Source organism: Mercenaria mercenaria, chromosome 2 (assembly GCF_021730395.1).
Source record: "Mercenaria mercenaria strain notata chromosome 2, MADL_Memer_1, whole genome shotgun sequence".
Taxonomy (NCBI): Eukaryota; Metazoa; Mollusca; class Bivalvia; order Venerida; family Veneridae; genus Mercenaria; species Mercenaria mercenaria.
This window is the reverse complement of record NC_069362.1, coordinates 99,240,405-99,362,300: the sequence shown is the minus strand read 5'-3', so window position 1 is coordinate 99,362,300 and position 121,896 is coordinate 99,240,405. Positions and strand designations below refer to the sequence as shown.

The 121,896-nt window shown below is 34.4% G+C and overlaps 3 protein-coding genes across 3 annotated transcripts; 2 read left to right on the top strand and 1 right to left on the bottom strand.

The window, feature by feature from the left end:
• Positions 1-11,334: 11,334 nt before the first annotated feature.
• On the top strand, positions 11,335-14,782 carry LOC123562409 (crotonobetaine/carnitine--CoA ligase-like). The gene is made up of 2 exons (XM_053527464.1): positions 11,335-12,153; positions 12,566-14,782. The coding sequence occupies exons 1-2, from the start codon at positions 11,348-11,350 to the stop codon at positions 13,299-13,301; spliced, it is 1,542 nt and encodes a 513-aa protein (XP_053383439.1). The 5' UTR covers positions 11,335-11,347; the 3' UTR covers positions 13,302-14,782.
• A 4,144-nt stretch (positions 14,783-18,926) lies between these two features.
• Positions 18,927-70,618, bottom strand: LOC123562408 (protein qui-1-like). Its single transcript, XM_053537351.1, has 24 exons — positions 70,321-70,618; positions 66,226-66,454; positions 65,568-65,767; positions 64,335-64,437; positions 54,710-54,797; positions 53,967-54,088; positions 52,947-53,021; positions 41,410-42,795; positions 40,935-41,240; positions 40,248-40,481; positions 39,055-39,309; positions 37,470-37,593; positions 36,603-36,787; positions 35,892-36,020; positions 35,371-35,450; positions 32,491-32,670; positions 31,964-32,081; positions 31,412-31,602; positions 30,189-30,382; positions 28,426-28,588; positions 23,619-23,814; positions 21,977-22,264; positions 20,456-20,592; positions 18,927-20,068 (listed from the first exon to the last, which is right to left on the bottom strand). The coding sequence occupies exons 2-24, from the start codon at positions 66,368-66,370 to the stop codon at positions 19,922-19,924; spliced, it is 5,046 nt and encodes a 1,681-aa protein (XP_053393326.1). The 5' UTR covers positions 66,371-66,454; positions 70,321-70,618; the 3' UTR covers positions 18,927-19,921.
• Positions 70,619-81,677: 11,059 nt separating this feature from the next.
• Positions 81,678-95,581, top strand: LOC123564694 (N-acetylglucosamine-1-phosphotransferase subunits alpha/beta-like). The gene is made up of 9 exons (XM_045358440.2): positions 81,678-81,936; positions 86,798-86,868; positions 87,813-87,917; positions 88,813-88,984; positions 89,437-89,607; positions 91,007-91,311; positions 91,681-91,806; positions 93,079-93,183; positions 94,136-95,581. The coding sequence occupies exons 1-9, from the start codon at positions 81,829-81,831 to the stop codon at positions 94,266-94,268; spliced, it is 1,296 nt and encodes a 431-aa protein (XP_045214375.2). The 5' UTR covers positions 81,678-81,828; the 3' UTR covers positions 94,269-95,581.
• Positions 95,582-121,896: the final 26,315 nt, after the last annotated feature.

The window sequence follows — 121,896 nt, the reverse complement described above, 5'->3', positions numbered from 1 at the left end:
GGTTATTAAATTTCTCCCTTTTTAGCAGCAACCGAAGCTTAAAAGCCTTCATAGATATCCATGTACACAAGTAGTGTTAGCAACCTTTTACAGATTCTGTGACCAGCTTTTTAATCAACACAGAAAACGTACGCATTATAAGTTAGAAAAATCTTACCGTTCATATATTGACAGAGCATCGCTCACAGGCTAATTCAAGGCATTTATTCCCTCTACTTTGGAGAAGGCCTCTTGTGCACACTCCCAGAATACTTCGGACACTGGATTTCCCTCAGAGGAACAATTAACGTTATACATATAATCATGCTGCAATACTACAAGACAAAACAAGTGTAAAAATATCAACATGCAATACAAAGTCTCCTACTGGAAGGTGACTTATTATCTCAACTGCAGTATAACATAATGATCTGATATCTGTCAGTGATGTATGTACAATAATGTATTATATGTACAATATCTTATATCATAAAAAATAGTACAAAGGTTTGTACAAAGAAAGAAGGAGCGGGCACGAAATTCTTCTTATTTGATATTTGATCCCATCGTATGACTTTTTCTCTTGACCTTACAGGGACAAAAATATCGTTCTTACAGAGGTTGAAAAGGTATTAATTGGGTACAAAGTACTAAAAATCTGACCTTTCGTCTCGCCATTTGTCATTGACCTTCAACTGACAAAGTTATATGTTGATGGTTTATATTTTTTGCCATGTTTTCTTTTAAAATCTTTAGCCGGTTAAAATGATACTAATGTGGCACAATTTTGCGGCAAACAGACATACAGAGAGACGGACAACCGGACCAACAATAAGATGTCACCAATATTTTAATTAATAAATTAATGTATCTATCAAATTGTGGTTATAACAATATGCAAATTAAGTAACATTTCAAAAACGTTTTGATTAAAATAATAATTGTTTTGAATAGGTCAGAAAATGATTCAGTTTTCGTACTTTCAAACAATATAACTCTTTGAAAAGTAACAAAGGTATATGATCATCATCACGTCAACAACATATCCAACAATCTTTCCAAACGCGATTGCATTGATCATCAGTATCTTGTAGGATTCGTCGTAAATTTACATTATATCTCATAAATTAAACGGGGGCCATAAAACATGTTTTCAGTAACCCAAATTTGTGGCATGCACTTGTGTTATCATTAGATTGACTTATATAACCCAAGTTAATGTTGGCGTAAAATGACTAAATATCAATATTTCTTCTTCTTAATGCTTCTTTAAAACATGTTTTCTCGTTTTCTTTCTTGTTAAAAACTGAACTTGGATATTTCTTCTTTTTTCTTTGATTGTTAAAACATAAACTGTTTGAGTAAAAACTATGGTTAAACACGCTCTACTTTTTGCTCAAAAATATGTTTTGTTTAATATTTTAACATTGTTAGTGTAAAGCATGAGAAATAACATAATTGCAGAAAGATTCTGCTAGTAATGAATAACTTCAGTTTATCATACATGTAAGTGACGTTTTATTTTTTTATTTATTCTTTTAATGTATTTGAACTGGAATAAAGAAGTTTTAATAAAATATGACAATGATAAAGATTTTAAGCTACATGCCACTTTATTTTATATCCCAATGGATATCCTTTATTTAGTCTAAGGTTCATTACACGTTTCAGTTAATTTAAAACTCATTTATGTACTTGTTTCTGCGGAGCAGAAAACAAATTTTAAAAATTAAATCATTTGTTTTAAGAATGGTTTAAAGGACGCTATCTTTATATGTTTAATAAAAAAAAGTTACATATAATAAGCTTGATGAAAAAATATGTCAACGAATATACATACTGTATCTGTGCTGGGGGTAGGAGGTGTTAACTCCCAAATAGAATCCCAGGTGCACATTTTCACATGCTGAGTACAATTCCTATCTCTTTGAAACATATTGGACACATTCTTTTATGCCTTTAATGCATATTTTTTGACTAAGTCAAGGACCATAACTCTGGTCTTGTAGAGAGAAATTCAGAGAAAATCCCAGGTGCACAAACTCACGTACTGAATAATATGACTTCAGGTCAAATATTCTTAAGATACATGCAACACAAATTTTTAAACAATTTGTGTGTATTTTTTCATTTAGTCAAGGACCATAACTCAGGTCTGACTGAATGTTTTTCAATACAGAACACCAGATGTCAAACTTCACATGCTATATAATAGTCCTGTAATGTTTTACAACTTAGGTAAAACAATTTTTGAGTTACATGCGAAACAAACTTTAATACCCGATAAACGCATTTTGAATGAAATAGCGGCTCTATAACTCTGATCTAGTTGAGTGAAATCCCAAAATAATCGCCAGGTGCAGAATTTCATGTGCTCAAAAATATTCATAAACTGTTTCGGTCAAAGGCTATAACTCCGGGCTGTGAGAGTGAAATCCCAAACATAACATCACATGTTGAATAACATTCCTGTAATATTTTATGACCCTATCATTTATTCTGTTATGTTCTTTTATGGCTATTTTTGACTAAGCCAAGTCTTTCTGAGTGAAATCCAAAACAAAACTAAAGGTGCACATTTCCCAATGCTGATCAACAACCCTAGGAGATTTGATAACTCTAGGTCAAATACTTTTTGAGATATGTACCACACAAAGTCGGAAGGACGGACATTTTGTGACAAAGTCAAAGGCCAGTTAGTGAATTCCAAAACAAGACCCAAGTTGCACAATTCATATACTGATCAATAATTCTATGAGGCCTGATGACTCAATGTCAAAAAGGTTTTGAGATACGCGCGATTCCAATTTGGACGGACGTACAATCGGACAGGCAAACCTTTATTGGGTATTTACTTCGTTATCAAGTACAAACAATGGAAAGAAAATAACCAGTAAGCGGTGGCGGAAGGAACAGAATTTACCGTTACCTATTGTCCTCGGTACCCAATAGATGTAGTTTCGTTCGCTTGGACAGACTTAAGGACAAGGGCAAATCAAAGTAAAACTACCCTTCCCCCCCCCCCCCCCCCCACCACCAAAAAGGTGGCTTTCTTTTAGTTTGTTGTATGATATAACGCGGCTCAACATGGTTAAATTCCAGCATATCTGACCTTTGAATCATGATACACGAAATAATAAAACACGCCAACGCCTTCAGTACGTTATGAGCGTGATGCATTTTGGGACCACATCTATCGTACCTTCACTGATTATGCTTGACGGATTATCGTTCTAAAAAAAGAGTGAAATCTTGTTTTCAACTGTTTTGTTTAATATCTCTTCCAGCGTCGGACAATCTGTGACGATCTTTTCAACACACGAGGTGATTTTTTCTTCAGTCTCTCGATTACTGAACTTAATAATTCGCGTCGTTTAAACCTAATCTCAAGGTACTACTAGTATGTCAATACGTTGAGATACAATATGTTTCTTTTTTGAAACAGAAACAAACACAAAGGGAGAAAAAAATATAATGTATGGTTATTAAATGTGTATCGTGAAATATACGAGTTCAGCGCGACTTTTGGAAAGCAGTATTATTCCGTGAAAGAACGAATGCATATTTCTCAATGCAAATCTAATAATCTATTTCTTATACACAGATACTACATATGTAATGATTATATATTTTCTTCAGCGTTAAAGAACTTTAAAACGCGACGACACGCATAAAAATGACGTCACAAAAATGCTACGGACTCGATAAGATATTTGAACGTCAAGATGTTGACATTTCAGTTTCCATTGTAACTTAATGGAGTTAACACTTGGGTATGTTAAAATGTATGATATTTGATCGGCTGGATTAAATGGTAGATATAAAAAATGCCATGCATTTTTAAAGAAGAAAGTAACTTTTGAAATCCTTAATTACTCGTGCAGTTTTACTTTCCTCATAGATATTATGTACTTTGTAATGTGTATTTATTGTAAACTCATTGGCGAGGTGTTCATATTAAGACATGTTCAGTACCATACATTTGTTTCCATGAAAATGGTACCTAGCCTGACTTTTTCTTAAGAGACCCGAAATGACAAAATATGTTAAAAAGGAGTCCTCCGTCACTAAACATTTACCATCTCTCATACCTTGAGAAACAAGATCAATTTTACGACAGCAAACTCATTTTACACAAATTCTGAAAAGAATATTATAGCTTGTTGGACGTGTTTGTGCCCGCTCGCTTAGCTCAATAGGGAGAGCGCAGATCTACGGATCACGGGGTATTGAGTTCGATCCCTGGGCGAGGCGTATGTTCTCCGTGACGATTTGATTAAAGACATTGTGTCTAAAATCATTCGTCCTCAACCTCTGATTCATGTTGGGAAGTTGGCAGTTACTGGCGGAGAACAGGTTTGTACTAGTACAAAATCCAGAATCCAGAAACACTGGTTAGGTTAACTGCCCACTCTTACATAACTGAAATACTATTGAAAAGCGGCGTTAAAACCAGAACAAACAAAGAAATTGACGTGTTTGTAAACAAAATGCGAAAATAGTTATACATTTAGTAATTCGGACTTTCATTATTCATGTGACATTAATTATTCGGTTGGTCATCAATCCAATATAAGGCATGCTGCAAATTGGGAGCCATTTTTCTATGAAATCCTATATATGTACTTAAAGTCCGTAAACAGAAATAACGACACATGATGCTTTAAACGCACATATCAATGTGATTCCAGTTTATATTTCTTATATTATTTGAAGTGTAATAAAGTTTCTTTTTTTGTGACATATGTTTTTCTGGCTTGAACCGTATGCCAAAGGAAACAAAGCGAAGCTTTTTATCAAGTTTTATGCAAGAATAAAAAAGAAACACTAAAATATATTCTAGACTAAATAATTAAAAAAAAGGCTCAGTCCTGTGTTAGGTCAGTAATGGGAAAAAGCATAGTATACTTCCTAAAACCATGAATTTTATTTTTCATACATTTGTATCATCTGTCTGTATGCACATCTCCAGCCAGGAGATGCGAGAGAAAACGTACGTATGCCTACCTGCAGACCTGCGTCAATTCTGTAAGTATTTCATCGCCCTTGATAATACCATCACTGCAGCATAGTATCAATTATACGTCTGAAATCCGAAACATAATCCTCTCGTAAACAATAGCTAAATCTTCGAAATATATACGAAAGTCTTTGACAACTGGACTCATTACCTGACGTTGCATTTGTCACAGCGAGTATTGCCCAACAATGAACAAGAACTGAAAATATACACAGAATAAAAATGATCAATAGACCTTCAAAATTATTAGTCTAGACACATTGGTACACAGTGGTATGAAATAAACAAGGTTTAAAAAAAAATCGTCAATATCTACACAAAATTGTGGAGTGAAATTCAGAAACCAGATAAATTTTCAAAAATAAAGCTGAAATAAATTCATTTGCAATATCTCCAGTATCGTCTGAAAATGGAGAATCACGAGCTCAAAATATACAGATTTTTGTCCATTTTGTTCTGTCGTGAAAAAAGACATCGAAAAAGTTCCAAATATCGTTTGGGGAGTTTATGACCGTGCCGGAATGTAAAGAAGGCGACACGTCATAGTTGAAGTGTTTTTGATCCTGTGCTTGTACAACATTACGACAGAACGAAAAGACGCAAACTAATAAAATTTGCGACAGAATGACAGACGAAAACAAAACCGAGTGACAACTGTCAATCTTTACGTGATTTTTGCACGGACAGAAGCATATTCTTTAATTTCTTTACACCGTGTGGTAAAAGTTAGGAACTTGAGATTTAAATATACACAGTTAAATTAAAATCATATTTGATATCATAAAATATTATATTATAATAAGACAACAACAACAATGTCTGTACGTCAGAATTATTACGTTTTAGCGTACAATGTCATAGCGGTCACACACAAAACAGGCAAATATCTGGTATAACGGATGTACATAAAACTCGTTGATACCATGTTAGAATCAAAATAATTTATCGCAAACATGCTCTTGAATGAAATCATTGACGTTTAAATACGTATTAGTACGAGTACGTATTATTACGAAGGCGCACACAAGACATTGATGGCTTCATTCCGTCGTACTGACGCCTGTAAAAAAAAAAAAAAAAAAAAAAAAAAAAAAAAAAAAAAAACAACCCCACAACGAATATGGCGTCTGCCCGCATCTGAACGGAAAGGAGACAATTTCTCCGAGAAAAGACGACATATTTTAATTGTCGTCTTTCTGATTGTACGTAGTATCGTTCTTTCGCTTACGGCAGTATATAACAAATAAAAGGAATAATACAAGTATTGTGTATAAACGTCTGTAAAAGCCCAAAGTAATGTTTGTTACAAAGACTGGAGATCGAGGTCACTAACATATCTGAAGGGCTTCTGCATAATTATTACACAAAAAATCGTTTAACATGCTAATTTTGCATAAAAATCATGACACGAAAACTTAATCCGGTACAATTTTTAGTTACTATTTTGTTGTTCTTGGAAACGGTCAACATGTTTTAATACAGGGCCCACCAATCAACATCACTACAAAAGCATGCACTTCATGTTTTAAAACGATCATTCTTATTTCTCTTTATTACAGACGTTCACAAACGTGTTGACCTGCTTCTAAGTATGAATTCTGTGAGAAATTAAATTAAAACACACCTATTGATATTTCCAAAAATCGTTGATATGATTTCAAAAAATAGATAATGGCACAAGTTGCATGCGATTCAATACATTCATGTCGACGAAAATTCCACAGTCAATTTAAAGGAGATAAAACAGGGATTGTTGAGGAGATGGCAGTGCGTTTGGGGTGGGTTATTTAATATGTCATGTTTTACACTATGGGTTGGATAAGAACATTTTTATGCTACCAAGAAGATTTTATGGAAGTAAGAAAATGTAGATACCCACTGTCTACATGCATAAAAGTAATTCGAATCTGGCAGAGCATTTTAAAAATAAAAATCATGCATTAGCAACATGTAAAATATCTTGTTTTTACATGATTTTTCGCCGTTAAAACATGCCCAGATCCAGCGAAAAAGGTAGTTCATATGCAAGAATAGACGCCAACTGATAAAAGGTCGTACTTCATTCTTTTGCGAGTCCAGAACGATAGACCGAAGTTGGCGAAAACAGCCACAATATAGGACAGGAATCAATTCATCTTTTTTTATTTCTACATTGTGTGATAAAATGGATTATGCACGAAGCTGAAATATATTTACATTTTCCTTTAGCCTTTTTAAGGTTCTTTCTTCAAATTAAATATGTAAATTAATGGATCTAACTCTAGGTCTTTCTGCTAAACCAACCCAAACGTACAGTTTATACTTTATGGCATTACATACACATATGTATATCTTTACTTACGACAGACTATATGTTATGCAGAAAAAAATATAATAGATCTATGTTAATATCGTAATAATTACACAAATAGACATACGTACGACAAAGCCTTAGTTCATGGTGTATGTTATATATTTACTTATAACTGTTAGATAATCCCTCGAAATTAATAGTCATATATGTAATTAGCAGATATTGTCCGAAAACTGCACTAAAAAGTATATACTTCGTTCGTAAGAAATCTTGACACATTTCTAAGAACTTTACTGTTAAACAGTGTGCAAAAAATAAATATAAGATATACTTACTGGTTAGGCTACAAGCATTTTGATATCACCTAAATGTCACTTTAGTTACTACAGTTTTATTCCAGTCAATGTTTAGTCTCTTGATGAAGGTTTCTTTTAATTATCTCGAAAAGTTATGTAAATGTCGCCTATCATATAAGTTTCCCATCAAAATGCCAACACGAAATCGGAATTATGATATTTTATATTGTTATATTTTGTGTATAAATGCTGATCGTTTACAGTCGGTTTCATCATCACATATAATTTGAAAGGGCTGGTTATTATATACCGAGATAAGCGCAGTAAGTGGTCATTTTGATAACATTTTGACGATATCATTTTAACCATCCGTAGGGCATGAACAAGACAAAATAATAGCTTTTCCAAGCCGTTATTAAAACAGCTTGCAGATGAGCGTGACATGATTTTTACCATAAATGCATACATTCCATATCCTGGGACTACCTCTGAGACCGATATAATTATCATAAAATGAGCCGTGCCATGGGAAAACCAACACAGTGGGTTTGCGACCAGCATGGATCCAGACCAGCCTGCGCATCCGCGCAGTCTGGTCAGGCTCCATGCTGTTCGCTTTTAAAGCCTATTGGAGTTGGAGAAACTGTTAGCGAACAACATGGATCCTGACCAGACTGCGCGGATGCGCAGGCTGGTCTGGATCCATGCTGGTCGCACACCCACTATGTTGGTTTTCCCATGGCACGGCTCAAATGTTGCGTTTGATCAAGGTATTTCGAGTTCCTTTTGTAGAGCAGGACACATTTTTAATCAAATTACTAATATTCATAGTGTGAAGGATGCCTGACCTGTTTAATAGTTAAAAGCTACCACAGTTTCACTAGAGTGGCATAATATTTGCCTTTCCTATCCATACAACATTGCCATTTTCAGCTGGAAGAAGAATGTGTGAATTGTAGTTATACTCATAGATTGTGATAAATATCTGAGTAGTGTTGTTTTGCGTTAAACATTGATATACAGTTGTTTTCTCCAAGTTAAATGATTGTATATATATACAGACATTGTAAATTCAAAACAGTCTTATCATCATGTAAAGTATCAAAATTGCCTGTTATTGATGTTTAATTGAGTATCATAGCTAATACCTGATGCTTTTCAGCATGCTCTTCCATCATACATTTAGTTAAGTTTTATAAACTATATTTTGGATTTGTTTCGACAACTGGGTTATCTTTATTATGAGTTTGTATTATTTGTCGTCAGCAATTTTTTTTTATCTAAATCACAGTTATTTTTTTCAATGGCAGCATATAATTTATAAAATGTAAGAAAAGTCAAGCTCTGATGTAAAACCTTGAGGAATCGCTGCTTGAACTAAAGTTTCATTTGCCATTTTATTGTTTCGTCTGGACCGTTGGCTTTTTTCACCGTGGCCCAGTGGTTAAGGCGTCCGCCTCGGGATCGGGAGGTCGAAGGTTCGAGCCCCATGGGGAGCGTTCGTCCGGGGATGTTTGTCATGGGACTCATTCCGAAATGGCCGGTTCGTGAGCCGCGAGCTAGTTAAATGAATGGTTACCGATTTCTATCCGCCTGGCGCCTGGCATAGTGGTAGAAGTTGGGAGGTAATTGGTACGCATAATAAAAGGTGTCTCATAAGTCAAATTGGCTGACCCTTTCAATAGGGGTGACACTATAATAAACAAGACCTTTACCTTTACCTTTTATATATATCATTGTTGAAAGAATCAATATGTATTGTTTGTTCCTCATTTCCTTCTTCGAGACCGTAACTTAAAGGCAATATTTCCGACAGGAAGGTATTTGGAAAAGTTATTGTTATATTCAATAGACAATTGATTTAATTAGATAAATAATCAGCATGACATCTTACTCTTGATATTTTTTTAAAACGATAATTCAAATGCAAGTTTATGATTTCCTTTTTTTTAATAGCCAAATTTACCTTAAAATACTGTCGGCAGAGCAAATTTAAAAATCGTACAAATGAGCAAAACTTGCACGAACATTTGGCTGGAAGAGTCAGCATTATCCGAGATGGCAAGTAAACGTTTTTGAATGTATTTAGTGTAATACTAATCTTGCTGTCCGTTAAGTCATTGAATTTTGTACCAGACTAGCCCAATTATTCAGATTGATTTGATGTGAAAATCTTTTCTAATGTTATTTTCTATTGTTTTTGATCCCTTGGTGCATATCTAAGACAAAACTGATATCACGATACTACGATGCCGAACGGCAAAACCACGATAGTGAAATGTCAAAAGTACGACTGTGAAAAGTTGATTATATACAACGATAAAAGATCAAGTATTCGCTACGGTTAGAAGTTCTATGAAGGTGCAATCCCGTGCTTAAATAATACAAGGGAAGGGCACATCGGGTCTTTCTTCATTAAAAGCTGAAAAATCGCCATGCCCTGAATTGTGTTATTATAACATACTAACATACAAGTACCGTATTGATAAAATCTGTAAAAAGTTTCCTTGGAAGCATAGAATGCAACCAAAAAAGAATAATAGCAGACTATATATATATATATATATATATATATATATATATATATATATATATATATATATATATATATATATATATATTAGCTTTTTCTGTAGAATGTAAATTATATCTAAACGTTTAGAGTATAAATAAATGACACATCTGCGTCTTTCTGTGGAATATACATACTCAAGTTTGTTTTACAGTACGTTTTCCTGTGGAAAATGGGCCTACGATTGATTCGTGGAACGGGCTCCGACATTGTCTGTCCTGGTTTATTTGTTAATATATTGCACAGAGGTAGCAATGAACCTTGTACAAACACAGGGATTGGAATATATTAATCGGCCGTTGTGGTAATAATGCGTGTTTGATAAATGAAGTTTTGGCTAAACGATGTTTTACTCAAGCGAATTGACGACTTAAGTTTGTACCTGGGAAACGGCTCAAGAAATAATGTCCTAGATAGTATAAACTTTTGCTGTTTTGAAAATATATGTTACTCACTATTCCTTCCAATACGAGTTGTAAATATAATAATAATAATGCTGTAACACCTAACCTTTATTCTTCTTGACCCAAATGTATGAATACTTCTAATTTAAATCAACCAAAATATGATTTAACAATATCTTAATGTACTATTTGAGTCTATATGAATTATTGAACGAAAGTATAGAAGTTGTTAGTTAGTTCAAAACGTAACTAAATCTTTGATGTTAAATTTTGATATTTCTTAAATATTGTCCAGTACTGATCAAACTTACCAGGAATTATGGAAGAACAGTTGGATAAGATGTTCCATAGGGTCAAAAGCCTTTCACCTGGCCTGCCTGAACTCAAAGTGTTTGTGCTAGATAATATAGTAAGCAGCCAGTTATTTGCCAAGTTTTATACCTTTGATGGCTACATTTATCTTATTTCTTCAATGGAAATGAGAAATAATTTCTCATTATGCGGAAATGCTATCAAAATTGATGTTCATCGACTGTCATTTAAAATAACTTAACATAGAGTCAAACCATTTAGATCAAAATGACACAGCACGTCCCTCTACCTTAACTGTAATGAGCGAAAGATGTCTTCAGTTTGCTTACATCAACTGACAAACATATTTGTAACTTGTAGTCACGAATTAAGATGTGTTGCCGCATGCAAATACTTCATTTGTTTAACTATATTAAATAAGTACATAATATTTCATTATCGCACATCGCTTTAAAACAGTTAACGCAACTGATGTATTCAGAAAGTAATGTTAAAGGTGAGAAACTGACAAATTTTGGAAAATTTGGACTTAAAACAATTCCAGATTATTTGAAATATTATGCTGAAAAACTAAAAGAAAATGAAGCATTTGTTTTTGCTTCTGGAGAAAGAAAATTTTGGGATGTCGTTAGCTGGAAAATGCTTTATGAAAACTCATTTTCCACTGCCATGTCACTTGTACAAATTGGAGTCAAGGAAAGAGAGTTAGTGGCTGTCAACTTGAGGACATGTCCGGAATGGCTATACATAACGTTTGGTGCGATGATGGCTGGAGCAATACCGGTGCCTATTGCGTTTGTTTACGAGGACGGCAGTGACATTATTGAAGTAATGAAACGGTTAGAGAAATGTTCAACATTAGTGATGGATCCAGGATGGGACGGAGAAAACTTGAAAATCATCAAAAGGCTTGTTAACTCTTGTAATGACAGTGGAGAAGTTGAATGTGAACAAATGCCATACCTGAGGAACCTAATAGTTCATGATCCAGCGAATATCGAACCACAGTTTAAATGCAGACGATTGGATGATCTAGTGAATGAAACGGATAACGAAATCAAGCTACCACCAATAGATGAAGACGAGATAGCGGTGTTGTTGCAGACATCAGGAAGCACAGGAATAGCGAAACTGGTTGCACATACTCATAAATCATTATTATTGACGTGTTTGTTTCAAGACTGTGGCTGGTTCACTCCGGAGAATGTGTACTTCAATGACCCCCATTCACGTGGATTGGAGGACTGCCCTTGTCTTGTCTCATTGGTCAGAAACGTGTAACAATTTCTGGATTCCGAAAGCCACCACAAGATGCGATATCTGAGATGATTGAGATCATTGGTAGAGAAAAATGTTCGTTGTTTTCGCCTTGCCACCATTACTTCATGCAATTATGAAGCAAAAGGTATAATTTTAGTATTCACTTAATATTTCCTCTATCACTAAGAAAACATTACTACTCATTATGCATTTAAACGTCAACTTTTAAATGTTCACTATCCTTTATAATATGAAGTAACCGGTGTTGTTCCAATTCCAATTAATTATCCATTTCCCTTAAATTCATTTGTGAAACATCAGGTATTGTTCAGATGTCAGCTAGTAATAAATAAATAACTGTTATTATTATAATTAGATAACACTATCATATACTGTTATTATTATTTACATAGGATAATTTACCACGTGACTGGCCGGTGAAGATGATCCTCACTGGAGGTCAGCCACTAACAAGAAGTATAGTGTCAAGTATTGGAAGTGTTTGCAAATATCTATGCTGCGGTTACGGGCAACCGAATTCATATTGATGTCCTCAATGGTTGTCGACGACCCCGAACAATTTACAGAATATGCGTGTGGAAGGGTGGTAGCAGGACCTGGCTTAGAGGTTAAAATTGTTGATGACAACGAACAGATAGTTCCAGTGAATACAGGGGGTGAAATTTACATCCGTAGCCCTTGTATGTTCAAAGGTTATTTCAATGATAAAGTCAGAACTGATCGTGTAAAATCAAAGGATGGTTGGTACAGAACGGGCGATCTTGGTAAAATGAATGAAGACGGGTTTTTCTATATTGATGGAAGGAAATCAAATATAATAATATCTGGCGGCATAAATGTCTTACCGGAAGTTATGGAACCTGTTATAAAAGCTTGCCCAGGCATTGAATCCGTTGTTGTGGTACCGGTTCCAGATGATGTCAGCTACCAGTTGCTTTGCGTAAGCATAGTCCCAAAACCTGGAAGTGGACTAACTGCGGCACAAGTTCAAACCTTTTGTGAAGGTTTACACAATGATAGAAAGGGTGTGTTTACAGTCCTTCCGAAGTTTTATCTATTATTTGCGAAGTTTCCAGAGACAAGAACCGGTAAGACGTCGAGAATCGAATTGGCAAGAATTGCTGCAGCTTCCGTAAAAGGATAACAGGAAAGAAAATGTTGATAAAGAGACTGGGTATCTGAACATAGCCTCCTATAACCAGTATATAGCAAAATGAAACACACACATATACGTATACCATTAGACTGCATAACAAGTTGTCAAGACACTCTTAATATAAACTGTTATACTGTAAAATGTTCTTTTTTATTCCATCGAAATCGAAGACCCCGAAAGCATATCTTGTAGTTCATCACTTATTTTTGCACTCATATCATTTCACAGTTTTCATTCAATCATAAACATCATCAACATGCAATGGGCATTGTCTCAAAACATTACTAGATTCTAAGCAGCCTTTTAATCTTCTGCGTCCATCTAGATATGTTTTGCAACTGAACCTCTCGCCTAAAGCTGTATCTGTTCTGTTGCCGCAACTATTGCTAGCTTAGCAATTATGCACATTATAAAATTTGGTTGATACGTCTTCGAAATAATGATGTAGTCTGACAGGAAACCAAACAATAAAAACTATGTTGGCTGAGTTCTGTTAGCTTCGGTTTATCGTTCAGTTGCCTCTTGTCTTTAACCCCTAGTCTGCTAAATTTTTAAAATAGACTTGTCCATCATTCAATTTGGGCACTACCACTTACTATTCAAAGGGGTGTTAAATAAAGATTTACTGACTGAATAGCAAACAGTGCAAACCATGTGCAGGCTGACCTTGGTCTGCACTGGTCTCAAAGGCAGAATCACTTGCCGGCAGCAGGCTAAAGGTAATCCGGAGCGCAGTCGGAACGGTTATATTCTATGTCGTCCGATACAACGTATTTTTTCTTCTTCCTTTTTTTTGTCTGCGAAACTACGTCTCTTCGTTCTTGCTCTTGAGCCAGTAAGATTAAACGAAAAGATACAAACTAACAAAATGTCGTCAATTTCTTCTTTTTGTGTGCCGCAGAACGGCCGAACTAAAGGACACAGGACCGATGTCGATTGAAAAGAACCAACATATAAGATCTTTGAGAAACAGAAAATTAAATACTGGTACCCTGATTTGAAACGAATTCATCTTTGACATAATTAATACATAATGCTGTTTACAGGAAATTGATGTACAAATATAGTAAACTCTGAAATAGATAGATAGATAGATAGATTTATTTCGGTAAGATAGATTTATTTCGGTAAGGAGTGCACATACATGGACAATTAAAAACAACATGTATAGTAATTACAACATAATAACATAATACATACATGAAATTAAAAATAGCCATGACAGGCACACCGTCACCAAGGATTACACAAAAAAGAGAAAACTCTTATTTCCACTGTGGTCCTTTGTGTTGGTGGCATGACATAGAGAGGCATAACAGAGTTTACAGAATTATGTGACTAGATGGAAATTGAAGTATGTGACTAGATGGAAATTACACAGCTATATCAAATAGAGAATTATGTGACTAGATGGAAATTGCACAACTATTTCAAAAAGTAAAATGCGAGCTTAAATTAAAATGTTCATACATCGAAGGCCATAAGAATAGTTATTAAAACACATTAAATAGTTATTAAAAACATTAAAGTAATTATGCTAAACTGTCTAGTAAATAATTCTTTACTAACGTTTTAAAAACAGGTAATTTCTCAGTCTGTTCTATACTAGCAGGCAATTTATTCCATAGGGAAATACCAGAAAAGAAAAAGGACTTTACCCCAAAACCTTTGACCTTTGGAACAGCAAAAGCACCTTTGTGGCTTAACCTTGTCCTATATGAATGAACAGTATCCTGTGATAAAATTGTCTCCCATGTAGTCCGGGGCTAACCCATTTTTTATCTTAAAAACATGACACAGGATAATCTGGTCTACACGTTTGTTGACTGGTAACCAGTTGATAGATTTAAATTGCTCTGGGCCAATGTGCGACCTAGCATCAAGGTCCAGAACAAACCTCATTAACTTATTCTGTGTGGTTTGGAGCTTGGATTTAAGTAACTGAGTCAGACTATGGTATCATATAGAACAGGCGTAGAAATATTTTTCGGGTTTAGGGCCATGGCAAGAAGTTTCTTGGTGTGTTGAGTAAGATAACGTTTCTTCCAATATAGATATTTTAACCTTGCGTTAGCCTTTTTTAATATGGAGCGAGCCACTGAATCGAAAGATAGGGTCTGATCAAGGGATGCACCAAGATATTTGACAGTAGAAGTTGGTTCAATAGTTGTACCATTACATGTAATATCAAGAGTTGGATTTGACCTTATTCTATGTTTAGACACAAATAAGATTGACTCAGTTTTACCTAAATAAAGTGACAATTTATTATCTACCAACCATTGACTGACAAGATGCAGGTCATCTTTCAAAGATTTTTCTACAGATGACTTACATTGACCTGAAACAAGTATACCAGAATCATCTGCATATAACAATAGCTTGTTTTTAACCACAGTTGACATATCGTTGACGTAAATTAAAAATAAAAGAGGGCCTAGTATGGACCCCTGTGGAACTCCACAGGTAATGGGAGCAGAAGCAGAATGAGTACCAGAGACATCCACCAGCTGTTGTCTTCCTGAAAGATATGACTGAAACCATCTTAAAATGTCATCACCAAGTCCCGCTGAACGAAGCTTCATAATCAGAATGGAATGGTCTACTGTGTCGAAAGCCTTTTGGAGATCTAACAGAATTATACCTACTACATGACCTTTATCCATCTCCATCCTTATATAATCTGTTAAATGAATTAGGTATGTGTCTGTTGAGAAACCACTTCTGAACCCAGACTGAAATTTGTACAGTAATTTGTTTACCTTGAAGTATGATTCAACTTGGTCGTATACAACCCTTTCATAAATCTTGGATACAATACTCAGAATTGAAACTGGGCGATAGTTACCTACAGAAGTTTTGTCATTCTTCTTAAAAATGGGAACAACCCTGGCTAATTTGAGATCATCTGGTACCACACCTTGAATGAGGGACAAATTTATGACATGAGCAAGAGGTTCAGCAATAATGCAAGCTCCATCTTTTACAAAACGGGAAGGTATACCATCTAAACCTGTAGCTTTATTAGCACCTAGCTAAGGTAAGTATTTCAATACCTGATTTTCAGAAACTAGTGAAAAAGAGTAGTTATTCAAAAGCACACCTAAACTGCCATAAAACTTATTAACCCTAGCCGGCAATTTTTCAAGAAGTTTTGAGGCAACTGAAGTGTAGAATGTATTGAAAGAGTCAGCAATAGTTTCCTTATCAAAACAATTATTACCATCAATATTCAGACATATGTTGGAGCTTGAAGAAGATAACCCTTTCTTAGAAGGTAAGCCAAGATTTTTAAGGATAGCCCACAGTGATTTGGAATCATTTTTATTTTCTTCAAGATTCTCGGTAAAAAAGCTTTTCTTTGCCGAATCAATCAAATATTGTTTTTTGTTACGTAAAGATTTAAAAGTACAATAGTTCTCATCACTTCTGACTTTTCTATATTGCTTAAAAGCTAAATCTCTCTGGTTTATTGCATCTAATATATCAGCATCCATCCTTTGTTTGATACGCAGTTGCTTAACTGGTGCAATATTGTTAACAACGGACATATAAATGTTCTTAAACTGTTAGCTTAGTATCATTGTTCAGAAAGTAAATAATACTTATTCCCAATCCACACTAACAATTGCATAAAACTCTTAACTAGCGCATTTTAAGATTTTATGGAACTGAGTGTTGTAATTATTTCGCGTTAACGCGATTGGAAATACTTATATGAAACATTTGCGCAATCAAAATCGTTTGATGTTTTTGTGACCTAGTAACTGGTTACAATATCTCCGAGTTTGAGAAGTATTTTTGGGTTCTGACAAAATATTTTAAATCTAATCAAGTAGATTTAACATTATTATTTTCATTAGTTATCGCTGTGTAAAAAATTCTTAATCAATCAAAAGTTTTTGTACTAAAGATTGAAGTACAGATACCACGAATTTTCATAGCTTACAGATCCGTATTGCATTATAATAATCCTCCTGCTTTACTTGTTTGATAGCAGGTAATAAATGAATAACTTCAACACACACATGTCTAAAATTTAACTAATATTTTCATAAGGTTGAAAGTTATTACATCGTTTGAACACTTTTGACCTTTCGCGTAAAAATATCAGTTGTGATCACTAAGATGGTTTCTATGTGAAAAAATTTTATGACACATATCAATACAAGAGTTTAAATACATCACATTAGTATCAGCTGTGATTCAATATTTTCAATTTTGACTCGGCGTTGTTATATTTTCTCGTCCTATGGGATCATGGAGAACATTCAATTTAAATTTACTATAATTGGAGTCCTCTCAGACCGATGCAAGGGGGCGTGAGGGGTGTTGCACATTTCACTACTTCTCATGAACAGACGCAATCAGAGTCTGCTATTATATTACTTGGTTGTGTTCCATGCTTCCGACAGATCTTTTCAAAGATTTCATCAGCCGTCTTAAAGTGCCGCGTGGTGCCTGTAAAAATTTCCCCCGTATATGGACTCAGTGTTCTTAAATCTCACCGGGACTGAGCTATTTTGATTTCTGTCTTCTGGCCTGTTTCGTCAGGCCCTTAATGGTGTTTCTCTTGTTGCTCCGTCTTCAGCAAAGGCACTGAGTGCACGCGTTTTAAGTTCATAAGGATTGTTTTTATATAAATATACAAGAGTATTTTTGTGTTTTACATAACATGCCTTCTGTTGCCAATGCGTATGTTAGGGTTTCACCTGGCGGGAATAACTTTCACTGTCATGTGACTTTGGAACATAGTGGTTGTAAGAGTGAGGTTAAGTGCACCATAAACCGGCGATGGTTTTGCCACTGACCATTCCAAGGCGGTACCCCGATATGTTCCTTTATTTGTTCGTTTTGTCCTAGTGTGTTTGCTTTGTGTGAGTGTATGTTGGTGTGTTTGCTTTGTGTAATAGTGTTTGTATGTTGGTTATGTGAGTGTCAACGTTTTTGTTTGCTTTGTGTGAATGTGTGTTGGTGTGCTTGCTTTGTGTAAGTGTTTGTGTGTGTTGGTCATGTGCGCGTCAACGTTTGGGGAGGCTGTTTTTTATGGAACGATGCTTTCCCTGTTGGATATTTATCCTTGTTTTTTGTAATATTTTCTCGTCCTCTGCGATCATTGAGAACTTTCCATTTCACTAATATTTTCTGGTTTACATTCCGATTGTTAAATGAAAATTCTTAATGTATCTTTCAATTTTAACCATTCCGGCAAAATATCATTTTATTTTTATCAAACACTCTGCGAATGAAAATGGAATTTTCGCTAAAACACAAGAGCGGAATTGACGTTTTTCTTGTAATATATCAATCATGTTTTGCCATAATAGCATCAATTACGCATTTGCATTAAATGAAATGAACTCTTTCTTTCGATTTTTGTACAACATTAATCTGTTTCTACATTTTTTCACTATTGTCCTCTATAGAGAAACATGGGTACAATGGGATGTGAAGCTAGTTCAAATTGCTCTTTTTAGAAAGAACATAGAAATAGGTTTAAACAAGTACTGTAGTAAGTACAGTGCTTTCTGTCTACAACAACACCTGTTGGGAGACGGAAAATTTGTTTGTTTTTCCGAGAGGGTAGTTGTAGAGAGGTCAAATAAAGAACAATAAGCATATCTTGGAGCCAGTATCAAGTGTTGTTGCAAGGAGGGAATTGTTGTTCAGAGGGCCGATGTAGAGAGGGAACCCTGTAATTTATGAGATTCAAATTAACAATTGGTGGGATACGTATTGTGCTCATACTGATATCAAATTACGAAATATTAGAAAATAAAAAGGTTTTATTTTACAAAACAATATCTACAACCCAATAAATCTAACTTTAATGTTAAGAAACATGTTGAAATCTAAATGTAATGTTAAGAAATATGTTGAAATTTAAATGTAATGTTAACAAGCATGTTTAAATCTACATGTATTAAAACCATGTTACTGATTCGGTGAACCTAACAGCTGTTCGAAGAAAATGAAGAGTGTTATATGTATCTTGATTTTAACACTTTTCGTTTATTATTAAATCTATATTTACAGTCATTTTCTAAGTTTAAGCACAGTTACAACTAACTTCCAGCAGTGACGGTAACAACATTTGATGTCATAACAAAGTACTGGCAAAAATGACCAGTTACCAGTTACCAGTTTGGATCTGATAACTTTTCTGGTGAATTTAATAATAAAACAGTTATTGTCAATTAGGTTTTGGTCGAAAAACGAACATAAAAAACCCCGAAACGCATTTAACATTTAGCCTGCTGGCGGCAAGTGATTCTGCCTTTGTGACCAGTGCAGACCAAGATCAGCCTGCACGTCCGTGCAGTCTGATCATGGTCTGCAATGTTCACTATTCAATCAATAAATGTTCATGGAACATCTCTTCAAATAATAAATGGTACAGACCAGAAGGACAAGTCCATTTTAGAAATTTAGCTGGCTAAAGGTTAACATAAAGCCCTTTGGACTGCTTTATTTAATGACTTCGTTATTCGGCATTGGTTTACATATCCATGAAGACCAGAAAAAATATCAAATCTATGAACAAACTTATAATACATGTGTAGAAATGACATTTTATCATATTGTATCTATAAGTTTTACTTAAGATGTCACAATATTCTGCATATATGAGATTGTTTTGTGTCCGTGTTTTCGGCCGTTTTGGGTTTGTCAACCTTTCTCGGGAGCGGGAATTTCAGTCGGCGTTTCTCTTGGGCTTTTACTGTCGTCTGGATGGGTGCCCGTATTGGAGAATGCTGTTGAAAGAATAAATGGATATTAAAGCAAACTGAATGGCGGCACATGTTTATTATGATGTTATCTGAAGGCGAAAACACAAGTGGTCAAGAGTATATTTTTTCTGAACGGACTGTGAACATTAGACGGTCTTTTCTGTGTCTTGGCGAATATATATATTATACGGTTACTTTAGAAACATATTACATAAATATCAGGCGACTATGATGTATTTTGTATTCGCTTAAAGCATTTAATACTTTTTGAAAGGACATTTGCTCGTGATTTTATAACTGTAACAAGCTGATGATATAAAGATTATGGTATCGAGGGATTTGGTTTATGTTAACATTTGTCACTTTACTTTCTTTTACCAGACAGTGAACGAATACAAAATATTTTTAGACCTGGATTATCTGTGGTATACTGGATACTGATGACTCCCGGCGCCGTCGTGCCGGCACTGTATATGTCACTGGAACACGAGATCTTTGAGATGGTTTTGGCTTGATGGGTAGATGGTGTCCTTCTTCACTGCTAAAGTCTAAATATACAGCAGAGACTGCAATACGCCATAATGTAGCAACTTTATCACGCAATAAAATCGTCTAAACCAATTCTAAGTTATTGAAATTGTGTTCATTTTATTTTTAGTGAAATAGTCCTATTTCTACAAATTAAAATTAGTTTTTTTAAATTACCGTTTTGTTTCTAAAATGTTTCTCAAAATAATTCCAAACAATGAATCGTTAAAACCGAATGCTCCCCGATGCATGTGCTTGTCCCAATATAGGGAGTAACGTATTAGAAACAAACAAAAAATGGAGATAATAAAAATAAGAAAATTGAATAAAGGGAGAAAATTTAAGCAAGGGGCATTAAGTGAAATTTTTGCCTCTATCATTTTGTAAAGTTTCAATGAAATGCCATTAATATTTTTCAAGTAATGCTCCGGACAAACAATATTTGGTATAATAAAGTGAGATAATTAAAAAACTAGGTAAAGTAGTGTTATGGTTCTTTGACACTGCACTTTCCGTCAATGGCCTCTATCATTTTGTGAAGTTTCAATGAAATACCATTAATACTTTTCAAGTAATGCTCCAGACAATCCTTATTTTGTATAATAAAGAGAGATAATTAAAAAACTAGGTATGGTACAGTTATGGTTCTTTGACACTGCACTTTTCGTCAATGGCTTCTATCATTTGTGAAGTTTCAATGAAATGCATTTCTTTCAAGTAATGCTCCGGACAAGCCTTAGTTTGTATAACAAAGGGAAATAGTTAAAAAACTAGGTAAAGTAGAGTTAAGGTTCTTTAACACTGCACTTTCCGTCAATGTCCTCTATCATTTTGTGAAGTTTCCATGAAATGCCATTAATACTTTGCAAGTAATGCTCCGGACAATCCTTATTTTGTAAAATAAAGGGAGATAATTCAAAAACTAGGTAAGATAGCGTTATGTTTCTTTAACACTGCTCTTTGTCTCAATGGCCTCTATGATTGTGTGAAGTTTTAATCAAATGCCATGATTAATACTTTTCCAGTAATGCTCCGGACAAAAGTGTGACGGACAAAGCGCCAACTATATGCTCGCCATTCGTGGAGCATAAAAAATCCAGTACATTGCTAGCTTTTGAAATATATATTTAACTGATGAAAAGTCCTGAAATAATACCTGCAGGATCCCGAAGTATAGTAAGAGATTCTGTCAAAGCTTTTATATCATAAAACGTGCAAAATGCAAAAAGTTGTAAAACTTGTTTTGACTATGTGTTGCAGGGCCGTTATATTTTGGTAAAAGGATAAACACTAAGTCGAAGTTCAAAGGAAATCTCTAAAGGCAAAGAATCCAGCATCAGAATAAAAGTATAATCAGTCTTAGTCAAATATCGAACGAAAACCAGTTGAAAACATATTTTTCACCTGATAAGTCCTGTTGGCTATCGATCGTAGACGGATTTAGTCCGTACACAAGGCTTCCCTGTATCGATATGACTGACAATGCATTATCAACTGGTTTCGGTGGTTTTGGCCTGGCTGGGGAATTGTGCAGGCATATTATTGGGACATAATTGTTGTTTGCGAGCATGACACCTATGCGGTCCGCGGTGTCTGTCATCACAAGACCAAGTACCGGGTAGTGGGTGTCAAACATGGTGAGCTGTGTTCCACGCCTGTAGTTCCAGACACGAATTGTATTATCGAGGGAACCTGATGTAAGACGAATAAAATTATGATTTTATAGTCATACTTGTTAAAGAATAATACTTCTTTACTTCTTCAAACTAAAACAATTCAAATAATAACCATGTGCTTATTTTTCCATATTTCCAAACTTTTAGAAAGAGATTTTGATTCAGTAAATGATATATGAGCAAGTTTGATGGATATGATATTAAATAACGTAACTGTATTTCAAACAACATAATTACGAAAAGAATACATTCCCAAATCACATTTTTTCCGCATCTGTTTCTGCACATGTCCCCACTTTTTCTCAAAACTTCCTTATCATTAGTCATAAATTCCTAATGACCATTTGAAGTTATTTCCATTTATTTTCAATAAGGAAGTTCCCATTTTTTATCAATTTCTTTATCGCCCTTGTAATTTTAAGGTAGTTCTGCAAGTTTGAAAAACCGGAAGTGATGGCGCAACGTCTTTTATCCGGAAAACGTAGAATAAAACCTGGATTCGGCGTACGGAAATGAAAATCAGTTTATGACTTAATGGCAACCTGTGAATTGATTGATTAAAATGGCACTGTTACTATCTTTCTAAAGTTAAAATATCATATGAAAACATATGACACGTTAAATGATTCAAAATAATGTCTTAAATATAGTTTGAAATGGGCATTTCACTTTAGTCATGGCCAAATATCTCAAAAGTAAGCACAGGGACCTATACATTTTATTTCACCATATTATAGGCCATATGTTTATTTACCTTTGTGAGAAGTTTCACTAAAATCTACATTTTAAAAAAAATTCTATTCGCGAAAATGTTATGAAAGTTGCGATTTTCCCATAGACTCCCAATATGAAAAATTGCGTAAGATCCAAATTTTTCATATTAGTCTAGCAAAAAATCAAGCACACGACCCTATCTTTTTATTTGCTGAATTTTAATACATTTTGTATATTCTGAAGTTTTGAAAACTCAGAGTTTAATCAAATTCTACATTGTAGAAAAAATTTCGATCCGAAAGTGCAGAACTACCTTAACTCCATTATTTTTACATTGAGACTGCTGTGGCACTTTAAAAGACTCAGACTATTAAAGGTAAAATGGAAGTATAATAGGGGACTTTGAAGGTTCAAATTAAACTGGGGCCATTTCCATATGGTCAGATGGTGAGCCGCTAACTAATGAAAAACTGGTTACCAGTTGCATTCTTGCGCAATGCCTGGACTAAAAGAAATGACACGGAAAGTAAATGTGCATAAGACACACTTGTCCAATCAGTCATAATGGCTTCAGTCCTCTCAATAATGGTGACAAGAGAGCATAAACAAACATTAAAATAAACTTACAATTATATATAATTTAGAACTTAAAATACCTGAAATCAAAACAGAATCGTCTGCTGTCAAGTTAAGACACGTGACCTTGTGGAAATGTCCGACGAGTTTTTTCTCTATACTGCCTAATGTGAGACTACACACGTGGATAATCCCGTCATCTCCCGCCGCAAGTATCGTCTCGTTATCGCACGTGATTGCCAAGCAACGAACTGAAGAACTATGGTCAACGACAATCTAAATGTAGAGGGAAAAGAAAACAATGTTTGATAACAAAGTAAATGATATATGGTAGAAAGTCTAGATAGGTCAGTAGATTATTAAAATCACAAATAAATGGCTTTTTGATTAAACTAGTGCCTTTTTTCGAGAAAGGTGTGGTGGGGGTGGCTACAGCGTCTATCACTGTGGCAGACGTGTTCCAGTTTAAAAAGGAACACATTATTACTTTACTTAGAAATCGAGACTAACGGACGTTTGTTGAAGATAGGTTCCATCACATCCCACTTCTCATTAATGTTTGCATAAAGGCTCAAAAATCCGAATTTTAACATTCTGATCCGCACTCTTTGTTGTGAAAATAAGTCATCCACTGAGATAGAAGTAAACCCCTTCCGGTGAGGAGTAGTCCGATATACCTTTCACTTTGTTTTCTTAGTTGGATCTATTTATGATATATCTGTGAGACTTGGTGACCGTGTCCTTCATTCGTCAACAACAAATGACCGCGCATGTACGTATTCAATCTGGGAACAACTTTAAATGCTTCATTGTTATCCGTACATGTAAGCATATATTTTCACTAATATAAAATATTTCAATAAGATGTCACAACTTAACTCCGGACGTAAAAAGTGTTCATCTTGACCCAACCAAAGTTGTGTAGCATGTGACACGTGCGACATGTGATTTCATGTCAAATGTATGCTCATGCAAAATTGGAAGTCTTCAAAGGCCAGCAATGTTAGCTTGACATGATAGCTGTAAATCCTTAAACATTTCAACAACCCCGTTTGAAATCCAACTTGCAGACACTGTATACATTATGAACCAATACAGAGCTGTAGCGAGGATAGCTTGTCTAATAATATAGACAGACAGAGACACCAAATCACCAACAAACAGCTTGGAATCACACAATTGCAGCTCATTTGATAGCTCTATCGGCCTACCGCAGTACATATCAACTCCACGCCAACCGAGTACGGCTCTAACAGCCCCCGAACTGCTAAAGTTTACTAGTATGTGCAAAGCATATACCAGTCTGGATTCTACTCAGCGAAGTAATTTTATTCACAGTCAAAACTTGGCTTTCTTTAAAAAGAAGTCATTGAAATACAGCTGATCTTTTATGACTACAGTTTTTTTTTTGGCTGGACTGACCGGAGATCACCACGATGGACAGAGGTAACGTTCAGCACATCTACCGAGTTGTCTGTTGCCTAGTTCTCCGCAAATTGTTCTTGAAGGGAGTGTGTAATAGCTATATCGAAGACCTGCAGAGGGATTTCCCAAATTCTACAATCTGGATTGCAGGTGACAATAATCTATTTGGCACTGACTGGGACAGCAACGATTTTTCACTTTCAATCAATAGTTGCCTATTAGACGCAGGTCTTGTCCTGATATGCAAAGCTATGCCAGGAGCTAGTAATAATAACTTTGCATATATGAAGATAGCTCCAGAGGCCCCAAGGAACAGACATTCTAAAATGCTTTTCTCTGTTAAAACACGCTTACGCTAGAATGACGTCACGTTAAAGTGTGGTGACGTCAAAGTTTTTGTTGCGACAAAAAAGAGCGCTATTATATTTTATCTACTGTTTAAGATTAAGGGCATATTAGAATCGAAATAATATATAGCAAAAGAGTTTTTAACACTATTTATACACTCGGGCGGTAATACGTCGTACAAATAATTTCACTCGGACTGCGTCCTCGTGAAATTATTACGCCCGACGTATAACCGCCCATCGTGCATAAATAGTGTTGAAACACTCTTTTGCTATAACTTATTTCTTAAATCAACAAGAAAAGTACTGCTTTGGCTGAACGTATACCTTCAAACTCTCCGAGATAATGTTCAAAGTTTAATCTCATCGTTCATGACTAACAATAACACGAACTCTGACCCATCAAAATGAACAGCCTGCAGCGAGCGACACTTCACCATTATATTAGAAGAAACGGTATCCTCTAAGATGAGCGCTACAAGATTCAGTCAACCAAACTGAGGTTTCTTGAATGCCCTCTTCCTGCGGCGTGATTAGGAGTTGACCTTTCCTGCTAGTGATAAATGGTCGACAGAAAACAAACACGTTACATATAAGACATCGTGAACATTGAAGCAAACAAGAGGCTTTATATCGTCACTAAATAGAAGCGCTGCGACAGTAGTGGTAAAACCCCAGTCCGCGGAAAGGGTTTGACAAACCATCACCAAAATAAGGTCATCCTTAATCAGGCAGCTAATCAGCAATTGCACCTCTTATGACGAGAGACATCCCAGACTTCGCAGACATTCTATACCATTATGGATTACTTCTCCATCAGTTCTATATCCCTCCATATACGACTTCTCCATCAACAAGGCCGTCGTAGAAACAATACTGGTATATCTCAAGCCCTGCAAGGCCGCTGGACCAGAAAACCTTCCTACATGCATTAGTCTGCATTACGTGTTGTTTGAAGCTCACGGAAACACGAAAATACTCAATAGGGATATGTTCTTTACGGTAACAATAAGAAGGGAAACAAGAAAAATCTATGAAATTGTAACTCATACATATAATATATTATACAATATTTTCTTGAATATTTTCTAATACATCGTAAAAAGGGGAGTGGTGGACCAGCAGAGTCGCCCTCTCAACCCGGTGATCGTGGGTTCGAGTCCCACTGGGGTTACGAACATGCTTTCTCATATGACACCAGTACTGTCTTTTCCAGAAAGTGGACTCGAGAATGGTTCAAACGTGAAGGTTACATCAATATCGAGCTAAAATAAGATAGTATGAACTGATGCATTAATACATTACATTTAATGCATTACTTCTCAACTCATTGAATTACGATCTATTTCACACTGGGGACGAATTATTGGATTACAATATCTCTAGTTACCTAAACTGTATGCTGACGTAATTAAAAGTACTAGTTTTCTTCTCTTTGAATATTTTATACCGGATGTTAATTTTAGGATTTTAACAGTACATCGGCGTATTTACGTGCCACTAATTATATGGACCACTTAGCTGAAGGAGCTGATCAGTGTTTAATTACAATTACGCTGGTTTCATTATTACTGGGTTAATGACATTGTTTACTTAGTTTATATTCTGGTACCTCCGTTGTATAAAAATCTACGTCATGAGCGCTTATGCTCGCCCGTTTCAAAGAAGTGCGTAAGTTCTCTCCAAAGTACGAAGTTTAAAAACACATTTATTTCAAAGGCTATAAGTCGTATCGTTTTATAAAGGTGCCGTTAATTCAATTTTAAGTCAAGGCTATGTTATTTATGTTTAACTCCTCTTCTACGAATACCCGTATACTTATAGTGAATATACCTAAAATGATGTTTGTGAAACACCTCGTACCAAAGTTCTAACTTTGTCTTCAGTAGGCTTCATGAAATGGGCTCCAGTTAAACAAAATTGGGCTATCATTAAACCAATTGCATATAAGACATCTAAGAACATGCAAATATCATTTTCCCTCGTTTAATGCCTAAAATGAAGTTGTAAGGGAATTTTTAGCAGGGAAATGAATAGAAAGAAAAAGACATTTAGTTTGGCACTAAGTAAATATAATATAATGTAAAATTTTCACTTAAACAATATCTACGGAACTATGTGATATATGTATATTTACAAGTAATTTTCATATATGCAATGTACAATGAAAACTGTCAAAACAATTGCTTTATTCGAGTATTATTATTATTATTATACCAGATTTATATAGCGCCCTTTTCATGATCAATTTCACGTTCAAAGGCGCTTTACATAGTTCAAATGCAGCCACACAGGGCGCATAATTCATCCTCTACTAGTACAGACACAGAGCGATCTGACCAGAGGGACAGAGTGAGACAAAGCCCCCACGACAGAGAGATCAGAAATCAGATACAGGCTTGTCCGGCTAACTTAGCCTAGCTCGTTGCGAATAGACAGCCTGGTTCTTTAACGTGCCCAGTGTATAGCACTGATACACGCAAGGATTGCCTGGGTTCCTGACCAGTACACCTCTAGTTAGGTGGGAAACACTGAAAAGCGTTTCTGAAAATTCCCGAGTAGCTGCCGGGGATCGAACCCCCGACCTCAGGATTGGAAGGCCAGTGTGCAAACCACTGAGCTATCCGTCCACCTATATGTAGTATGCTACATTACTGCACATTTAATCGAACAATAAACTTGCTGACATTAAAAAATTGTTGAATATGCTTATTATTGAATTTTCTAATTCTTCAAAAGATAACACAATATTTTGATAAATGCAGCTTAAAACAGCCTGTATAGTTTTGTTTTCAGTAGCTAATTTATGAAAGAACTGACTCTATTTCAAGGGTGTTTTTCAATGAGTTCTCCACTCGATGTAACAATTGAAGGTATATATGCTGCCGTAAAGTTAAATGACATATTGTTAAATAGATTTTTTTCTGTTTCAAGGCGATCTCAAGTTCATGAAATTTAACGTACATCCGAAAGCATGTTGCATTAAGAAGAACAAGCATTTTGTGAATGAGATTTCTCCATTTCAAAGACGTATTTTACCGAGATCTTACGGCCAAGAAATTTATGTTGCACACCTGGCGGCATGTTGCCGGAACCTGAACTAAAATTTTGTTACCTGAACAATTTTTCCGGTGTCTAGTTCCCAGACTTTCACAGAACGATCCTGCGACCCTGTCACCAAATACTGACTATCCTTTGTACATTTCAGACATGTGACTTTATCAGTGTGACTTATTTCCTTTAATACTGAACCATCCGACAAGTTCCATATCTGTAACCTTTGATAATAGGGGATAATTAGTATTTTGACTTCTGTTTATATTAACTTAAACGGGAGATTAATAGCTTAATAAAAAGACATTATAAACGGAAGGAGATAATAAAAACAATCTGACTAAAGTACTTGATCTTCTAAAGAAGATCGCAGGATGACCCATTCACATTCATCTTTCTTCATATTTGGATTTTCGAAATTGCTGAACCATCAAAATAGAGTCGAATGTCAAAGGGTAAGAAAAATGTGTAGTCAGTCCGGGGCTCGGACCCGGGACCCCTCGCTTACAGGGCGAGTGCCCTACCGACTGAGCTAACCGCTGTCTGACACCTTACGTGACCAAGTCCGTACCGTGACATATGATTTCTCTTAAAACACGATGTGGTCGTCATAAGAATTGTAAATATTAAAAACCCAGGCTAAATGTAGATTTTTTAAACTTCTACTTTCACATTCAAAATGTTGTAAGCAAGGCTCTGATTGGCTAGCGGAAGGGTGGTCAGAACATGGCTATCAACAGCACGTCTTCAGATCCTAAGCGTAGCGTAACTGGAGATTACTTTAGTCAGACTGATAATAAATACTCACAGCAAGGTACATTCAGTACCATGATGACTTAAGAAGATCTACTTAAATTAGAACCAGTCATGAATATTCATCTATACAATATTTTTTTTTTGTCTAAGCTATAAAACTACACGCAATGATGTAAATAAGAATTGCCAAAAAATAAGTTTCTTCATTGTGGGAACAATGTTTGAAAAAAAAAAAGATCAAACGTTTATTCCTTCTTAAAGCCTGAAAAAATACATATGTTCCATACAAAATTCATCCTGTTCAATTTGACCAAGATAACCCCACTACTCAACCCTTTGATTTGGTTTGTTGAAAACGTAATAATTATCATACTTTTGATGAACAATCGCAGTTAATTAAGTCGGTAATAATCCTTTTTTAAAACTTAATTGTCTTAACTTTTAGCTTGCTGGTGGCTAGTGATTCTGCTTTTGCGACCAGTGCAGACCAAGAGTATCGTGCGCATTCCGTGCAGGCTGATCATTGTCTGCACTGTTAGCTATTCAGTCAGTAAATTTTGAGTAAACACCACTTTGAATAATATGTGCTACTGCCTAAACTAAATGATGGACCAGTACATTTTAGAAATTTAGCATGGTAAAGATTAAGATAGATCAGAGATTGTTTGGAAAAAGCAGAGCAGTGATTGTGTCCATATTCTACGGTGCCCCTAAAGTGACATGTTACACACTTTTTTTCCAATTAGGTAATGTGAGACTTTTTTTTATTTCGTTTAAACGAAATGATTTCGTTTAAACGAAATGATTTCGTTTAAACGTTTAAACGAAATGATTTCTTTTAAACGAAATAAGTTATTTCGTTTAAACGAAATCATTTCGTTTAAACGAAATAGTTATTTCGTTTAAACAAAATGAGTTATTGTTTAAACGAAATAACTTATTTCGTTTAAACGAAATGATTTCGTTTAAACGAAATAAAAAAAGTCTCACATTACCTAATTGGAAAAAATGTGTGTAACATGTCACTTTAGGGGCACCGTAATATTCCAATATATTGTAAACTAACACCTGTTATCTCCACCTCCAGATATACAACGCTGGCTGTTTGGAGCAACAAGATGTAGCAGGGTTGGACCTGCATACAGTCTCATTGTCTGACCGTCCTCTGCTCTCCACATGTGAATTTTTTGAGACACATCGAACGATAGGACGAGTCGATTATCCGATAAAACGTAAACGCCGCTCACTACCTTGTCATGTCCCTGAAAATAATTGAAAGAAAGACAGACATTATAAAAATATACTGTTTGCAAATAGATTGTGTTTAGAAAATGTTCAACGTTTAATATCAGACCAACATGCTTACAAATGAAGAAGGTGAAGCACCATCTTTAGTAGTGTACGGAAAAGTAACAGTGAAAGTTGAAAAAGGACTCGCAAATAAGAATGCTGAGAGTTTTTATACATAATTTATTTTAGGTCGATTGCAAAGGAAGTTCTACAACTTATAATAATCACTCTCGACACCTCATTCCTGATGGAATCCATCGCCACGAGGGTATGAGAGAAGAGGCCAGTTTCCCTTTTAATGCTGAGCGCCAAGCAAGGGAACTACTGGTGCCATTTTTCACGTCTTTGGTATGACGCGGCCGGGGATCGAACCCACGACCTCCCGCACTCGAAGCGGACGCTCTACCATGAAGCTATCGAGGCGGTTATATAGAAACGGTTCAATCCTTTATTTGGATGAAGATGTACCTAGATTGAACTTATATCTGAACAAGATACAAATATACTATATGTTCAGTGATCTATCCCGCTCTCACTTATGTTTGACATTCAGAAGTCATTCTGAAATACTTATCCATTTTTCAGTCATCCTAAATATCAATTTAAAGTATATTTGTGATTTTATAGCATGCTTCTACTCTCGTCTTTTCTTGGCTTCCTACAAAGCATAGTCCAACGGTTCTGTGTTTGAAGACTTAAAACATCCGAGTTACTCTCCCTGTAACAATCTAGGTACATCTTCATCCAATTAAAGGATTGAACCATTTCTATATAGCAGTTAGAGCTAATTTTGTTTCTTTGTTGATACACTTGTAATTTGGTGTCGCCAATATTCGTGACACCAGGCCAAGGCATAAATCTGGCAGAAAAAGCCTGATGCTTAAATTGCGTTGTACAATATTTCTTTTGTCATAAAACACACCCCTCCAACAAAATTTTATTCCATTGATAACATTAGCTACATAATGAAATGGGTCTAAAATCAGATTTCGTACACTCACTTTGTAATTTGTAATGACGGTTGCCATGGTAATGCTCCACACTTTCAATGTCTTGTCACTTGATCCGGATACAGCAAAAGAGTTATCACTGGCGAGATCAAGGCACGTCACTGCAGCGGTGTGACCGGCGAAATTTTCGGAAAAGTCACTTATGTCAAGGTTCCATGTTTTCAAAAGCCCATCCTGACTACCTATAAAAGGGGTAGAATTTACCATCTACGGAACTAAAAGCCATTTAGCCAAAGACAATACAAATGTCATTATAGGACGCACACATTAAGCACTGTTCTTTTCGACTACGAGACATGTGACTGACTGCAAAAAGGACAGCGGGGAAAGCTTACAGAATTACGTGTTGACTGATATTTTATAAAACTAAACGTGTACTGGCACATAGGCGAGCTTTAAGCGATTATTGCATTCCTAAAGGGTGTCACTGGTGTGTCCACTACCACTTAAGAACGTCGTTGACATTTAATAAGTATATTTCGTCATAGTGCATGCATAGTACTGTCTATGTATCAGGGACCCAGTCAGTTTTCTAAACTGTACCTGATATTAGTTTCTTGCTGTCTGGCGTCATGGCAATACAGGTAACAGGTCCACTGTGAATATCATGATAGGTCTCCACTGTATAACGCTTCAACAAACTCCATACGATAATTTCGTGCTAAAAATAAATGCTATCATTGGTAAAATACCGGCATAATTTAAAAATGCAGACACGATTCTTGCCCGCCTTTTATAATTTGGTATAGTATCAATCATATCAGAGCTCAAAACGACAAACAGATGTACACTGCCTCGCAACCGAGGCTAAATCGCAACCGAGGCTAAAAGATTAATCTAGAACAAGTGTGTGGTTGGCTTCATATCAACTAATACTGACTGTAATTCTCTTTAATATTCATTTAACGGCAAGGCACTCTCATTTTAACCTGCAATTTGATCATAAAAGGCTGTTAAAGGCTAGATTTGTTGTACAAAGTGTTACGTATATCTCTTTGATTTTCTTTTTTCTCATGTATATATGTGTATGTATTTTTAATTTTAGCATACACCGATTGACATGATTTTACCTTTGATGCCGTCACTACAAGTTGTCCGTTCTCTGACAGCATTGTAGAAGTCACACCATGTTTATGTCCCTTGAATACGTTGAGAACTTCATTGGCGCGGAAGTTGTAAAGGTACACATCCCCGCTAGATGTTGCTACCACGCAGTGATGACTGTCTGAACAAATCGACACACTGTTTATCTAGATGAAAAAATACAACTTATCAAGACACACATTTCATTTTCAACAGGCTGAAAATACTTCAGACCTGACCGGAAATCGAACCCGTCACCTCTCACACTTAAGGCGGACACTCTACTACGTTGCTATAAAAGCTAGCTCAATACCAAGGAAGTTTAAGTGCACCCTTATACTCTACCCTACTACATTAATAAGACAACAAATCAAATAAATATTAAATGAAAAATGATAACTTAGCTAAATGCTTCATGAATGGAGTGTTTTCTGGGGAAAGTTCTTTTCTGAAATTCAGTAAAACCTAACACACATTCAGCATCAGGTTATCAAGATCTATGTAATTTAGTCTAATGACCTGACTCTCGTGAGTCACTGTTACACAGTCAAGTTTGTTTCTATACGTGATTTAATTAAGATCCAAATCATTGTAAATATCTATGAGCTAAATGCACAAGTCTGCCACATACGCAACTAGAAACTATATTGAATATTCATTTCCTATATTTGAGTAATAGTCTAAATCCATAGAATTTTTAAAGAAGAATTTGAAAACATACTATTCAAGAGATTTTTATGCATTGTTTAGGACATAACAGATAAGTATAGCGTTTTGTTGAGCTATGTCAGTTATAACTATATGCTTTCCCTTAAATGTTAAACTGGAATTATGTACTGTTTTATTTAATATAGGCTTTGTAATGTACTTTGTAATTATCTTTATGTATCGCAAAGACTGTTTTATGTTTTATAAAAACTCATATTACAACGCCAATAAATATATACGTGTATAAAAATAGGTGTTTGATAAAATAAAACAGTTTCGTTTTCAGTTTTGTCCAAGATATATTAATATATCTGGTCCGTACGGTTTCCCATCTCATGAAGAAGAAGGTAAAATCCATTAAATCTCATATCAGGTAGTTTTCATTGCAAAATGCCCAAAAGGTACACACGTTGTTTCTACTAACTTTGTTACCAAGGCATGATGTGCTATGCTGCTGCTCGAGACTTGATACTTCTACAGATTTGGGTGTTCCTGGATTCTGTACCAGTACAAACCTGTTACTTGCGGAGAACAGGCTTGTACTGGTACAGAATCCAGGAACACTTGTTAGGTTAACTTACGAAAGACCCGTGGTGACATTTCAACTTCATTATTTCACGATTTTTGCTTCCTGATTTCACGATTTCTATTTCATGAATTCACGATTTTACGATTTCCACTTCATGAATTCACGATTTCACGAATTCACGATTTCACAAAAAAACTTCACGATTTCTTGATTTCACGATTTCTTGATTTCACGATTTCCACTTCATGAGTTCACGATTTCACGATTTTTGCTTCCTGAATTCACGAGTTCCACTTCTTGAATTCACGATTTCACGATTTCAACTTCATGAATTCACGATTTCCACTTCACGAATTCACGATTTCCACTTCATGAATTCACGATTTCCACTTCATGAATTCACGATTTCATGATTTCCACTTCATGAATTCACGATTTCCACTTCACGAATTCACGATTTCTACTTCATGAATTCACGATTTCACGATTTCAACTTCATGAATTCACGATTTCCACTTCACGAATTCACGATTTCCACTTCATGAATTCACGAATTCACGATTTCAACTTCATGAATTCACGATTTCAACTTCATACTTCATGAATTCACGATTTCCACTTCTCGAATTCACGATTCCCACTTCATGAATTCACGAATTCACGATTTCCACTTCACGAATTCACGATTTCACGATTTCAACTTCACGATTTCACGATTTCCACTTCACGATTTCATGATTTCAACTTCACGAATTCACGATTTCCACTTCATGAATTCACGATTTCTACTTCATGAATTCACCATTTCAACTTCACGATTTCACGATTTCCACTTCATGAATTCACGATTTCTACTTCACGATTTCACGATTTCACCATTTCAACTTCACGAATTCACGATTTCCACTTCCTGAATTCACGATTTCACGATTTCCACTGCATGAATTCACGATTTCACGATTTCAACTTCATGAATTCACGATTTCCACTTCACGAATTCACGATTTCCACTTCATGAATTCACGATTTCACGATGTCCACTTCACGAATTCACGATTTCCACTTCACGAATTCACGATTTCCACTTCACGAATTCACGATTTCAACTTCACGAATTCACGATTTCACCAGTGGAAATCGTGAAATCATGAAGCAGAAATCGTGAAATAATGAAGTTGAAATGTCACCACGGGTCTTTGGTCTTTCGTATTAACTTCCCGCCGTTACATGACTGAAATACTGTTGAAAAACGGCGTTAAACCCAAAACAAACAAACAAAAAACAGATTTGGGGCAGCTGAATGACATGCTTCGAAATTTTGACATGCACTTTAAGATTTGAACTTAAGTTCAACTAAATGAATCTTTAGAGATTTTATGAGATGGTCTATAGATATCACTCGCGGACCGAAAAAGCCGAATGATAACGGTTAACTTAATATCAGGTCATAAAATACTCTGCAAATAAGACATTTTACCGTCTGACATCAGAAAAACGCACACAGTTATTACGAAAGGAGAAATTAGAATCACTATATCTCATTAATGTTTATTTTGAGCTTTCTACAACGTACGTAATGCACATAATTCACGTGAAAATATATACTTGCTCATGAAAAATGAGAACTAACCATGCCACTGTGAACCTGGATTGTTTGAGCTACTGTTCCTGTTGCCATGGCAATCACGTGTATCGAGGAATTATCACAACCTGTCGTGTAAAGTTAAATCTTTTACAGATGTCATTTCAATAACTTATAATGGAAGATAAGCACGTTCTTTCAAAGGCAAATCATTATATTCTAGAGAAATTATGTCGGAAAACCTTGATTGAGGTTAAGATGTTAATCTGGTATCTTATATCTAGACTGCGTTAAGCAGTTCTCATTTCCCTCTAGTATTTCAGTACTGCGAACTTTGTAGCACTATGTTTATAAAGTGCAAAGATCGAGATTTTTTCTTCTCCCTACACATTATCATAACATTATATTACATAATCAACGTATAAGCCGTTACTATAGCAACAAATAAGATACATTCATCAACATGCAAAAAAGCACACACTTGCATGTGCACGATTATTTCAGTCTGAGTTTACTGGCGCCATGGGAGGTAACTAGAGTCCCCGGCTTTAACCTGTAGAATATCTTACCTGCAACAAGAAACGTTCCATCAATAGAAATGTCTATGCAGTGTATAGGGCTGAGTACGTCAACATCTATGATATTCATGTGGTTCCAGTCCTTCGTGTACCACACTATAATCTTACTGTCCAGTGAGCCTAAAACAGAAAACACAACAACCTCGCCATTAGTTATCTTCAACCCACAGTTTAGTTTTCAATAACAATCATACCTACCAAGTTTGATCTCTCATAAATATTGTAGGATGTGTAATTTGGAAAACGTAATTGTGGCAAACTGACGAACGGACAACACGAGGAAAACAAAAGTATAGAGAAACGCATTCTAAAAATAAACCTAAATTAAATTCTGATTTAAATGACACAGGAATAGAAATTATTGCGCACAATGAGAGGGTCGCAGTGAGGTTTGTTTTCAAACATTGACCATGCATTCGAAGGTAACAACGTATGTTAACCTTTGTGACAAATAAGATGTTTGGCATGTTTCAACAACGCCACTTTTCCTTCCTCTGGTTTAGTAATATGAAATACGCGGAGCGCGTTCAGCTAGAGAGTCGCCTCCAAAATTGAAAGAATAGTTTTGAACGTTAGAGGTTATTTATAAGGTCACGGAATTTGATTGGCCAGCTTGTTATGACAACAGTTTTCGAGGTCAGTTGCTCAGTCAAGTGTGTTTTACCAATTCTAAGTGTTCCTTCTCGACGTTTATTAACTTACTTGTTATTAATATTGTATTTGATTTACACAGACGGACGGCTGTTACACGTTTTCGATGCATTGATAAGGTTTTTACGACATCTCCATTAGAAAGTCTTTTTACGACAACAGATCCATCTTCAGTACCACAAATCAAGTCTTCCTCTTCCAGGCATAGTAAACACGTGACAGCGCTTTTGAAGTCCCTGAAAATAACTTGTATTTAATTACAAGGAATGTCTTTTCATTTCCGTTTAAAATATCACCGGGGTTGTTTACAGATTGATGCCATAGGTTTTTAAACATAACTTCCAGACATGTATAGTTTTGTTGTTCCTTTCATTTATAATGTTTTTTTCATGTTATATGACAACATTTGAAGTTGGTGCTTATATGGATCGATGATTTCGTCCGCTTTAATACCGCTGTTCGAGTAAACTATCACGGACGTTCTAGGCGCAGTCAAGCAACCAAAATAAAATCAATCCCTGGATTTAGAAACACAACTTACGTGTGCCTCTTCAGGCGAAGTGTATCTTTATAGAGAACATTTCAGAATATTTACGGTCAAAAGGCAGGTCAACACTATAGTAAACCGTAATAGCCAGTTAACGACACAAACCACTTCCAATGTATAACCTCAATTACATTTTATAGTACATTTACGTAAACAGTTATTATCATAAACGCCCAATCTGACTAAAGTACTTGATCGTCTAGCGTAGCGTAATAGCAGATGTACTTTAGTCAGATTGATAAAAACGCCTGAGCAATGATCCATATACATGTTCAAAATGTGTAAACGTGAAAAAGTAATTTACACACCCTACCCAATGATGAGTTTAGTGAAACAAGTCCTTACAAAATAATCAGTTACTTTATACATACCTGTATATATCAAGGCAGGATTCAGTATCGAGGTTCCAAGTTCGGACTGTTTTGTCCTTCGCACCAGAGGTTAGCATCCTGTTGTTTGCGTCGAGATACATACATGTGATCTCTCCAGTATGCCCTGTAAAGTAGGAAGGAGAGCGAAGTTTACTTAAGATGATGTACACTAATCGAAACTATTAAGTTGTTTTTCTATTATTTGATCTTTGCCCTACTTTTGTACCACATACAGCACAGTTTGGAATTTGCCAGACTGGTCTAAATTTTATAAACATTCTGGTTTCATACAGATATGGTACAGGCTGCAAACTACGGATTTCAGTATCAATGAGATTTCCCATTAATTGACCTAGTGACCTACTTTTTTTTATCTCAGATAACCAGCTTTGGAACCTGATATATCCTTCATTGTAGTGTAATGCTTAGGTGTTTTGTATTTTATTTCGGGTATTTCTTTCAGAAGTTTAAAATTTTAAAAATTATAGAAGATGAAAACTGTACATTTCATTAATTAACAATCAGACAAAACTTGTCAACTCTGCAGTAGCTTCGGGGTGTAAAACATCCGTTAATATCCAAGTTAAATAACCAGGTGGACAGGAAGTGAAATAATGTGTCTGTTGTATTTTCCTGTATAATCCTTTATAAACTCAATATACTATGTGATCAACAAGGGGTGGGTGGAGGGGAAGCAGCCCAGGTGACGGGCAAGGGACATGGTCGTCCCGCTCCCGTTAAAACTCAATTATCATTGATAAAAGGTAGGCTGAAGTACATTTATAATTAAGAAATGTTGTTAATAGAATTGTTAGCAGAACTGTTTTAAAAGGCTCATTGAACATTGATTATATCTGTGAAATTAGACAAAACATTTATAAGTAACTGCTCTCCGTAAGAAATAAAAATTTTAAAACTGTCATACAAGTGTTGTGTTTTCAAGAAAGCTTCAGGTACACAAGTGTTACATAACATCATAAATAGAAAACAATTCTGCCCATATGTTATATTAGTCTAATAGATAGGGCCTAGATCTGGTGGAAAATATGGTTTTACATAATGACCTTCTTTTGATTCCAGATAATCCAATTTTGACTTAACCTTGATTTTATAAACATTTTGACAATGTTTCATAAAGATAATAAAGTAGAACATATGGCCAAGGGTTTCTGTAATTTGACCAAATTACCTACTTTTTTATTCTAGAGGACCCAGTCTGGCCTGGAACACTCTGACCAGGTTTCACATACACCATTCTAGAATGATCTTTTTATTTAATCCAAAATATTCCAGTCAGTTCCAAGGTCGTCTGGAATAATATTAAGATAAGCATTCAAACCACGTTACCTTTGAGATTTGGCCAAATATTTAACGAACCATTTGTGGACGCCGGATTATGGACACTGTACCATCCACTTATATTAATAACTCAAAATGAACCCACTCTATATAAAATAACTTCTTTATTTTATATATAGTGGGTAGTCTTATTGATCAATTTCAGACTCCTGTGGTTTGACAGGCAAAATAGTGTCATGTTAGAATTATTAACATATAACATTGTGCTGACATTGCTAGTACGTACCTTTGAATGACTTAACTTTTCGTCGTGTTGCTATGTGGAACATTGAAATTGAGTACTCAGCAGCAATGATAATGTGTTGTCCGTTTGGCATCAAGGAAGTGCAAGTAATTGGTTGGTCATGTGACATTGAAGTAACCAATGGCTTGTGCACTTTATCCAGCCATGTTGTCAAGGGCACCAGGAGGGGAAGAGTATAATTATCACACCATTCCATACACTGTGTAACCAATGGCTCAATGTAACGTGGAAAATAAACTGTAAGTAAACAATTATATATGAAAATAGTTATTACGAAATAAGATGAAATCTCTACGAGAAACCAAGTGCATTAATTTGTTGCCTGAAGATTAATTATTATATGCCTCCGCTGGGAATCGCCGATCAGTTTCGCAAAGAGGCTCCCACTAAGCCAATCAAAGCGTCTTAGTGATCCAGATTTGCATTACCTCATTAAATCGGAGGTGAAAATCTTTTACTACTGTTACATATCGCGGGTGCTGACCTCATACACAAATATTACCTCTACGGTGGACGCATTGGTCGAGTGGTCTTTAGAAGATGATTTCATATTGAGGTGAAGCCTCCGGGTTCGATTACTGGCTAGTCCCTTTGCGTTGTGTCCTTTGGCAAGGCACTTTATCACAATTGCCATAGTCGACCCAGCTGTAAATAGGTACTAGCAACTTGCTGTGGGTAATGTATAATTGGCTTTTACTGTTCTTAAAATAGGGTCAGTCAAAAGCTCTACAGAGCCTATGTTCATTGTTTCACAAAGCGATGGTAAATAAAATTTACCTTTACTCTTTACTCTAAAAAATCTTACTGATTAGAATCAGTAAGTCTGTTTGCTTCTATTACTTGTAATATTACGTTCAACATTTGATATACGTTGATACGTTACCTGCCTGGTACGGATAAACTGACGCAGACCAACATAATATTCATTCTGGCTCGGGCAACTGTCACAGCGTAAAAAAGTATAGGTTTATATCGGAGATGATATCTAGGGAACCCAGTATTTTTTTCTTATAATTTTGAAATAAGTAAAAAAATTCTTATATACATATACGGGTATACGTATACTATTAACAGGCCGGAAAAAGTAACATATAAACATCAAAATATGCCAACAACTGGTAAAATAACCTATAAGATAAATGACTTGAAACTGACCAAGGGAGCATATATTTTACCTTTAATTTGCCTCATCCTCCCAATCAGCTCATTAGCTAACTGCAGAGGTGATGTATGAAGTGCTACACCGCCTGTCATTAAGGTCAAATCTAGCAAATGCATATCTTCGTCAACAAAGAAAGACTTCACAAGGTCAAGGTTATACATAACCTTCTGAATATTGTCTGCATCAGCCATTGCCAATAGATACTCAAAGTTGCAAAATGTGTTCTCTTTGAATCGTTCTGTGTCTCCTATTAAGAAATAAAACATGTAGGTAAGGACTACATTTTAGGTGGGAAAATAATAATAATATGTTCGTGGCCTAACTTCTATTTTTACGTATCCATTTCATTTATACATACTCTTTCAACATGATAACTGGCATATTTTATATAACATGAATTGTATTAATTTATCACAAATACTATATGAATTTGCGCTGTACTATATGTATGTTATAATAACGTGGTTTCTGTGGTGACATCCGGGCCTTTTAACATCTTAATTTAGTATCAGAAGAAACTACTTTATCATATTTTGAAAAAAAACAAAAAAAATTTAACATTCCATTAACCAGCTGTAAAAGACGGTTTCAGTCCAAATTTTAATAGAACATGTGAACACATTTTTTATGTGTTGCGATCTGAATGTTTAAATGCTTAATCCCATGAGTTTTCAATAATATTTCAAGTTCAAGGACAAACCAGATTTTAAGAGATGGAACCAAAGCTCGTGCAGTTTTCTGAGGTTGTACATGACGTCATTGTAGACCAATGGTTGAGGACTTAGCAGTCGATCAACGTCTTCTGTAACTTTGGTGAGGTCATCGTAGTCAACGAATGGATTTCTCGTGTTCCACTGCTCCATGAATATATTTGCTAAGTGCCTGTGCACATGCACAGTGTGTTCCGGCGAGCTTAAGTATCTCTGGCGAACAGCAGCGACACATTGTTTGTTTATCCAGGTAAACAGCGTTCTGTTTCCAATACACCTCTTGCATAACAATGATCCTGGGAAATAAAATTATATGCTGGAAGTCATCTATCTGTAGCTGAGATAAAAAAAAAAGATTTAGAAATTTTAAAAGTGTAAAAAGGACTATAACAACATGTGGATGCTATTTATTACTTAAATGTTGAATGTTTGTTCCCCAAAATCATAATACAAGCAGATAGTTACCAATTTCGTGTCTAATTCTAGCCCATATATGATAAGGAAACCTTAGCACCATAGGTTGTCCCTGTGGGTGAGACTCTATAAGGACTTGGTCGTTGGCTGACATAACGTCCATCAGTTCAACTTCTGTCAAGCCGTACCTTGCCAGCGTTATATACATACATAAAGCGCTGACTATGACTTTTCCGTATGACTTTTCAAGCGAAATTAACTTATTTTCAATAATGCTTTCCATTGACACTGGTATCACATCTGGTAGACTTCCGATTATGTTAGGTTCACTCCAGGAATGCCACCTGGTGGCCATCTTGGAAACCTCCGTTATGACAAAAGGATTTCTGTCTTTTGAAAATGAGTTTATCACAGCCTTTCTTTGGTGTTCTGTTAATTTTCGCTTAGTTTTGAACAATATTTGGTTAAGCACCATTCCGCTTTCGTCTTCTGACATGTTGTTGATGTAAACAATGACATCATTATTGAGCAATTTGTTTTCAATTCGTTTAACAATGGCGGAATGCTCTGTAGACGAACACGATACCGTTATGTGGAATTTTGGCGGCAATCTTGTTGCAAGCCAATCAATTGCATCAAATGTTGTCGTCTGCTGCTCCTGAAGCAACTGCATTTTGTCGATTCCATCGATAAAAATCAACAAATGCCGTGTACTTTTGGACACTCTATTCATCAAGCCGTGAAAATAGTTCGTCAGCTTCCGTAACGAATACGTATCAATGTTAATTTCTTGTTTCAAAATTAAATTGATTTGCCAACACAGGTCCCTGAATATATCCTCTGCTGGAAGTGCCTTTGCCGTCAGACCCACAAAAACAGGAATTATAACAGCATCCTTACCAAATAGTTCCCGGGCCCTATAACACATTTTTGCTATAATTGTACTCTTGCCTGACCCCTCTGGGCCTTTGATAATACTAAGTTGATGATCTGAGCGGCCTCCATTTATCAAAAGGGCCTGAAGTTTTGAAATGTATTTTTCAAAGCCTGTAAAGGGACTATCATTGAAAAGATCAATACACCTGTGCAAATGAACCAACTTTTCGTTGTAATCATACGCGTGCTTTTGTCTACCTTTTTCAAGCAATCTTAGAGAATTATTCGCATTTTTGTTGTCAGTCAGTCCGACTAGTTTTCTGGTGACAGTTGTAATAAAGTTTTCGATGTAATCGTCATGTATTTTTTTACTTTCTTGAAAGTCTTCTAACTGACTTGAAATATTTAGCTGCAGGGCATGAGACTTTGGTACCTTGCAAAGCACATCTTGTTTAAGTTTCGAGATGGAGTGATGAGCAGCTGGGTGGTTTCGAGATTCCTTTCTCGAAGAACTTGACGAGTTTGCACTGGACCGATCAAAGCCATTTGGTTGATCTTCCTCTGCAAATAAGAGAAAATAATGCATGATATGTAGGTGTAAGTAAAATTAAATCCTACACCATCCGTAGCAACTGTTATACAAAGATACAGCCAGCAACCTATGATTGTGCGATAAAATATATGACTGGCTTTACATTTTACCCCCTACGATCGTATTATTGTAATAAGAATCTTTCAGTGGTTAAAAGTACTGATCAGGATCGAGAGTTAGTGTTTAAACAGTACGAGACTCAATCGAGTTACCACAACACAATTACTCTAGAGCAACATTGTTCCATTCATACCTTCAACTAGTAAGAGATTCTTTTTCTTGCAAACTGTATTCTTGAGGGTTTTTTTTAAATTTTGATTTGAGGGTGAGGGGCAAGTGACTTAAGGTAAGCGACCACGAGAGTAATCTTAACACTCCAGGATGTAATACGAGTTTTTACAGCACTGGCTAAACACGGGAAAATCTAGTGTATCAAGCAAGACAAGTGGTTCTATCTCATTTCAATTACGTATAGTACAAAACGGTTGTAAAACAACATTTCAAAGGTATAGTTATATAATTATGATCAACTTCTGTGCGGGTCGTAAAGACATTTTGATACGAGTGACACGAGTCATGGATGTGACATCACTCCCAAGTTATATTAAAACGGTTTGTGGCTTTATGATTACTAGCTTAATCCTCAATATTCCGTTAGCCCATGCTTTCAAGTCGAGGTTGAGTTTTAACAGCCTACTGATTGTTAAAATGTTGTTTCACATCGGATGCAGAATTTTGAATGGTTAGAATAGCGTCCGAATTCCTGCCTATATTTTATTCACTGATAAAACAAAGGGGTACATTTGCTATTTGTTAAATAGTTTAAATCTGGTTTCCTATACGCAACAAATGATTTTGATGCTGGCCCGTTATAATTGATTTTTATTGACCTTAATTATTTTGTTATTGTTTTCGATGTAACTTTCGTTAATTGCTCAGAAATGCTAATTGTTTTGTTTATCTGGTAAATTTAACAAAGTTTAACATACCAATGATTTGTCCATTAATTCTACCTAAAGTATTTTGTTTATTTCAGAACTAGTCATTTATTTTCGAAACTACCCAGTAGCGATTGCTTCTACATCTGTTGTTTACGATTATATGTGTACATAATGAACTTTATATTGATATATTTTTGAAATTGCTATGAATACTATGAACTAATTATAAACATGTTATTACGTTGCAATTTTTGAAAAAGGTATAAATACTCAGGAAAAATGCTTAGACCAATTACCTTACTAAGTTGCCTTGGTAAATTATTTACAGCTATCCTAAATGACAGAATTACAAAATTTACAGATGATAATAAAGTTATCACAAATTGCCAGGCAGGATTTAGGAAAGATCATTCAACTATAGACAATTTATTCATACTTCAAAGTTTAATTGATATCCTAAGAACCCAAAAAAAGAAAATATTTTGTGCTTTTATTGATTTTAAACAAGCTTTTGACACAGTTTGGCGCCAAGGTCTGTGGTCCAAACTGATAAAATACAACATTAATGGTAAATTTTTAAGAATTGTCAGAAGTATGTATGAAAATATCAAATCTTGTATCAAGACATCACAAGGAATATCTGAATTTTTTCCAAGTGTGATTGGAGTCAGACAAGGGGAAAATTTGTCTCCCATACTGTTTTCCCTATATCTAAATGACCTTGAAGATTTTCTTACAGAAAATAATGCACATGGAGTCACATGCCAGATTTCAGAACAAGACTTAATTACATATTTGAAATTATTTGTAATACTTTATGCAGACGACACAGTCCTGATAAGCGATACACAAAATAATTTACAAAATGAATTAAACCTATTCGAGCAATACTGTAATCAATGGAAATTAACAGTTAATATATCTAAAACCAAAGTGTTAATTTTTGGATCAAGAATTAAAAACAATATGCCAAAATTTACCTTTAAAAATGAAGATGTTTAAGTAGTAAATGAATATAAATACTTAGGACTATACCTTTCAAGAACATGCAGTTATAAAAAAACTAAAGATCATATAGCTCAACAAGCGACTAAAGCAATGTTTATGTTATTAAAAAAGATAAGACATTTAGACCTTACATTTGATCTTCAAATAGAACTTTTTAATAAGACAATTAAACCCATCTTGCTTTACGGTAGTGAATTATTTGGTTTCAGTAACATGAATAACCTAGAAAGAGTGCAGTTAAAATTTTTTAAACATATTCTAAATTTAAAAAAAGCAACACCATCTTATATGATATATAGTGAACTAGGAATTTTGCCACTAAAAGAAGAAGCAAAGATAAGAATGATTTCTTACTGGTGTAGACTGAATAATAATAATAATAATAATAACAATAATAATAAATTAGCCACAAAGGTATACAAACTCCTTATGGTCCTTAAAAGGCAAAGAAAAGTGAATTCAAAATGGCTAGACTGTATCCAAAGTTTACTGGAAACTAATGGATTTAACAATGTATGGTTAAATCCAAGCAATTTCAATCCCAAATGGTTTTCTTTAGCTTTCAAGAGAAACATTAAAGACCAATTTTTCCAAACATGGAACTCCACTGTCAATAACTCTACAAATTTTATGTATAAGACAATTAAACATGATGTACAAATGAACAAATACTTCACAAAAATTTCCAACTATTATTGTAAAATCCTAACAAGATTTCGAACAAGAAATCACAAGTGTCCAATTGAAGTTGGCCGTTACCATAATATACCTATTAATGAGAGAACCTGCCCTCTATGCAACGGCGGCATAGGTGACGAATATCACTATACATTAGAATGTAAACATTTCAGTGATACACGAAAAATATACTTAAAGCCATATTATTTTAAAAATCATAATACATTGAAGTTTGACCAATTATTTAATTCCGAAAACAGAAAGGAGCTTACTAAGTTGAGCAAATTTGTTGAAATCATTTTGAAAAGTGTTAAAGCCCAATATTAAGTTAGTTACTTAGCGTCCAATTTTAAGAACCTAATAGAATGTAATGTTCAGACAACCTTAATGCGGCTTGTACCAAACAGTATGAAAATTGCAATAAGAAAAATTCATACAGTAACAGTTACTATATTTTGTAACATACATTTTGTGTATATTTCATATCCCTGGGGTTTATACTAGGGTAACTCTTGTAAACTTAAAAAAAATAACCAACCGGATATATTTTTTTGTGTAGTTTTATCATCTATTGTACATTTTCTAGATGATTATCTTGCATTATACCATATGACTTACATGCAGAAAAATACTTTTTCCTGCTATAGAGAATGCAGATACTAATATTGTATCCTATCTTCCCGTTGTAAATATATGTAAATTTATTCTTACACAGACTTAATGTAAAATAATACAGCAAATTTGTAGCATTATATATGTAATTAGATTTCATTATACCGGCTATGTTTCAACTGTGTTTAATTTTCCGATAATGTCATTTTATTTTAAGCGTATTACATAGCTTTGCATTTTTTCTTTGACAAAATGCCACTATTGTACTTTTTCTAGATGAATATCATGTATACAATATGACTTGTATATAAAATATATGCAGGAAAATACTTTTTCATTATATAGAGAATGTAGCCACTAACATTGTACCTTTCTCTTAGTAAATATGTATAAATTTATTCATACATAGCCATAATGTAAAATAAGACAGCAACTTTGTGTCAGTTTGCAATTAGATCTTAATATGCCGGTTATGTTAGTGTTTAATTTTCCTAGAATGTCATTTATACATTTTAAGATATTACATAGCTTTGTACTTACTCTTTGACATAAAGTCAGATTCTAATAGTTATCTACTAGATGGTTATGACCAGTAACCATATAACAGATGTTCAGTATTTTTTTCTAATTAGATCTCATTATACCGGCTATGTTTCAACTGTGTTTAATTTTCCGATAATGTCATTTTATTTTAAGCGTATTACATAGCTTTGCATTTTTTCTTTGACAAAAAAGCCACTATTGTACTTTTTCTAGATGAATATCATGTATACAATATGACTTGTATATAAAATATATGCAGGAAAATACTTTTTCATTATATAGAGAATGTAGCCACTAACATTGTATCTTTCTCTTAGTAAATATGTATAAATTTATTCATACATAGCCATAATGTAAAATAAGACAGCAACTTTGTGTCAGTTTGCAATTAGATCTTAATATGCCGGTTATGTTAGTGTTTAATTTTCCTAGAATGTCATTTATACATTTTAAGCATATTACATAGCTTTGTACTTACTCTTTGACATAAAGTCAGATTCTAATAGTTATCTACTAGATGGTTATGACCAGTAACCATATAACAGATGTTCAGTATTTTTTTTCTCTCTATTCTAATAATCATGAATAATTTGATAATAGGCTACTTTACCGTATCTACTCCAAAAAATCTATTTCAAAAATTTACATTTATAACCGCAATGAAATAATTCTACTTGTTTAAACATGCTTGTTACAACATTGACATGTGGTATGTAGATTACTCATTCAAAATGCAATACTTGATTTGTTTAAAAACATTTGTTACAATATTAAAGGACATGTAGTACATACTCTACAGAATTTATTTCAAAAAGGTACTTAACCAAATTGAAATATTTATAAGTCTAAAATACTTGTTACAAAACTGACATGTTAATTTACATGTTAATCTTTATGGATTGTCAACACCAATAAAATTATTGTGTCTTCACCTGTTTCATGCATATATTTGATAGAATATACAGGACAACAGTTATTCAGAGATCTGAAGGAAGTAGATTCCATCTTTATATTTTACCTAGCTAATAGTAATCTTCCCAAAAAGACCTAATATTTTGTTTGTCTTTTTCTAACTTCTATATAGACTTTTGTTGACACTTGTAACAAAACTGCTGTTTCAAATATTAATATATATATATATTTTTTTTAGAACTTTACAGTTACTAGATCTATTTGAAAAGAATATTCACAAACAAATGATGATTATAGGTCTGAGAAAGAAAACAAAAAAATTCCAACCAATTCTGCCGACAATCAAGTCAGATGTGCCCTTGTGATTTCGTTTTCGGTCAAGGGTATGTCACCAGTACTTGACATCAAAATGCATAATATGGTATACTAGCATGCTAAAGCCAATTTTGTATAATATAAATTGGTATAGATCTACTAAACTAAAGAGAAAATATGTAACTTACCCCTTCTTGATAGTACGCATGCTGACATACTGTAAAGCTCTGGTAAAATCCCAATTGAGAATGCTTTTTTTTCCATAGATTTTAAATATAAATTCCACATATAAATGACACATCTGCTGCGAATTCTATTAATTAACATCCCTGTCCACATTAACACCATTTGGTGACACTCATTTGACCCCCATTTAATCACGGAACAAAGTTTTTACCGGCAGACCACGTGTGAGGGATTTTAAAAGTAAATAACGCATGCTTTTCTCAAAATTCTCACGGTCAATGATTAAGGTTCTTCCGCAAATTGAAATTAGAAATTCATGTGAAAAATCAGAATCCTCGAAACAGCTTTCGAAATGCAATGACACAAAAAATATATGATAAAAGTTGAAAAGATATATCTGTAGGTAAACTTGCGAGCATGAAAGCTACGTTGAACCCTATCTCCACAGTGCTTTGGAAGAAAATGAGTGAACATTTTTGGTGCAAAATTTCGGTATCGTATGCAACCTAAATTGCTATAAAATATTTACTTTCAAATCAAAGAAATGCCAAAATAGTGCACACGAGCGTTACTTTTCAAGAAAATGTCGTTAAACATTCTAATGCGCAAAACACGTGCACAGTTTTTCTAAAATATTTCGCCGCCATGTTTATTTCAAGGAATTAAATATATGATTGTTCTTTTACCTCAGATTTCCTTACTGAAATATATATGCCTCCTTATTCATTGTTAGAGATATCCATTTAGTATAGTTTAGCACTGCCCGATCTCCTTGATCTGTTACCGATCCTTTACATTTAAAGAATAAACGCAATGTGTAATGATAGTTTTTCGCTTTACACACCACCTTTGGACAAGAAAGGCGTTTCACTTAAAATGTGTAAGCATCCGCTGGCAAAATATTATTGAAAGATCGGAACTTTTTCTAAAATAAAGTTCAATTTCAATCATTTTCAAAAACTGGAAATATTGCACATTGTGTTGAATACATAAATAAAACAAAAATCCCCAAAATAAACCATTTTAGAACTTTTCCGGGAACTATAAATTTCAGCCGAACAACGCATTTCAGGATGACACAAAACTGGTTTCTCTTTTTAAAGTTTGTAAACAGTGTCAAAGTTCACCTGAGGAACATTGCTGACTTGTTTCAGTTTTACATCCTGTAGAAAACGATCAACTTTCAACTTTAAATGCATAGATGTTCTAAAATTATTCCAATATCAAAAACAGTCCGATCCTTTCCGTGATAAATAAAACGAAGCAAATTTAACTATTTGTTTACACTTTAACCATGTGAAATTAAAGGCATGTACTATCACGAGACTCCCGTGCATTTTGAACCTCGTGGTGAATAAACTGAATTTACTTTAAAGTATGGTGTCTCAGTTGAGCCAGTTATTTGTTAATTTCAGAGAACATACATTAAAAAAGTGTTTATGAGATTATGCATTTGTACGAATATTTACTAGTCTGCTTTATATTAACGACGATAGAAAACAAGTGTGCACTCGGCAAATAGCAAGTATAATACTAGTATACTGAAACTGATCCCAATGTTCGTAATTTTCAGAATGATAAAGAGCTCGTTATCCTTGGTTTCGTAGACAGTCTTAGTACTGGACCGCTGCTTCCGCTGTCAACACCGCAGTAATCACTAATGTAAAGTCAGTGTCCATTTCTATGCCTGAATTTCAATACACATTTATTATCAGTTTAAATCTATGAAAGTGTGAAAAAATATCATTGTTTAACGAAGAACCAAGAAACAGAAAGGTTACTTTTGAGATACTGCTGATTTTAATCATCAGGTTTTTGCGTGAGAAGTTCAACTGATTGCATTTTGTAAAATGTTTCGTAGTTATCTACAATTGTATACAAATTGTATTACCTCCTAACATATTTGGCTGTACATTTTTTCTGCGATTTATTCTCACTGTGTTTTTAAAAACATGCTGCATAAATTCTCATATTGTATAAAAAGTCGATAGATCAAAATTGGTTAGTTTACGACGCATGAAACATCTAATAAGGAATCAGTATACACATCGAACTTGTCCCGGACCAGTATGCGGAAATACTGTGGCCAAATGTTTCAAGATTGTCTAAAATATTTGCATATATCATGATAAAGCAAATATTTTGATTGTTTTTTATAATTTATAGATATACAAACACGTATGTGTGAGAAAGTTACGTTAAGTAATTTCGGTAGTTACAGAGGGGGTGCCGAAAATTCTATTTCCACCACATTTTCCGTGAGATAAGCAGCGCGTAAGTACATAAATTCCGCTATAATAAATTAAACCTTTATGATACTTGCACAATCCTTGAAAAGAATTTTGGATCGTTGCTAAATCTTGTTAACATTAAGTCTGAGACTTGTCTTACAATTTTAGGCAGTCTGGTACACCATACGTAAAAAAATCATTGCCCGCACATTGCACTACTTTTATGTATGCTGAAAATAGCAGTATGTACAGATTTATTTTCGTTTTTATACATGAGGTGGTCAGATTTGAAAACAGATTTTGTACTAAGTTTAGTTCTATTCAGTAAGACAATTCTCCTATGCACTAATTGAAACTTTGAACTAACTTTTGCCATTCATGAATTTTTAAAAAAGTATTTTGAAAGGATTTATAAATCTAACCAAAAATTTGGAAAAATGCAGGTAAAATATCTTCTTTGTTTATTTCCAAATTTTAGTTTTACTTTTTATACACCTTCTTTTAGTTCAAGTCTTGCAAACTGAGCTGTTTTTGTACTCTGGAACAGCTGCATTTGAAAGCTTTTGTTCACTATATTTTCACACCTCAAATGAAGGTCACTCTAAATTCAAGATGGCGGAAGTACCTTAAGACACAATAACTCAAATGTCTGACCTAGTAACATATTTATGGTCATTATGCTACACAGTTCTAAGCGCGTGCAATTAATCTGACCAATCAAAAACCTAGCCAATGATGGATGATGAGGTAATTAAAACTTCTAATTATAGAATAGGTAACGAGGCACTAAAATTAGAACCAAATGTTGGATCTTAATTACTAAATTTGATATGATGTGTAATAAATTAGATCTACTGTATTGATTTTGAACACAACCCCAATTATGATTCCTTCACTCTTTTGAATAAGAGTTGTCCTCTATTGATCATGTGTCTTTATTATTATTGTTATTTATTAGAATGTGAATCTCATGTTTATGCTTTGTACATACTGAGAATTTAATAATAAACTTAAACTTGAAACTTGAAGAAAACTGAACCAAAGAAACTGAATTTGAGGAAAGAAAAATGTTTAACAGATAGGGAGAGGAATGACTAAACAAAAACAGAGCGAGTTAGAGAGGGTGTTAATGGGTTAAGAAGAAAGAAAAATTTGGAAGGGGTTAGAGTTCACTGTGGTTAGGGTAACATAACATAGAACTTTCGACTTAGAAAAATAAAGTATCTAAAAGCTTGGGGGACAAAATTGTCTAAGAAGTTGATGCATTTATACCGGAATCTATTAAATGTATAGTTCAACTTGAAAATAAACCATAAAGCAGGTTAACAAAATCTGCCGACTTTCTTACTCTATACAACCTGCAAAGAGGTGGGTGCTGTTATACAAACTGACCAATGGCAAAGATGCATTCAGGGACTGGTTCCAAAATTCAGCTGATAGTTTTACAGCTTCATCGGTCCTTAACAAAAAACTTACACGGAGAAACCATCAGACTCTATGCACATAATACATTCATAAAAAATAATAGCTGTAAAGACGTTATTTAGTGAGGGCATTGCGGAACATGTACACTAGTTGTGTTTGCATGTTTTTCTCGCGCAGTCATACGTCTTATTACAGTAATTACGGGTTTTTTTTCTGTGACAATAATTTCAATAAAAGTGAGTCAGACAAAAATGGTCATTACGATAATGTTGTTGTCGATGGTGACGATGGTCACAGCTCGGGTGACGATACTGACCAAATGATGCTGCTGCTGATGATGATGAAGGTGATAAAATATGATTAACGTTGTTTAGATCTATAACAGTTATACAGTTTGTAGTGGCTTAGATAAATTTACAAACAAATCTACACGTAAAAAAACTGTTGGCAACTTCAAGCATTTAAATATGCATCTGAGTAAAAATATTTCGTATTGTGGCCCACACGTAACTAATATACGTTTTGGAGCTAGTTATTTTTAACATAATCTTTCATAATTGTACATGTGCATAATAACTATATATTTTATTTATAGTGAAGTATACTCTATTTTACTTAAATTTTAGTATAAGAAAATTAGTTCACATCTCTATAATAGAATCCGATGTAACTCATTGCAGACTTGGAGCGGTCTTCTGCGCATGCCCGAAAGTGATTATCAATTGTAGCGCACGGCAAAAATATGCATATTTTTGCATGTCCGCATGCATTTAGTGTACAATATGCATAAAATACTGACAAAAGGTTAGGGTTAGTATCACCATGGTTACAAAATATATACATTTAAGATATTTTCGTTCAAATTTAGTTAATCCGGTATGTACCGGAGTCTTTAATTTATACCGGCGCTCCAAGTCTGCATTGAGTCACAGTCAATAGAATCTAGCAAGTGTAAAGTTTTCGAAAATTTAGACGTCATTCAAGTGAGATTTCTCGTGCTTAGGCACTGATTAGGCTATCTTATTTTCTATCTTTTGAAATACAGCACGTTTGTCTTGCTTTTTCTTCGTTAACATAATTACCCGCGGCTTTTATCGCTAAATGCTATTAATGTATCACTGAAGTGAAAAAAGTGTCTTCATTAAAGGTACTGTTCCTTGCCAAATCAATACGCCATACTGCTTATTACTGAAGAAACTTGGATGATAATGTATCACGCAATGTTTTGGGCGTGAGTCAAAGAAAAAGTAAAAGAAGAAACGCAATTACTTTGAAATGTTCGGAAGAAAAACACCGTGTCCTCGGCGGAAAGCCACAACGCCTGCTTAATTTGTCTCTCCAATCCTGAAAGATATGAAAAATAAGATTAAATATCTTTTTATGTCTCTTAATGGATTTGACGCAGTACCGTAAAATCTGATTAAAGAAATGTTGACCACACTGTCAAGACCATTACGTTATTTGTAAGACTGCCAGCATTGTAATTAGATAAATTCTAACTGAGAAAGCGGGCAAATACATAGGCGATCTTTCGTCTGACCTTTTATTTTATCTTTACAAGAATCGGTATGGTCCACAGTTATATATTTTCGGTGAGTATATGGCCGAATATACACCTATAAGATTCTGGCTACAGTGTGTCACATTCGATCCGCCGTACCTTTATCATTAATCAATCTTATATTAAAATGATGCAAAGTCTTTTGCAGCTGGAGTAGCTTAATACAGATTTATTAAAACTTAAAGTAATTTAGCAAAATCCGAACAAGCAAACAATTGCTTTTCAAATCAACGGCAAAGTCTAAAACGTATGCTCTGAGCGCTGATGGTGTTTCGAATAACTGGAAATATCCCGCAAGGTCTTGCACCTGGGTAAAATAAGACCTAGATGAACTAAATTCTATCCCTATATAGTCTACATGGCATGTTGAATGTTCACAATATTAACACACATATTAACAATCCCATTTCCGTTTGAATATCCTTACTCCATTTTGAAGAGTAACATAAAATACTATAAAAAATGTTAAAAGAAAAGGTAGTGTAATTTCAAGAGTGATTTTTTCTGCGACGTTTGTTTACGAAAGGCTTATATCAAGACTTCTTTGATGTGGCCGTGTATTACTACTCAACGACAATGAGATTTATTTCGCCAAATATCATCTCTCTCAATACTTTCTCCCAACGTGATGTCATCAAAAAGAATGCGAGCAAAAAACACTCGTACAGATATCTGTCATTACGCGACTAAACCAAATGGCTTAAAAAGTTAAAGTGAAAATAGATTACCTGAAATAAAATACTTCTCTACCCATTGGTTTAAGCTAGCATGACTGTCACTTGCCACTGCTGAAGTCTGGATGGCCTCCAAGAGGTTCTTGTAGATTGTAAGCCATTCGTCGTGGTTGGCCCTACAAAAGTACACATCAAAACTGTTTATTAATACAATACTTGTCAGAGGCAAGCAGTGGATTTCATTTGCACAGTCATGTTCATTTTTGTAGGTGAAAATTACAATGCAAATGTTATATCACAAATGAAACTGGTCATGTTTAATATAAGATGACATCTGCAATTATATGGTAATTAGCTCACGTTTGACTGTAACCATCATGGAAATGAATTATCCCTTTCTTCTTATTTTATCTTTTATTTTTTTGGAATCCAATTAAAGTTTTGTTAATATCCATTAATACTGCCCCCCTGTGTGGGATGGTCTAGATTCATCAAGTCCTACGCCTAAAATAACACTCAAGAACAGTACAAATGTAATTCAAATAAGAGTAGACGCAACAGCTCACCCCGGGCACATTGCGCTCACTAAATTTTACTATATTACATAACAAATTTACTGCATGATTAACGAGTTTGACAAGATTGTCTTAACATTTTACAAATGACACATATATTTATATGACTAAATCTACCTAGACGACACTGAGTCACCTTGTTATTACTTTTTTGAAATGATTCATTACAAATAGGGCCACTTTTAGATTTTTAAGAAATGGGGTTTAAAACTCGTGCATTACTTATCATTGTGGAATTCCTCTTTAAGAACATATGTCGGAGGTATTGCGTTTTCATCCAGTCTATACCAACTCTGAAGCAACTCTTTTCCTAAAAAACAAAGCGAGGCATATTATATTACTATCGTTACTGTGTAAACATTACAACCCCAAATACATTCGTCAGCTATCGAACGATTTCACTTTCAAATTCATAAACACAACAGAATAAAGAATGTGTTAGTTTATTAATTACATACAAAATTTTGTAAGTCAAATATTGACATAAAGGCAGCAAATCGGTCGGACAATTTTTGTGCAAACATTATAGCTAGCCCTCTATATTTCTTCTTCGATTAAAAATGGTAAAAGTAAATAGACAAGAACAAATGATTTTGGCGAGTTTTTTTCCCGTGTGTCCTGATCCGAAATGTGACAGTTCCACCTTTTCTTGCAGATTCCCAATGCGTGAATTATTCGGCAAAAAACTGATGTTATTGTATGATCCTTATAAATAATGCATTCAATAGTTTGTGCTGTATGCCAAATCTATATTGAACATATGTTTACTTAGCTAATATAAATCATCTAAGTGTCAAAAGTAAAACTGTCGATATTAATTTCTGATATCATGTAATAAAACGTTTATTGCTTGCCAATCAACAGTCGAAACTATTACTATCAACCTAAAAGCGTGCAAAAATGTATAATATCTTTTGATGGAACATTTATCAAAGGTCACTGTTACAGGAAAATAGAAGAAGACGATGCTGCACACAGATGATTTATTTGCTGTAATGTTATACATGTAAAACATGCTTGTACCCATTATGTAAAGCGATTTTATGACCTTGCTCGTTACTTAAATATCTAATGCATTCAAACGTTTGCAAAGACTAATGCTTTATTCCTACAATTTGCGATCTAATATAACTTGTTAGATAAGAGATATAATTACAATTTTACGACTTTACAGGAGACGTGGACGAAAATAGTTGAAACTCGATATCTCGAATTCCAAAGGATAAAGCGTTTTACTACGAGATAGCCGTAATTCGACTTAAAATGAGCCGTGCCATGAGAAAACCAACATAGTGGCTTTGCGACCAGCATGGATCCAGACCAGCATACGCATCCGCGCAGTCTGGTCAGGATCCATGCTGTTCGCTTTCAAAGCTTATTGCAATTAGAGAAACCGTTAGCGAACAGCATGGATCCTGACCAGACTGCGCGGATGCGCAGACTGGTCTGGATCCATGCTGGTCGCAAAGCCACTATGTTGGTTTTCACATGGCATGGCTCAATTATTTTATGCACCTGACTTGAAAATGTCTTTCAGATAGCCGACATTTTGAGATAAGGGAGTTCGAGGTATCGAGTTTCAAAAGTGATTCGATTTATGTTTGTTAGGTTTAATGTTGCATTTCGACACGATATTTCAGCTCTGTACATTTTCATTCTGCTTTATGTTCAATCAACGATATTTCAAGTTTTTGACAGATATTATAGAATACCAATGATGCTGACAAAGAACTTTTTTTACGGCATACGTGCACACAAAAAATGAAAGCCACGCATTTGCTGCAAAACAAAGAAAAGTGAAAACACGTTATAAAATGTTGAGCTATCATAGTATCGTATGTTATTTTTGCGCTAGGAAACAAATATATATTGTCTAAACTGGAATTCATTTTGTTAAAAATGTACATAAAAACAAAGATACTGTATTAAAAATGAACCAAAATGCTCCTTTTTAACACGATGTCTTCCAAACGTTAGGAGAAGCTGTATCTATCAACAGTAAACAGAGAAAATTTTCATTTTTCTTGAAATCGAATTCTATTTTGTTTCATTGACACAAAGAATTATAAAATACACAGAATGGCAACTGACTGTAATCTCGCGTGATCTTACCAGCAAAAGAAGCGTGGTCATATGATGTTAATTAATTTACCGATGAATAATTGCTTTCGCATACAAAATGGCGCGTGGAGAACGCGTCACTTCCGGTAAACGAGATCTCATTCAGTTGTCACTTTTTTGTTTTGGCAAGATTTGCTCTATATGCCTTTTAAGTTGCCGATCTATTTTTTTTATAGCTCTTTGATTGACGGGGATCATTAAAACTGTTATATATGTTAACGACACTATCTGGTGTTTTTTACTTCCGGTAGTGACCAGTATGGCCGTTTGTTTACGTTCTGACCAGAAAACATAGTGAAAACTGTCAAAATATTGGACAATACTTTTTGAAATAGTGCATGATAGTGTCATAAACGTGTGCTTATGGATACTGAACAGAACTCAGGGGGTAATCTCCCTCACGGTAATAGTATTTCAGCCCCAAACCAGTTTGAAATTCTCCAGCATATTGACGATAATGGCGATCACGTATTTAGCGGTCAAAGCGGTCAAGGTGGACATGATGAAAGGTTTGCTTGGTCTTTACCACGCCCTAAACGAGGTCGTAAAAGCACTGGTGGTCAAAGTTTTGATACTAGCCTTAACGAGTATAAAACATTACCTGTAGATGAGAAAATTTCTGTTATGTATTCGGAGTTATATGTAAATAGAGACAAGCTTGAATCACTTGAATCAAAAATAGATCAGAGTTTAGTACTAAGTGCTAAAGTAAATTCTATAGAAGATGCTCTTTCGTCCTACGAACTCAGACTGAAATATCTAGAATATAAATCAATCGACCAGGATACTCGTAACAGGCGATGTAATCTGATTTTTGGCGGCCTAACTGAATTTAAAGGCGAAAAATGTACATTGGTCATTGACGATCTCCTGCGACATCACCTAGATATTGAATGGCCCGTGGCGATTGACCGTGCGTATAGGCTTGGTCCTTTTGAACGAGGCAGGAAAAGAGCCATCTTAGTTTCATTTGCAAATTACGCGGATGTTCAAGACATTCTCTCTAGAGCTAAAAATCTGAAAGGTACTACCTATAGTATAAACAAGGACTTTCCTTCTGAAATTGCTGGCGCTCGAAAAGCGCTCTGGCCGACTTTTAAAAGTATTAGATCCCGTCACCCTAACAGCAGAGTAGTGCTGGCATACCCTGCCAAAATTTTAAAGGACGGTGAAACAATTTTGGACAGATTCCCAGACTGGGATAAAATTATGTCAACCACTCGTAACGTAAACACAAAATCAGCTGATTGTGTTAATCCTCAACCTATAAATAGCCCGAGGTCGCGCAGTAATACCCCTATCCAGCACCGTGACGAGGTAAACATAAGTATTCACTCTGATGGATTAACTGGGTCGCCGGACAATACACGTAGTCGTCACAGGGATTCTTACTCTCCCAGTCATCAACCTTTACTAATACGAAGGGAATCCAAGTCACCGCAGGCCCGTCGTTCTTCAAATCGAGACGGACCAGATCAAAGACGTAGATCTGATGTTCAACGAAGGCATGCGCCAGATAGACATATAAGCTCCCAGAGCGACCCGAAAATAACACGACCATGGGACTCACCTCGACAAAACCAAAGTTTGAAAAATTCAGAAAATAACAATCTGAAATAGGATATTAGGGGGAATTCTGAAATAAAGCATTTATCATTTGGATGTCTGAATGTAAACGGGTTGCAAAAAAGACTGGAATATCCAGATTTTGTTGAATTTGTATTATTGCATGACATTTTTTGTGTTGTAGAGACGCATATTGACAGTTATGATATTGTAAACATTGAAAATTATACTTTTTTATCAAAACCTAGAGGTCAAAATTACAAACGCAAATCAGGTGGCATAGGGTTATATGTAAAAGAGCCAATTGCAAAATTTATACATGTTATACCAAATGATAATGAGTATATCCTTTGGATTAATGTCGACAAACAGCTTTTATTAATGAATGAAAATTTAATTTTAGGTGTGATATATCTCCCTCCTGAAAATTCACGCTTCATTAATGACTACGATTTGAATCTTTTTGAAAATGAAATTATTTCTAAATGTAGCCAGAATAAATATGTCATGTTGGCCGGTGATGTTAACGGCAGAATAGCTCAAATGAATGATTATATACCATCTGACACGTATCTGAATGATATCTTTGAAATTGACCAGGACTCTATCATGCACTTTGATAAATACGTTATTTTAGAAAATTTGTCTATACCCCTTACCCGCACCTCCAAGGATAAGAAAACAAATACGCATGGTTTATTAGTCATAGATTTATGTCGGAATAATAATCTTTTTATTGCAAACGGGAGGCTTGGAAAAGACAGCAACATAGGTGCTTTTACATTTAGAGATAAGTCAGTGATAGATTACCTAATTGCAAGCGCAGAATGTTACGAATTCCTATCCGAATTTGAAATAAACGAAACGGATGCGCTTTTTTCCGACGGTCACAGTGCGCTTTACTGGTCTCTTAAATGTGAACAAAGCTTACCAAGTTTTAACGGCTCCGGTCCTCAAGTAGCCAAAAAGCCGATTTGGCGAGATAACCTCAAGGACGAATTTGTTAAAAATATTAACTCAGGTCACTTAAATTCCATATTAAACACATTAAACTTACCGCAGACAGAGCTATCAATTGAACACGTTACTGATGAAATACAGCTTTTGTTCGAAAACTCTGCAAGTTGTTCTTTCCCTAAAGTTAACCGATCTCATGTAAGAAATAGTTACTCCATAAGAAATAACAAGCCGTGGTTTGGAACAAAATGTAATAAGGCTAGGAAAAATTATCATGATGCTAAATCAAACTATCGCAATAACCGTTCCGCTAATAGCAAGCTTAGGCTAAAGAACGCCAGCAAAGAATATAAAAGAACAATGAATTATTTCATTAACAAGTACAAGATTGAAAAAGCGAATAAGCTCAGAAATATGCATTCTAAAAGCCCTAAGCAATACTGGCAATTTCTGAAAAGCTTAAAACCCAAAACCAATAACACAGAACATCCGTCCATAAATGAGTTTTATGACCACTTTAAAAGTATTAACACGAAGCCAAGTGTAGACATTGATGAAGATGAACTACTAGATGATCCAAACTTTATAAATGATTCAAACTTGTTTCTTTACATGCCTATCACGGATCTTGAAATAATTAAATGCATAGATAATTTGAACAATGGAAAAGCGTCTTGCCCGACAGACAATATCTTAAATGAATATATCAAAGCCACAAAATCGTTACGTCTCCCTGTGTATAACCGTCTCTTTAATAGCATACTCGATACGGGTATCATTCCGAAATCTTGGTCACAAGGCATGATCATTCCTATATACAAAAATAAAGGTAACCCCACGGACTGCGGCTCTTATAGACCGATTACCATCCTATCATGTCTCGGGAAATTATTTACTTCCATTCTAAATCGCAGACTTACTAGCTATATCGAGGACTTTAACTTACTCGATGAAAATCAGGCAGGTTTTAGGAGCGGATACTCCTGCTCTGATCATATATTTACTTTACATGCACTGATTGAAATTTTTAAGAAAAAGAAGCAAAAACTGTTCTGTTCGTTCATAGATTTCTCACAATGCTTCGATAAGATCTGGCGGTTTGGTCTCTGGCACAAACTACTGCAAACCTCTATAAATGGCAAATTTTTTCAGGTAATTTTCAACATGTATCAAAATATAAAGTCCTGTGTGGTGCACAATAACACACAGTCTCCATTTTTTCTATCTGAAATCGGGGTTCGTCAGGGTGAAAACCTAAGCCCCATCCTGTTTTCCCTTTATTTGAATGATTTGCGAAGTTATTTAGAAACACATAATGTCCAAGGCATAAGTCTCAGTGACCCAATCAGTGGGGAAACCTGGCTTAAACTTTTACTTTTGCTTTATGCCGACGACACTGTAATATTATCTAATAACCAATATGACTTTCAAAATAGCTTAAATGCTTTTTATAATTATTGTAACCAATGGAAATTGGAGGTAAACAAAAGAAAAACTAAGATAATTGTTTTTGGCTCTCGAAATAATTCTAATTTTAACTTTAAACTAGGGGACGAAGAAATTGAAATAACGGACAATTACCACTATCTGGGGGTAACCTTTTCCAGTAATGGATCTTTCCTAAGAGCCAGAAAACACGTAGCTCAACAAGCCAGCAAAGCCATGTATCTTTTATTTACAAAATCCCAAAATGCTCACCTGCCAGTAGACTTAACTATCAAACTTTACCAACACACGGTTCTACCTATTCTTACCTACGGATCCGAAATTTATGGGTTCGAAAATATTAATTTGCTAGAAAAAATAAATAATGATTTTCTTAGAAAAATATCGAATGCTAGGAAAAGTACTCCAATGTACATGTTATATGGAGAAACTGGGACGTTCCCAGTTTCAATATCTATAAAATTCAAGATGATATCCTTCTGGACAAGATTGCTACTAGGAAAAGAAAATAAGATTTCATTTCTGATGTTTAAATATATGCTTAACCAAAATGACGTTAGTTTTAAATGGATCTCTAAAATCAAAGAAATTCTGGATTCGGTTGGAAGGTCAGACTTATGGCTTAATCAAGATGTAGCACTAAATAAAAGTACACCAAAAAGAATAAACCAAACTCTTGTCGACCAGTTCAAACAACACTGGCATAGCCAAATGCAGCTTTCAACAAAAGGTCTGTTTTACAATAGCTTTAAACATTGCCATGAATATGAAAATTATTTCAATGTACTATGTAGGAAAGATTATCTAACGCTTCTTAAATTTCGCACCAGCAACCACAGATTTCCAGTTGAAACAGGCCGTTATGAAGGAACCCCATTTCAGGAACGTATATGCCCACTGTGCAGTAATAACTCCGTCGGAAATGAAGGACATTATCTACTCAGTTGCGAATTCTTTAGGCAGGAAAGAAATAGATACCTGCGCGATTCGAATATTCAGGATAGCGATCTTTCATTTCGACAAATTATACAGTCAACAGACGCAAATTCGCTAGTGCATCTCTGCTCTTTTCTACGAATTATTATTTCTAAGTTTTGATATTGCCTCCCAGTTGCAGATACGCAAATAACCTTCCTTTTTTTCTCAAGTTAGTAATTAAAATACAAAACACTTAAGATAGTAAATATATCTGACCTACAAACCTCATAGAGTAAATCCGAGCACGTGTAACCTATCCGTAATTCGCTGTTATCGATCCATACTATGCCCCAACGATAACTTGATATTTACAAACATGACTATAAATAGATTAAAATGGAACATAGGGAATTCAGCATTTTTCTAGCATGTTACAATCTAAATATTTCTAGATTTTGTTCCAATTACAAATTAGCCCAGTGGTAAAGCATACTCTCCATGGTCAACAGATCTTTTGCCGTGTGGGTTCGAAACTCAGCATTGAGAATTAATTTTTATTTCACTTTTGCATAAAAATTTAGTTTCCTTCATGAGCTCTGTGACAATACGACAGAGAGGTATCTAAAGCCGATATGGCAGATCAGAATAGTTTATTATATATCAAAGATGATAGATTAAACGCATGCACTCAAGCCATGCGAATAATGAACATGCTATTGTGTTATATAAAGACATATATACAAATTCAAACCATCAAAGAAAGAAACAAAAGTAATGAAATAAAAATGAAAACGAATAGAAAAAAATCTGAAAAAAAAACCCTCATGAAGATTCGAACCCACAAAACGATTTGCTTATATCCAATTGTTGTCTGCAGTTTACCCAACTGAGCTATGTTGCCATATACATAGTGGCTATTTAAAATGAAAGAAATACTAATATTTAATTGTCAAGTAAATGGGTAACCATTATGAATTATTATTTCATCAGTTATCATGAAATAGACTCGTCCTTGCGTTTCGGCGGGAATCGCGTTATCATTGGGGATTAGTATAAGCAAACACTTATTTTTGTCTAAATATAGAATGACAGGTCATTAAAGCCTAATCACATACTCCCACGCTTTACTTTAAATCATTGCGACGTATTATGTAGTTCCTACTGAACTTATATATTTCGTAATCTCCCTTGTGTGTGTGTGTGTGTGTATTACTGTGTTTTTGTCAATGAACTAAACATCTTTTTAATAACAACTTCTTTAGAAGTTGTTATTAAACGTGAGTTTATCATGTATTTGTGTTAAAGGAGTAAATGAATTCCCCCTCAATACATATATACATGTATTTGTTAACAATTGATTGCACTCTTCTTTTTTTTTTTGCAGGTTACTACCGGAACTAGTTTTGGCTTTATTCAAATTTATTTGTATATCCTCATGTAGTATTATATAATACCTTGGGTGAATAAAGTTATCTGTCTGTCAAAAAAAAAATCTCGTGACATTTTCCGTGATAAGGATGCTCGTACACGACTGACTGCTCAATGCTTTACAGGTGTCAGTATTTATTTAATTAGCCATGCAAGATCACAGCTTTCATTATTCTCATATAATTTTACTCAGGGAAAAAGTAAATACGTGTAAGTTTTCGCGTTTAAGGATGAAGTATACCTTGTCACAAGATTTACTGAATCTTGGCAATTTACTTAGTGTAATTAAATGTTATAGCTGCTAAAATCTCATTTTGCTCGTCTTTGTCACTTGAAGAAAAATACAGTTTGAAATGCTCTCAGGGACTTTAAAAAGCCACATTTACGCATTTTGAAAATTGGATCCAAGAATATTTTCGTACTTGCATATATTTATGAATAAGGCTATAAAGGTTGTAGTAATTTGTCTGTATTAAACGAAGCGTGACTACCGCTTACGAAGCTCATATTTGTTGAAGTTTTATTCGGATGTATAGAGATTCGGTTTTCGTCGCCGTGTAAGAATACCAACTATCTGTTGAAGTCGTTGCATTATTTAAAGAGAAAAAGACTGACCAGTTTGTTCAATAAAAAAAAGATAAATTAATCTTTATGTTTCTACACGTCGACGCTGATCTGATGGAAAATTGATAAGTGAATATAAAAGTTCTTGAATACATATTGCAATCATGAAAATATTGCCATATATAATGAGGTGTTTTTAAAATCCTTTAGTGTACATGATTCTCTAACGGTATTTTATATTGAAAAAAGGGAAAAATGATTATTTATCACTTTTCAGCCTATATTATTTTGTTGTCTCCTTTTTGATAATTTTATTAGAATATACAACATATTTCAAACATATGCTTAAATTGTACATGTCGCGGGACTCATGTTTCCATGGTAACGAAATTTCCCTCATTTTAAGCAATTATGCATGATAAGGGGGTTTTCGATGGTTTCTCTGTCATTTTTTATGGTTAAATGTTTTTGCAAAATATACATCAAGTATTTCTTTTTTCCACGCTTTCCACGGTCCAAGGTTATTTATGAGACTAGGATCAGAATGCAGCAGTGTCACTGACCAATTTTAAGACTACAGCAATCAACTGGTTTAAACAGGTCTCAAAATCAGTTTGCGCTTGTGGGCCAGCTGAGTTTTCTATACTTGAACTTCATGCCAGCTGAGTTTTCTATACTCGAACTTCAAACCAGTTTGAACTGGTCTCCAACGTCAGTTTTATTTTGTAACCTTGCAAACTGACAGTGATTCAAACAAGCTTTGTCTGAAATCGAGCAGCACAAATCAGTAAAACATTATCATCTACTAAAAAGTAATAAAACTGTATCCAATTATAAGAGGACTTACTTTTCCCATGCGATTTTCCGCTACCATCGAGAATAAACAAAAACTCCTGTTCATTAAAGGCTGCCGGAAGTGGAACGTCACCATATTGATCTCCAAGTAAACCCTGTAAGAGTGAAAATCATGATAATGAAAGTTTGCTCTTGAACACGAATTTAGAACCTGATTGCGAAAATTATAAAATATTGTCATGACAGCTATGTATCAGTGAATTGTTTATGAGCTAAGTTACGTATACACTTCTGAAAAATGTTTTTCTAACTCTGTGTACTGTAATAAGACATGAAGCATCAAAAGCTGATATCGTGTGCCATTTTCGTAGCGGGACGCCATTTGCTGTCATTTTTTAAATGTGTATCATCGCGTTAGAACGTCAACTAATGTCTATTTTCTTTTCGATTTACTTATGCTAACAACAGACAGACAGACAGACAGATACCTTTATTTTCTATCAGGTTACACACATGAAAATTACATGGTATAACAACATGATAACAAATACATTGTATGATATATACAAACTGGGTGGTTTGAAAATTCAATATTAAATATAAATATTAACTTTTTTCTGAAGATGTATAGTAGATCTAGCATGAATAACAATTACATCAACATAAATAATATTTTTCTTATCTACAGTTTTATTACTCGTCACCTTGCGAAATATTATCGCGCTTCTAAATATAAATATCTTCGCTGCTAAACTCGTATATATTTTGCGATAAAAAGCTAATATATAATAACTAACATGTACATAATTTATAGCAACCATTCAACAAGAAGTCAAAGCCAGTACTGAAGTTTTTATACTTCGTATCTGGGAAGATCTAAACTTTAGTTTAATGCATTGTAATTGCTTGTACGACCACTAACGGACTCATTTCATTTAAATTCATATTTGAAATTTAAAGAAACATTATTGCTGCTTTAAACAGGCTCATATGATTGTCCTTATTTTTTTCCAAACGTTTACCTTGTTTTATATATTCTGATATTATAACGTTTATATCTATATATCTTTATATTAGCGTAAGGAATATTCCGCATCCAATAGCATGAACATTAGTATGACAGACAATTAATAATTATTGATTTATTCCTTGTATAATGTAAGGCAATCTTTTCTTTTGATGTTAAAATATTACCCCTCTAAGGAAATCGGTTTAATTACTCTCTGGTGAATAATCAAGTTTTTTCTCAAATGTGGATGTGTTGAGCAAAAAAGCATTCATTTACCAAGAAAAATGGCCCAACAGATTCCGCGTGACAGTCCTCAATTTCACTTATACGTTCTTGGAGATTTTCGCTGCTGCATGTGACGTCACAATTTCCGTGCAGCATGTCTATAAATAGCACATCGAGCCCATATTGCAAGCAGTGTTGCTGGAGATCAGGTAAAACTTCATGCCAGAGGTACTTCCGCTCAACATCAAATTCTGTAATTTTCAAAGCTATGAATTCACACTTCCTTATGCCAATTTTTAACCACAAAATACAATATTTTGCGCTTTATTTCTTGTTACAATCCTAATAAAGGAGAAGACAAAATACCCACTTTTACAATATTATTTCAAATTTTAAACTAACCCATACACTAAAACCTATAGCTTAGAACATTGCTTACCTTTAAGTTAATCGTGTCTGATGTAATGATTCAATATAAATCCTTAAGCATGTATATATTATGGCACCTTTGACGCAAGGGAACACATTGTGTAAATTACATTGATCAAAACTAGCCCACATTCACCTCTAAAAGTCTAACTCCTGTCAGTCGTTGACAGTTTAGGAAGGATTTTAATATCCTGTAAATTTGTTTAGCATTTTGTTCAGGCATTGAATAGATTGCCTTCTTTATATTTATAAAAGAAATTGTATGGTAAAATAACATTACCTGTGGGGTTTGCACAAATAAATATCTTTACGACGTTGGCTGGAAGTGACGGGATATTTCCAAGCTGACCTGTAAGAATGTTATGGAAGTCGTCTGTCTCGATCATAATGGCGGCAGGGTCAATGCATGTCTGTAAACGTTTCATCCACTTTTGCTACTTTCCCCCATCGTCTGCAGGAGTTTTGGTCGTGTTACACCATTTATCGCGAGAAATGCTTGTTGTTATTGACTGTAAGTATATGTTAAATAATTCATATCTAATGAGGTTGCATTTAATTTCCATGTACCTCAAATACTGAATTGAAAAACGAACAGTGCCTCGTTTTCAGCTCAAGGACACTGGGTAAATAACGGCCATGAACGAACCTCACGAGCTCGGCTGTCACATGTTTGTTTTCTTTATTTGTTATTTTGCCAACTTTTCATTATATAAGTCAGACAAATTTATAATAAGGAAAAATGCTACAGAAATTGATAAAACTTTTCTTATCCTTCTATATATCTTAACATGACGCTTCAGGAAAAGGCACTCTTCTGATGGGGTTAAATCTGGTGGCCTGACCCTTTTGTTTTTATATATAATAAGATTATCCATGAATCTGTATGTATATTTATTAACGCTCGCCACTCCCACATTTATTTGTCATGTGAAAGAAGTAATGAGATATGATCAAACTTAATTAATGACGCACCACATCACATAGTCAAATGTCAAGTAGCGACTTGTACACCAATTTTAGCTATAAATAAAACGAGATCTCGCTGCTACTGTAACCAGTAAACAAGAAAGAAAACACCAATAAAATCACTGCATTTTTTCTCTCTAATGAACACACCTTATTTTATTCTCATGTTCAGTATTTTGCTCAGTTTTATGTTTTAAAAATAAGCCGAATGACGTAATGCAATATCAAAAGGTCGGTACTCGGCTAGTAAATACTGCTTCCATTACGGAAATAATTGCACTTTGCAGACAAAATGTATTTAATTATTCTGCAATAATGTCGATTCATCACGTCATTGAAAATTTCGCAATACAGGAAAATTAATTTGAACTCCGCTGTCAAGATAATGCTGCATAGTTTATAATGCCAGCGCATTCATATTTCAAATAAACATTTTCATATTTCATATTGACTTATCATATACATGGATATATTTGGCTGAATTTGCTAGTGAAAATATTCCGTTTATACTCTCGGAATTGTTCTAATATCTTTATCATTAATGTTTCGTTTTGGTTTGTATATTTTACTAAACACGATTTGAGCCGCGCCATGGGAAAACCAACATAGTGGGTTTGCGACCAGCATGGATCCAGACCAGTCTGCGCATCCGCGCAGTCTGGTCAGGATCCATGCTGTTCGCTAACAGTTTCTCCAATTCCAATAGGCTTTAAAAGCGAACAGCATGGAGCCTGACCAGACTGCGCGGATGCGCAGGCTGGTCTGGATCCATGCTGGTCGCACAGCCACTATGTTGGTTTTCTCATGGCACGGCTCATTTAATTTTCAATGATTATTTTCATCGCGATTTAGCTTATATGAAGTACTCTTGAATCCGCTTAATGGAAAATCAAGGAAAATACAGAAATATGCTCTTCAGACAATGGGCTTTTTTTAAAGCCTTTTAAACTAGAACATTCAGTTTGAAGATGTCTACCAATTGGTGAGCTAGTCATTTCTCCGTATACATAACCTTTTGTTCATTTTTAGTGAAAGAATTGTTGCAAAGCAATTGATTATATGAACTGTATTGTTTGAAAATGTAAAATGAACATATTATTGATGGACGAATTTATTAGTAACATAATTTGCACATCTTACATTACCATTAGCTACAAAGTCTGCGGATCGACGGATAACGCTTTATCTTATTGGCCAATATTATTGGTTTGATTGACAGATCGGATCTATTCATTGTCTATTGTATTAATCTGTTTTCATAAAACATTAGAAGAAAGTACTATCGAATTATTTTGAATTATTATACCTCATGTAAAACACCTAATGCAAAGTCCCTATGTTTCAAAATGTACTGACTTTAATGTCTCTCACGCCGATCCGCTTTTTCGAATAATCCCCGGGTAATAATTTTAATAACATCTGCGCAAAGGTGTCCTTTGCGCATCGCACTCCATGGAAGGTATTTCAACAAGTTTCAGTGGATTGCATAGACCTTTTATCAACCGCGTTGTTAGACGCTTATAAAAATTCGTTGATATGCAAGCAGTTGTTGCTTTATAAGCCTGGTTCCCGTCGTGTTCTAATAGTAGCAATTAAAAAACAGGTAATCCAGGCTATGGTTGTTTCGGTATAATGAAATAAATAACACATGTCAGTGAGAGTATTATTGATATTCTCAACCTATCGGCTCGTACCGGGTATTAATACATCTTTTTGGGTTGACAATGTCAAAAATGCTCTCACTAGCTGCCATGTGTTATTTAATTGCCGCCAATTTTAATTTGCCACGGACAATATTTGGCAAAAACGCGTAGTACTTCTAGAAAGACTGAACTTAGAAATGGTACTGAATGATAGCCAATACCTACGATGTACCAATCAATAACTTTCACTATTCTAGTCTGATTATTTTTATAGATATTGCTATTCTAATATTATGTTTCCCATGGGAAATTGCCGAAATAACACACTCACTGCCATGTGTTATTATGTAATAGTACTGTTATAATAAAATGTATTTATCTGTTTGGCAAACTGTGTGTTTTTCAATAACAACATTTTTAATAATATTTTCATTATATTCTGAAAACTGTGCAGGAAGAAATAATGACCTGTTATCAATATACATATATATAAAAAAGCCTTTTTTTATATTTAAGAAATAGATGCAATATATGAATATATATATATGGAATTATAAATACAATTATTAAATTTTATCAGATGTCAAGAACAGAAAACCAAGATATATATGTTTATTTCATACATTATTAAAACATGTACTAAATACCATTTGAAATATTGAAAAAACATACAGTCACTGACTACATCCACTGAAATGTTCCTAGATTCTTAGGAACATTCTTATGAACACAGTGAAATAATTTTATTGCCGCACATGTTGTTACTCTTAAATAACTAAATATAATTATAGGGTAAATTAAAAACACTCAAAAGATTGTTAGAATTGATGCCAAATTTGACGGGATGATAATGCTGTTGAAGTTTAAATGTTTATCCCCTTAGCTTGAACACAAAGCACACAAATGAATGGTGTATCTGACTAATTTGCAAAATCAAATAAAGGATGAATAAAACTATAGTCTGAAAATGAAGCCATGTTAAATTGTTGCAAAAATGAATTTCATGACTCTGAAAAGCATACCAATTATCAATCTAATTCATACAAAGTCCTTTGCAAGTATGCTATGCATGCAGTGTAGCAAATTAATAGAAGAGTCTGGTTGACTGAGTCTGTCTATGAGATGTTATAAACAACAATTAGAATTTGATTTTTTAGCAAAAGATGCATGGATGCATTAAGTAAATACATTTCGCAGGTAAATGAAAGACGAAAAGCAACTGCACGTCATACACAAATGTTAAGAATGGTTTATGTGTTTGATTCTTTTCACATAAACATAACAGGGCTGTCATACACGAGAATGTAGCTCGAGGCAGAATAAGCTCAGTTTAAGTTCTACTTATTTCAAAACCACTTCAAGAGAAGTTGCAATGGTACTGGAATATAAAGAATAAATCTTTTGTACATTTGTCAGTTTACAAAATAAATCTACGCAAATAATAAAGACTGCAGCAGTCCCGAAAAACGAAAGAACAGCCCGTGCATGAATCTCATACGCCATTTATAGCCTTAAATTTAATGATAATTGTAAACTAAAACAAAAAGTGTAAACACTTTTTTTACAACTCCGCTGGAAGGTTGGATTAAAATAATTTGAAACATAACAAAACCATTTTTTTTTTCAATGACTGGTTAAGTTTTATTAAATATTAAAATTGGTACTAAAACGATATTTCAAATGTGAATCAATGAATTAATTCTTTTTTCAGAAATACAAATCTATTCACACAATAACATTAGAATAAAATGATGGAAGTTGCTCACCTATCTCGCATATTGTAATATCCAGCATGATTTGTTTTTCACATATTTACATCATTATCCCTACAAAGAACTTTCAGATATAAATTTTATTTCATGTCGTTTCACATTCACCTCTGATTTTCCTTATATAGCGGAAATACTCTCCAGTTACAGTTTATTCCTGTCATGATCGAAGTTACCATGGTAACATGAAAGTCAGGTAGGAAGCTCATTTGAGTGAATTAATAAGGATGGCCCAATATTATTAACGTTAATATTCCGGATTAAAGAATATGTCACATTCAGTTGTTGATGGGATTACAATATTGTTTTTCACGTTAGAAACGTGCTGCATTTCGCACTACATTGTTATATTAATGGTTAATTGACAGAAATCTGCAACTATAGTAACCATCGGCTCTATGGAATTTTATAATATCTATGTTAGATGAACGATTGCAAAATCCAATAATTAAAAAGAGAATAACTGTGTATCATTCGTTGACAATATGATTGAACGGCTGTTGATACAGTGCAACCTCTCTTCAATGAACACCTCTCGGACCACTTAAATGTGTTTATTGTACAGACATTGTAATTTAAGAGAAGTAACTTGGTAAAAACTTTTTGTCGAACGAAAATGTTTGCGATTGTACGGTTGAACCTGTCTTAACGGCCATCTGTATTAGCTCTGTTGAAGTGTTAACGGGGTGCTTTCATCTGTATATGCAGTGATTTTAACTGGAATTCGGTCGTTTAAACTGTCTATATGGTGCCTTCAGCAGAAAATGCAGAGCTTCCATCTGCATTTGCGGTCTTTTGAACTTTATTAGCAGTTATTTCAGCTGCATATGAGATGCATTCAATTATATATATATATATATATATATATATATATATATATATATATATATATATATAACTTTGTTCCTGATGTTTTTAACTGTATAATAAGTTGTTTTGAACCTGATATATGTAGAGCGTTTTTCCTTTATTACGATGCTTTTACCTGTATTTGTAGCGTTTTTAACTTTATAATATATATATGATTCTTCTTTCTGTATCATATGATACCTGTAACTGTATGTGAATATCGTTTAAATTTACAAGCGGTAATTGCAATTTTATATGCTGTGTTACGGTTCTTTTAACCGTTGTTTACAAACTAACCGGAATATTACGAACGTTAACGAATTTTGCCGAAAACGTCCGACACATATTATTCTACTTCGTACGAAAAGAACCCTTCCATCAAATGTTTACGGCGAAGTTCGTTCTCTTTAGTCTTACTACACTCTCTAAGGCATTGGATACTGTTGGACACTGGAACAAATATTTTATATGTCTGAATTTTGCGTATTATTTTCCCAAAGTGACTTGAATTTGATACAATGTCAAGTAAAACTAATTCTTGCTACAAATGTAGATTATATGAAGAATACAAACAATTATTGCGCTAACCCGTTCGTTGGCGTCCAATCCGAAGCGTTTTGTTTTTGTTTTTTATGTAACTTGAAGCTGATATCTCCATGATCACTTATTGGAATGGACTGAATTCACTGTAAGGATGGGAAATGCAATGTACGGGTTTCGTTACAAAGTTATTATATCCTTTTTCGACTTAGCCATTTATTTACGCAAAGTAGTACTGTTCGCTACAACATCGTTATGTGTGGAAATACCACAATGTTTGAGTGTACCTTCTGAAGAAACCTATAACAGTCTCCTACATGGATGAAATGTCCCACGGTTTGAAAAAGTTAACAGAATGTATCATGGTTGTCACCCGCTGCGAACGACAAAAGGAAGCAGATCAATTGTCACATCGGTGCTAATCACAAGTAGAGGGTGTCAGTTAAAATGTAATTGATAACACACGTTTTTCTCGAAAAGCAGCAACAAATCAGCAGGTGTTATCGTTTTTCAATATGCGACATATTTATTAATATCCTTACGATTTAAATAGTCAATAATTGACGTTATTCTAAGAAGCTTTATGGCCATACGATAACTTAACGCGTGTTAATTCTATAAATAGCATATTGAGATTTGTATTTTGAAACCAATAGTTGTCTATTATGTCTATACATCGTTACGGAATATGTTTGCTCATGTCGGTGTTAAAACACACAGAAACCCAAAATAACAATTTGGAAGAAGTATGCAGAAACACCCTCCGAATGTATGCAGATTCTCATGAAAAAGTATATCTATAAAAATAGATAATTCATACAATAATCAGAACAAGAACAACAACAACTTGTACTAGTTAGGTGTGAAGGATCCACAGGCCTTGTTCTATGGCTCCTCATGTTACTGGCTACATTTTTGGTTTAAACATATTTTATTAGCGAAATGGTTTACAAAATACATATACAATCAACAAAATTCGCAAAAACGCTTAGGATAGGATCGAAAGCCTAAGGCTTATATAGATCTTTTCCTGTATGAAACAGTTACACATTCAGGGTAGTATATGAGATTACTAATAGTCATTTTTTCATAAATGTCATGAAGTAATAATAATTATTATAACTGTAGAAAAGTGAAAATGATAAGTGTGAGACACAAAGACTTGACGAGAATGGCCAGATGGTTAATTTCAAGTATTATTCAAAACGTTTAGAAGACTCAATGAACCTATAGACTAATTTAAATATTGTAGTATTTGTATCATCTGTAAGGTAAGAATTGCCATAGAGTAATAAATCAGTAGTAATATCAATATCCGAAGCAACTGAATTTACACCATCCAGTAGAAGATTTCTTTCATCAATGTAAAACGGACAAGAGAGAAAGTAATGAAAATTCGATTCCTCACTTCCGCATTGGCATTGAGGTGAATCCACAATATTCCTGGCAAATAGATGCGCTACATTCGGTACGCAAGCGGGTATGGAGAATTTGAAGTTTTCTTGGACCGAGAAAGAAGTAAGAGGGGACTTGTGGTGGCTTATTTATATTACTTAGAAGGTTCTTGAATATATTCAAGGGCGGGGCATTTCTTAATTCATCAGGTAATGAGTTCCAGGCTCTAATTGTAGACGGAAAGAAGGAGTTGTAAAACAAAGACGTTTTACTTGCTATGGAGGGGATACACTCTGGATTACGTAAGTTATATCTGGGTTCACTAATTCTCGTAGGGATAAGAGAGTTTAGGTAGCCAGGGACAAGAGAATACTGAATTTTGTAAAACAATATGAGTTTATGAATATAACGTCTATTTTCAAGCGTTTGCCAGCCTGTTTCACGATAAAGTTTTTCAAGTGATACTAATCTGGTTGTCACGATTCTTGCCGCTTCCGTCTGAATTTTGTCGAATTCTTGTTTTTCATATAAATAACAGTTATCAAATACAACATCACTGTATTCCAAAAGAGGTCTTATAAAAGAAAAGTAAATTGTTTCTAATGACTTTCTATCAAGTTTGAATTTGAGTGACCTGATAACATTTACTCTACCCCCAAGCTTTGTCCAGGATATAATTAAAATGTGCACGCCATGTACAATCATTAGAAAGAAATAGTCCTAAATGTTTATGTTCAGTTACTTCAACAATATTCTGATCTTTCATGACTATTGGTGGATGAAATGGTTTGTTATTTTTTCTAGATATTATCATAGAATTTGTCTTTTGGGCATTAAAAGTAACTAGCCATGTTTTAGCCCAAAATTCTATTTTCTGTAAATCACTATTAAGGATATTTGCTGCATGAATAGGATCGTCCACTAATATCGACAGGCTGGTATCATCAGCAAAAAGTCTTATATTTGCTTGAATATCGCGCACAATGTCATTAATATAGATTAAAAATAGTAGGGGACCAAAAATAGAACCCTGGGGAACTCCTGCTTCAATTTTGACCGACCTTGACGATTTACCATTAAGTTGTACTTGCTGATATCTATTCGACAAATAATTTTCAAACCAAGAAAGAACTTTATTTGACAGTCCAATTGCCTTAAGTTTTAAAAGTAGTCCCTTGTGCCATTCTTTATCAAAAGCTTTGCTGATGTCACAAAATACAACGCGCAATTCTTTACCAGAGTCCACAGCTTCACAAAATTTATGATATAAATATGTCAACTGGTTAGTTGTAGAATCGTGAGGTAAGAATCCAGTATGGTACTCTGTAAGAATATTATTATCTACTAAATGGTTAAAAATATGTTTGTACATAGCACGCTCAAAAACTTTACACATGGTAGAAAGAAGAGAAATTGGTCTATAATTTGAAACCAGTGATGGGTCGTCCTTTTTATATACAGGACATACATTTGCTAATTTCCACTGAGTAGGAAATATTCCTTCCTCGAGAGACTAATTAAAAATACAGCTTAAAGGAACACTCAACTGATCGGCTCCTTCCCTTAGAATACGATTGTGTATAAGGTCGGGACCAGTGGCCTTTCCGAGTGGAAGCGACTGCAAAATTGGAACAAGTTCACCAGGTTCAAAATGTATAATAGATAATTATGTCTCCCTCAGGAGACATATTGTTTTTGCCCTGTCCGTCCGTCCTTCCGTCCGTCCGTCCGTCCTTCCGTCCGTCCGTCCGTCCGTACGTCACACTTCATTTCCGAGCAATAACTGGAGAACCGTTTGACCTAGAACCTTCAAACTTCATAGGGTTGTAGGGCTGATGGAGTAGACGACCTCTATTGTTTTTGGGGTCACCCCGTCAAAGGTCAAGGTCACAGGGGCCTGAACATTGAAAACCATTTCCGATCAATAACTAGAGAACCACTTGACCCAGAATATTGAAACTTCATAGGATGATTGGCCATGAAGAATAGATGACCCCTATTGATTTTGGGGTCACTCCGTCAAAGGTCAAGGTCACAGGGGCCTGAACATTGAAAACCATTTCCGATCAATAACTAGAGAACCACTTGACCCAGAATGTTGAAACTTCATAGGATGATTGGCCATGAAGAGTAGATGACCCCTATGATTTTGGGGTCACTAGGTAAAAGGTCAAGGTCACAGGGGCCTGAACATTGAAAACCATTTCCGATCAATAACTAGAGAACCACTTGACCCAGAATGTTGAAACTTCATAGGATGATTGATCATGAAGAGTAGATGACCCCTATTGATTTTGGGGTCACTCCATCAAAGGTCAAGGTCACAGGGGCCTGAACATGGAAAACCATTTCCGATCAATAACTAGAGAACCATTTGACCCAGAATGTTGAAACTTCATAGGATGATTGTACATGCAAAGTAGATGACCTCTATCGATTTTGGGGTCACTCCATTAAAGGTCAAGGTCACAGGGGCCTGAACATTGAAAACCATTTCCGGTCAGTAACTTGAGAACCACTTGACCCAGTATGTTGAAACTTAATAGGATGATTGGGTATGCAGAGTAGATGACTCCTAATGATTTTGGGTTCACTCTGTGAAAGGTCAAGGTCACAGGGGCCTGAACATTGAAAACCATTTCCGGTCAGTAACTTGAGAACCACTTGACCCAGAATGATGAAACTTCATAGGATGATTGGTCATGCAGAGTAGATGACCACTAACGATGTTAGGGTCACTCTGTTAAAGGTCAAGCCATTGGGGGCTTAAACATGGAAAACCATTTCCAATCAATAACTTGAGACCCTCCCGACCCAGAATGTTGAAACTTCATAGGATGATTGTTCATGCAGAGTAAATGACCCCTATTGTTTTTGGGGTCACTTCGTTAAAGGTCAAGGTCACAGAGGCCTGAACATTGATAACCAGTTCTGATCAATAACTTGAGAACCACTTGACCCAGAATATTGAAACTTCATAGGATGATTGAACATGCAGAGTACATGACCCCTATTGATTTTGGGGTCAGTCTATTAAAGGTCAAGGTCACAGTGGCCTGTTCATGTAAAATCATTTTTTGGAAATAACTTGAGAACCACTTGACCTACAATGTTGAAACTTAATAGGATGATTGGACATGCAGAGTAGATGACCCCTATTTATTTTGAGGTCACTTGATCAAAGGTCAAGGTCACAGGAGCCTGAACAGTGACTTGAGAACCACTAGGCCAAGAGTGTTGAAATTTAGCGGGATGTCTGGACATGCCAAGTAGATGATCCCTATTGCAGCTAACCATCAGTGTCTCTTTGACTTTCGCTCCTGACCCCTATTGACTTCTTGCCTAAAGGACTTTGCATTGGGGGAGACATGCGCTTTTTTACAAAAGCATTTTCTAGTTGGGTATTAATATTGTAGTGAGGTGGTTGGGGATCAACTTGAGAATCAGCGTTTAGTTTTGTTTGCGCAACAAAGAAGTTATTGAATGCATTGGCCTTTTCAACATCATCCTGCAATGTATCTGAATTAACTTGTAGGGGGAGGGGGGGGGGGGGTGTATGGAATTAGTACAGCTTTGTGACATAAATGCTTTAATGACTGACCACCACGACTTATTACTACGGTTATTTAATAGAGAGTCTATAGCTTTATCCGAGTGTTGTTTTGTTGCAAGTTTGATATCCGATATAATTTGGCTGCGTAATGTGCGAAATTTATTCCAGTCAGAAGTACGGTTTGTTAAACGAGCACGGCGGTATAAGCGTTTACGGATCGAACATTTAATCGATGATGTTAGCCACCTAGGTTCATGTGGATTTATACTCACGGTTCGATTAGGTATAACTCTTTCACAAAGGTCGCGTAAATACGAAGTAAAATTATTCACCCAAACATTAATATCCTGATTGTACAAAGCATTCCAATCTGTAATAGAGAGTTCGCGACGGAAGTCGTTATAGTTGCCTTTGTCATAAAGCCAAACATGTCGTTTAAATGAAGTAGATTTTGGTTTCACAAATTTGAAGAAAGCAAATATGGGACAATGAAAACGAATATTCTGCTCTAAAAAGGGATCTCCAACTCCACATAAAAGGAGGGAGCTCTTGTTACGAAGTAAGAAAAGATCAATAATGGATGATGAATGTTCGGTAAAGTGTGTCGGCTCATCAATACATTGTGTAAGCCCAAACTGGGTACATAAAGCAGTAAGTTTCCTAGCGGAAGTAGTATTGGCTGGATTTAAGTTAAAGTCCCCAGTTATAACTAAGTCTTCGATTCCAGTATTGTATGCTAAGTCAATAGATTCTTCAATACGCTGAGTAAGAGCATTTGAATTAGGTGGACGATAAAACAAGCCAAGAAGAAGTTTCTTGTTCTTATGAACTAAAATTTCAATCCATATACACTCAATTCCAATAATTTCGAGATCATACCGACGTTTATACGACAAGGAACTTTTCACATATAAAATGATTCCACCATAACCACCCAAGTCATGGTCTTTACGTTCGGGTAGTTGAAAAATTGGTAAAAGGAGCTGATCATTAGTAATATCAGGCGATAACGATGTTTCCGAAAAGGCCATTATGTCAAAATGAGAAAGTTCACCTTGAATTAATGTAAGTTTTGGTAAAAGACTTTGCACCTTGTAATGAACAACAGAAAAATTATGTGACAAATTAAAAGACACGTCGCTGTCAGTTGACGTTTCCTCAACATTGACTAAAGGACCTGGGTTAGGATGAACATCTCCGGAGATCAGTAATAAATAAAAAGTCAACGTTAAAAATATAAGTACGGGTAATAGGGCTATTAGGCTGTTTGCAAACCTGACGTTTTCTAGATACAACTCTGATACAACGAATTTCTTTTTAAAGAAATGCGCACGCGAAGAAGTACTTAGTAGCACCGACCTTGTATGACCGACACTATTACAGAATGAAAATGCGTATTGTGGTCTGTGTAAGACCCATATTAAAATACAAAAATGAACTAATAAATTAAATCTGAGTATTCCAACGTAATTTGGCGAGGCTGGCTTCCTATTGGTTTTGATATCAGGAGTCATGCTACATTTTTAATTTTTCTAATTATGGTAATGCAACCAACATCATTTTCATAACAATCTTTCTTCATTTCAGTTGGTTCACGCACCATCTGCCATATTATATAAGGCAAGAAAAATGAATAACGCAGTTAATTTAACATTACTTCTGATTTTCTTCAGGAGAAAAACAAAAATTCAGTTCGCGGATATTTAGCATTACAAATCTCATACAAAATCTGTAGTGTCTAAAAAAGAAGTAATTGATGCAGTCGGCATTACCTCTGACATTCTTAGGAGAAAAAACAAAATTTCAGTTCACGGATTTCGTATACAAAATCTGTATATAGTGTAGCCGAAATGTACAGATCGCCGTTTACATAAATGAATTTCCTTTTCTCGTGTGCAACGTCGAATGAAAATCCTGTGACACCTGTTTGAGATCCAAATGCAAAATATAGCTGTATTTTTTTTAATAATTATGAACATTCTACATTGGTTTTCACAATGTCAGACTTACATTGTATATGTAAGGCATCTTTTATTTACACAGGGCAGTTAAGAGAACCTGAAAGAATTCTGTTTTTATTTAGAACTTTACAGTCTGCTTGTACTTAGTTACGGTAAGCTTGTGAGACACAACGGCGCCTTAGCAACAAAGATAACGAATCGACGGATAATAGGGTTATTATAACAGTAGCTGGAGAGATCCGATATCGAGCCGAATACAAAATCCCAGATCTAGCTGTTATTATGACCCTTTTATTACATATTAAAAAATACCTCTACCTTTTTGTTTGTTGTTTTGTTATTGAACGAAATTTTCAATGGTTATCGATATACGTACGCTATTTATAGAACTGTGTCAGGTCGTGCATATTAATGAAAGTAGTCCGGCAGCAAACAATACAAAAAGTACAATATGGAATTTAAAAGGTATAATAAGGAATTGTTTTTGTCTGTTCATATTAAATTGTGAAATACATGCAGATGTTTTACAGAATTCATATAGGTATATAACAAAACGCATTATCTTATCGGTCAATATTATTGGTTTAATTGACAGATCGGATCTATGCATGGGATCTCACGGTAATACGATGGTATCCTCTTCTGATGCTAAAAATAACTCGCCAGTCAGAACCCCAGACTCAAAGTAAACATAAGACAAAATATGGTCGTCCAACAGGCATTTTTAGAATTTATTAAAGTCCAAAATGATGCCACAATGATTTTGCCACTTTAGTTCAATGCAGCAGTTGCAAATGCAGTGATTTAGACAAACTATGTACAAACCCTTGTTTTTTTATTAACTGAACAGCAATTTTTTAATATCGCTGACTTTAAGAGTAGATAAAGCATATGCTTTCCTCGGCATTGGAATGTAAACTCACTCCATATCCTAGTTATTGCGTTATATTTTAATTCAAACAATTACTCAATGAACAATCTATCATTATTGTATTCGTACGCGTATATTAGCGTTGCATCATTGCCGAATCAGATCTCTGATAACGGTGATAACTTGCTTATTTTACATCGAAATATTTAAGTGCGAGCACTTGCTTTTTAAAATCATTTCCTAAACGATGATCATGGAAAAACGATCTCAAAACTTTCGGTGCCGATATCAAAATCATTAAAAGTTTGTGCGGAAATATGTTTATTTGAAATTACGGAGAGTACATTAATTGTGTCTTGTGTCTGTACATGTGTTAACCTTACTCTTTAACAAACATGTTTAACATAAAGCCCGTCGGCGCTTATTCAATGTGCGTATTATTCGCTGGGTTTACACAAGCTTGAACTCCAGGAAAAATAATGATTTAATCTTCAAAATGTTCAGATCACATCGGGTTCCTATTGATGCAAACGCCATGTAGACAGCTAAAGGTAACTATTGGACATCAGACAATAACTGTTATTGGTCCCGTTACATTGTGAAGGATGTGTTTTCTATTTTTCCATATGATATATTTTTAACACATCGTGGATAAAAGTATATAACGTGTATGAAAGATTACCAAGAATAATAGTTATAAGCACATGGCGAAATGTATTTGAGCGTAGCAGCTTGGTTTCTGGGTCATATTTGACAGTAGATTTTTACCTGCAATCTTGGCGGTTTTTTTTTCTTTAAAAGATGCACCTGGGTTACACAGTCTACTCACTGCAATGCAGCATTCAATGAAATAACGCGAATATACCAATCAAATCTAATAAAAAATTGTGTCTGATTCAGTCACATGTATGTACGTAAATAAACGAGATGCTTGTTGTTTTATCACGTTTATTGAGAGATTTAAACACAATACGCGTGTTGAATGTCTAATAGAAAACATTATTTAAAGAATATCGGCCATATAATATATGAGCCGCGCCATGATAAAACCAACATAGTGGCTTTGCGACCAGCATGGATCTAGACCAGTCTGCGCATTCGCGCAGTCTGGTCAGGATCCATGCTGTTCGCTTGCTCATATATGGAATATTTGCCAAGTCTAAGTACGAGGAGTCGACAAGACTGCTGTTGTGACAGTAAAAGTCATAAAAATGTCCTTCGGAAATATTGAGCGGAACCCCCAAAAATATAAAAAATGTGATGGGGAGGTGTGTGTTTGTGTGCGTTGGGGAGGGGGGGGGGGGGGGAGGGGAGGGGAGGACTTGCATTTGCAGTCAAAAGTTGTTATGGCGGTTTGGATCCCACCTATGTGTGTTGCTGATAATGCAGACATATGCCCGTTGTATATTTTCTATATTATCGTCATATAAAATAAATGACATTTCCACTACATATGTCTTGTATTGATTATGACACACGTACTTATGAACCAGAAACCAGGTAAGTGTCTTGACTTATTGTCAATGGAGTGATGTCTGTGACAGGAGGGGATTAAAAACCTGATTGATTGAAATACATTACATATACTATCTCTATACATGTTCTTTATTACTTAAATCACAACGGTTTAAATCTGAATTGTTTAATTTCTTTATTTGCTGTTTCTACATTGCCAAAAGGAATAAATCATGAAAATTTTGAACTTATGGACATTTTGTACTTACATTTAAGTATTCATTTTAAAATTGGCATTTTAGTGAAAGCGGGCTTTCCATGACCAAGTGAAATGTGGAAAAATGGCTGTTGGGTAGATAGACATGTTTCTTGTTAATTTCGCCCAAGTTTTGATGAGGAACTTATATTATACTATCTTAATATATTATCTCTGACAGATTTTATTCTGGATTGATTGCGTTAAAAAATCTTTGTCATACCTTTCTTGCTTATTAAGTAACCATTTTCTCTTTTCACGTATCTGTAACACCTTGTTGTGTCAGCCGCTCTCATTACCAAAGTTTGATTAAATATACATTCAATCTTTCATTCCTTTTCGATTTCCCTTTCTCAAAACAGTTGTAACATCTGTTAAAAATATGTAGGCAATAGCGTGTTCAGCGATGCTTTATAGCTAATGCATTCATTTTATCGAAAATCAAAATATCATGTGAGTTCGTTCGTTTATCCGGAAAATCATATTGACGGTCTTTGGTCTATCCTTACTTCGTTCAATGAAAATCGAAAAATATAATTATGCTATACTAGTACATATTACATGTATCCTCGTCATTAAACGATCTTGGCAATACAATTAATGTGGTTATTTTTAAGACACAAGGATGTCTTTGCAAAAAATGATTATGAATTGGACTGCAGTATATGTGTTTATACTGATATCATGTTTGATTCTCTCTGTTTATATTCATTTTCTGGAAGAATGGAATGCAGTAAGTCTCTTTAAAATATTCTTACTTTGAACTTGTAACTTTTAAAATAAATATTCTAATATATTGTTATAAAAAGCTACAACAAACAAAACCATTTGAATGTACATGCAATATTGAAACAACAACAAGTACATATACATGTATATAGAGTATCGACGAACAGGTATTGCTTATTCTGCTATCTCTTAATTTCATACAACATAAAAGCAAACGTCGTGCTGAGATTAACAACACAAATAGTATTGGATGATGGGTGATATGAACGCAATAATTTTGAATCTTTGTATCTTAATATAACTAAATCTGCTTTTCTTATAAGTGAGGGGGTAGGGACAACCCCAGCGGGGGTCGTGGGTTAGAACTCCATTGGGATCACGACCACGTCTTCTCATATGCACCCGTACTAGTTTTTCAAGGAAGCGGATTCGAGGGTGGTTCAAATTAGCTTTTTTAAAGCTTCATCACAGTCGAAATGAAATAATTTTTACATGAGCAATGTTTGAACTAAAGCAGAATGTTCATTTTAAGTTTATTTGGAATCCGATCGGTTTTGCTTGGCTTGCAAATTTGATTAACGAGGGAAAGGGTGTCAGGATGTTATAGATAGATTGTGCAAGACATTTTCGTCTTCCTAAAAGTATGTATAAAATATGTCGGACCCATTTCGTAAAAAAAGGTAGAAACACGGCAAGATACAATGGACCATAAATCCTCAGGTATTTGAAAATAATTTCATTACTGCTGGCTACAAAATTTGCATCATGTAAAAACATTTTCTTGCTATTGACGTTCCAGGGCGGTGCCCCACTAATTTCCTTTGTTTCGTCGTTGGTTGTTTTTTTTGGTCCTTTGTTAGTTATTTTGTTCTTGCTGTCTAAGATGCTTACGTTGTCTATGTCCTTTATCTAAATTTCAATCAGACGCCTCCGTTACCCAGTAGGCATTTGACGTCGGTTAGACGTCGTATAGACGTCGGACCCCGACGTCTGATTAACGTTGGATTTTGGTTGGATTTGCAAACCGTTTAGACGTCGGATCCTGACGTTGGCTAGACGTCGCAATCCGACCATTTTCCAACCTAAATCTAACCACTTTTCAACCAAAATCTGACCAAATTTTCAACGTAATTTGCAATCAAACTAGTAATCAACACATGTATTTTATCATCTTTATTTCATATTATGGCGACGTAAGTCCAAAAAGTAATGCAGTAATTGAAACTTTCAAGTTTCGTCATTTTTGTATGATTCTTCAACTCCGCCAACATGTCCATCTGAAATGTATAAAATTTGACAGTTTTATTATTTAACATATACAATTATACTAGTGCTATTACTAAGAGCATAATTAATACGTGCCAAACAAATATGTAATATTTTAAATTCTATGAAAAAAATATTCTATAACTTCGTAAAACGTAATTAAATGCAATTGCTTTTTAAAGTAACAAACAAAAATAAGTCATTTAAAAAAATACGGAATCAGTATAACTTTTAAAATAAGTATAATTTTTAAAAATCTGTTACTCACGTTGCGGATCCTTCCCTTTGTGTAAAGTATTTATAAACTTGCTCTATCTTATCCCAATAAATATCAAATTACAGGAAGACTGTGTAAACCGATGCAGGCTTATCCCGCGAATGTGTGACTGATAGACAACATGTGTAGAAGAGAAGATCTATGTGAATTTAGAATAATTTATGTATGTGTATAGAATGCATTTTTATCTTTAACAGTTTAAAGTTCGTGAAAAAATCCGTCTCCGAAAATAGACAATCTCATGCGATATTGTAACATAATTAATATATGTTTGTTGTGAGAATGAACTATTATTAATAAGCGCATGTCCAGGCCTTTATGAATACAAATAAATATCTTTAAACTATACTAGCAAAATTATACCAGTTAGTTTTATAACTAAAAACATTTATCAGACTTTCTATCCAACCTAATGCCAACGTCTTCTAGACGTCTAAGTCTGACGTCTATTAAACGTCGTGGATTTGACGTTGGTTAGACGTTGGATTCAGGTCGCCGACGTCGCGACCAAAATCCAACGTCTAACCAACGTCGGTACGACGTCAGGTGTTTACTGGGTACTGACTTGGCTGGAAGGGGCGAATGGGGTCTTCCTATATCATTACGTCTGAAAATGGTGCCATATGACCAAAATCGTGTCAGTGTGACTCAAAGACACCGACATCTCACAAGAAAACAATACATAATAATGAAACAACAATAACAACAAAAACAAAAACAGTAGCAAAAAACAACAACAACAACAACAACCACAAAAAAAAAAAACGGCAACAAACCACTTCTGTTAAGACACTGCCTTCTTATAACCTTACTTTTCTTAATGAATTTTATCCTTGCTTTTAACGCCTTTGGCGTAAGCATTAGGAATGAAGGAACGTATCTTTTGAAATGACATGATGAAAATATTCATTACTTGCGGTAACTTATATGTTTGAGTTGGAATAGGTTTACATAACACAGTTATTCACTCTGAGCTGTACTTTGAAACAATGACTGCTTTTCAATTATTTTCCACTTCTAATCAATGCTTTACATCAGTAAGCTAGGAAATGAATGTACATTTCAATTAATTTCGTTCCGACAGCATATGGCAGTAGCATGAAAGCCATACAAGGTTGGCGTGCAGTAGTTCGTGTAATCGTTAAGACAGATGTATAAAGTATGTCTAGTCATGCATTAACAATATTGGTGGTTTCAGCGAAGTAAATATTCTTCACATGGTTTTATTTTGTACAAGAAGTTAACCAATTGTGTAGACATCGATCAATGTCAATTTATGAATTAAGATTGGCTGTTGTTACGGAATACCCATGTCATGATGTCACTTAATTGCACCATTCGAACTTGTACTCTACGGGCTATTACACTAAGGATTTTTTCCAGATCTAGTTGCTGAAGAGAAACACAAAGTACTGAATATGTTTAAGAATTAAATATTGAACTTTTCATTTATCGATTCTTTCCCTTTTAATTTTGGTTGTGGGTTTATCCCGCTACCAAAGTTAAAGTGTATTTCTGACAATCACAGCATCTGTATTTGATTCCGAATCACATCCAAAGGATGTTCATGTGCTACACAAAATAGTCCCATTCATGAACAATGCGGATGAATTATCAATGAACAAGCAGTTCTTATTCAACCTGTATCCACTCGCACTGACCATTTAGATTATATAAGATCTATTAATGATAAGGTATTCCGGCCCATGGTTACATCACAAGCTGGGTCAGGCAGAGTTCATCTTAGATATGAGGCACATTAAATTTGTATTTGTTTCTCATTCATGTATATTCATAGACTGGCATTTAAACAGAAAATAAATCTACCAAAATTCCGCAACCATCAGACATTTCAAGGCTTTGATTAAAATTGTTTTTCAGTTTCTGTTTCAAAGTGTCTTCATAGAGTAAATATTCAGTGCCTTCATGTAGATTCTAATACTGGTGCATTTGTGCAAGTACGACGGCAATGACATGAATACCGTACCAGCGGCAAATACCTATATGCATATAGTTCAAATAATTCTTCAAAACGATCGTCTTATTTAGTTAATTCACTTTTCTATTATGGCCCTATTAAACAAAGGAGACTGAAACTGAGTATTATAATGCAACAAAGGCACTTGGTAAGTCACAATTGCTTTAAATACTAAATAAATACACGTATATTTATTTTCCTTTATTTTGTATCTAACCGGTCTACATACAATACTGTTTCTTGTGAAGTTAATATGTTACCGAAACAAAATACCAAAATACGCAAGGAGAGAGTTTCAAATAAGCTTGGCTTTCTACTCAATCCTTCATGCTGTAACTATGTAACGTTTCATGTTGTAAATATATATGAATAAAATATTGTTTAAACCAAGTCACAGTTATGACGTCATAGTATCAAACGTCATGGCGGCGCGTTATAAAAACAAAACAAAACAGGCAATGTTTTGGTAGTTTTCACCAAGGAATGAAAATTGTTGTACACATCAAATGTCCTAATGTTGCCTTTTCGAAAAACTATTTTCTTTCCTTCTTCTGTTCTTTATTTTTTTTTTTGATTTTCAAGGTGGGGGTCCGGACCCCACCCCCGGACCCCCACCCCCCTCTGGATCCGCGCATGGAATAAAATTACTGTCGTTCAGATATGTATTTTATATCGCCCGGCCGCTCGTGGTATAAGTCCATCGGATCTTAACTGCAAACAATGATTTATTCAACAATAAATCAATATTTTGGATATTTTATTTCTTAATTACATGTCGTCGTTTATACAGTATGAATATCAGATGTTTTCTAGAAAAAAGTCGTCTAGTGCATTTAATACAGTACTGTATAGATCTAGTACTGTATAGATCTATAATCTTTCATGAAATTAACGGAAAGATCATTCCGTTTGTAACTGAACGTTTCAAAGTCACTATGAATTACGTTAAAGATGGCTTTCTAGAATTCTTCCGAGACCCACAATAGAGATCATAATGTTTCTAAATGTCATTTTAGTCTGTAGAGTTGTTGTAGTGCAATTACAGATATTGTGACAGAGATGTTTTCAAAACTAACGTAACAATTCTAGTGTCATTTCATTTAATGACCGTCATTTCATCCAAACTAATGTAGTATTTTAGCTGTCCTTTAATTCAAACAAATTTAACACTTTAAACGTCATTTTATTCAAATACATGTAACTTTAATTCAAATTAATGTACCAATTTCGCTTTGATTTTATTCAAACTAATGTAACGTATTAACCGCCATTTCATTCAAGCTGATGTAATATTTGAGCTATTATTTTATTCATACTAGTGTAATTTATTCATTTTCATTCCAGCTTGAAGAGTACAACTCACGTTTGTTAAAAGAAGGCATAAACACGGACACTATGCACACTAATGTAGAGGTGTAAGTTATGTTCATGTACCTTTTAAGGATTTGGGTTTCCGTTTTCACAAACTTCGATATTGCATATTGTAAATTTTTGCAATACAGATAAATACATAGAGTAAAAGGTCGTTATTGATTTAGCCACGACGCATCTCAGTTGTGCGGACTGTTTTGACTCAATGCGAGCTGCAAACGAATCGTCCTGACTTTTTTGTTTTGAAAATAATCACTTTAGAATTGAATATTATTTCATTTCATAAAATTGTATATATATGGACAACCTTATAATAATTCTAAATAATAAAACAATAAATTATTACAGCTGTCAATCAAATCATATAAATTGTCCTTTTCTGGATTCCGTTTTTTTTTTCAATGAGATAGATGCCTAGGAAACAACACATTGTGATAGATAAATGTGTTTTGTGCAGTTTTGCGTTTTCTGACATTGAAATAACATCTTCAAATCATCTTCGTTAATCAACGCTGTTTTGAAGGGCAAGTCAAATGTTTGATTAAACAATTCGCCTGACTGGTTCAAACTAAAATAGATTGGTGGAAACAAAAACAGCAATATCGGAAATCCGATTGATAAAGAAGATGAATGTGAATTGAAAGCCCTTAGATCTTACATTTGGGTAGACCGATTACTTTAGTCAGATAGTCAGATTGCTAACTGAAAGCATTCATTGTACACCTGTTCTAAAACCGTCATTAGTTGACGATTTTGTTGTTTCAATGACAAGTATCTTTAGAAGTATCTAACAGTAAATTATTCTAATCAGTGTGAAAGAAAGAGGAAAAAAATGTTGTGGTTATATATCTGCCCTCCACATTTGTAATACACTTGGTTTTTAAAGTACGTGTGAGGGCCTTTGGTCTCCACAACCGTCTGACAGCACAACGTTTATTCGATCAAGATGGTAATTGAGTACTTAAATTCAATACACTGTTTATTTCAGGGATCTAAATGAGCAGGTAGATCTTGTTTACACGTGGGTAAATGGCTCGGATCCAAATTTCAACCGCCAATTACATGAATACCTAGCATCAATAAACAGAAAAAAGTATGCCCCAATTTGATTTACCTTCTCCGTTATAAAGTTTGTCCCTGATTTCTTTTTTCATTGAATGCATCATTTATAAAGACTCAGAGGGTGGTAATAGGGACTTTTTAACTTTTCAAAATATGTTGATTTGTTTTTATTATATAAGACGATTTTGATAGGGATGTTTTCCATTGTAAGTTTCTGCCATTTTGGTCATCACTTTTTTTAAAATTTAGAATCTGGCTTTCTTTTGGTTGTTATAATGCTTCCAAGATATCTTAGTTATCATAAAAGCAACAAATTCCATGCAAACATTGTTTATTATTTCTTAAAGGAGTATTTTTCGAAATGAAGATTTTGGTAAGATATTTGCAACAGGAAAAAAGATATTTTGGTCATATTATTGACATTGTTTAAGACATTTAAAAAAATAGGAAGATCCCATACCACATGTGGGAGACCTTTAGGATGATCATAATTTATATCTGGATCTTACCGCAATTTGAAAAAATGAAACCTTGTGACGGATTAGGTAGATCAAACAGTATTTGTTTCTGTCTTATTCGAATATACATGTATGTATTGATAACAATATTAGAATATTGTTTCTAATTTTAAGGTGTTTTGATATTCACTGTTTCAACTACTGTAATAAAACGATTTATAGATGTTTATTTACTTTTTATTCTTTTACTCTGTTGGTATGTTTTATTTCAAAATGCTGACTTAATGTTAAGTGCGATGTGTAGGAAATCATATAATATATTTTAAAAAGTTTGCATGTCGGAGCACTTACATACCCGTTTCCAAGAATTTAATAAACATGGCGCGGAACTACACACCTGCCTTAAGCTGGATTTCTGACTGTTTGACATAAGTTTGCATGTGTATTTTTCCATTGTAATTTTTTCAGTACAGATGTAATGGAATTGAATAGATTTTATGATCTTGGAACTATCAAATACTCACTGAGATCTGTTGAAAAGTATGCCAGTTGGATTCGACATATTTTCGTGGTAACAAATGGACAGTTTCCAAGTTGGCTGAGACGCAATCACCCGAAACTCACTTTTGTTACACATGAGGTAATAGAAATTTCATTAGCATTAGAAGTGAAATTAAGAAATCTGCAAACTTTGAAAAGAGAATCTTTTATACTTAATACATCCTTAACTGATGGTATTAGAAATCCTTTGCTGAATTAACACCTACATGTATGACTCTTACAGACTATAAAATAGACACCAGAATTCCACGGAAATTTACTTAAGTCATATTTCTTACATGAATATTAACATCCTAGTATCTTGAAAACACTTTTTAGAAAATTATATTACCGTTAAGCTTCCAACTCGCAGTTATTTATTTCTCACTCTTAACAAAATGCAAAAACAATCAAAGCTTATACAGTAACAATGGTGTGATTTTCATTGGTTTAGTGAAACTGTAATATTAGAAAATAAGTTGTTGAGCCATTCCCAGTTGTATGTATATTTTACAATGCCGAAGACAACTGAATTATAACTCTTACCTGCAGGAAATATTTGCAAACAAGAGTCACCTTCCAACATTCGCATCACCGGCAATAGAAAGCAACTTGCATAGAATAGCCGGTCTTTCGAAAAGGTTTATCTACATGAACGACAATATTTTATTAACCTCCAAATTAGAGTTATCGGACCTTATAACAATTGGGGGAAAGTACAAGGTAACTTAAGAATAATGTTATTGAAAAGTCCCTCGTTTTAGCATAATGAGCAGTTTTAGCTGATGATTAACAAATGTTTCAAATGTCATATTCTTTTCTTTTTGCCAGTTGTCCTATTTTGTACTGAACTGAATCTGTACAAATTATTATGTTGAAGTAGACAGGTAACAGTTGCACCCTATCTAAATTGAAATTACATATAAGTAACATAAGTAGATATAGTAGTCGCAACTTGACCCCGACGGTTGACCTTAGGCTGATTATTCATATCGATTATTTCATTGTAGAAATAAGGGGTGCTTAGGGTGGCCGTGTATATCTAAATGGAATGAGTTTGTATACCGCGTTTTACGAAGACACCTTTTCAATAATAGGTTGTGCCTCGTTATGTATTATAATACAAAGGTCAACCATCGGGGTCAAGTTGCGTCCACTATAACTTTATATGGCTTCTTGCCGTTTGTTATTGTTGCTAATACTTTAAAAATAACTGAAGGTAATTTCTTGAACTTTAATGCTTATAACAAAATGTTATCGATAGCATTTCGAAATTACAAAAGAATCAAACATTGCCATTATATAAATTTACTCATTTAAGATTTCAAAACATTAATGAAAATAGGCCAAAATACACTAAAATCTTAAAAATATAGTATTAAACGTTATAAGGGAAGAAAACAATAACAAACACGGAACAAAGTCGTAGTTTCTGTCCTTGTTGAAAACGGGCATTTGATATAATTATTCTCTAATAAAACACATTCTACATCTCTGTAATCTTACAAATAGTTTTTTTTCTGTTTTCTTAAACCGCAGTGTTTACATAATTGTGTAATTTTGTTTCTTTTGAAAGCCGGGACGTGGTAGTCAAAAGAAAAAAAAACAAGATCTCTATATTTTAGATATTATAAGAAATTTTAGTATGTTATCAACAAAATATGGATCCAACAGTGATTTGTAACTGAAACGTTCGATGTCCGATTATAGTGCTTGCTGTTTCTTTCTGCATCCCCATTATATACAAATCCATACTTAAGTTTTGGTAAGGGTGCTTGGCTAGTCCTATTCGGTCCCTCTTGTTTTATTTTACTTTCAACTACTAGTTATTTTGGGGTAAAAAAAGATTATTTCAGTAAAATCTGATTGCATAACACCAAATATCAAACCACTACATATTTGATGTTAAAGTTTTAACTTAGATTTGATGATATAATTATTGCTGACAAAAAATAAACAAGCAGAAGGAAAGTATTTAGATATGGCAATTTTGGTTATTTATGTTGTTAGAATTTATAAGACAAACTACAAAGTGTTTATTTTATATAATAAGTTAACGGTCGAAATGAAAGAATTGGCTGGAACCTAAATTTAATCGTTTATAAAAATTGTTTATTCAAAGGTTAAGTTTATGACGGAAAGACCGTTCATGTGCAACAAACTGTGTAACGTAAATAGTGTAAACAATGGCGTATGTGAGCAGAACTGCCTTACAGAGAGCTGTGAATTTGATGGTGATGATTGTATCGGTAAAAAACCTCCACCATACCCTGGCACTGACGGAGCATTTATGTTCGACAGCTGGATGGGTTCTATAATGCACACTTACTTCTTGCTCAATAAATGGTTTGGTCCAAAGGATAGATATGTGGCAGAGCATGGTGCACATTTGTTTGATAGAACTATTATCAATAAGCTGAACAAAAGGTACATTTTAAACTTTGCGAGGGTAAATGTATTTGTTTTTCATTAGATGAGTTTCATACAACCTTTTTATTAATAAAAATAATCTGAACTTTTTCCATCTTTGTGAATCAAATTATAAATGTTAAATCTAGTTACATGCGAAATAAGATATAGATAAATCTAACAAAGTTTGCTTCAAATCTGCATTGAAATCTTATTAAAACTAATAATTTGTATCAACACGGACGTTCAAGCCACCATAGCCCTATCATTATTGAAGCGGAAAATTTATTAACAATATTTAAAAAAAACACACGAAAAGGTGCCTCGTCAATTATCTATTCGATTCTACGTTATATGTTATGTAAATATATATATTTTACTTTTCAGATTTCCCAAGGAGTGGGAATTAACTTCTTCTCATAAGACCCGCCACCACCTGTCCGTCCAGTTCCAGTTTATGTTTATACAGTATCTGAAAGAAACCGGACAAATTGACGTAGTATCAGATATGAGGTATGTAAGTTTTAACATGTTTATTAGTGTTTTTTATGTAATATGTAGAGTTACCTTGTAAAAGTCGCCCCGACTTCGTCTCAGTGTTGTTATATTTTCTGGTCCTTCGGGAGCATTGATTTCAACTAATTTAGATTTGAAGATTGAATACTGCTTAAGCCGGTGCTAGGGGGCGTGGGCAGTGTTGCATTTTCCATTACTGCTCACGAACAGACTCAATCAAACCGAGTCTGCAATTTTCACTGTTTGCCTTGTTCTCGGTGCTTCCGAGGGATCTACTTTTCAGATTTTATTTACATCATTTTGGATAGGTATTCTCTGTTATTATTATACTGTTTTTGTTTCATAATGTAAACTAGTATTATCAAAATTGTTCAGACAAAAAATCAAGTAAGAATTTGAACAGAACTATTTTTGGAATATTTATCATCGATCAGTTTTAAATCACCAAAACTTGAGCGTTGAATTGTAGACCGTCAATTGCTCAAGCTATGGAGCGGTGATTTAAATAAGGAGTCATGTAATACTTCATGTATGAACTATCCGTGACATATGACCTTTTCAAAATTATTTTTGCTAGCTTGTAAAAAAGGTGACTGTCATATTTCTCCAGTGAAAATGATACAAAACTTTCAAACTTAATCTGAGAAATGCAAAAGAGAGCTGTCAAAATTACGTCTACAGTTTATTTCAAGTACAATTCAAGAGTTGTCACTATCGAGTAAAAAAATGGTGTCAGAATTGACTGAAATTTGCAGTGGACAAATATCCAGCCAAAGTCATTTCTTGGTGTTTAATTCAAAGCTAATCTTGATATTTAGAAAATTTAAACAGATCCTATTACTATCCTCTCAGTTCTTTAGAATGCTTTATTATATATGTTGTCGCGATTGTTTTATATCTTTAATATTTAGAGAGAAACAAGGGAAAACCTTGTGACGGTAAATGCAGATCAAATCTTTGTGGAAAACTTCGTCTGTTTGTTCTGATCAATTTGATGTGTATGTATTTCATTAAAAATATAAAAGAAAATCGAAATAAAAGTTCACTTTAAGGGCGGTAATACAACAAAGTGGGTGATGCGTAAGTGGTCTTTTAAGTTCATCTTGAAACTTCTGAACAAGATTACTTGTACAATACCACAAACACAATCTGACCTGTCCCTCCGGACTCTTTCGATTTCCGTTCGTTTATAGATAATTCTATAGATAATAAGTATGACTGCGTAACGTGTAGCGTAACAAATAATTTATTGTCCTATATTTTCATCAGAAAAGCCCGAAAGTGCTGCAACAAGGTGAAACTCGTGGTGGATAACAGATCTGATGAATCCAGGAGGAAGCAGATTGAAGTTTGTTCACTTGAGCTCAAACTGAAGTAAGCAACTTGTTTTAATTTGTAAGGCGATTCATGTAATATACTGTTGGTGAATCCTTTTATAATTGTAATGATAGTTTTTCACATGATAACAGTGTGTTTCAAGTTGTACGAGAAACTGTAAATATTTTGACACTTCTGAATTGGTTTTGTAGTGTCAGTGGTGTTGCAGGTTGGAATATATATGTATGTGTTTTAATGCTTGCTTTTCTCTTTGATATTTATGCTACTTCAATCCGCTAAATTTAAATCACATATCCGATAATTGTTTCAATAAATTCCAAATGCATTTGCAACTGTTGAAAGCAGTCCATTCATGTCCAAATCCAATTGACAAACTTCACTTCCGGACATTATCACTGTATTTCCAATCACTGTATTTCCAACGTCAAAAACAATCCACAGTAATCGGTTAGTGTCTTGACCGTTTAACCGCTCCTTCCCCCTCCCCCTCCCCCAAAAGTGAAGGGGAGATACGTTACCATTTAGAGAAAACATTTAAGACAGAAACAAAATGTGTAAAATATTTGAGTTATTTTTGTTATCACATCTACAAAATTTATCCACACTAAGGTTTGTAATATTACTCGGTGGAAATACTGATTAATTTTACAAGAAAGGTGATTGCTCAACTTTCCATTATGCCTCAGTGTTGTTATATGGCGTGCATTTAACTAATTTATATATGCAATAGAGTTTTACTTCAGCCTTGGGGAGTGGGGGGGGAGGGGTTTAAGAGATGTTACACATTTCAGTACCTCTCAGAAACAGAGATAATCAAAACGATCTGCTGTTATGTTTGCTTGATTGCATTTTATGCATCGGAGGGATACTTTCCAAACTGTATCAATTTAGCTTAATTGTCGTGTAGAACTTATATTTCAAAACCCTAAAGCGAACAAAAATGCAGCCCATTTGGTTATGTATATAATTTGTATACTTTTATTTACAGAAAACCGAATTACCTTGTTTTGACGAACAGTTTTACCATGGCGATGTCAGATAAAAGAAAATCTATAATAGAAGCGGACATCACAAACTTCTTGGAAACTCTATTCCCAGAACCTTCAAGTTTTGAAAGATAGAATACTTCAGTGACAACTTTTATTTTATATTAGACACAGAACACGGTTTTATTAATTCATAAATCAGGCTAAGATGGTATGCTGGAAATAACGTAATACTGTATAGTGGGATATATTCACGGTGCCAAATGTTCGCGTTTTTTAGGAGTTTTGAATTAACGGTGTCTTGATTTCGCGGAAACTATTTCGACCGCGAATTATAAACATTGGTTGTAAACAAAAGAAAGGGATGTCACTCTTCCTAGACATGCAAATAATAACAAATACGTAAGTAAGTCTGTCGTTGTCGTCTGAATAGAGACGCATATAGCGTATAATACTAGTAAAAATTCAACACTTGTGCGAAAATACTAAAATCGATAAAAGAAATGCAAATACGTCCAGTTTCAAATGTATCTTTAATTAACTGGTTTCACACTGTAGATTACTTTAGCATGTACATAGTTGATTGAAAGGAACTCAGTACTGATTAATGTTAGAGGTGCGTATGTGCATTATTGTGTTTGAACAAACTGTTTTATTCATACAAAAATGGTTCTTTTGATATTCAGACATAAATTCTGCTTTATCATCAAAAATTAGAAATTTTAGGTTTTCATAATTGTTTTAGTTAACATGCTACAGTAGAGAAGCAGATACAGGAAGTAATCATGTATAAGATTAAGAACCATCAATAGATAACGGCCTAGGCGGGAAAAAACTTCTGATGGAGCCAGTTTGAAGGCGTCTAATTTTGTTTGCAGTCAAGGAAAGAAATTAAGTACAGTACATGTTCAAAATGTATGCCTGGCTTGAAATTTGTAAATACTATCAATTTTAGTAAAGTAGATTTAAATAAAAACGTATTTCATTACCTCTGTGCTTGGTTGCATTCTATGCTTCTAAACGTTGTTCGTATAAAGTGTTTGAATGCGACATGATTGCTGTAAAAAGTGATTGGACACAGCATTGTCCTTTCGAATCATGGAACCGATTTAATGTTTAAATACTATATAACAGAGTTCCGCTTGGGCCTGTGCTAAGGGGCGCGAGGAGTGCTACACATTTCACTTCCTCTCACGAACAGATTCAATCAAACCTCTTCCTCTCACGAACAGATTCAATCAATCCTCTTCTATCGCACTGGACTGGCGTTTTCGGTGATTTTACCTAAAAGTTTCCACTGATTTTACCTTTCCGGTGATTTTACCTATGCTTGCGAAACCCAATTCGCATCCCCATGACAGATGACTCTTGTGCTGTTAATGACAACTAACGATTTGTGTTCTGATTATATATTCTTATGTAGAATGGAATAAAATCAAATACCTTCATAGTTACTCTTCATTCCTTATAGTATAATTCTTCATAGTTACTCTTCATTCCTTATAGTATAATTCTCAATTCAAAATAAGTTATTTCACGGAAAAAGCCTGAACCAGAAAATTTGGTAGCGTCATCTGTTTACAGACGCTAATTTACCCAGATTTGTTAAAATAAGCTGCTACAAGAAAGGGTGTTTAAGATCAAGTCTTTTGTCTTGCTTTGTTTATTTTGCAATTTGAAACAAGTATGCTAGAACAATAATCTGTTGTCTGGTGTAGTTGCAGTTGGGAATATCCGGCTCTCGTATCTGTTTTGGCGGAAACTCAGCAGATCACCAATGCAGCCAAAACCGGAACTCTCGAGACCGAATATTCCTATCCGCATCTAAAACTGTGGTCAATGCGTTCTTTTGGCTTTTATTTTGAAGATCTTTCGCAAGAGCCGTTAGCGTATTGTTATCCAGGTGTCTTCTCTGTATTAGAAAAAATGATTCTTTTACAGACGACATCTTTTTAAATCTAGTCTCTTACAAATGTTGTTCATGCGAAAATTGTTTAATTTACCTATATATAAGTATGTCAAAAATTTAAAGTACACACAAAATTGTTCTTCTTTTATTCATTTACTTGATAAAATGCATTCACTTATCTTAAGTTCACTCGAATATCAGTCACACATTTTAAGTACATGGTTTTAATGATGTATTTCTAATTTCAATTTGCGGAATATCATTAAGGCAAGATCATAAGCACTGTTATTACGTATTCAATACTAGATGCCCACGGGCAATATGTCGAGCCCGCCAGCTGTCAAAAGGACTGGGAGTTGTACATGACACTCCTTATCTCATTGAGGCAAACATTTATGCCAAATAAAAAAGAGATTGCAAAAAGTTACAATATAAGTTATCTGAAGTAACAACAAAGGAACGTAAATCTAAGAAAAAAAAATAAAAAAAGAATTAAAAAAAATATGAAAAAATTCTAAGTCCACACAAAAATCCACACCAGTAGAGATAGGTCAAAATACACCTGAAAATTGGATGTAACATGCATGTTGTACTACAGAAAAGTGGACTTGATTTTCCCCTACGACCAGTAATACAAAAGTTACAAATATAAGCCTTTTATAGTAACAACAAAGGGAAGTAATTCTAAGAGCTTACGCATGACACTCCGTCGCATGAAGATGAACAATTGTGCCAAGTTACATCAAAATCCCTCTATGCATAAAAAAGAAATGTCCAGACAAAGCCATTCTTGTATCTGACATTTGACCTCTAAGTGTGACCTGACTTAGACCTAGGGACCGGTTCTTGCACTCCGTCTAATGATGGTGAACATTTGTGCCAAGTTACATCAAAATCCCTCCATGCATGAAGAAGAAATGCTCCGGACAAAGTCATTTTTGAATTTGACCTTTGACCTGTAAGTGTTACCTTGACCTTTGAGATAGGAACCTGGGGTGTGCGCTTGACACTCCGTCCCACTAAGGTTAACATTCATACCAAATATAAACACGATTGCTCCATGCATGTCAAAGTTATGATCCGGACAAACAAATCCGGACGGACGCACGCACGCACCCACACACGCACATACACCGAACAGACATTTGGACAACTATGTCTTCGCTTCCGCAAGCGGGCTCGACAACAAAACCTTTAGCTTTCGGCTCTGATCTCTGTTCATACATTTATCCTTCGTATTTGAAAATGATAAAGTGTATATATTGTAAACACTGTTTGAAATAAGGTATGCTTAAAATAATGTTAAACACTTGACTATATTGAAACAGGAGTTTACAGAAAACAAGGTGTATATGTAAACAATTATAGTAGAAGGAAACTGAAACAGCAAATGCAGATCATTCTTTTCAGTCTATGGTTGGACGATTTTTTAGATTACTACATATCCAATTCGATCCTATTACAGTATTTCTTGTCAATAACATAACAGACATTACTAGTATGTGATGGGTATTTATAATGAATGAATGAATGAGTTGGGTTTTAAGGCGAATCGACAAAAAAAGTCATATATCGCCGAGAAAGTTAAATGAATTACGTTAATTGTAAAGGGAACCTATAAAACTATTAAACTAAAAAGGTATATACTTTATATAGCGTAAAAAGACAATTGCAAACATAAAAAATGTAAAACATGTAATAAAATCAAATAAAGTTCAGATTTTATGATATATGCCTATTTGTTTCAAAAATTGCAAATTTTGTGGGCAGGAACTTGTTAAACAACTCTTTTAACGTTTTAAACATTATAGTATGAATTGCGCTGTGGATCGAAGTCACACAGTCGATTAAAATTGTTAATAGAAAAGCGGTGTTTGACATGGTACCATTCAGGTTGATCTTCATTGTTCAAAGATACGAATGAGTTAACCGAGTATGACCTATTCGACAACGAGAAAGAACAACTTCCTCCCTGCGAACAGATCTATTTCCCTGGTCCCCATTCACCTAAAGTAGGTTTAATTCTCGAAGTTTATTGAGCGAAGCATGTTCCATGAAGACTGCCATTAGTTAAAATAATTTGTTGATATTTGACCTAAAATCGTTATGGTAATTCATTTAGATTGATTTAATGAAAGTGATTTCTTTGCTGCGGTATCAGCATCCTCATTTCCATGAATCCCAACCTGACTAGGAATCCAACAGAATATGATGGACTTTTTAAAAGATAGTTATAAACCCTGACAAGAATATTTTGAATGAGGGATTTTCTGTTAACGGTTGTGTATTGATTGTAAACAGAAAGTGAGTCGGAAAAGATGATAAACTTTTCTTCATTTATTCTGAAATAAAATTAAGGGCTAAATCAATAGCTTTTGCTCGGCTGAAAAAATTGTAGCGATTTGGCAACGTAATTTTGATTGATGCAGATTGCTAACGGCGGCACATCCAACCTTTGAATCATCTTTAGAACCATCTGTATAAATTGGAAAATGATCTTTGTAAGTCGACTTGATTTCATTATATTTGGATTTGAATATTTCAGGGTTTGTTTCAGACTTTTTCAAGGCGGTTTTCATATAAAAAAGAACTGTTGGAGAACTAAGAGTCCATGGTGGTGTATTCAGAACTAAGTTTTCTTTGATATCATCAAATTCAAAATCAGTTTCCTTCATAGAATTGCTGTTTGCGAAATCCAAAGGTTTTTGTTTTGGTTTCTGTCATACAAATCCTGGTATTTGGGGTTTAAATATGATTTTAGGGCAGGTTTGGGATTTGTTGGCAGCTACCCTCAGAGCATATTGTAATGACAGTTTTTCACGTCTCGTTTTGTAAAGGGAGGGTTCGTTTGCTTCAACATACAAGCTTTCAACAGGCGATGTTCTAAATGCCCCAAGAGCAACCCGAAGACCTTGATTATGGATAGTATCCAACATTTGTAAATACGATTTTCTGGGCCCAACCATATACAACACAACCGTAAACTAGCTTGGACCCAATCAAAGCTCTATAAAGTCGTAAAAAACCTTGCGATTGCTCCAATCAGTATTTGAAATTTCCTTTAAAAGATTCAACGATTTCAAACATTTGGCTTTAGGTATTTTTATGGTGGTATAAAAGAAAGCTTTTTACAAAATAACACCAAGAAATTTTGCTTCGTCAACAACGGGTATTTTGTATCATTTAGAAAAGCTCAGGGTCACAAAGCTGTTCCCTATTGACAAAAATGGACACACTGAGTTTTGATTGGGAAAATTTAAAACCATTTTCCATGGCCCAAGTTTGAACTTTGTTTCAAACACTGCTGTAATTTGGGGTTCAATCGTACGCATATTTTTTGAACGATAACAATGAGAAAGCATCAACATATAAGAAACAATCTATCCTGGTGACAAACATTTCACAATATTATTAATTTTGATGCTAAAAAAGTTTTTGACAGAAAATGAACCTGTGGAACTCCCTGTCTTGCTCAAAAGAGTCGAAAGGGTAGAACCAACACGTACTTTAAAATTGCGATCTGATAAAAATTGCGATTAAATGTTGGAAGAACGACCTTTTAAACTAAGTCGTTAAGATCATTCATAATACCATATTTTCCTGTAGTGTCAGGCTTTTTTAAATCGAAAAAGACAGACACTAAATGCTCTTTTTTAACAAATGCATCACGAATAAAATTTTCCAGTCGAACAAGATGATCAGTTGTGGCTGCGCTGCTTGCGAAAACCGCTTTGAAAGTTTTTAATTAGGCCTTGAGATCAAGATACCAAATAGTCTAGAATTGATATACGTTCTAGCGTTTTACATAAACAACTGGGTAAGTGCAACGGTCATAATTACTGGGGTTAGTGCTATCTTTCCCGGGTTTTGGTATTGGAATAACATAGCTTCTCTCCAGGAATCTGGAAAAAGGCCCGTTTTCCATGTAATATTTTAATTTCAAGTAGGAGGTCTAATGATTCTTGTGGGTAAATGTTTTAAAAGTTGATAAGAATTTGGTCCGGACCAGCTGCGGGTATGTGACATTTATCTAAAGCGTCAAGCAATTCTGTGAAGTGAAAAAGGGGTTTTTTTAATCTTCATCATTTTTTGAATCAAAATTTTAAAAGGGTTTTCTTTCTTTTGTCGATTTTATGTTTTGAAACCTTTTATCATAATTGTTTGATGAAGAGTTTTTTGAAAAGTTTTACCAAGTGTATTGGCAATGGGCCTCCTTGCTAGATGCAATAGACTGGTCTGACTTTGTAAGATGGGAAACATTTGAAGATTTTCCTTTCCACTTATTTTGCGAAACATTTCCCAGACTTTTTAACCGATGACCTAGAATTAAGTTTTGAAACGTATGAATGCCATGATTTTTCTTTGCTTTTTTTATAGTTCTGCGAGCTTTTGCTCTCAGAATCTTAACTGATTTTAGGTTTTCTTTTGTCGGCCGTATATTGAACTTTTTAATGGCCGCTCTACGTTTTCGACAGCAGTCTTACAATCATCATTATACCAAGGCTTATTTTTATGTTTACCATTTCTTGAAGTTTTAGGAATGGACTTGCGCAATATCGGACGAAAAACTGAAAACCGATCAATAGGATCAATAAAAAATTAGTAAAATTCTCCAAAGTCAAATCATTTTTACTAGCGTTTCAAATTGCTTCCAGTCAGCTTTATTAAATTTTAAATATGAAGGGTGGTTGATGGGAGATTAGAAGTATTTGAAACAACAATTGGAAAAAAGGTCACTACCATGCAAATCATCCAGTACTTTCCATTCAAAATCCAAGAAGATGTTCGGTTGACAAATTGTCAAATCAAGCGAAGGAAAAGTTACCTGTTGCAGGATAAGGGAAGTTTTGGATTATCATTTAATAAACAGAGGGCATTCTTCAATAAAAGTTTAAATTTAAATTTTACCTCTAGTGTTGCTGTCAGAACAGCCCCAAAATTCATGATGACCATTAAAATCTCCCATAAGCAAAAATGGTTGTGGTAATTGTTTTATAAGATCATCAAGATCTTCAAGATTTAGTTTAAATTTGGAGGTATGGAAAATCGAAAAAGATAGAATTGGTCGATGCAAATGTATGTTTATTGCAAAAAGATTGAATCTTGTATTTAGAACAATTGTCTGTGCGGACATGCATTATTAAAAATAATAGTGTACACCAGAAGCTCTATCAGTGTTAGTAATATGAGTTATACACTGAATAATTTTGAAAGCTATTTTGTCCGTTTCCTTTTAAAAATGTTTCACTGAGGCACATAAGTGAAGGATTAAAATTTTTATAAAAGAAGGAGAATTTCATTATAATTTGCTTTAAGTCCACGGCAATTCCACTGGATAATTTTACTTTCCATTTACATGGTAAACAAAATTTAAACGATGGAAAATTTAAAAGTATTAGTGTTGCATTGATTCAGGAGGTGGGGAAACCTTTTGATCTTCCCTCCTTTTTGCTAATTACACTGGACGGAGCAGATAATGGGGATCGTCATCATCCCCCGTCAACCGGTTCATATCAAGAGGGAACCGGTTATGAGTTTGAATGGGATCGTTTGGGAAACCCTTCCAAACCCATCAGTTTTTCAAGTCAATTTTTTGTTTGGGTGTTTGACTCACCCCACGTTGATTAGAATTTTGCTTTGACGACTGCGAATTTTTGTAGTTGGGAACATTTTGTACAGCTGGTGGCGCCTGGTTTAGCAGCTGCATTTTGAATACTGGTGTCTGAACAGGTTTTGCTGGTAGTTTTGGCTTTTCGTTTGAGCATTTGAATAGGCACGGAATCAGTTTGCGTGACGCATCAATACATGAGTAGATTTGTTTGAGTTAGATTTTGTTATGGAAAGAATATGTTTCTGTCAGTGATGGAGATACGAATTTAGCATTGGCAATTTGTCTAGCTTCAGGAAATCCAATGCCCCTGTGTGAATTTGAACATGGAGAATTCCTTTTTGATCTTCCATGTCTTGCAGTCTCGAGACTTGGCTGATGGGGCTGCCGCAATTCACACAACGCAATGGATATCTGCAGGTGTCATGTTCATGAGAATAGCCATTTGGCAGCATTTTGGGCAAATGTGATCAGCTTTACAGTTCTTTCATTGTGGCCAAACTTGAAAAAATTATAACATTGAAGAGGATTTGGGAATGTAAGTTGAAACTTTTGTACGAAGATAGCCAATGTTGAAAAAAGAAGAAGAAAATGGAACGCCAAATGTTAGGATGATAGTGTTCGTTTGGATTTCTTTGCCTAGTTTCTTTATTTTTTATGCGTCTAGCAGCAGTGACATGTTGCGCAGCAAGTTTTCGCACAATTTCGTCTCCGATACTCCTGCAAGATAGGACAACGAATGATCCCCTTGAGGAGTCAGAGAACGGTGTGGGATACACTTGCATGGGTGGTTTAAAAAAAGACGTTTATGCCAAGTAATTATGTGCATGCGCTGCTTTGTCAACCTCCACGAGCAGGTCCCTGTACGCAGTTTCTTAACTGATTTTGGAACACAGCGACATCTCGAGTGTTTCTCAATCACAAATGGAGAGATACTTGACATTTTAAAAGTTTCGTCGGTGGACTGAATCAGAAGAAATCTAGGGTTAAATAGTGTTTGAGCAAATGGTCGGTGAGAAGAATTCTCACCTTCCTTGTCGTCAGAGCTGTTTCCGAATGCGGTCGTTTATTTTTATTTTTATTTTCCATGCTTAAATGTTTCAGATTCATCACTCGCAGCCCCCACCCGCCGCGGAGTCCAAAAGGGAACAGTAAACAAAGCGGATATCCAGCTTATACATGTTAGGGGTACTGTATGATATACTCGGCCAGATATTTTGCAATCTTTTATATCACCAGCTGTATTGCAGAAAACAATAAGGGGATGGAAGGGATAGTACTCTACCCAACCAATTGACCAAGCCACCGCCTTCTAGGAAATAAGATGGAAATACATATTTCAGTGAAGTGTTCTATAACTTTTGTGAACGTACAATGAAATTTGCTGAGCGCAGTAAAATAGACAATAGAGAGAGACATTTGATTTTGTATAATATAAATTTGCAAAAGTTCAGAAAATTGTACAATCTAGAAATGAAAACACATAGATGTAATTTAAAGTGAAGAACAAGAAAATGCAAACGTAATTAAAGAGATTTCCTAGGGCTTGGCATGACTAGCCGATGATCGTTTTCGGGCCAATACGACCGCCAAAACGTCTACACCGATCAGAGGCCAAAGATGTGTATTGGGATCCACATCCCGGAAAGAGGATGTATACATGTAAACAAGTACACATCATCTCCCCGAGATGCCATGGGGCACCTCAACATCCAGGACCCTCTTCTCCGGCTTACGGGCCGCCACCCACGGGGGTATTTATAAGCCCTGGGTCAAATGGAATATAAAAACTGAACACCCTATATGTCTTTTAACACAACACAAATAAACATTTTGCTAGCTATGTTTGATTGAGCCTGTTCATTGTCAGAAATGAAACGTACACGCCCTGTAGCCCAAGGTTGAGCATCAACATTTTCACGTGTTAAAAGTACGAAAAACAATTTAGAGACATACACAGATATGTTCATACCGCGTTGTACATGGAAGCTTCAATGATAACCAACATGAGAGTGAAATTCCATTAAAAGCGGCGAACGGTCCCGTGTGGAATATTGGGTTTGTCAAAAACAATGAGCAGAACTAAACAAAGAAGAATTTAGAGATAGGGTAAAAGGTTATTGAGCAACTTCCTCGAGGCAAAATTGAAAGCAGACACCATAACCAAGAGCAGATTAAACGGTACCCAAAGGTATGACAGCGACATAATTGGAAGCACTCAATCCAAAAAAACTAATCAGTACCATCATCAAAATAAATGTCGTGCTGAACGATCTGAAAAAATCGAAATATGAAAGTAGGAGGAGACTTTTTACGGCCGCTACATGACACAATCAACGCTGTTGTGATAGTCTTCGTTTCTAAATGCATGTAATATGTTGGCCGATATAGAATGTCAAATCGGTCTGACTTGTTAAACTTCCAAGTATTTAAAATGTATTTGAACTGAATCTTTATATCATGGCTAATGGCTTTGAGTTTTACAGTTTGATGAAAATCTTAAAAGACTTGTTTATGTTTTTATTGTTGCTGGACAGTACATAAACAAAATAAAACTCATGTCTTCGCTTTGTTTGTGAATGTCTGACTGTTCGTCCTACATCAGGTAAATTATGAAAATTAGCCTGAAATCAGTTTAAAAACTCAAAGAATGAAATTTCAAGATGTTCGATTTTGGTTAAGACCGGATTTGGACCGTTACAGATACCTTTTATCAGTCTCGTTATTTTCATCAGTCATGGTCACCTGGACTCTTCAGTACCTTGAAAAGTCAAAGGTTGCAGTAATGTTATGTTAGTGTATGAAAAACACGTTTGTTTAACAATTCACCACTTGGATATTCAGAATGGATGGACATTTATAAATGGTGCGTTTGTTTTATGGTACATTGCTTGTTTTACATTGGCACGATTTATCAAACGTTTCCCCGTTTGAAAGTTTTGGACTGGCTAAATAATTATCATATTCGTCCATAGTATGTGATGCAAAGATTATTAAGTTGTTGGTAACTGTTGTCGGGTAATGGAAAAGTTGTAGCACTACTGAGAAACGGAAGAAAGATCAAAATTGACATGTATTCAGATTTGTCAAAACCATTACTGAGAGACTGATCAATGATGACTAACCGAATTTAAATGTTCTCAACACACTATATACTTCATAGGTGCTTTAGTGCTATTACATGTGTGTTTATTCCTGTTTCTTATTTGTTTCCTTTCTTTCAGTGTTTATTTACATAAAAATTATGTAAATTTATGTAAGTCTATACCTATAAGGTGCTTGCATAAGATTGGTCATAAAGACAGTTATTATTGAAATAGTCACATGTCAAAGGTAACTATTATTAATAGCTACTATTAACGTGGTTTCATGCTAACTTTAGGCAGATTATTTTAGATAATCAGAAATTTTTTGTCAATGAGTAATTTGTTTTTTTCTTATTTGTGTAGTCACTGTTAGGATTAAAACCCCAAATAAATCGGAATATCTTTATAAACTTTGAGCTTGAGCTTTAGATGTTTACTTTCTTAAAAGGTTTTTTTTCTGTCCTCAACTTAGTTAAGTTTTTTCCCCTTTTGAACTGTCTTTACGGACTATTAAAATTTTTGTCTTATTTACGAAATTAATGGACAGTCTCAAAATATCCTCTAACTGTCAAAAATGACATGTCAGTAATCAATCTGATATTATTACATGTTAGTGTAGTCATGCTAGGATAAAACTTAGTAGTACAGAATACTTTTATAAATTTTGAATTTCATATGTTTCTTGTTCAAATATGTTTTATATTCCTTATCTCAGATTTTTACGACCCCCTAGGGGCGTTTTCAATTTTTTGTTATAAAGGAAATGAAAAGGATTTATGTCCTTTTAGAATTGTCTCCTAGCTGTCAAAAATGACAAGACAGTAATCAATTGTTATTTCTATATATTAATACTGTAATAGTCACATGTCATAGATAGCTGTCATTAAAATAAGCTATTATTAATGTGGTATTGTGTTTCTTTTTTATGTAGTCTTTTTTTAGACAGTCAGATAGTTCCATAAATTAAAATCCTTTTTATTATGCAGATGTAGCACAGAACATTATGTAGGTTTTTCTTTTTTCAAATATGTTTCTCTTAGAAAGAATAGTCTAGTCTTTTCTTTGCGAATTATCTTTATGGACCATCACAATGTAACAATTTTGACTGTAGTTTTTCATTTTCAGACTTATCTTCGTGGGCGGTCTCAATTTATTTTTTTACTAAAGGTCAAAAAGGACAAGTCATCTAGACAAGTGGTATTATCAAACATCATTATTGAATTAGTCACGCGTCATAAAGAGCTGCTACTTATATTTTTTCAATTCGATCCTATTACAGTATTTCTTGTCAATAACATAACAGACATTACTAGTATGTGATGGGTATTTATAAAGAGCTGCTACTTATATTTTTTCATGTTAATTTTTTGTACATTTATTAGGCAGTCAGAAAAGTCTGCCATTTATACTTCCTTTGTGTTTCAGCCATTGTGAGGATAAAAACCTTAAGATATAGCTCAGAACATTTAGTGGTTGCTACTGTGCTACTTTTGGTGTTTTTTTTTCGCGCGTTTGCCTCTTACAGCTGACCTTGTCCTTTTTGAGTTTCTGAAGAAAGTTAACTTTAATTACCCAAAAGATGTAAATACTTTCTTTAAGACTCTTTGGGAGTAGGACGTTTCTATGTCATAAGTATGTTTTGAATTTTGTTTTTTTGAAAGAATCATGTGACTTCGTCTTTCTGCGCACAGAATACGCGTAAATACTTTTTTTAAAAATACTTTTGCAGTAAGACGTTTCTATGTTTAGAATTTTCTCTTTTGTATTCTTGAAGGAGTCATGTGACTTTTTCTACCTGCGCGCATAGGGTGTCGTATCTTTTTTCCGTTTTTACGAAATTAAGTAAAAAAAAATTGTATTCTTGAAGGAGTCATGTGACCTTTTCATCTGGCGCACAGAATGCGCGCAAATACTCTATTAAAGACACTTTTGCAGTAAGAGTTTTCTATGTGTCAGCATTTTGTATTCTTGAAGAGTCATGTGACTTTTTCTTTCTGCGCGCAGAAGGTGTTTTGTTTCTTTTTTCCGTTATTGTGAAATTGGGAAGAGAGAAGAAAACAACAACAACAAAAAAAAAAAAAAAAAAAAAAAAAACGTTAGAGTTTTGTCATTCCTTTCTTTTACAAAGAAGATATTGTTGGATTAAAATAGAGATATAGCTGCACTTACCCATTTTGCAGAGAAACCTATATGTATCTTAGTTTCTAGGTATTTTGTGAATTGGTTTTCTTTGTTGAGGAAAAGGAAAAAAAAATCAAAAATGATTATAATTATGTTTAAACACTAGAAAGTAACATCAGAAACCTACGGGTATCTTGTTTCATGCATGTAGGTGTCTGATGATATTTTCTAGAATTTATGTGCCAATGTTTAGACATTATCTTTTGAACAAGAAAAGGAACAGCCGTTCATAAAGTTGTATATAAAAAAAACTATTGGTAGTCAGTTTTGGATTCTTTTTTTCTTTGCCTCAACAAAGGAAACAAAAAACACGAAATATCCTGAAACTAAGATACCCGTAGGTTTCTGATGTTACTTTCTAGTGTTTAAACATAATTATAATCATTTTTGATTTTTTTCCTTTTTCTCAACAAAGAAAAGCGCTGTGTCATTTGACATTTTTTAGACTGTTCAGCATCTCAAAAAAAGCTAAACAAATCATGGATGAAAGAAAGAATAATAAAAATACTCTGCTTCTTATGTAACAGCAAAAAACAAAACAAAAAAGAACAACACAGTGCTGCACCTGAATAATAGTAAAAAAAAATTCAGTTTATTTAGGAACATACGAAAATGTAGTTCTGTTTTTGAAGTGAAAAACTGAGGGAAAGAACATAAATTTTTATTTTTGTACGCAATATTTAGACATAAGCCTTAAAAAAAAACAGTCTATCATAATAGTATATATAAAGACGGCTAGCAATAATTGATTTTGACTTTTTACCTTAACCAATAAAAGCTAAAAATTTCACAAAAGACTTAAAAAACTAGTTTTGTGTTTTGTTTTGTTTTGTTTTTTGCTGTTACATAAGAAGCAGAGTATTTTTATTATTCTTTCTTTCATCCATGATTTGTTTAGCTTTTTTTGAGATGCTGAACAGTCTAAAAAAATGTCAAATGACACAGCGCCCGGCAGTAGTGGGTTTACCACTGCCTTTTTTAATTTTTTCTGGTCGGTTATTGGCCATTTCTTAGTAAGATCAATTAACTATGCCTTTAATTCGGGGGATCTGTCGGTTTCTCTTAAACTAGGGGTTATAACCTGTATCCCAAAGGGAGATAAGAATAAACGTTACATTAAAAATTGGCGTCCCATATCTCTTTTGAATGTTTCGTACAAAATCGCTTCTGCTAGCATTGCTCAAAGAATAAAAAATGTCTTACCAAATCTGATTAGTCCAAACCAAACTGGTTTTCTTCCAGGAAGATTTATTGCATATAATATAAGACTAGTGTATGATGTAATGTTCCACACAGAAGAACAACAAATACCAGAAATGTTATTGTTAGCGGATTTTGCAACAGCTTTTGATTCCCTTTCATGGTCTTTTATGTACAAGGTGTTACAGTATTGTAATTTTGGTGAAAACTTTATAAACTGGGTTAAATTGTTTTATAATGATATACAATCTTGTGTCAATATAAATGGTCACCTGTCAGACTGATTTAGGGTTCAGCGATGTTGCCGTTAGGGGGACCCCCTGTCCCCTTATATCTTTATTCTCTGTGCGGAAGTATTAGCGGCAATATTGAAACAAAACAAAAATATTAAAGGGATAAGAATAAATAATATAGAATTTCTCCTGTCACTGTATGCGGATGACACAACTGTATTATTAGATGGAACTGAAAAGTCCTTAAAAACACAATACAAACATTAGACTTCTTTGCAAGAATATCAGGATTACAAATAAACATAGATAAAACAAAAGCTGTTCTGATTGGATCTTTAAAAGATAGCAGGTTTTTACCTTGTCCAGAACTAGGACTTCAGTGGGAGTCCCATAGCTTTAAATTACTAGGAGTAACTTTCACAAATGACCTAAAAATATGGCAAATACGAACTATTTACCAAAAATTGAAGAAATTAAAAGGCTCTTCGCTCACTGGAATAAAAGGGTTATCAGTCCAATAGGTAGAAATATAGTTATAAAAACACCAGCTTTACCAAAAATCAATCACCTTATTATGAGTTTGCCAAATCCAAATAATGACATCATAAAAACTTTGCAAAATTCTTTTTATACATTTTTATGGAATGGCCAGGATAAGGTAAAAAGAAGTGCTATTATTCAGTCCTACGAAAATGGAGGTATAAAAATGATAGAGTTAGATACTTTCATTACCGCTTTAAAACTGACTTGGCTTCGCAGATATATGAGATATAATACTACATATTTTGAACTTATTACAGATATCTACCCTTTTCTTCCAACCTAAAGTAAATATGGAATGAATTTTATGAATAATAAACTGAACACTGTTGGAAATTACTTTTGGAATGATATTCTTTAAAGGAATCATACGAATAAATGATCAATACCCAAAAAGACAGAAATGGAAATTTTCTGTTGTATAATGATTTTATTGATAAATATGAAGTCAGAACAAATTTTTTACAATACCGAAGTATCATCGCATCAATAAGATATTTCATTGACAAGGTTAGATTTTCACATTATGCAAGAAGGGAAACCTCACCTTTACAACCATTTGCAGTAAAAATAATAAATAGTCAAATAAAAGGATGTAGAAAAATCTATGATTTCCTACTTGCCAGGCCAAAAATAATCCTTTCTTCAAGGAGAAAATGGACTGATAAATTAAATTTAAATGCGCTTTTTAACTGGAAATATATATATAAATTCCCTTTCATTGCAATTAAAGATACAAAGTTGCAATGGTTTCAATTCAGACTGAATCATAGAATCATGGCAACAAATTACTCTCTCCAAAACATGGGTTTAAGAAATGATCCGTTATGTTTTTTCTGTAATACAGAAACTGAAACTTTACAACATTTATTTTATGATTGCCGTTATAGTAACTTATACTGGACTGAGGTTAAAAGATGGATAAACGAAACTTGTCCGAATATTTCCACTGAATGGCCAAAGACAGATATTATTCTAGGTAACGAAACATTTAGCATTGCATTAATGAACATATTACTAAATGCGAAATTTACTATATATCAGTGTCGAACTAGAAGCAAATTTCAAAGCTTTCAGTTATTCAAAACACAAATGGAAATGCCATTGAAACTTGAACATTTTAATGCTAAGAAAGGAAACAAATTAAACAAATTCAATGTAAAATGGAGTGATTGTCTATCTCTGCTTTCACTAGACAATTGATCTTTCTTTTGTACAGCTCATTTCGAAATCTCCCCAGTGCTGCACCACCAACCCCTACTTTGTTTCTGTCCCTTCTCCCCCCCCCCCTCTTTTTTTTCTCTCATGCTTTTTTGCATAGCCTCTCATGCCGATCTGGTATCTTTTATTTTTGTTCTCTATTAAGGTTATAAGAAGTAGGTATTACAAACAAGAAAGATGAATAACTGTGTTTTGATTAGCTTATTATACTTGTAGGAATTATTTCCATTTATGTAGCTCAATAGTACTTATTATACTATGGTATTGCTTTGACCCTTGTTTTGTTTAACACAATTGGTTTCTGCTATTGAGACCAGTGTAGATCGTGATTAGCCTGCACTGCAGTGCAGTCTGATCAAGATCTGTGTTGTTTTTACGCCTATTGGTCAGTATTTTTCGGTAAACATCTTGTAATCTCTATAGTACTGTTCGAATTGAAGGACAGACAATTTCTTTAAAGAAATCTAACATGGCAAGGGTCAGGGCTTTATACAAGTTCTATATAATACAAACTTTTTCAAATAACTCAGTATGTAATTACCTACTTATAGAATATTTCTTATACTATATGCTTTATGCTGTAACCTATTTTTGACATTAAAAAAGCTATGGAGTATTGACTCCTGACTGACGGAAAGCTGAGTACGGAATGGCCAAACACCAAATATCAAAAGTGTTCATGTATGTTTTGCCTAAAATGATGTCTATTTTAATGAAAAACCGATTGGAAGTAGTTATGTGAGTATCTATAAAAGTAACATTTCCTACTTTGGAATGGTGTTTAAATGACAACAGTATTCCATAAATTGCCTTCAAATTCGCCATTTGAAAAACCCGAGGCATGAAGTTGCCAATCTGTATATGCAATTATGTCTTGCCCATCATGAATCTTGAACAAAATCTAAAACCTGTAAAATCTCCTATACCCCAACTTGTAATGCATTTCATACATTTTTACAGATTAATTAAACAGGATTCTTAATTTAATTAATGAAAAAGAATAAACTTCACTGACGTATTCAGAGCACAACGTTTCATCGAACATCTAAAGCTACTTCAGCAATACAATAATGTTGGACTCACTTGAGAAAATAGGTCAGTCCAAACAAGTGAAGTAAAACCATAAATAGCAAAAACGAATATCTGTAGAGGTACTTCGCCTCTAGCGATTTTCAATGGGTTCATCAACAAGTTTGAAGGCTAATTTTGTTCTGTCTTAGAACCTTGCCTAAGACATAAACAACCCCAACTGATTTTGGTGTCGAGGTCAAAGCGACCTTTAAAGCCTTCGACTGCTTTTACTGATGATCAAACTTCATACATACAGACATTGATTCCCTATTAAATCTTGAGTCAAAATCAAAGATTATGATTTGAGTAACCTTTATATATAGATGTGGGCTACTTTTTGGGTTTAATGAGTTCAAAAAACTGGAAGCATTAGTGAAATATTGCAAAATGAGGGAGACTTCTCGATTAAAATGCATACCGGTTCAGCTACGCTTCCCTACAGTCCTCTCAGGGCTTTGATTAAAGTACGTGTGAGGGCCTTTGATCTCCACAACCGTCTGACAGCACAATGTATATTCGATCAAGATGGTAATTGAATACTTAAATTTAATACAATGTTTATTTCAGGGATCTAAATGAGCAGGTAGATCTTGTTTACACGTGGGTAAATGGCACGGATCCAAATTTCAACCGCCAATTACATGAATACCTGGCATCAATAAATAGAAAAAAGTATGCCCCAATTTGATTTACCTTCTCCGTTATAAGGTTTTTCCCTGATTTCTTTTTTAATTGAAGGCATCATTTATATAGACTCAGAGGCTGGTAATAGGGACTTTTTAACTTTTCAAATTACGTTGATTTGTTTTTATCATATAAGACGATTTTGACAGGGATGTTTTCCATTGTAAATTTCAATTTACCTTTTTTAAAAGTTAGATTCTGGCTTTCTTTTGGTTGTTATAATGCTTCCAAGATATCTTAGTTATCATAAAAACAACAAATTCCATGCAAACATTGTTAAGTATTTCTTAAAACAGTATTTTTCGAAATTAAGATTTTGATAAGATATTTGCAATAGGAAAAATACTTTAGTCATATAATTGACATTGTTTAAGACATTTAAAAAAGTTAGGAAGATCCCATACCACATGTGGGAGACCTTTAGGATGATCATAATTTATATCTGGATCTTACCGCAATTTGAAAAACAAAATGAAACCCCGTAACGGATTAGGTAGATCAAACAGTCTAATTCGAATACACATGTATTGATAACAACATTAGAATACTGTTTCAAATTTTACGGTGTTTTGATGTTCACTGTTTCAACTACTGCAATAAAACGACTTATAGGTGTTTATTTACTTTTTACTCTGTTGGTATTGTAGCGAACCCCCCTCGTCGAGCGTTGGCCTGTTAGCTCTAGAAAGGGTGCTACGTGAGTTCGCCTGGGCCCGGCTTTTGGCAAATACCGAAAGTGTTTTTCATATATAATCTAATTTATGGGTAAATATAACGGAGGCAATTTTAAAGTTTAACTGTAACTTTTATTAACTATAGAAGAACACTAGCATGGCATTACATAATGTAATACATAGCGTAAAAACGAAAGTATAATGATATGCTATAAAGACAATTTCTAACAGTAAAATGTTATCTGTGCATCGCGTTTAGTCCGTAAATGTAAAAGTTAGGCACCATAAATAACGTTAGCTTGTCCTTTAATCACACACTTCAGCTTAAAGAAAACACACACTATTTTATAACACTTCTTAGAAATAAGTAGCACTTGAAATCAGCACTAGGAACACAGGGATAAAACTCCCCGGAATATGAAATTCACTGAGTATTACTCGTCATCTTAATAAATACACTGTAAGGAATCAAGTTAAATAAACTATCACTGTTCAGTGGTATAGATATAATACTCCGAACGTTGCTTTTAATATTGAAGTACGTAAATATGTGAATTTGGTATTGTTTACCAAATAGTATCACTGCTGCTTAAACATAATATACCACTATGCGTATCTAACACAACGATTTAGAATTACAAGTCCATAATAAAGTTTACACTGTAACACACCGTTGGTATTTGGTATCGCAGGTATCGGATACCAATTATACCAATTGGTATCAACGATAGATAAGCTGATTATTAAAATTTACGATCACTAGATAAACACATATAGCGCAACTTCCATTGTAAACACAAATTCTAAGATATTTTACAATGTAACTCACTGTTGGTATTTTCGCCAAATGGTATATACCAATAGATCTATTGGTATTTATAATGTTTAACACCGAATACCAATTCAAGGATATTATAATACTATAAGTAATCTTATGAAGTTTGATAGATGAGTATGTACGGTAAAGAACACGGGTATTGGTATACGATACCAATTGGTATACGATGATGCTGGAGATGGAAACAAGGAAAACCAATTCCACACTTTATTTATTTAAGAATATTACCTCTTCTTTGTTCATGGTTGTATACCAGATTTGGTTTTCTGAACTAGATGGTAGATTTTAAAGTGGCATTGGTATTGATACCAGTTGGTATATTTAACATATAATTTTACGTTGGTAGTGTTGGTAGGTGTACCGCACGAATACCGTCCTTGTTCGGTATTGTTTTGAATTTCGCGCCGTTCCCACTTTTATACTCCGATACTTGTGACGTCACGTCTCGTGAAAGTGAAGCGCAGTAATGGCGGCTCTAAAACCAGGAAGTGACTTGAAATTACACTTTTATTTAACGATTTTAAGCAACAAACACATTATGAAAGGATATTTCGGGAATATTTCGTAAGTAAATCACATTTATTATCGATATTTATCGGTTGAAAGAAGCGTAAATCAGTTGAATAGCCGAAATCTAGCATTTACGCTAGAAATAAATACTGCCGATTTCAAGCACAAACTTCCATGAATATTTTGATCGCGGACGACGATGCACAGTAAAAATTAAATCTGTAATCAAAAGTATGCATATCTATGTACATCATATTACAAATAAAATGAGTGAATTTACATTTAGAAACAAATATCAACAACAACAAGTGCTATTTTCAACATGGGTGGGGGAACATAAACATTAATAAAGTACAGCTATTAAAGAGGGTAGGACTAGAATGAAATAACGGATCGTTACAGTATGTTTAACTTCAAAATGCTGACTCTAACTGTTAAGTGCGATATATTAGAAATCATAATATATTTAAAATATCTTTAGCATGTCGGAGCACTTACATACCTGTTTCCCAGAATTTAATAAACATGGCGCGGAACTACACACCTGCCTTAATCTCGATTTCTGACTGTTTGACATAAGTTTGCATGTGTATTTTTCCATGGTAATTTGTTTCAGTACCGATGTAATGGAATTGAATAGATATTATGATCTTGGAAATATCAAATACTCACTGAGATCTGTTGAAAAGTATGCCAGTTTGATTCGACATATTTTCTTGGTAACAAATGGACAGTTTCCAAGTTGGTTGAGACGCAATCACCCGAAACTCACTTTTGTTACACATGAGGTAATAGAAATTTCATTAGCATTAGAAGTGAAATTAAGAAATCTGCAAACATTGAAAAGAGAATCTTTTATACTAATACCTCCTTTACTGATGGTATTAGAAATCCTTTGCTGAAGTAACACCTACATGTATCACTCTTTTAGACTACAAAATAGATATCAGGTGCCGTATTCATAAAGCATCTTAAGTATAATTTTTGACTTAAGTTTAAAATTTTACTTAAGTTTGTGGTGATTTCAGCTTAAGTCTTATTAAAAAACTTAAGTCCTATTCATGAAACAGCTTAAACTTAAGATACGTAAGAAATGACTTAAGTCAGAAAACAAAATGGTGTCGTGAGTACGATTAAAGTGTTGTTTTTCAGATAAAAGCATTTTAAACATAATTGTGCATGTTGTATCGGTCTGAAATTAATGGGTTTTTTTTAATGTTTTGGTCCACAATAAAAGCCAAGAATTACTTATTAAGCTGTTTTATGAATAACTAATATACTTAATTAAAATAAATTTCTTACCTAAGTAATACTTAAGTAAATAATCAATTTCTTATACTTAACATGCTTTATGAATACGGACCCAGATTTCCACGGAAATGTACTTAAGTCATATTTCTTACATGAATATCAACATCCTAGTATCTTGAAAACACTTTTTAGAAAATTATATTACCGTTAAGCTTCCAACTCGCAGTTGTCACTCTTAACAAAATGCAAAAAAAAAAAAAAAAAAAAAAAAAAATCATAGCTTATACAGTAACAATGGTATGGTATTCATTGCTTTAGTGATACTGTAATATTAGAAAATAAGTTGTTGAGCCATTCCCAGTTGTATGTATATTTTACAATGCCGAAGACAACTGAATTATAACTCTTACCTGCAGGAAATATTTGCAAACAAGAATCACCTTCCAACATTCGCATCACCGGCAATAGAAAGCAACTTGCATAGAATAGCAGGTCTTTCGAAAGGATTTTTCTACATGAACGACAATATCTCATTAACCTACAAATTAGAGTTATCGGACCTTAAAACAATTGGGGGAAATACAAGGTAACTTAAGGAATAATGTTATCGACAGTATTGTGATACGAGGGTTTAAAACGAAAAGAAAGTAGAGTGAACTCGAAAAGTCCTTCGTTTTAGCATAATGAGTAGTTTTAGCTCACAAAGAACAAATGTTTTAAATGTCATATTCTTTTCTTTTTGCCAGGTGTCCTATTTTGAACTGAACTGAATCTGTACAAATTATTATGTTGAAGTAGACAGGTAACAGTGGCACCCTACCTAAATTGAAATTACATATACGTAACATAAGTAGATAAGTTTATATGGCTTCTTATCGTTTTACATAACCTCAAATATTTTGATATTGTTGCTAATACCTTAAAAATAACTGAAGGTAATTTCTTGAACTTTAACGCTTATAACAAAATGTTGTCGATATCATTTCGAAATTACAAAAGAATCAAACAATGCCATTATATAAATTTACTCAGTTAAGATTTCAAAACGTTAATGAAAATAGGCCAAAAATACACTAAAATCTAAAAATATAGTATTAAACGTTATAAGGGAAGAAAATAGTAACAAACACGAAACAAAGTCGTAGTTTCTGTCGTTGTTTGAAACGAGCATTTGATATAATTATTCTCTAATAAAACACATTCTACATCTCTGTAATCTTCCAAATATATTTTTTCCGTTTTCTAAAACCGCAGTGTTTATATATGTGTGCATTTTTGTGACGTTTGAAAGCCGGGATGTGGTAGTCAAAAGAAAAAAAAAACAAACACAAGATCTCTATATTTAGATATTATAAGAAATTTTAGTATGTTATGAACAAAATAGTGAAAATACGGATCCAGCAGTGATTTGTCACTGAAACGTTCGATGTCCCATTATAGTGCTTGCTGTTTTTTCTGCATCCCCATTATATACAAATCCATACTTAAGTTTTGGTAAGGGTGCTTGGCTAGTCCTATTCGGTCCTTCTTATTTTATTTTACATTCAACTACTAGTTATTTTGGGGTAAAAATATTATATCATGTCGTATAATGACTTTATGAATTCATTATACTTATTTAGATAAGAATATTTTATCATCTTGTTTTTCGGTCAGCTATATGTCATCGGTCAGTAAATAGTCATACACAAAGAATTTCGGAATGCTACTTTAAATAACTTCAGCGTTTGTTTACATCTGGAAAATGACAGGTTAAGATATCTCGTCCAGGTTAATTACCTTCTGGCCACGTTATTCGCTGCGTCATGATTGTTGTTTTGTTTCTAATTAATTATAATGACAGATGACTAAATGAATAATGACATGTTTTTATTATTATGGTCAAAATGCGTGCCCTTTTGGAGAAAAACAATTTAGTCATCCCTACGAAGTTTTCCTTAAATACCGCTAAATTCTAGATAGAACTTCAGTATCAATCTGCCCGTGCTAATGTTAGTAACGTATGCCGATACTCCATACGATTTAAGATAGTTTAGAGCCGAAGCAATTAACAATGAATTATTATTGTTAGAGTTAACATTAATGAAATAATAGAGATTATGTTAGGGAATTGTGAAGAAAGACATTGTTGTATATATTAACTCAGAACATAGTACTATATTAAACAGTAGTTATTATAGAGAACAGAGTTGTTGTTGTTGTAGTTAGAATAGTGAACTTTAGACCCTGTTACACCACACGGGACTTATTTGGTGCCTTAAAAGAACCAGGATTCGAACGAACCTTCGGACCGTCGCGGCCACAACAAAAGAAGTACTACCAACTACGGTTCGGTTACCCGGGGGAAACTGTGACGATCATATCCTCTGCACTGGTTGTTTGCTTGTTTTTTTGTTGGCTTAATTATGGCAGATCAAGATATCGCAGCAATTTTCGAAAATCTGGGGCGTGAATTGTCTAATGTTTCGGCTGTCGTAGGTACTCAAAGTATATCTCAGGTTATTCCACAATTTGATGGGGACCCGAAACAATTTAAATTTTGGCTGAAAAATATTGAAAAATACGGTGTTCTTACGGGTTTACCTGGAGATAAATTAAAACTTGTCGCTTATCAGTCAAGCAGAGCGGCAGTAAGTGATTTTATACAAAGATATTTAACGGAAAATGTTGATAGGGACTGGAATCATTTAAAAACAGAATTGTCTTCAAGGATGCTGAAATACAAGATCCTCAGCATGCATTTTGTTTACTAAGAACAATCAAACAGGCTCCAGGTGAAAATGTTCAAATTTATGCCGAAAGACTTCTTACTTTGGCAGAAGAAGCTTTCGTAGGTCACAATGGTGATTTAAATTTAATTGAAAGACAAATGATTGGATTTTTTGTGGATGGGCTGGCACACGATTTTTTAAAAATGAAAGTTAGGAGAGATAATCCACAAACTCTTCAGGCCGCCGTACGGTCCGCCATGAACGAACAAAATTTGAGAACTAGATTTAATCTACGGATAGGACGGAGTGTGGATTCGTCCTCACATAATTCCGCTCAAGAAAATGAACCTATGGAAGTAGATCATTTAAGGCCACGCAGACCTTGCGCTTACTGTAAGAAACCAGGTCACCACATAAAACAGTGCCGACACAGGCTTCAATCTGTTCACTCTGTTGAGTATGGACCTTCAAACGTTGATCCTCGCATTCCACCTAGATTTAAAGATCAAGGTCAAAATAAAATCGAACAAGATTATAATTCTCATAGATATCAAAACTCATCTAACTCTGACTGGAAATCTAAGATTACTTGCTGGAACTGTGGTAAGTTAGGGCACCTTGCCAGGGAATGTAGAACTAATCCAAACCGTTACGTTAATCATCAAAATCCAAATTATCAACGTGCATATAGCAATCAGGGAAACTAACAACCTCCTATCACAACGAAGTCGGTGATAGGAGAAATCGTATGTCTACTTTTAATATAGCAATTTGTGGCAACCCAAACTCTTGTATAATAAAAATTAGAGAAAAACGTTTAAGATGCCTTGTAGATACCGGAGCTGAGGTTTCGCTTATATCATATAGAACCTATGCGTCCCTGCGACGTAAACCAAAACTTTTAAATAATAAGGCTAATCTTCAGTCTGTAAATGGACAATCTTTGGTCGTTAAGAGTAGTGTAAATTTAACATTTAAAATAGGTTCAGTTAAAAAGTCCCATTTATTTTATGTGGTAAGCAACATAAACAGAAACGGTATCTTGGGCCGAGATTTCTTATCGCAAAATGGTGTTAGATTATATTTTGATTTAAATTGTTTAAAAATAGATGATGAATATATTGCTTTAGAGGAGGACATACACGTAGCTTCCGTGGTTAGACTCGCCAAACTACGGTCCTGAGACCTAATACTGTAAATATTATAAAGGGAAAAGTCAGATATACTAATGGACTGAAACATAACAGAGTTTATGACCTAATGGGGATGAACAACTCCTTTTTGAATAACGAGCCAGGCTTGCAAATCGTTGATTCTGTAATTAGATTACATGGCCACAGGCAATTACCAGTCATGGTTATCAATAAAACACATAAAACTATAAAGTTAAGAGAAGGTTTTCCGATTGCTAGGTTAGGTGATTTAAGCCTAAGGGACATCTCGTCCGTAAAATTAGATACTAGCAATTCATCCAGTGAAGAGGACATCTTTTCAGAAATTAATGTGCCCGAGGAACATTACGACTTAATACATAATCTGCTTAAAAACAATAGAGATGTTTTCGCGAAAGATGACTCAGAACTAACATTGACTGATACCGTTACAATGAAAATTGATACCGGGTCACACCCACCCATTAGGCTCAGACCTTATCGCATTCCTATAAATCACCGCCAAGCAGCGGATGACGCAATAAAAAAATGTTAGATGCAAATATTATACGTCCATCCTATAGTCCATGGCGGTTTCCTGTTGTTATTGTTTCCAAGAAGGACAGCAGCAAGCGTCTTTGTCTGGATTTTCGTGCATTGAATGCAATATGCCGTCAAACGTCTTATCCGCTTCCTCGTATAGATGATATCTTACCATTATTAGGAAAAAGTTGCTGGTTTTCCAGTCTGGATTTAGCTAGCGCTTTCCACCAAATACCTATTCAGGAACAAGACAAAGAAAAGACCGCCTTTGCCACGCCATTTCATGGACTCATGGAATTTAATTCCATGGCATTCGGGCTTTCCAACGCACCAGGTTATTTCCAATCATTAATGAGAGAAGTCTTAAAAGGCTGTGAATCTTTTGCTATCGCATACGTTGATGACCTCATTTTATTCAGTAAATCTTTTCAGGAACATATTGATCATATTAAGATTGTTTTCCAAAGGTTAAGACAACATAAGCTTAAACTTAAGTTAAAAAAATGCCAATTCCTACAACAAGAAACAACCTATCTCGGATTTACAATTGATAAAAATGGTATCCGTCCGGATCCGAAAAAAGTAGAAGCAATCCGAAAATTGCCACGCCCACAATGTGTGCGCGACGTACGAAGCTTATAAGAATGTTAAATTTTTTTCGTCACATGATACATAACGGTAAACAATCATATACGGAAATTGTCGAGCCACTTATCGATCTAACAAGAAAGAACGTCAAATTTAATTGGTCAGTAGCTTGTCAGGATAGTTTTGATCAATTAAAAGATAGCTTGTCCATTATTCCACAGTCATCTTTCCCAGATCCAAGTCGACCTTATAGGTTATATTGTGACGCTAGTGATACTGTGATTTCTGCAATACTCACACAAAAATACGATGATGAAGATTCAGGTCATTATGTTAACGAAAAACCAATTTATTTCATTTCACATAGACTAAGCAGGACACAAAGGAAATGGCCGATCGTAGAAAAAGAAATGTACAGTATTCATTTTGCTATCTCAAAGCTTTCTGCATACCTTACGGGTGCTGAATTCGTTATATATACGGACCAGAAATCACTCATTTACCTATTTAACTCCCCCATGCAAAATAGAAAGATTCAAACATGGGCATTAAATATTTCTAGTTATAACTGCAAAATCGAGCATATACCTGGCCGACTAAATGTCATAGCGGATTTTCTCAGTAGGCCACCGGCGCTTAAAACCAACAATACAATTAATTCTGATGTCGACAGCGACCCTGTCTCTGATGTCAAGGATAACACGTATAGCTGTCAACCTAACAGCCCAAATTCAGCGGACATTCCGGTCAAAACAATTAACGCTATTAATTCACACCAGTTAGATCTTAATGACCTGGCCGATAAACAGTTTATTCCGCAACAATCACACATAGAACCGGTTCCTTCCTTTTCGGATTTAAATTTGGTCATGGAACAAGATAAAGATCATACTATTCTTGAACTTAAAATGAGATTACGGCATGGAAAACCACCTAAAACTGAAGCTACCAAGTATATTGAACTTGATCAAACACTATATTACGTCTCCAATGTCGACGAAGAGCCGAATTTTCGATTATTCGTACCCAGTCACCTTAAACATTTGGTTATTAAACAATACCATGATGATAACGGTCATCAGGGATGTCAAAGGTTATTCGCAACAATTAAACAACACTATTTCTGGCCCAGAATGTTTAAGGAATTGTATGATTATGTTTCTCAATGTGTTGTTTGTCAGACAAGAAATCTCACTACCATTAAAACCCCTAGTAAGGAAACTGGTATACCTCCGTTTCCATTTTCTATTGTTTCAATTGACGTTTGTGGGCCATATCCTCAAACTTTATTGGGAAATAGGTACATCATTTGCTTTGTAGATAATTACTCAGGTTACCCGGAGGCATTTCCTGCTCCTGATAAAAGTACTAATACCATCATACATCTGTTTTTAGAGGAAATATACAGCAGATACAGCACTTGTTTAAGAATTGTAACTAATAATGGTTCGGAGTTCACTAGCGGCACAATGCGTGACGTGCTTCAGGAATTAAACATAGAGCACATAAAAACTACACCCTACCTTCCATCTTCTAACGGAATAAATGAAAGATCTCATAGCACTATGAATGATATTCTCTCGAAAAAGGTACAAGATGATACACGTCAATGGGATCTCCACTTAAATATGACCCTCGCCGCCATGCGATTCACAGTTTCTACTAATTCTAAACATTCTCCCTTCTTCTTGCTTTTTAACCGTGACCCTATTCTACCAATTGATAATTTACTTAAACCTAGACGGAAATACCATGGTGAAGAGT

Coding starts and splice junctions, on each gene's coding strand:
- LOC123562409 (XM_053527464.1), top strand. CDS start 11,348: ATGTATTCAGAAAGTAATGTTAAAGGTGAGAAACTGACAAATTTTGGA. Junction 12,154..12,565: donor GTCTCATTGGTCAGAAACGT/GTAACAATTTCT, acceptor ATTTACCACGTG/ACTGGCCGGTGAAGATGATC.
- LOC123562408 (XM_053537351.1), bottom strand. CDS start 66,370: ATGAAACGTTTACAGACATGCATTGACCCTGCCGCCATTATGATCGAG. Junction 54,798..64,334: donor CGGAAAATCGCATGGGAAAA/GTAAGTCCTCTT, acceptor TTTGTTTTTTAG/GAAAAGAGTTGCTTCAGAGT. Junction 37,594..39,054: donor AAAAGTTAAGTCATTCAAAG/GTACGTACTAGC, acceptor CCTACTTTACAG/GGCATACTGGAGAGATCACA.
- LOC123564694 (XM_045358440.2), top strand. CDS start 81,829: ATGTCTTTGCAAAAAATGATTATGAATTGGACTGCAGTATATGTGTTT. Junction 86,869..87,812: donor ATGCACACTAATGTAGAGGT/GTAAGTTATGTT, acceptor TGTTTATTTCAG/GGATCTAAATGAGCAGGTAG. Junction 91,807..93,078: donor GACGTAGTATCAGATATGAG/GTATGTAAGTTT, acceptor TATTTTCATCAG/AAAAGCCCGAAAGTGCTGCA.